Source organism: Pituophis catenifer, unplaced genomic scaffold (genome assembly GCF_029215685.1).
Source record: "Pituophis catenifer annectens isolate HBS135680 unplaced genomic scaffold, rPitCat1.0.hap2 SCAF_1, whole genome shotgun sequence".
Classification (NCBI taxonomy): Eukaryota; Metazoa; Chordata; class Lepidosauria; order Squamata; family Colubridae; genus Pituophis; species Pituophis catenifer.
The window spans coordinates 284,759,613-284,896,177 of NW_027256881.1; the positions used below are offsets into that span (position 1 = coordinate 284,759,613).

The 136,565-nt window shown below is 38.8% G+C and overlaps 5 protein-coding genes and 1 pseudogene across 6 annotated transcripts; 2 read left to right on the forward strand and 4 right to left on the reverse strand.

The window, feature by feature from the left end:
- Positions 1 to 30,273: 30,273 nt before the first annotated feature.
- ZFYVE19 (zinc finger FYVE-type containing 19) lies at positions 30,274 to 42,868 on the reverse strand. 2 transcript variants are annotated; one of them, XM_070931320.1, is made up of 12 exons: positions 42,773 to 42,868; positions 41,793 to 41,941; positions 40,081 to 40,202; positions 39,538 to 39,591; positions 38,157 to 38,317; positions 37,398 to 37,543; positions 37,068 to 37,182; positions 35,580 to 35,783; positions 32,869 to 32,942; positions 32,464 to 32,559; positions 31,052 to 31,206; positions 30,274 to 30,637 (listed from the first exon to the last, which is right to left on the reverse strand). In XM_070931320.1, exons 2-12 carry the CDS (start codon positions 41,844 to 41,846, stop codon positions 30,565 to 30,567), a joined length of 1,254 nt encoding a protein of 417 aa, XP_070787421.1. In that variant the 5' UTR covers positions 41,847 to 41,941; positions 42,773 to 42,868; the 3' UTR covers positions 30,274 to 30,564. The 2 variants fall into 2 exon arrangements, with proteins under 2 accessions (XP_070787421.1, XP_070787420.1); XM_070931319.1 differs by having other exon boundaries at positions 35,580 to 35,786.
- A 212-nt stretch (positions 42,869 to 43,080) lies between these two features.
- On the forward strand, positions 43,081 to 73,797 carry DNAJC17 (DnaJ heat shock protein family (Hsp40) member C17). Its single transcript, XM_070931322.1, has 11 exons — positions 43,081 to 43,242; positions 46,977 to 47,046; positions 49,705 to 49,763; positions 50,372 to 50,459; positions 51,646 to 51,728; positions 52,274 to 52,367; positions 52,974 to 53,023; positions 54,249 to 54,326; positions 55,674 to 55,754; positions 57,901 to 58,023; positions 73,605 to 73,797. Exons 1-11 carry the CDS (start codon positions 43,165 to 43,167, stop codon positions 73,725 to 73,727), a joined length of 927 nt encoding a protein of 308 aa, XP_070787423.1. The 5' UTR covers positions 43,081 to 43,164; the 3' UTR covers positions 73,728 to 73,797.
- On the reverse strand, positions 65,310 to 65,857 carry CUNH15orf62 (chromosome unknown C15orf62 homolog). Its single transcript, XM_070931321.1, has one exon. It carries the CDS (start codon positions 65,855 to 65,857, stop codon positions 65,327 to 65,329), a length of 531 nt encoding a protein of 176 aa, XP_070787422.1. The 3' UTR covers positions 65,310 to 65,326.
- Positions 73,798 to 74,920: 1,123 nt separating the features above from the next.
- GCHFR (GTP cyclohydrolase I feedback regulator) lies at positions 74,921 to 82,131 on the reverse strand. Its single transcript, XM_070931323.1, has 3 exons — positions 82,032 to 82,131; positions 78,292 to 78,386; positions 74,921 to 75,715 (listed from the first exon to the last, which is right to left on the reverse strand). Exons 1-3 carry the CDS (start codon positions 82,065 to 82,067, stop codon positions 75,535 to 75,537), a joined length of 312 nt encoding a protein of 103 aa, XP_070787424.1. The 5' UTR covers positions 82,068 to 82,131; the 3' UTR covers positions 74,921 to 75,534.
- Positions 82,132 to 89,546: 7,415 nt separating this feature from the next.
- RMDN3 (regulator of microtubule dynamics 3) lies at positions 89,547 to 117,232 on the forward strand. Its single transcript, XM_070931324.1, has 13 exons — positions 89,547 to 89,671; positions 91,837 to 92,045; positions 93,686 to 93,881; positions 95,212 to 95,358; positions 96,336 to 96,603; positions 98,488 to 98,590; positions 99,316 to 99,376; positions 105,559 to 105,634; positions 106,547 to 106,624; positions 109,038 to 109,136; positions 111,881 to 111,934; positions 115,388 to 115,468; positions 117,104 to 117,232. Exons 2-13 carry the CDS (start codon positions 91,844 to 91,846, stop codon positions 117,155 to 117,157), a joined length of 1,419 nt encoding a protein of 472 aa, XP_070787425.1. The 5' UTR covers positions 89,547 to 89,671; positions 91,837 to 91,843; the 3' UTR covers positions 117,158 to 117,232.
- A 10,381-nt stretch (positions 117,233 to 127,613) lies between these two features.
- LOC139307965 (cytochrome P450 1B1 pseudogene) lies at positions 127,614 to 129,252 on the reverse strand (annotated as a pseudogene).
- Positions 129,253 to 136,565: the final 7,313 nt, after the last annotated feature.

The window sequence follows — 136,565 nt, forward strand, 5'->3', positions numbered from 1 at the left end:
ATAAAAATATTTTATGGATCCTATTTTATTTTTACAGATGTTCATCATACCAGCTAATTTGAAAGACAATCTCCAACTAGTAATTTTTCATGGAGTGCATTCATACCTGACCTCACATATTCCTTTCTGCTCTCTAATGATTCCTTCCAACTTAGATATCACTCCACCCTTGGAAGTTTGTTTTTACAATACATATGGTAACTCCAGCAAGGTTATTATATGCAGAGAGATGGAAAAGTTTGGAAATACCGACAGTGAAGGAATGGTAAGTGAAGACAATAGAATCTGCAGAAGTGGCAAAATTGACTTGTTTGGGGAAAAGACAATGAGTACATCTATTACTAACTGGAGACCTTTATAGTTTTATAGATTTTTGTTGAAAATATAAAAAAACGAACTAGTGATTTATGAATTTGATGATCAGAAATGGTAAACTCCCCCCTCGTCTTTTTATTCTACTTAGTTTTTCTTTTTCTTATATTTTTTGTTGTTCTTTGAAATGTCTAATGGTTAGATAAGAAAGATAGAAGTTAGAAAGGAAGAGAAATTAAAAGAGGGAATCCTAATGAGGAGAATTGTTAAAGAAGAGGATATTAAGTATCATTGTGATTATATTACTATGTTATTGTATTACTACTGTTATTGTGAGGAATGCTATAACAAAAATGAATACTATGATTGATGAAACATTACTGTACCCAGACCAAACACTGTTTGATGAAAACCGGACTGAATATAAATAAAATTAATAAAACATTTTTTAAAAAAAGAAATGGTAAAATATGGGAAGAAAAAATCATGATGTAAGTATAAAGCGGGAGGAAAGATGATAAACCTATTTGTAATTGCTGTAAAGAAGGTCAGCAGCCACTTTTTAATACTTTTTCTCTTTTTCTTTCCTTTATTCACCACTTTTCTGTATTCTTTTTTAAAATTTGTATTGTTTTTTTTTTACTATGGTATAAAATTCTTCAATAAACATTAATATTTTTAAATATATATATATATAATTCCACCCTGTTGGAGTTTTTTTGTCTAGTCACCCTTTATACGTCTTCAACTTTGCTTTTAAAGGAGAGACGAAAAATATACTGGCTTTCTTGTTTTGCAGCTCTACTGCTTCCACCCACCAGATTAATTACCTTGACGTGTGGTGGCTCTCAAATCACTAGGGCAAAAGGAAGAGGCGTGGAGGACATAAGTGAAGACATAGAGGTGGCACAGGAAAGGGATTGGGAGAGGAATTACAGAGTTCAGTGGATAATAATGAGTCACACTCAAGTAAGCAATAATGTAAAGAGAGGCAAAGGAAGGGATGACAGATACCTGAGTACACAAGGAAGTATTTTACCATGGAATTTTGCAATGCATTTCTGTGGTGTTCCCTTAAGATTTGTTTTCTAATAAGCAGACACTTTGAAAGATCTTCTGTAGGTGTTATAACATCCATAACCCCAAGTATCCAGTCATCTTAATTTTAATAATTCCCAAAGAGTGAGTCAGGACTAAAGATGGATAGATCTGCTTGTTTTCAGGGGACCTCTAGTTTTGCATATGCTTATTCCATTTTGTTTCTGTAAGAATTTAACTTGAAAGTAAATAAACGTATACTTCTTAATGTTTTTTCCTCAAACAATGAATATTAATGTTCAGTTTATTATTGTCCAGCTTATGAAACCTAATTTCATTTTCATTTTAGTTTAAATTTTGAGCTGAGAATGTTATGGAAATATGAAGGAAGAAAAAAAAATAGAAAGATAATTGTATTTTAATTTGTATATCAATCTAGGAGGTGCAGATTAAGTTGGCTTGTTTAAAATGTGGAACAAAGGAAATCCTCAAAGATTATTCAGGACATAGCAGGTATGTGCCATAGATTCTTGGATTGTAGAAATAAATTATGTGCCAGAGATTCTTGGATTGTAGAAATAAACAACAAATACTTCTTTTGGTTCTTTTGCGTTCTTTCTTTATTTATATATTCAACTGTGATTCTAAACACATTTACTGGAAAATAAAACCTATTTGACCCCAGGTGACTTAACTATGACTAAACAGGATTGCACTGTTACTGTTTCAACAAAATTCTTCGTGTTTTTGTTTTATTCATGTGATTTTGCCTTTTTTCATTGTGTTGAGGCAAGTATACTCTGCCCAAATGATTCTTATGGAATCTTTTTGTTTCTAAACTCTTTCAAAATGAGTGATCAAGAGAGTTATTAGATAGGACAGCAGGAAGCGACTTCTGGCCTCAGGGTTCAAATGTGGTCCTAAAGTCCCCATTTAGCATTTCCAGATCATAAACAAATATTACATTCAACTATAAAACGAATGTCATGGTCTGCAAATAAGAGACTGAGAAGTTATAATTTCAGGAATAAATTTCTGCAGGCAGACAACATTACCTAAATTTGCCATTAAAAGAGAAGCACCGTGTTTATTTTCATTTGCATAATGTTAAACCACACTGTGTATATGTATGAGAGAGAATAAATATTACCAATGGCTTCTTGTTTTTCTTCCTTCATGCCTTATGGAAATACTATAATCGACCATCTTGTTTTTGGTGTTTTTGAAAGAAGTACTGGTAGCAACCTGTCTAAAGTATGAAAGAATCTTTAAGAAACTAATCCACATTTAAAGTATGACTTTCCACTCATCAGTATGGTGTGAGGCAATTTCAGTGACATGTTTCTTTTCTCTTTAGAAATGTTTTCTGTTTATATGTGTGTGTGTGAGAGAGAGAGGGGGAACAAAGAGGTCATTCATTCTGACCAAGAGATTATATATATTTGTCTATAGAAGATATATATAGAAAAGATTGTGATAATCCCATTTTTCCAAATGACATGAAGGGTTCCACTTCGTATAAGTCTGGAATGTGTCTTGGCATTTAATGAATGCATATCTTGGCATTTAATTTAATAGAATTTAATAGACTCAGTAAGCTATAGTGATCTGCTTTTTCAAAATAATCACTGGAGATTTTAAGGAGAAGAAATAAGAGGAAGAAGCAGCAGAGGCAACAAGATGCTGAATGAGAGAACAGTGCTCCCAGGTGCTTCAGAGAAGGTTTGGTTTTGAAAGTGAGATGGGTGGCATATAAAATAAATAAATAATATTTGGGAGCCTGTTTCAAGGGTCATGGGCATTCACACTCCAAAGAGTAGCTTGTGCCCTAAAGTAGTACCTGAACATAGAAAACTGTACAGATTAATCCATCAAACAGACAGTGACTGCAATCAGTTTCAGAGATGGTGGACCTGGAGGATTGGATAGACCCTGGTTGCAGAAACTGTCAGTACCAGGTGGATAAAGAGGTGAAATAATGGTTCTGTGCAAGATCCAAAGGATCTAACCCATATAATGCTCACAGTCCACGTTTGGAGAAAATGAACAATGTCTCTTTGGGTGGCTGGCAAGGCAGCTTTCCACAACCGGTTTCTGAATGTGTTACAGTAGTCAGAATTTCCAGCATGTTGCAGCTGCAGGAGTCCTCTATAGGCTCCACCTGGGGAAAACAGGGGAAAAGAATGTGCTCATTAATGATCTTGTTTTACTCCCATTCAGAAGGTTTAGTGTTTGTGATTAGTCCAAGGAGCAGCCTTTTGCCCTAAGGCAAAGGCTCCTAAATCTAAAGCATTCCTGGAAGATATCCTTCTTCCTGTGCCTTGGAAATTTCCAGCCAGGAGTTGACTACTTCTTAAGTAGCTTATTAGCCTCTGGCATTGCTCTCACAAGCAGAAACTGTTTTTTAATCTTCAGTTGAAATCTTTGTTGTTGTTAGTTGTGAAGTTGTGTCTGATCTATCACAACCCCATGGACAACGTTCCTTCAGGCCTTCCTGTCCTTTACCATCCTCTGGAGTCCATTTAAGCTCACGCCTACTGCTTCAGTGACTCCATCCAGCCACCTCATTCTCTGTCGTCCCCTTCTTCTTTTGCCCTCAATCTTTCCCAGCATTAGGTTCTTCTCCAGTGAGTCCTTCCTTCTCATTAGGTGGCCAAAGTATTTCAGTTTCATCTTCAGAATCTGGCCTTCTAAAGAACAGTCAGGGTTGATCTCCTCTAGGACTGACCGGTTAGATCGCCTTGCAGTCCAAGGGACTCGCAGGAGTCTTCTCCTGCACCATGGTTCAAATGCCTCAATTTTTTGGCACTCAGCCTTTCTTATGGTCCAACTTTCACAGCCATACATTGCAACTGGGAAAACCATAGCCTTGACTATATGCACTTTTGTTGGCAGGGTGATGTCTCTGCTTTTTAGTATACTTGTTGTGGCCCATCAGCGGCCTGTGCAGTTAGTAGCTGATTCCGACAGCGAGGAGGCTGGTGTGGTGCTGCGCCAGCATCCTGTGCAGCTGGCGCTTGAGTCAGACAATGAGGAGGCTGGAGAAGATGTGGTGCCAGAGGCGGGGATTCAGCCAGGGCCTTTAGAACCTCCAGAAGCTCCCATAAGTGAAGAGGAAGAAGAGGAGGAGCCTTTTCTCGATGCACGAGCGTGCAGAGCTGTTAAAAGGCAGAGTGACTCCTCAGGAGGAGGTCTCCTCAAGAGTAAGGCTTGGGGCTAATTGGCCACTCCCCTAGCCTATTTAAGGAAGGACGATGACTGATGCAATTTGCAGGAAACAACTTTGTTCATATTCCTTCGCATCTTGATTCCAGAAACGTTTGATTCGGCTCTTGTTTATCTCTTGTCAGTTTTCCTGCAAATTGCTTCTGGGCATTCTGCCAACCACAGTAAGATTACGATTATCTGAAATACTGTGCCTCAGAATTGAATTATTATTCTTTGGATTCTTGTCGGCTGTTAATGAAGTTAAATTAACAGCCCTTGTTCAGAAAAGACTGATTTAAACTGTACTTGTGTTCAAATAACTACTAAGAAAGTTCATTAGTAGTCCTTAATTAGTAAACTAAGGTTTGTACGGACTTTGTGTGTGCTGCATTCTTTGGGGTCCGTAGCTGGGGCAGAACAACACTGTCTAGATTTGCCATAGCTTTCCTCCCCAGGATCAAGCGTCTTTTAATTTCTTGGCTGCAGTCCCCATTTGCGGTGATCTTGGAGCCCAGGAAAATAAAATCTGTCACTACCACCATTTCTTCCCCATCTATTTGCCAGGAATTGAGAGGGCCGGATGGCATGATCTTAGTTTTCTTAATGTTGTTTCAAGCCAACTTTTGCACTCTCCTTCTTCACCCACATCAAGAGGTTCTTTAGTTCCTCTTCACTTTCTGCCATTAGAGTGGTATCATCTGCATATCTGAGGTTGTTGATATTTCTCCAGTTGAAATCTACTTCCTAGTAACTCAAAGCCTTCGCTTGTCTTCCCCTTTTTCGATCTAGATAAATATTTACAGAGTGTTTATGGATTATCACATTATTTCAACTGTCCTAAAATTTCTGGTTCTTTTGGTATGGATCATGGAGTTTGCTTTATTTTTTTTAAATATGTGCGCATTACAAACTCAGAAGCCTTTCCAGGAGTCTCCCACCTGCTATGGTATAGTAGTTAAGTCACTGGAATAAGAGCAGAGATACTCGGGTTCAAATTTACCCTGAGCTGTAGAAGCTCACTGGTTAATTCTGGGATAGTCATTATAGTAACTCTCAGCCCAACCTACCTTACAGATTTGTTGTTGTAAGGCAGGGGTGTCAAACTCACAGCCCGCGGGCAGGATGCGTCACACGCCCATGCCTGGTTTGGCAAAGGGGGAAAAAGTCGTGATACATCATGTGATGCCACCGTGACGATGCAAGTTTGACACCCCTGTTGTAGAGAAAATTAGAATGAAGTTCTATCTACAGCTCTTTAAGCTGTTGTATGAAAGTCAGGATAAAAATCTAATTAATTAATTAAAGGTAGTTACAGTAGTGGGCAGCGCAATGGCTCAGTGGTCAAGACACTGGGCTTGTCAACTGAAAAGCTGACAGCCTGGTTCAAGACCCAAGTGCCACGTGATGGGATGATCTCCCATTCTCACCCAAACTCCTGCCAACCTAGCAGTTTGAAAGCATGTAAATGCGAGTAGATACGGAATGGGAAAACTCGCCACAATCAACTTGCCGCAGGACAACTCGCCATGACCAACTCACCATGGGACAACTCGCTGCAGGGCAATTTAACAATTTAATTTAATTATTTAGAATAAATAAAAAAAATAATTTTTGCCATTCACATTTCATTCTCTCCATCCTCTTACATCCTTTCTTTTAACAATTCTATTCCACCATTTATTTGATGTTAGTGTAACTATTGTCCCACAGCAAGTTGGCCTGTGGCGAGTTGGCCAGGGCAGGTTGTCCCACAGTGAGTTGGCCATGGCGAGTTGGCTGTGGCAAGTTGGCTGTGGCGAACTGTCATAGACCCGAGTAGATAAATAGGTACCACTTGGGCAGGAAAGGTTAATGTTTTCTGTACTTCCATGCTGGCCACATGATGACAGAAGTATCTTTTAGACAATGCAGGCTTCCTGGGCTGAGAATCTGAGATGGAGACCACTGGAGACCCAATGGAGTGGGTCATGGGCTCATGGCTCATGGCTGGACAAGAGCAATCTTTAAACCTTTAAAATTACAATAGTGAGGATAAGCTCCTGACATACATCAGTTTGTCTACTTGGAGAGTGACAGAACTTCTACCCTCCTGCTTCCATGTTGCCACTGTATCTTCTAAGACCTTTAGTAATTTTTGGGTAAACTGAAGTATTGGAGGGACTGGAGAAGAGGTAAATGAAGCAGGTGGAGGAAAGCAAGGTAGATGCTTCACTTCACTCATAGAAGTGAGGATGTTATGTTTGACTTTGAAATCAAAGCAATTTCAAAAGAGTGCTTTGATCAGACCAAGGAAAGTACCGTACCTTCTCAAAGATCTCCACAGCTCTACTAAGTGCAAAAAATGCCACACCTGAACCATGAGAAATTCATCAAAACATTTTCCCTGGGAAGAAAAATCAATATGATTTTTCATCAGATTGAGTGAGAACTGGAAGAAGAGATGCAGAGATCCTTCCTGATTGTCAGGTATAAATGCTCTGCCCGTGCCAGGGATCAGCTATAGCGCAGTAGTGCAGGGGTTAACCCAGACCCCCACCTGGTCAGCTCCTCCCATAGACCCCTCCTTACCTGAATCCCCGCCCACAGGTATAAAAGGTGGGCACACTCCTCCATGTCCCAGTTCCTGATGTATCCAAGCGATGATGTGATGAACCTGCAAATAAAAGAGAGATATTTTACTTGATGACTCAAGTCTCTTTATTGGGCCTGATCCACCATTCCTCGTAACAAAATGGTAGCAGAGGATGGTTGGTAAGGCCCAAAGATCCCAAGCCACAAGACAAGGACCCATACCTACCTGCAGAATGGCGACACCCCCGAAGCAACGGGAAGGCAACCCACCGGACCGCACAGACTGGGGCAGCTACTTACAGCCATCACCGGAGCCTCAACGCCGCCAGGATCTTCACTCCGGAGAAGCAGCCGCTGGACGACGCCCTCTGGAGCACACCTGGACCCCCAAGTCCGAAGCCGAGGCCTACCCGACCGGCAGAGGCCTCTACAGCGGAGCCGCGATGAACAGGTCCTTCCTCGGCGACGGCGGAGCTGAAATGGACTTCGCGCATGCGCTCTTCCGCCTAGAAGAAGAAAAAAGAAAAAAATTACAAAGCGGGACTTTTAAACTACCGGCAAGCGTTCCCATGCCTTACTGCTGCTATAGGCACATAAGGAACCATGGACAGCAGCCAGCAGTAAGTAACTTTACTAATAGTGCTGGAAACTTACCAGTAGACTTTCCCAAGTTGAGGATGGATGGGGGCAATATCCTAGAGTGGTCACAGCAGCTCCAGGTGGTGTTTCTGAAAGAAAACATGTCTCATTTTATTAATGACCCCCCAGAGAGGCCATGGACTTTAGAGCTGGATTGCATGCACCATAAGGCATTCTACCTTTTAATTGCCAGTATTTCCCCCACAATTTACCACTGTATTGGCCATAACCTCACAGTATCAGAAATTATAGGGAAAATGTTTGGATTGTTTTATAGTGAGAGTGTGTCCACCACCACACAAATTTCCAAAGACTTCTTTTCCGCCAGACTTAAGCCAGGGACCCCCATGAGTGAGCACCTAGTGTCCTTAAGCGGTACCAGAGCAGAGCTACACCTTAGGGGAGAAGTTATTTCCGACCAAATCATGAAGAGTGTGATAATCAACTCTTTAGATCACTCATGGAATAACTTCCTGACACACTTAGACACCGTTAGCCTAGGGATGCTGTCCGTGGAGAGGCTATCCAACAGGCTTATCGCAGAAGATAATCTGAGGAGGAGCCGCCCCGGCCCTCCCAGAGAACACAAAAATGAGAAGAGAGTAGTCTTCCAAGAGAAACAACACAACACGCCCGAGTGCTACATCTGCGGATCGAGGGGACACATCAAAAGGGACTGCCCCAAGAACTATAGGGAGAGAGGCAGGCCAGAGCATAGGTACAGACAAACAGAAAGGCACACATCCGAAGAAAGGTATAGGCGTAGAGACTCACCCATCCCCAGGGATAAGAGGGGGAACAGAGATAGTTCACGCGACAGCAGGACAGGGTCCCTATATGGGATAGGGGAGCACACACACACCACACACCAAGACAAAGACACCAGCTCTTGGCTCCTGGACTCGGGGGCCTCCAACCACACCACATACAATCAGAAACTACTCTCATCATTCAAGAGAGAGGATTTTTCGATCAAAGTTGCAGACCAAAACCAGGTTAGAGTAACAGGTAAAGGGACAATTACATTACCAGGCGTAGGGAAAATAGAGGGGGTACTACTAGTCCCGGAGATACCCCACAACATCCTGGCCGCAGTAAAGCTTAGCAAGGAATCAGGGGTTGAGATGATATTCACAAAAGGCAACGTCAAGGTTAGCAAGGACGGGAAAGATATAGGAAGAGTAACCATTAACCAAGGGTTACCCTACATAACTTTCTATGAGGATTACGCTCACAGCATAAACACCAGTTCAGAGAACGCAGAAGACACTGACCAAGGCAGGACTGAGGGTGAACAGGTAGGCGGGAGAGAGGTAGATAACGATGGTAACACGACACCAGAAACACAACACAACAAACACACCCAAAAGAGACCCTCAATAGGCAAACCAATGCATGACAACTGTGCCCATCTGCTGCATCGCAAGCTTGGACACGCAGTTTTCCCGTGATACAGAAAATGGCCAATTGTACCGAGGGTGCCATAATAAAAAACTGTGAAAACTACCTCGAGTGCTCGGTGTGCAAGTGTTCAAAACTGAAGGTAAAACCCAGACCCAAGAAGTCGTTACGTGCCGCCAACCAAATATTCGACTTAGTACACATGGACCTGGTAGGGCCCCTAAGGCCATCCATAAATTATAAGAAAAAGTACTTCCTCACCATAGTGGATGACCATAGTCGATATGGCTTCGTCTACACCTTAAGAAAAAAGGATGAGGCCTTCCAAAAATTCAAAGAGTTTTATAAAAGAGTAGAAACCCAAAACAACAAACAGATCAAACAGATCATGACCGACAGAGGGTCTGAGTTTCTATCTAAGGACTTCTCACATTGGCTCAGGTCCAAAGGCGTGATTCACTTTACGTCATCCCCGTTTTCCGCCTTTCAGAACGGGGTCGCAGAACGACGGAACTCCACGCTGCAAACGATGGTCAGGTGCGCCTTAGAGGACGCGGGCATTGGCCAACACTTCTGGTCTGAAGCCCTGGTCTACTCCAACTATACATTAAATAGAACATGGTCCAGTGTGATAGATAAAACACCCTACGAGGTCATGTATAACAAGAAGCCACAGATAGCACACCTACATGTGTTCGGTGTAACGGCTGATGTACACATACCCAAGCAGTTGCGCAAAAAAGGGGATAAGGTGTCCAGAAGGCTCAGGTTTATGGGATACGAGCCAGGAACCAAGGGCTTCAGGTTTGTGGACAGCAATAATAGGTTTGTGATCTCTAGAACAGCGGCATTCCATGAGCAAGCCAACTGGTCCAGATTACACCTAAATGAGGTACCCACCGAGCGGGAGGATAGTCCAATCGAGCAAACCCAAAACAAAAACGAGACAGTGAGTAGACAGGAAGGGAGCAGGCCCAAGCCCGACCTCCAAGGCATCAAGGTTGAGGGATGGAAAGAGAATCATCCCAAAATAAGTGTCGAATCACTGACACAAAGAGAGGCCAGATATCTGCATGACACTGAGCAGGCAGCAACCAGACCGGTCAGGTCAACCAGAAACCAGCTGCCAAAAAGGTTGAATGATTACGTGATGCACGTGCACACAAACCATGTTACGCCAAACTCCTACGAAGAGGTACTGAGACTACCCCAGGGGGAGAGGGCAAAGTGGGAGTTAGCCATGACCAAAGAACTGGACAGCCTGAGGAAGCTGGAGGTATACACCCCCACCAAAGTCCCAGAGGGCAAGAACACAATAGGCACCCGGTGGATATTCAAAGTCAAGAACTTAGAGGGCGGCCAAAGCCTATACAAGGCAAGATTAGTTGCCCAGGGGTTTGCTCAAAGGTTTCCGGAGGACTACACAGACACCTATTCGCCCACCGTAAGAACAGAGAGCGTCAAAAGCGCCTTGGTCATCGCATCCTTGCTAGGGCTGGAAGTGCACCAGTTCGACGTGCAGACCGCCTACCTGCACGCCAAACTAGACAAAGAGATATACATCAGAGCCCCCCACAGCAAAGAAACCAACAGAGGGGACACCTGGTTACTTCATAAGAGCCTGTATGGACTAAAACAATCAGGCAAACGATGGTACGAATGCCTGGTAGAGGCCCTGAAGTCTATGGGATTCACGGCGACCATACCTGACAACTGTTTCTTCACCAGGAAAGAGGGGGACTCACCAGAATACATCCTAGTTTACGTGGATGACATTCTATACATCAGCAAACACGAAGCCAACCGCAACACCTTCGCCAGCAGGCTGAGCGAGCATTTCACCCTAAAGTACCTTGGGAGGATAAACCGATACTTGGGGGTACAAGTCAACCAGACGCCAAAAGGTTTCCAACTGTCACAGAAAGAGAAGATAGAAGAGTTGCTCCATAAGTGCAACATGGCAGACGCCAAGGGATGTGATTCACCCATGCAGGCGGACTTCCTAAAAAACATGCATGATGAATCACCCGAATTTGGAGACAACACGCTGTACAGGTCAATCATAGGCTCCCTCCTGTATATCGCTAACTGGACAAGACCGGACATTGCTCTATCCGTTAATTTACTATCCAGGCACGTGAGCAAACCCACCACATACCACTGGGACGCAGTGAAAAGGGTGCTAAGATACCTGAAACAGAGTGTCAATGCATGCTTAACCCTAGAGCCTGAAAAATCTCATGCTACGCTGATGCTGACTGGGCCGGAGACGCCAAAGGCCGCAAAAGCACATCTGGGTACATATTCTACTTAAATAACTGTCCGGTGCATTAGTACACAGGCAAACAAATCCTGGTGGCAACCTCGACTACTGAAGCTGAATACATATGCCTCTCCAAAGCCGCCAACAACCTCATCTGGTTCGACGACCTACTTGCCAGCGTGTGGAGAGAACCAGCTTACCCAATAAATATCTACGAAGATAACAAAGCCGCCATAGAGATATCCATGTCCGATGCTGTAGGGCAAAGGTCAAGGCACATAGACATAAAGTATAAACACGTTAGACAGCTCTCCAGAATTGGTTTCATAAAGGCCATACACTGCGATACAGAAGAACAGACCGCAGACATACTCACGAAACCCCTACAGGGCAAGCAACACTCACACTTAGTTTCCAAGCTCAACATTCACCCCAGGGTACCAACTAGTCAGTCAGGCCTACAGACACGGGTCAGGCATTTAGAGGGGGATTTGTCAGGTATAAATGCTCTGCCCGTGCCAGGGATCAGCTATAGCGCAGTAGTGCAGGGGTTAACCCAGACCCCCACCTGGTCAGCTCCTCCCATAGACCCCTCCTTACCTGAATCCCCGCCCACAGGTATAAAAGGTGGGCACACTCCTCCATGTCCCAGTTCCTGATGTATCCAAGCGATGATGTGATGAACCTGCAAATAAAAGAGAGATATTTTACTTGATGACTCAAGTCTCTTTATTGGGCCTGATCCACCATTCCTCGTAACACTGATGAAGTGAACTGTGATTCACAATGTTGTTAACATTTAAAAAGACACAAGGTTCTTAGCTATGATAGACCAATATAATTATCTTTTTTAATGCTCTTCACATTTATGGATAAGATGCATTTACAACAATTGCTGATTACCACTAACAAATGATAGAAAATTCAGAAAATATGCATTTATTTTATACTGTATAAAGATATACCATACATAAAAAAGAATTTTTATTAGCTAATGCAAAGTCTACTATTTGGAATGTCATACATCAGGTTTATCGTAATAACTCATGAAAAATAGAGCTCTTAAAGAGTAAAGTACAATTGTAACCAGAGGTTTTTCTTTTGGTATTAAGGGACAAGCAACTAAGAAAAAAGTCATGGAACTTTGTTTTTAGATATTACAACTGCAGGAAGGTTATTACAGTATGTGTCCAAAAGTGGAAAGGTTCAACAGCACCCACAATGGAAGAATGGTTGAAAAAGATGATAACATTTGCAGAGATAACTAAATTAACTTCTTTGATTGGAGAAAAGAAAATTATTTATGGCTGACTGGAACCCCCTTATGAGCTTTGCAGATTTTATAAAAATGCATTTGATTTGTGGTTTGAGGGATCAGAAAAAAATGGATAATAGAAAAAAGTAAGCTTTTTTTGTAATCATAAAGTAGGAGATAACTTTGTAATCATGCTCACATTTGCTACAAAAGAAATCAAATGATTCTTTTTAATGTTTCTTTTAATACTTTAATCCTTTCTTTCTTCACTATTTTCCTTCCTTCCTTATTTTCTTTTTTCTTTCTTTCTTTCTTTTTTTCTTTTTCTTTTCTTTCTTTCTTTCTTTCTTTCTTTCTTTCTTTCTTCTGTATTAGAGTGTGTTAGTTTTTATGTTCTTTAAAACATATATATATATATATATATATATATATATATATATATATATATACTGTATATTATGGGGGTCAGAAGTTTTACTTTGGGAGCGGGCTCTGTATCTTTATAGCCAACTGTGGGACATCTATTATTATTATCTTTGTTACTGTAAACATGCTTGTTACTGACTTGCTGTTTCTTAGGCTGCTGAGATCCTTGGAATGTGGCAGAGGAATGTTAATTGACCACAGGTTAATGGTTTAGGGATTGGGGGAATAGACGGTAACCAAGGGTTCCTGCCTGAGGACATTGCATGTTTTCCATCCACCTGAAAAAATAAAGCACAGAAGAGCTGGCAATCAGATCTGATAGGCATCTAGTCATAAAGAAAGAGCTGTAGGAAACCCTAGATGGAAGCAGTAGACCTTGAACAGAGGCATGGAAACAAAGCATACCTCAGTGAGACCTAGAAACAATAGCTATGGAACATGGAGAAGATTAGAAAGTAATCTTTCTCACTTGAGCACTAATAATTGCAGGAGATTGCAGAATCTATAGTGCCTCAGAGCTAGGGATTAAAACTAAAGATCTTGAAATGTTCAGGGAAGAACAAAAATCAAACCTGGGGATTGAACAGACAAGGTAGGATGTTTGGCTATTAAAATGATTTGAGGAAGCCAGGGGCATTCCTGAGCAGCACCAATCAGCCCAGCAACACCAGACTCACCTGTTTCAGGTGCACTGAATTAATTTTTTAAATTAATTAATTAATTGATTAATTTTAATTAATTTATTTATTTTCGTCAAGCATGTATTTTATGAAGATACAAGTGTGAACATAATTATAAATACATGAAAAGGATACAAAGAAAAGAAAACATTAGGACAGGGACGGTAGGCACGCTGGTGCACTTATGTACGCCCCTTACAGACCTCTTAGGAATGGGGTGAGGTCTACAGTAGACAGTCTAAGGTTAAAGTTTTGGGGATTTGGGGAAGAAACCACAGAGTTAATTAATATGAACTGTATTAATACAATTAATATAATTAATTAATATAATTAATATGAACTGTTCCATGTGATTGTAATTGTTTGTTTTAAAAAAGACAAAAATGGGCATTTTTTTTTCCTCAGAAAGGTATCTGGAATTGGGGCAGAATGTTTATTTGACCACCTCCTATCTTTTCACTGTCCATGATTATGTGCTTTGTTTTCTCTCACAAACTCTTTTTCTTTGAAGTCTATAACTACTTTAAGCTTTATTCAATCCATATCTTAATAGGTCCTATTGTTGTTCCATAATCTTTGCTCAAGGCATCAAAAGGTGAACAAACAGAATGCATTATTGCAAGACAAAAGGGGGGGGGAGGAATGCCTCTCAGCTTCAGCATGTTATTTGTACAGATTCCCTAAAAATACTTTCAGCCAGGTAACTGAAAGCATATGGGAAAATCCCAAATCCTGAAATATCTCTTGGGATTATATTGTACTATTTTGAATTAACCAGTTGTACCAGGTGATTATTTCAAAGGATAACTTTGGAAGTGTGGGGCAGGGCACTTTGCTTGTTTCGTTCCATTTTTCAAGCTCTCAACAAACCATGTCCTTTTAAATGTTTAATTGAAAGTGATATCCACCATAGCTAAATGACTACTCTAAATTAGGTAGAGTGACATGAAATACACTTTTTCAGGTCATTCTACCTGATTTAGAGTAGTACCAGTGTGTAGCTTTTGCTTGGGAGTATTTTAAGGAAAATGGTTACATACAGTAGTTTTGTGTTCCCTTTAGTTGTTTGAGCAGTGTATAAACGACTGCATGTAAAGAACAAAGTATTTAATAAGGCTATTTCATTCATTCAGATCTCGGATGTCTTCTGCTTGTGTTCCCTTTATTTTTTTGAGCAGTATATATCCACATTGCAAATATGTAACTGTCATCCCATCCTTTGATTCATGGCATATTTTTGTAAATGATTTTGTGTCTGGCTTTGGCAGGTGTCTTGCATGGATCTCCAATCCCCAGTCCATGGATTGGCACCAGGTCGCGGCATACCAAAAACCTGGCCACACAAACAAGTGAAGCCCCATTTGTGGAATATAGGCAGCATGCAGAAGCATGCTCCCTCTGTCCCATGGAAAAACCTCTCTCCACAGCAGAGGTGGTATTCAACAGGTTCTGACCAGTTCTGGAGAACCGGTAGCGGAAATTTTGAGTAGTTCGAAGAACCAGTAAATATCACCTCTGACTGGCCCCACCCCCATCTATTCTCTGCCTCCCGAGTCCCAGCTGATCGCAAGGAAATGGAGATTTTGCAGTAATCTTCCCCTGGAGTGGGGAGGGAATGGAGATTTTACAGTATCCTTCCCCTGCCACGCCCACCAAGCCACGCCACGCCATGCCTCGCCCACCAAACCACACCCACAGAACCAGTAGTAAAAAAATTGAATCCCACCACTGCTCCACAGAACTGGTCCCAGGTGCCCAAAGGGTTGGGGGCCACTGCTGTGGATGATCTGTACCTTGTAGTTAAGAGTGGGACAACACAGGGAAACAGGAACTGTAACATAATTTAAGTGCTGTGTTGAAAGATCAATAGTTATGGGAATCTTCTCCCTCCTCCTCCTCCTTCCAAGACAGTGAAAGATAATTCAAGGCCATTCATATGTCTATCAATAAATGTTCCAAACTCATGAAGAGAGGAACGCCTACTAATCATTTTACATAGGTATCACCCTCCTAGCAAAATCTAGAAATGTTGGGACTATTTTTCCCAGAATTCCAGATAAACAAAACTATTCATCATGTGTTGTAATGAAAGCACATGAAGATCATAGCTCCCTCTTCCTTTTCAGCTGTTTTAATAGCAGGATTCAAACCAGTCCATTTATCTACTAAGTTAGAATCACAAGATTCAGCCTCTAAAACACAGGTGTCAATCTCGCCGTGTCACATTGTAGTCATGCGATGTTTTCCCCCTTTGCGGAGCTAGGGTAGACATGGCCTGTGTGTGACATATCCAGCCCATGGGCCATTTGACATCCCTGCAAAATAATTGTATTATTCTGCACGGCCTGCTCAGTCACACAAAGGACACTTTAACAATGCTCCCATAGTGAAATACCTCCTCCCACTGTCAAATACAAGCTACATCTACTTTTCAGGAACAATGAAACTCAAATGACAGATTATTCGTTACAAGGTAAGTATCAAGCACCCATACTCAAAGGTACAGATGAAGTCATGGTAAGATAAGCACACATATTAGAAATGTGTAGTAGAAAAAAATGTGCTAAGGAGTTTCTTATCTCTACTGTGTGAGGTGACAGGTTGTATCAAGTGCACAAGCTACTGTCTTTTCCTACTTATGCTAGATACAGATGTTAGGAATGTCATTGTAGTCCCAATACAACAGAAAGACACAAGAGTAGGTAAGGCCACTGAGTTATAATTAGCACACCAACCAAAGAGAAACCAACCTTAATATATTTGGAAGAAGCTTGTGTGTCAATTATTATTAGAATGTTAAAGCTTTAACATTCTAATATACACATTAAAACACATTTCATTAACAATCCTATATACACTTAGCAGAAAGTGAGCTGCTTTAAATTCTATGGAACAGGTTCAGAAGTTTACATTTAAGGATTTGGTGCCAGAAATTGCATATTAAATGATGCAATCCTATTTAAGAATTAATCCTCCAGAATTTAATGAAGATGATGGGTTTATATTTATATCTTAAGGCTGTAGGTCTTAATATATTGAGCATAGTAGCACTTCCTGTTGAGGAATTGCTTAGTGAAGAAGGTCCCTGGTATTGAACTGTATGTAACTGTGGAAAGCTGTGTAGGTGCCAATTCTGGACAATTACAGTAAATTCAAACTAATTCATTTCCTAGGAAACATTATACTGTTCTGCAAATACATTGCATATTGTATGTGACAGCTGAGTAGCAGGAAGTATCTGAAAAGGGAAAGTGCAGTATTACCCCTACATATAGTATATTGTTTTCTCTTTCAGGAAATTATTCTGAGTGCTCGAGAAAAACAGAGGTGATTACATTTTGACAAATGATTGTCATGTGTAGGGAGAGAGTTGAATGGTTAGTTTTCTACTACAGATATTTCAAAGTGTACAGAAGCATATCTACTCTAGGAATGGTACTTACTTTTTCTAAGCTGCATAGTGCTACACAGGGGACTGTCCATGAAACTGAACAAAGTCAACTGTTCTGTTTTTTTAATGTATTTATAAATACATTGAATGCATTGAATACAAACGAATGGCTGTCAGTGCAATCCTGCACATCCCTTTCATTTCAGTGGCTTTTACTTCCAGAAAGATAAAAATCCAGAGTTTTCTTTCTCTACCTCTTGCTACCACCAATCAACAATTTTCTCTTTCCTATCAGTTTTCCCTTTCTTCTTTATGTAGAGCTGTACATGAACTGTGTGAGTGCAATACTATATACAGGTAGTCCTTGACTTACAACAGTTCATTTAGTGACCATTCAAAGTTACAACAGCACTGAAAAATGTAACTTATGACCGTTTTTCACAGTTACGACCTTTGCAGCATCCCCATGATCATGTGATCAAAATTCAGATGCTTGGCAACTGGTTTATACTTATGACTGTTGCTGTGTCCCAAGGTCATGTGATCACCTTTTGCAACCTTCTGACAAGCAAAGTCAATGGGGAAGCTAGATTCGCTTAACAATTAGGTTACTAACTTATCCACTGCAGTGATTCACTTAACAGCTTTGGCAAGGAAGGTCATAAAATGAGGCAAAACTCACTTAACAAATGTCTCACTTAACAGAAATTTTGGGCTCATTTGTGATCATAATTCGAGAACTATCTGTACAAGGAGCTAACTGGATTCTGATTATTTTGCTACAGTCAATAAAAGAAACACCTGGATTGTTATGTTTAGAAGATAAACAAATCATGTTAGATATCTATTTCTAATTGTATACCTGGGATAGACCTGAGATAGACAAGATTCCCCTCTGTTTATAACTACAGGTTTTTTTATAGTTGTTTTCATGGCAACCAAAATTCTTGACACAGCATCATTTATTTCCATGGTGACATACCCAACTCTTATAAAACATGTGCAAAGGTTATTTCACAATGAAGATCTGATTAATGATTGACATATGAATAATAACAATTAGCACCTATGCTTGCATAGAAAGTAACCTTTAATACATTTATGCTCTAGACATATTAACAAGTGAAAGCAGAAGATTTCTATCAAATCATGCAGAGAGTATATTCACATGAAAACAGGCATGTTAATCCCTAATTTATGTGACAATATATCACATAGTCCCCAAATCACTCCCAAACCATAATTAAAGCTTCTCTAATGTTTCTTCTGTACCTAAAACCATTTTTCTCCCAATGATCTGCAAGCAGGATTCTTCAGAAATCCAGATTTCCCTGAGAGCTTCAAAGGTTGATGGTCTTTTGGTTGGGTGAAGTCTAGGGAGTCTTTGTGTTCTTCAACTTCCTCCACAGATTCACAATATCTTAGCTCCGTTTTTAATCTCCACTGAAATAATTCCCCATATTTGGGCAAAGCTTTTTACTTTTTTCATTTTCACTTCTCTTATTTAAAAATACCAGCTCTAACAATCAAAGGATCTGCAGTCTCCTCCCCGCCTATCCAGCCAGGTTGCAAAAGATGTAAGTTGCAGAGTCCTTGGGGCTCTCTGAGCTTGCTTATTTGCTTGCAGATCTTTCATTACCTAAAGAGGTAACATCACCAGTGGCATTGATGATGTTAACTAGTTGGGGAATAAAATGTATGCAAGCAAGCAACCAAGCTCAGAGAGCCCCAAAGACTCCACAATTCAACTCTGAACTGCAAATATAATACAATAAATATTTGCAGTTGACGAACAAATGAGGAGCAGATGTTCTATGCAAGCACAAAATACTGTATCTCCTAGCTCAGTCCCAAACTATTTTAAGCTAGTTACAAAGGTACACATTTGTACTTTTCTATATACTAAAATGGACATAAAATGTATGTATAATAAACGGCTTGAATTAACATCATGCGTGATGAATTTTTGAGAGCAAAAATAACTTGCCAATTCTTGAGTCTAATGAAGGTATTACTGAGCTATGGATTTATTTGAATTACAACTTATTTTTAAATACATAATGTTGTTACATAACTGCATGATTGGCTGAGAGGTTTCAGAAGACTTGTTAGTCCTCCAAAGAAGTGAGTCATAAAGACAATTACATAACTTGTGTGCTCCTGTAGCGTGGAACTGTCAGGAGAAATGCATTCTAGCAGTGGCAACTTCTGACAAATCTCAAAGCATATTTATTATTCAAATACTCAAAGCATACATACCTCATACTATTAAGGGGATTTCTGCCTATAGGTAACAAGTGTGAAAAGAGACCCTAAATCAGTGGTAGGTTGCTACCGGTTCGCCCCGGATTGGGTGAACAGGTAGTGGGAGCGGTGGGAGGCTCTGCCCACCCCTCCGGATGCTTCTGTGCATGCGCAGAAGCATTGCGTGAGTGTGTGAGTGTGCGAGCGTGCAAGCGTCCACAAGCGAACCAATAATGACAGAATTGCAATTCACTACTGCCCTAAATATATGATTGATCAATGCTTGACTTACTAAGAATTATAGGTTGCTGTCTTGATATTCCGACATGAAGGAGTTGATAAAGAAAACTGGGAGGATGTCTTCCTGAGACAACTGGAGAAACTTTTTTGAGGTAGGTAGACCAATTGGATCTGGTATGAAATCAAACTAATCAGTAGAAGCTTCTAGTTTGTCAACAACCTTCCCCAGCCTGGTGTTCTGGGAATCAGATGAGCCAAAATTTTGAGTCAATATAGGACAGGGGTGTCAAACTCACGTCATCACATTGTTGTCATGTGACATATCTCGACTTTTTCCCCTTTGCTAAAATGGGGGTGGGGGTGGGCAGCACGTGACACATCCGGCCCACGGCCCACGAGTTTGACACTCCTGGTATAGGAGGACTATGTCCAATAAGGTGGCTCTTTTCAGGCTGAAAAAAATATATAGAAGAGTTTTTGAACCTATTTTATTCATGCCTCAAATTCCGCTTGAATAGTACTTACCTTACTTACTTTCTCACAAAGAAAATGATTGAAGGTTATTATATAATAAAAGGATGAAGGAGTTGAGAACATAATTGGAGGAAGGGCTCATTACCTCACTTCTCACTTCTGGATTTCAAATTATCGCCCTCCTTTATACCTGCCAGACCCGCCCTCCTAAAAAATACAACTATTATGTGATATCTAGGTTAGAGAAGCTTTGTGTTCTATTTGACAATGAGCAGTCCTCTACTGGTTCATTTTCATTGACAAAAGGAGTATATGTTTTAACATAAAATATGTGTTGGAAAGCATAAAGATTAATGATGAAGAGGAAGCGGGTAGAGATTGTCCATCAAGCGTCATTTGTTGGAAAACAATTTGCCAGTCACAATGTTGCTGTTATAAGGAGAGATATTTTAATTTCTATATAAATCATTGTAATTATCTTTACATGTGCATCTAGAGTTAAAATCAGAATATTCATATTCATTCTAGTAATCATTTTTCAGTGCTGTATTTCTTTTTTGTGGCAGCAAAGACCACCAATTGAATACTGTCCATCTACTTCTCTAGCTTGAAACTAAACTTTGGTAAACACTGAATTTTATATTTCTATTGATCAATAGCAACAGAGCCTTTTCTTCAATTTATCTGCATCTTAATTTCTATCTTATCCTCATTATTTTTAATCTCCATTCGTCCTGCATATTTCTGTTGAGCATTCTATAATGAAAGTATCTTTTTTGCACTTGAAATGTCCCTTATGGGTAAAAGATAGAAATATAATTTAGACCAGTGTTCTTCAAATTTGGCAACTATGGACTTCTCCCAGAATTCCTCAGTCAACATATTATTAAGCATACTATTAAGGAATAATACTTTGATCAGGTTTCTGAGGTCTGATGATATTCTCATCCTCAGATTTTACCCACTTTAAATTTCATACCTGATGCTAAAATTAATGAGAGTCAATGGGGAAACCAGCTTCACTTAACAACTGTGTTACTAATTTAAGAACTGCAGTGATTCACTTAACAAATGTGGCAAGAAAAGTCATAAAATGGGGCAAAACTCACTTAAATGCCTCATTTAACAACATAAATTTGGGGCTCAATTGTGGTCGTAAGTTGAGGACTACTGGTATTTAAAACTGTTGTGGTCCGCCAGCAGCCTGTGGAGCTGGCAGCGGAGTCGGACAGTGAGGAGGCTGGGGAGGACAATGGGCCAGTCCTGGAGTCAGGGGAAGGCCGATCGAGGGCTCTGCGTCGGAGGCAGAGATGGGGCCAGGGCCATCTGGGAGCGATGTGCGGACTCCGGAGCCTACAGAGGCAGATAGCAGAGAAGCAGAGGAACAGGAGGAGCCTGTTCCTAGTGCAAGCATGCAAAGAGCTGCCAGAAGACAAGAGCAGCTAAAGCAAAAAGGATGACTCGGGAGTAAGGCCAGGAGATGATTGGCCCCTCCCAGAAGGCTTAAAAGAGCAGCAATGGCTCTTGGGATTTTTGTAGGAAAGCAATATTGCTACATTTGTTTCTTGTCAGCTTAGTGGGGTTTTGCCAAGAAAAGCCTTTGGCAGGGTGCCAAAGAAGACAAAGGTTTGTGATAAAGCCGAAGGACTGTTTATGAAGGATTTGTTTTGGACTTAATTTGGACTAAGCTAAGAATAAAGTAATTCTCAGCTCATATGTTTGTTTAGGACTGATTGTGTCTGGTAATAACTACTGGGGCCTAGGTCACAACAAAAACCCACGTTAAACTATTTCAAGAAGGTTGGCAATTGATTGCTAAAAATATTGCTAAAATCTGGTTTTCAGCAGATCTAGAAAAATATTCACATGTGCTTGCATTTTTACACCATAAAGGAACTGGAATTTAGAATTCAAAAGCACTATCCTATAGCAATTCCTAACAGCAAAAAATGAAAAACAAAGAGTAACAAAAGCAAGGTATAGAACTATGAATTTCCTTTAGCGATGCATGTCTCTTCATGTAATTATAGGGTGAGGCTTCCGGTCCCTTTTTCCTACCAAAGAGAGCAGGTCATGAATTCTTTTGAGCAGTAGGAATGACTTCATCTGAAAAAACAGTGTTTCATCTCACTTCAGTTCTGGGTCTTCCAATTGCTCTTTCAATCTCCACTAAGGAGGCATATGATAATTCAGCCTTTAAAATTCGATCTCTGGTATCTCACTGGAATAATTTCTCATAATCACAAATTTAATTTTTTCTGCCAGAGATTATTCAAAAATCAGATGCCCTCTCCAGATTAAGGATTACCTTCAATAAATTATAATTAATTTTTGTTCTGTCCCCAAACCAGCATAAGAAGAGGCCATTTGAACAGGGATGATTCTATATGTTTTGTGACATGGTTGACAAGAGCAGGAGGTCATGTGCATCAACTTTTGTTATGAGAACATAAGCAATTCAAGATGGATTGGATCCCTGGCCCATTCCAGTCCAGCAGTTTGTCCTCATAATGACCAACTGCACAAGAAACCCAATTGGTCATTACAGACAGTCAAGACTTATAGGATTGATTCTCATGATTTCAATGAATTGGTCCAATCCTTTGTCTTAACCACTAGATCAAACTAGCTCTCTTGGGAGTAGACCTCTTTGTCATATCTTTCTAAATCACTCTCCCTGTAGAGATGCTTGGTACTGATGTTATATATTCTTTTGGAGCCCAGAAAAAATGTTTTTATTGTCTTAGGTCTTTTAATATAATGATTAAACATGCTACTGCCATGATGGTGAACCTATGGCACGTGTGCCACAGGTAGCATGCAGAGGCCTCTCTGTGGGCACGCGAACCGTTGCCCCAGCTCAGTTCCACTGTGGATGCATGCGTGCCTCCCGCTGGCCAGCTGGTTTTCAGGTCTCTGCGGCGCATCCATGGGGAGCGGGGTACATGCAGGAGATGCACATGGATGCAGGGGGGAGTAGGGCACACACAGGAGGTTGCGTGTGCATGCGCAGGGGGTGGGTGGGTGGGTGGGGAGTCGCGCATGCATTGCATTATAGGTGTGCATGTGCGCACTTTGGGCACTCAGTGCCAAAAAGGTTAGCCATCACTGCTATTTATGCTTTGTTCTTTGATGAAAGATCAGATTACAGCATACCAAAAAGTCAAGCTGAAGAAGAAAGGTTAAAACAAAGGGAAGATAATCCAACATAGGTAAACAGTAACATACTGGCTCAACTTGCACAAATAATTCTGGCTATGCAATCTTAATAAAATGTCGGTGGAGATTTTTAGTCATCCATGTCTCTAAGTTATCTCAAAGATGCTTTTTCAAAAGGCAACTGGACTGTTTTTTCCGTTGAGGAGGAAGAAGACGTTTCACTTCTTATCCAAGAAGCTTCATCCGTTCTGGCAGGATGATGAGGCGATGGAAGGATTAATTCTGACAGGATGGGGGAGAGGTTGGAAGGATCATATTTCTATGCAGTCATCTGGTTGTGTTAACAATCCTCTCAGAACTAATCCTTCCGATCCTGTCATAACTAATCCTTCCATCGCCTCCACCATCCTGCCAGAACGGATGAAACTTCTTGGTTGAGAAGCAAAACATTTTCTTCTTCTTTCTCAAGGCAAAAAACAGTCTAGTTGCCTTCTAAAAAATCATCTTTGAGACAATCACAATAAAAATTTTGTGATTCTTCTGGTGATCTCAAGACACTGACTTTTAAAAAATGGCTGATAATATAGCCTTCCTCTGATCTACCAGGTTGATTACATCCTTTTATTCTGTTGAGGACAAAACATTAAATCAAGAGAAAAAAATTCTCTGGTAAATAGATATTTAGGTGGAATGGGCAACTTTCATTCATCTCCAATCGACAGACTCAAAGAGAAGATCCCTGACTTTTGTGGAGGTTTCTATCTAGAACAGTTTTAAAAAATGCCTGGATAGTCCCAGAATTAACAGAAATGGCCACAAATAGCCACATTGGCATCTGTACATTAAATTGCTCTAGTGGGTTATATCCTACATTGAAACTTTTAAAGGATTTGGCTGTTATTTTTTTACTCATTTTATTATATATTTTCATTCATCTGGCTGTTTAGTTTTTCACTTTAATTACTATGGAAATTGTTGCAGTTTAAATCTATTATAAGCCCCCTTTGGAAAACTTGGTTTTAATGCCGAGAGCTATGATTATGATTTTCATCATCTGTTGCTCATATGTACACTGAGAGCTTGGGCACTGGAGACAAATTCCTTGTGTGTGTCCAATCACACTTGGCCAATAAAAAAATTCTATCTATCTGTGAAAATTATCAGAGAGACTCTGCTCCAGATGTTCCTGACAATTTAGGGATTTCTTAGGAAGACACTTCAGACTACCACCCTCTTGTGGTAGTATCTGAGCTGTGAATTCAAGATATTTGTAAGGCCAGGCTTCTTAATACTGGATCTACATTATAGCTTCAAGTAAAAATCATTTCTTTTTTATTTCCATACAAACTTCTTCCTGCTCTCTGCCAGGAAGTCTTATTTTTTCAAAGCTGAAAACCTGGTGTTGTGAGGTTATATTTCACTTTGTTGTCTTTTAATTATTTTTTTAATGATGTGGCCAGCCATTTTAAAAAATGTACATTGGTGAATGCATATAACTGTGGGAAGTGGGAAGTGACTTGTTGCTGTTGAAGGAAATGAAAAGACATTTGTGACTGAAAACAACTATGGAACATGCACTGCTATTCACAAGTTGGCTAAAGGTATGCAAATGCTAATCAGTTTCTTAAACGGTTTTCTACCATGCATTTTCTATCATACTTGTTTGACCAGTTCTTCAAGGCTGTAAAACTTTTTATTTTGACACCAAGGGTCAAAAAGAGGTTGGGACTAGAAGATTAGATTTGATGTGATCAGAGAAATACTGTAGACTGTCAAAAGAAGTTGAAGAAGACATTAGATCTGAAGATGAGCCTGGAAATGTTTTTCTTTTGAGAATGTCTTTCTTCTACACACCTGCATTTTTCTGGCTACATATCATAAACCAAACTCATAATTGAATTCTGAGTCTGAAAGAAACAAGATCTCTATTAATCCTGACCTCTGCTTTTCCTATTTTATCAGCATCTATATTCTCAAAATAAGGCCTCACAGGCAGACTGACCTGAACAATAGCAAAAACATAAAAGCAAGTATCATATAATGTTAAAACAACAAGAAAAGCTGTTATGGAAAAATTCAAGAATCTGTATGATATCAGATCTTTTGCCACTCTTTAGAAAGAATTGTCAAATTGAGCTATGCAGTTCACAATTGTCAATATAAAATCTGTCTGCAAAAATGATAAAGCCAACTTCACTAAGTTATCTTCACTAACTTAATCTAAACCAGTGTTTTTCATACTTGGCAACTGGAAGATGTCTGGGTTTAAACTCACACAATAGGAATTGGGTGGAAATTCTGGGAGTTGATATCCATACATCTTAGAATTAGAAAAACACTGGTCTAAACTATAACAGTAACTATAGGTAGTCTTCATCTTACGACCACACATGAGCCCAAAATTTCTGTTGTTAAATGAGACATTTATTAAGTGAATTTTATGACCTTCCTTGCCACAGTTGTTAAGTGAATCACTGCAGTTCAGTTAGTAACACAGTCATTAAGTGAGTCTGGCTTCCCTAATGACTTTGCTTGTCAGAAGGTAGCAATGTCCCCGGGTCACTGCAAACCTCATGAATATGAGTCAGTGTCTGAATTTTGATCATGTGACCAAAAACAATCATAAGGTTCTTTTTCAGTGCTTTTGTAACTTCAAACAGTCACTGCCTGTAAGTGACTTGTCCAATCTTGAAAAACTAAGTAGGGCTAGATTTGGCTAGTACTTCCAGGCAGATTGCCAGGCAATATCAAGTCTCGATAGAAGAGAATATTTGTAGCTTGGTTGTTTTCTTCCAGATGTTTCATTACCAAACTAGGTAATATCATCAGTGGTAATAGGGAGTTGAGTTTGCTCTCATTATATATACTAATGGCTTGCCCTGTCGGTGTTGATGGTTCCTTTATTAGATACTTGTTTACTGTTAGCTTGTTTGTTTAAGTTGGTGGTTCCTTGATTGGGGCATTGTGTACTTCTTGATTGCTAGTCTAATGTTAATCTTAGTGTTAATCTCCACCCAATTAGATGTTAATTGCTGGTGAGGAGGTGTTTTGGTCTGTTTGATTCCTTTTTGGCTTTTAGATTGTGTCTTTTGAATGGCATGTATATGTTGTTTATCTCCACGTGCTGTTGATAGCCTATATGTCTAAATGCCAGGCTTCCAGGAATTCTCTGGTGTTTTTGGACTTGGCTTGATCTTGGATGCACACAGTTTCCCAAATAAAACTATGGTTGAATGTCCAATGTGTTATAAAATTAAGTTTTCAAAATGTCTTCTGATTGCTAGTTGGTATTCATGAATGCTCTCTGCTAGTCTTCTTCCTGTTTGTCCTACATGGTGGCTATTTGCAAGTTCTTATACTGTATGTTGTAGATCGAGGGTGTCAAACTCAAGGCCTGTGGGCTGGATTCAGCTTGCGGGGTGCTTAGATCTGGCCCATGGGGCTGCCCTGGAAACAGTGAAGGACTGGCCCACAGTGCCTCTCCCGAGCTCCATTTTCACTGGCAGAGGATTGCAGGAGGCCGAAGCAGCTGAAAATGGAGCTTGGGAGCCTGTTTGGTAGAGCGCTCGGGCGCCCCTGACACAAGTGACGTTGAGCTGGCCACACCCTCCCTGACCACACCCACCCCAGCCCCCCGAGGTCAAACACAACCCTGATGCAGCCCTCAAGGAAATCAAGTTTTATACCCCTGTTGTAGATGATTCATTTTTGGGGGGCGGAGGCTGGTGGGTTTTTTCTTTATTTAGGATGTTTCTGAGGACTTCAGTTCGTTTGTGTGCTATGCTGATTCCATAATAGTTTGTAGATTTAAAGTCTGTTGGTGTTTTCTGAGATGTTTTTGATGGATGGCAATGATAACCTTTTCACAGCTTGTATTGGTTGTGCTATATTGGATTGAGTGGTCATGTACTTTTTGATAAAGTAGTGTGGAAATCCATTTTGTTGGAAATTGTTTCCTTCCTATTTCTTTTTGCTGACGTTCAGGGTTGCTGCGTGTGTTTGTGCTTGTTTAGTGTTCTTGCATAGCTTCTTTTATGGGAAGTTGGGTTGTTACTTTGGTAGAACACTTGGTTGGTGTGAGCAATTTTACAATTGTGTTTCTAATTTGCCATCATTGCCTGTTTTTGAGGATACCCAGGAACAGCAGTGTGTTGTTGGTTTGCTCTTCCCTTGTGAATTTTGTTATATTTTAATATCAATCCATAACTGAGTGATTTTTCCAAAACCCAGTGTAATTATTGTTGATTCTTTTGAAGGTTTATTTATTGGTTTCCTGGGGGATTTCAATGATTTGCTCATTGACTTCATCTTTGTGATATACGGTACTTTTAGTGTTGTAATGTGCTTAAATGTGTAAGTAAATGATTAACTTTCAAAATAGTTTCCACAAGCATTATAAAAAGTTGCCATTATTTCCCAATACAGAACCATCAATTAAATCTTTGCCATTTTTATGTGACTCTTAAAACTTGCTGCCTTTTGAAGTATTTATTGTACCTTTGGAAGGTATTCAAACCTGGTAATATGTACACTGCTACAATGCTAGAAATTGTGCAGGCATTACTGGATGTATTTATCCTGCAATTACCATAGAACCTGGGACAATTTGTCTGTTCATATCTGATTGCATTGAGATTCTTGCCAAATTCATGACTTGGCATAGAAGGTTGTCCTTTAATTCACCTAAGTGCTTTGTGCAAAGGACAAAAGTTTCAGTGAGGACATTATTACAAGATCAGCTATTGATAGATATAAATTAATGCCAGAGTAGAGGAGTGAGGTTTGTTAGCCTTTTAAGTTGCTTAACACAATCTTAACTTCTTAAAACAGATAAATTCAGTTTCTACAGAGCTGTCAATCTGGGAAGAAAAGTCGTTTTATTGCCCTAAATTCAGATATATAGTATAATTTGGCCATATGGTTTCATGTATTCAAGATTAAGTTAATTTGGAGAAAAGCAGAACAATAAAGGAGAACGTAAACTCATTTATTATTTTGTGTGATTGTCATTTAACTATCCATTTTAAGGGCTACTTTAACCTTTGAGGAACATACTGAAGACCTTTTCACAAGATGGGAGGAGATAAAGAAAATTTAAAAATAGATTAAATAATGAAATTTAAATAAAATGAAAAAGAATGACTTAATTTAATTCTTTAAATTGAAAGTGCATTTTAGATTGGAAGTCATACACTAAATGGAGATAATTTGTTGATTCCCAAGTTTAAAACTGTTGTGGCCCGCCAGCGGTCTGCGCTGATTGTGGTTGATCCTGACGACGAGGAGGTTGGTGTGGTGTTGTGCCAGCAACCTGTGCAGCCGGGGCTCGAGTCAGACAGCAAGGAGGCTGAAGAAGATGTGGTGCCAGAGGCAGAGATTCAGCCAGGGCCTTCAGATCCTCCAGAGGCTCCTTCAAGTGAAGAGAGTGAAGTGGAGGAGCCTCTTCTCAATGCACCAACACGCAGAGCTGCCAAAAGGTAGGAGTGGTTACTCAGGAGGAGGTCTCCTCGAGAGTAAGGCTTGGGGCTAATTGGCCACTCCCTTAGCCTATTTAAGTTTGCACACAGCTGGCAAACGTTGCAGGAAACAATGTGTGTTCGTCCGGTCGTTCATTGAGCATTTGAGAGTGAATTTTCCTTGCAAACCTGGTTTCTGGGCAAATTGCCAACTATTGTAAGCCTTTATCTAATCTTTGGAATTTCTGGCAGGCTGTTAAGGACATTTTTAGTAATAGCCTGCATTTGAAAAAGACTGTGTTTGTAGTAAACGGAGTTGTTTGGAGTTTTGTGTGTGCTACATTTCTTGGGTTCCATAGCTGGAGCAGAACAAAAACAAGAAACAAATCACTAACAAAACATATATCCCATTCTGTTCTATAAGCTATACCTACAGAAAGAATCTCTCATATAAAAGAGATGACAAGATGAGGAAACAACTACAGCAATGTGAGGTTTATGGTTGTCAAGAAAATTTGGAAGGATATCAAAAGCCATCTTGGCTGCCTCCCCATCCCATATATTGTGCTAGTAGCATAAGGCTAATATTGAACATCAGTGAGATAGCAGTGGGCTGAATTAATACCGTGTTTCCCCGAAAATAAGACCTAACTGGAAAATAAGCCCTAGCATGATTTTTCAGGATGTTCATAATATAAGACCTACCCCGCCCCAATAAGCTCCAGTTAAGATTGCCAGCCAAACAGACACATTTAGTACCGTATTCCCCCCAAAACAAGTCCTAATCTGAAAATAAACCCTAATACGTCTTTTGAAGCAAAAATTAATATAAGACCCAGTCTTATTTTCAGGGAAACATGGTAGCTAGTTGTTCATTCCTCCTGATGCCTGAAACCTGGAGGAGAAAGGCAAGTGGACACAATTCTCTCCACCAGGTGCTCCAGGAGGAACAATTCTAGTGAAGTCTGACAGTGAGGAGAGGAATGACATACACCTGAAATGAAAAAATGATGTCTCAGGAATGAAGTATCTGAGAAGTCTCAATTTCAGTTTCTTAAGCACCCACATTTCAATCAATCGCCTTGCCCCATGTGCATTTCAACAGACAATTGGTATAATTAAAGGAAAAATTAGTGAATGGGCATAGTTGGGTTATGAGATCAACATAAGGTAACAGAAGCCCTTCTACAGATATCAACCTGAAATGGTACCTTCACTGACCATTTCGCTTGGTCTCTGCAAAGATTTTTCCATATCCTGTAAAACCCCAAACACTTCATGATTTTTGGTAGGAGCCACAATGGGAGGCATACTGGAATGTACATGATGTGAACCTCAATCCAATTAGGCAGCCTCAGGAATGTCCATGGACTGCCTAAAGCAACAGGCTTTTTCTGAGGACAATACATAATTTTTAAAGTGACTTAATTTTTTTTGATACTGCTAATAATCAGAAATATAAGGTTCTATTTTTTTTGTAACAGAGAAACAGAGTACAAATTCAATGCACTATTTTCTTCATATCTTTTATTATCTTTTTAAATATTCATATTATATTTTTCCACTAATCATAGTCCTCAGGACCACAATAATCTTCTTATTTAACCGTATCACTCTCCATGGCTTATTCACAAAACAAACCAGCTTCAGTGTCTCATTTAACTTCATTGCAACTGCTTGTTATCGCCAAGTATATGTTTGCCCTTCCTCAGTATTCCAGAGTTGATTTTTGTGGCCCAGCTGATGCACAGTGGAAAACATTTCTGGCCGATGCCTTTTTCAAACCTTTCCCATCCTGCTCTTTGGGCTCATTTTTGCTGGTGGGGAGGACCATAGCCAGATGTTTTGTGCTCCTTCCAATCATACTCATCATGGCTTTCCCTAAAACCAAAACAGGAAATGTAGCAATGTTGAGCATAAGTTGGTTCTGTCAATCAGGAGAGTCGGGTACTATAAATAAAGTAACCAAGTTTTGACATACAAGACAAGACATATGAAAGTATTTTCCGGCAACTTCCCTTTTCAATTGCACCTCTTCTTCTCCTCACACTGCTAACCTGGGAAATTCTCCATCTCTTGGGAAAACCATTTTAATGCTGCAGGAGGCTGCTACCCAAAAGGGGATTCCTCATGGGATCCAAGGCCCAGGGTCTGTAGCTTTAACACTATATAATCTGCCGATTATGCTGATTCATTGATGGTGTCTTCAGCTCAAGAGGTTTGCTTCAGCCTTACTGTGTCCTAAAGAAATAGCAAGGGAACTTGTGCCTTACCCAATGACACTTTGCCTGTTACCTGAAGCAGCGCTGGCAATAGAGGTCATCATCACAGCTGTGGCAGCGCACAGTGGCATCTTCATTGCAGATACAGCACCAGGGTAATTCTTCCTCATCGCTGTTTGGTGTTTTGGCAGGACAGATTAGATGTTTAGCAACAACTGGAGCTTGTGCCTAATGGAGGAGATACACAAATGCAACCACATTATGGAAAATCCATAGTTAAGAGTTCCTCCTGGTTTTAAAGGACAGGTGTGGAAATAGGCATCACTGTCTTCTTCCATACATTTCCTCTAAATCTATTCATCAATGGAACCCAAAATGTATCTCTGAAGTAGCTATTTGTGTAACATCAGTGGACATTTTACAAGATGTTGTCATTTCACATTTATTCCATTTAAAAATAAATGCATTATGTATGTATCTAAGGGACAAGAGATCAAATGGTAGGAAGGAGAAAGATGAACTGGGCACTTAGAGGGTATAAGATGAGAACCCAAAGTCAGAGGAAAGAAGATAGAACACCAGAGAGTTCAGGAACTCTGCTTTCTAATGCTTTGTTTACCTACTCAGAAGTAGGTTGAATACGGTGTTAAGATTCTGGCCTCAAGTATTTTGAATGTACAATTGCTAAGCAAATACCCAGGTTGGATAACTTAAGACAGGAAAAGCAGTGAGCACTCTGAGCCAGAATGCCCTGGTTCAAGGCTTGCATCTCTTCTACATAGCCTCTATCCAATGCAATTGAAGGATTACTAAAATACCTATAATAATTCTTTGGATAACTGAAATATACCTGTTTTTAAAGCCTGACAATTCAAGAATGTATTCTCATTCACTTTCCCGTGCTTACATGAACATCAACATCAACATCAAAGGAGCCTGGATAGCTCAACAGACAGAGCTCTGTACTTTAACACCAGCTGTCTGCAATTAAAGTAAGTTCGAATCTCCCCAGGCTCAAGGTTGACTCAGCCTTCCATCCTTTCTAAGGTAGGTGAAATGAGGACCCAGTTTGTGGGGGCAATAAGCTGACTTTGTAAAAATATACAAAAGTATGAAGGCTATTGCTTAACGCATTGTAAGCCGCCCTGAGTCTCCGGAGAAGGGCGGCATATAAATCAAATTAAAAAAAAACAAAACCCTACTATCCAAACCTGGCAGGCTGCTGCCAATTCTGTACAGAAACTGGCCAGCCCTGTGCAAAATGATGGGTAAGTATTAAGCTTGGGGCAAGTTGACCCTGGGGAAAGTATTTGTCTTTCAGCTTCTGGATAAAATCCAGAGATGTTTGCCCTTTGGCCTGGCATCTGGGAACAGTTGATAATCCTAAAGGGACACAGTTTGAGTGATCTGTTGGCCTTTAGTTGCAGTCCTGAAGATGCAAGTTTCACAATGCCGTGCATGTGTGTATCCAGGGGTGTTGCTCACCTTGGTTTTCTCAGTGGAATTCGACTGCACAGTTGCAGACTGATTTGGGGAAATATTGAAGCCGCTTGCTTCATCCAGAGCTGCTTCTTCAGTAAGCTGGTAACAAAAAAAATAAAATATACAATAAACTTATTTATTAAATTTATTTGTCGTTCATCTCTCTTTCAAGGAACAAGTACCTTCAAAGGCTGCTTCCTTCTATTCTCTTAATTTTCAGTTTAGCAAGCGTCTATCTAAATAAGCATTTCAAATCCTTACTCAGCTACAAAACTTACAAATCCACATTTTATCTTCTGAACCCACTCAGAAGGTTAAAAAGGTTAATACACGGGGGAAAAACCAGGCTGGGTGTGAAGTAAAAGGTATCAGATTAATTCTGCAGAAGTAACGTCAGCTGCAAGAGACCTGTTTCAAAACTCTCTGGATGGCTTCCTCCTCTTCTTCATCACTATTAGGGAGTTTGTAATCATCCAAGGTAACTGTTGAAGAAAGAAAAAGAAACCTAAAGATATAGTAATGATTTCATAAAGGTAGCTTTTCATCATTTCAAGTTACCGCAAACACCCACAGATCATGCTGTACAACATACTGTCCTGCCTTCTATAAATTCTACCATATAGTGGGATTCATTTGATCTTTAATCTTTCAATTCCTTATAAAGCAGAAGAGAAAATAAGTGACAGCCCAACGTCTATCCCAGTATTTCTCAACCTTGGAAGCTTGAAGATGGGTGGACTTCAACTCCCAGAATCCCCCAGCCAGCGCTGCTGGCTGGGGGATTCTGGGAGTTGAAGTCCACCCATCTTCAAGCTACCAAGGTTGAGAAACACTGGTCTATCCGTTCTGATTTGAAAGGTCCTGAAAGATCCTCAAGTAATCGCCATCCCATCCTCTGATACACATATTCTTCAGTCTCAGGGCAGCCAGTAGGCCATCCTCCTCATCTTTGTTCTCCTTGGTCCTTTTCTCAAAAACATTCTTTTCTCCTCAGTAATTGATCTGTTCTCATCCATCCTCAAATGTGTTGTGTTAAGTTCTCTTTCTGGAAGGATTCAGAGCTGTACATCACTTCTGACACCACCTTCTCAAAGCCAGTGCGATTTCTAAGCACCAGAGGTTTGTGTTTTTTCAATTGCCAGTGCTAATCTAACCTATTAATGCTGGCAGCTCAATGTACATGTGCCACTCGCAGCAGTTTACCTGCAATATCACAATTCATTGTAGCTCTGTATTAAATCAAATCTGTATTAAAAATCAAAACATAAACTACAAATTAGATGGACATGACCTTGTAGATGACCCTCACTCTGTCAAGGATCTTGGAGTACTCATTTCTAAAGATCTAAGTGCCCGAGCCCACTGTAACATCATTGCCAAAAAGGCATTAAGAGTTGTTAACCTAATCTTATGTAGCTTTTTCTCTGGTAATGTTGTACTACTAACTAGAGCATACAAAACATTTGCTAGACCAATTCTTGAATACAGCTCAACTGTCTGGAACCCGCACTGCATATCGGACATAAATACAATCGAGAGAGTCCAGAGATATTTTACGAGAAGAGTCCTCCATTCCTCTAACCACAATAAAATACTTTATGCCACCAGACTCCAAATTTTGGGCTTAGACAACTTAGAACTACGCTGACTTCAGTCTGACCTAAGCATAGTACATAAAATTATCTGCCACAATGTCCTTCCTGGCAACGATTACTTCAGCTTCAACTACAACAATACACGAGCAAATAATAGATACAAACTCAAGGTAAACCGCTCCAAACTTGATTGCAGAAAATATGACTTCAGTAACAGAGTAGTCAATGCCTGGAATGCACTACCTGACTCTGTAGTTTCTTCCCTAACCCTAACCCCCAAAACTTTAACCTTAAACTGTCTATCATTGACCTCACCCCATTTCTAAGAGGTCTGTAAGGGGCGTGCATAAGTGCACCAGCGTGCCTACGTCCCTGTCCTAATATTTCTTTTTACTTGCTCTTTTCATATATTCAAATTATGTTTATACTTTTACCTGTTTTCTTATATATGCTTGACAAATAAACTTATGATTACGATTAATAATAATAAAAAAATCTTCATACGCTGATTTCTACATATTAGGTTTCTACTAAAAGAAAAAGGCCAGCTTCAGTTTTCTTTAGTTCCTTGGCTTCGTGAGAGACATAAGTGTGCTAGTGTGTTGTTGATATGCCATGAGCAATACTAGGGGTTAATACTGAAGTGAAGCTATTTTTAAAAAAGTATACTTGAGATTTAAAAATGGATAAACTTTAAAATGGAGGAGGCCTCTACAAAACCTCCTGTGGAGCAGGGGTCTCCAACCTTGGCAACTTTAAGCCTGGAGGACTTCAACTCCCAGAATTCCCCAGCCAGCTTTTCTGGATTAACCCAATGTCAGAACCTCACATCTGGAAGTCCTATAGACCAGTGGTCCCCAACCCCCGGTCCGCGGACCGGTGCCGGGCCGTGGAGTACCTGGCACCGGGCCGCGCAGCGGCCGGGGGACATGAACGCTGCAGCGCAAAGGCTCCTGGGCCGTGCGCAATGGGCCGTGCGCAAAAGCTCCTGGGCCGTGCCCCCACCCCTGCGCGCGCTCAGCGGGCCGCGGCGATAAAAAGGTTGGGGACCACTGCTATAGACGTATCCTTCAGACAACAACAGCAGTGAACCAATCAGTTGTGCCACAATGATCACTGTGCCCCAGACTGATACTTCATCAGGATGACTGCAGAAATCATAGCCCAAATCTTGAAAAGCAAAAACAAAAGAACCTAATGGCCCATCAGCTGCTCAGCTGTGCCATATGCTGGTGCCAGGCTTGGAGAAACCCCATGAATGTACCCTGTTTGTATCTAGCCCACTGAAACAAAGAGAGCTTTGGTTTCACAGCTTTGCTTGTAAAACAAACGAAGTATTTCCGTTAACATCTCTTCCCAGCTATCAATCCCTATTAGTTGTCTGCTTTTAAATGAACCAAAATCCTAGCACCAGGAAATAGAAGTTCTTTTGAGAACCTTTTCCTATTAGTTAACCAAGATTTGTTGTCAAATAAACTGAAGTCTTCCTGAGCTGACCTGAATACTTTTTGTTACATACTGTACCTGTCTCAGGATCTTTGCCTTTCAAAACTGCCAATCTCTTGGCCACTTCCAAAATCTTTTCCTCCCTGGTGTTCTCCTCCCTGAGTTCAGCAGCAGCCTGTGCCAATAATTTAGTTTTCTCCTCCTCCAACTGCCTGAGAGACAGATCAGAAACGCCTGCAGTGCCATCTGTTTGGTTTAAATCATTCCAGTTCTGTGTCCTCACTTCTGAAACAGCAAAAACCTAGTGAATTCACAGCTGCACCACAGTCACTTAGCCATTACAATAATTTGCCAAAAATAAAAAACGTCACAGTCTAAACACTCTTAATTATGCCACAGTGTAATCATACTGGAATCAGTTTATTCATTCACTTGTTAGTTGCCTCATAATAAATAAGTTTGAATAGAAGATTTTAAAAGACACGAGATAATTCAAAGGTTTATAGCTGGTTCACCAGTCTCTTCTGTCTTTCCCATGCAAATTTGAGTAGTGTTTTTTTTAAATCTTCAGTCAGCCTTTGATCTAACGGGTTTCATCCTGTCTGCACTCAGCATTCAAAAAGGCTGTGTCAAACAAGGCAGGAAACAAGACTCCCTATGGCCGTGATGGCGAACCTATGGTATGCGTGCCACAGGTGGTATGCAGAGCCCTCTCTGTGGGTGCATGAGCTGTTGCCCAGCTCAGCTTTATCCCGCATGCGCGCATGCACCTCCCGCCAGCCAGCTGATTTTTGGGTCTCTGCCACGCATGCGCGGGGTGGGCGCATGCAGGAGATGTGCGCACATGCCTGGGGTGTGTGATTTGTGCATGCATACCTAGGGGGCGTAGCATGGGGGTGTGGTGTGCCCCCCCCAATGGCCCATTTTGGGCCTAGCAGGCCTCCCTGCAGCCTCCTGGGACCAAAAAACAGGCCACACTTTTGGCACGCGACAACAAGATTAGCTAGCACTGCCCTAAAGCCTACAGAAAGATTTTGCCTTGATTGGGGATAACAGTATTAATATGATAGCTCTTTTCAAATATCTGACAGGGTGTCACACGCAGAAGAAAGTAATAATCAACTCTCTACCTTCCCTGAATGCAAGTACCAAATAATAACCAGGTTAGGAAAATGCAAATTTCAGATGAACTTTAGGAAAAGTTTTTGACAGTGAAGTGCTCTTTGATAATGGAGCACAAGATGGTAGATTGTTTTTTGCTGGATGTCTTAAAGCAGAGGCTGAACAGACAGTTATTCCTCCATTAATAAATAGTGACATTAGCTCAACAAAGCTGAAGACAATAGAAACCATAGAATTTTAGTGGCAATTCTTCACCAAAATTGAACTGGATGCTCAGGAGGAGGGTTTGGAAGCAATGCAAGAACTCTGGAAGGGCCATCTTTGCAACCTTTTGATCAAGAACAGTAATTGGGAGAGGGTCACTTTGTTGCATGAGATTTCAGGACCTACTTGCTTCCATTTCTACGTCAAAAATAAGAATCCATATTAAAGCTAAAGAGAAACCTTGAGGTTTAATTGTGAATCCTCCACTCTCATCAATGGTGACTTCTTCAGCCATCTGGTTCAGCAGGTCGTCTGCCTGCTCCACCTGGGTCTTGCTGTTGGAGACCTGGTATACCTGACCAAAACAAGAGAGGTACAGGTAATTACATTTAATTAAGCTAAATTAAATACAGTTAAAATAACGACTGCCCGTAGATCAATGATTTTCCTTTCTGTCCCATTTAAACATTGCAATCTGGGAGCAAATCAAAACAGCCAGGTAATTTTCAACCATTTTGTCTGGCTAGAAAAACTCTGGGAAAGGTCTGTTTTTAAGCAATGGTAGCTTACAGGTCTGGGGGCTGCAGATGGAAGTGTTCTGCCTTGCAAGGCTGCCAAACGGTCCTCCATCTCTTGGGTTGTCGGAATGGATCTTCCAGAGTCTACTTTCAGTGCCGCCAGCCTAGATTCTATCTCCGCCTGGGATGGAATAGACTCTGTGCAATTTAAAAGCAGATTTATTTGTTAATAGTGACCAAAAGAAGCATAAAACTATTTCCATACATATGAATCAATGGCAAAATAGCACATTTTAGAAACTGGCAGTGTTGATTCAGGGTTATGGAACTGTCAATATTGGCCTCACCATGCACCCATCAAAAATCATCTCTGTTAAATAGCAAGTTGCTCAGAAAAGAACACCTAATCTTTTTCCTGTGAACAGAAAAATTACTGCATTGTTCTCTCCACTCCCTCTACACTGATGATGTTACTCAGTCCAGTAATAAAACATCTGCAGAACGAAATGTCAACTAAGAGAATAGCAACGACCCAACATTAAGCACTTGTAAACTAAAATTTAAGGGTGGGGGGGGGGGGGAAGAGAGAATATATGTATCTAATTTCACACGCTCAATGTTAATCTATTACAGAAACAAAAATCGAGGCATTGACGCTCACGTTGCCTTCTTTTCGAAACTGTTTCAAGAGTGTAAGTCAGATAGCTTCTCTGTTTGCATGTATAAAACCGAACATTAAGAATTATGTTCTTGAATTCTGATTTATGTTCTATCTGCAGCAGACCCCAGCATGAAAATATGAGCAACTCACTAGGCCTTGCTGCCTTCTTGAGCCTCTCCAGTCTCTCTATTAGAATCTTATCCTCTTTTGAGAATCCTCGATATCTGGAGTCTGTCTGACTCTGAGATTTCACCAAGCCCTTCTGAGGGCTCTGCGTCTGGTTCTGCTTAGCTTCAAGAGCTGCAATCCGCCTGCAAAAACAAATCCTGTGTGAATTAATGGGATTATCAGAAATGCTCCTCTAAGACTTGATTCACATACACATAGTTTAATCACTGGGGCATCAAGTGACCAATTACATGTGAGCCTTGCAAGACACAGAGAGATGTTTGCCAAGTTCATCCACATGTTTCACTGAAATAAAACAGCACTGACTCATCCAGCACCTACAAGCACAAGTGAATGGATCAGTCCTTACAGATAGCAATAGCAATTGCACTTATAGTTATATACCGCTCCATAATGCTTTACAGCACGCTTTGAGCGTTTACAATGTCAGCCTATTGCCCTCAACAATCTGGGTCCTCATTTTACTGACCTCGGAAGGATGGAAGGCTGAGTCAACCTTGAGCCAGTCAGGATCAAACTCCTGATTGTGGGCAGAGTTAACCTGCAATACTGCATTCTAACCACTGCACCACCATATCATCACGGAAGTTCAGAGGAAGATTATATCAGGCAATCACTTTTGATACCCTCATTATCCTGGAAGTATAGATTGGCCATAGTTAAAAATTTTACTCTTATGCTGAAATCTCTTAGTTGTTAAAATCTGCTCCGCTGCCAATTGGTTTAATTTTGTTTAGGGCTGAAACAGTTGTTTTTTTTTATAAAAGTACTGTTTCCTGTATTGCTATTGTTATTTTAGACAGAGAGTGGGAGGGAGTAAATATACATGAGAACTGCATTTACAAAGGCAGACTGGCAAAATACAGGTGCTCAAGTGACTTCAGTTAAGCATTCCTAACCAGTTTCATTCTAGGTGATATCATAAATAGTGATTTTAATGCACAATTTTTCAGTATCACAATATTAAACTGTCATAGTCATACATATCCTAGATATCTACCCTCAGGGTAAGCATATTATTCTTAGTTTTTCATATTATTGCCAATTTTTGTATCTCTGGTACTTGCTTCTTGATCACGGGTTCTTGGAATTTTTTTTAAACTAAGATCTATAGTGAGAAAATTGTTGAAAAGTCCTGCTGTAGTTATTTTGAGGAAGAAATGACATTTTTTTGGATTGTTAATATAAGGAATTCAAATCCTGCAACAAGTAAAGATATTTTAAAAATGGCTATTAAATGGCTAAGGCCACTGGTGATTCATCATAACACATACATACACTTTGCTTTACAAATATATAAAGATCATGAAGCAAAACTAATTTTGTGATTATTGGAACTCACTTCTTATAGTTCTCTGGTGGAGACCATCTAGCTGAATTTGACTGAGATGATGCGCTGAAAAGAAAAATAAGAATGACGTAAAATAGAGGCTAAAACTGCTACACTCTAAAATGTATAAACCGATTTGGGACTAATTACCAATGTTTTATTTGGCTGAATCTATCCCTCTAACACTTGGAAGTCAGAATATGTGCAAAATAAATATATTTATAGCGCATTAGTATTGTATATAGCACAACCCTGTCTACATTCCTTATGTGACACATAGTCAGGCACTTTAGGTGTCATGAGAGTTGATAGATCTTATACAAACCCCCCAAAATGAGAGAGAAACTCTGAGCCAATAAGCTTAATGCCAGAATTCATCACCCAGAAAAAAATCTTTTAGCATTGTAGAATAAGGAATATGGTGGTACATTTCCAAAACGATTGTGTGGATTTCAGCTAATACACAGAATGCTAAAGTGGCAACTCGCTTGAGTTGATTGAACTCTGTAATTTTGTCAATCCATCATTTGGATCAGAATTCAGTTCTGTTCTTACCTTGTTAATTCTCCATGGCACTGCTTGCAAACCTTCTGCTGAGTGTCCCCACAACGAGGAACAGTGGCACTGAATCCAAGGCAGCTTGAGCAAAATCCTCGACCACAACCCTTGCAACCATACTGAGAGGGGGGAAAAAAATCAATGGAGGAAAGCACACTAATCAGACTGCTGCAGGACGACTGGAAGGTTCCTTCTTATATAAGATGCGTAAGGGAGATACTTCCATATTGTGGTGGTTACTGGGGATGGGTCTAGCTTGGTTACCTGAGGAGAGTTTGATCCTGTTTGGCCTGAGAAAGTGATCAGGCCAAACAGTCGTATCCAATACTACTGGACCGATATGACCTTATGGACCAATACGACCTTATGTTACATTCACATCACTCCTGGCTGGCTATGGAAGAAAATATGGGTCTTTGTGCCTGAGTCAGGGGCCCTGGGCATGGGTTAGAGCTCATTTCCTGGTTGTGTGGGTGATTGGTTAGATTATGCCCGACTGCTCTATGTTTTACTTTTATTTTTTATATTGTGTATTTTACATTTTATTTTGATTTATTGTAAACTGCCTAGACCATGTAAAAGTGAGATGGACAGCTATAATAAATAAACAAATAAGCAAGCAAGCCATCTTGAAACCGAGTTCTCTTATTGTAGAAAGCCAATATGAAAACAAAGGGTTTTTTTTCCTCCAGGCTCCTTCAAAGCACACGTCTGACATGCAAGAGCATGGAATATAACACTTGTATACTATAACATTTATTTTATTCTGTTCATGTCCTACTATTTTTTTTTTAAAACAAGTAATGGCAAGAAATATTGAAACAGTTAATCAAAACAGCAATGCAAACAATAAAGAGTAAGGAAAACAAAAGAGTTTAGCTGCCACAGCATATACTATAGTGATCATTAGCTAATCAAAATTCCACAAGACTTAGACATTTTTTGGAAGAAGTCTTTTCATATTTTCCTTAGGAAAATTTATGAGTTCCTCCCACCCAGTTTTAAGATGGATAAAACATCATGAGTGATACACTGGCAGATAAAACATTGATATTTACCGGATAACTTCTTAATATGCTTTCAAACACTTCTCAAAATCTAAGTCATTTTCAACCATGTAACGCAAGATGACATGGAATCATGCATCAGCATCACACATTTTTCCCTGTGTATATTTTAGCATTAATGTATGTGTTTATCATTGTATTTCACATAACCTATTTAATTCATTTTATGTGAATTATCCACTCACTGTGCATCAAAATAGACAGATCATTCTTCAAAATGAAACCAGAACCATCTTCTGGGACCTTTTAAGGAAAGATCCCTTATTGGTTATTTTATTATAGAAAAACAAAACAATCAAATAACTGAAACTGAAAGGCAGAGACTTGCTTAGCAACCATCCTTTATTTATTAATTCAAATTTGTTATAGCTGCCCAACTCCAACAGACTCTGGGCAGTATACAGGACCAAAAAATCCATAAAAACAAATAAAGTGTAAAATATTAAAGTAACTAGAAATATTAATATATCTAAAACTGATTATGGGAACCAAAAGAAGCATGAATCTGAAACATGAAATCTGAATGAATTCTACCAGAAGAGAATTTCACATTTTACTGTATGAGATCGCATTTCTCTCAACACAGATTTATCAAGTTCAGTTTCTGCAAGTGCTGACACTGAGTAGTGAAGAAAAACTTGCCTGTTTCTTGAAGACAGTAAACTTTGATGCACAGCCATAACACCTCTTATCCATGATGCCAGCTGAGTTGGTTCTTAGAGTTTTCACAAAAAATATCAGTGGGGACAATGTGATTCTATTTTATCTGCAAGCAGCTATCCCATGGTTCGCTTTTCAGAGATAGAACAAAGAATAAGAGTGAAGTATAAAATGCTGATAATGATTCCATGAAAACATAATCTACTAAAGAGGTGACAGTGGTACTTGGTTTTGCTTTCATAATAAAAAAAAACATACTATACATTTGGTTACCTAATAACAATTAAAATCATGGAGAAAGAAACAAAAATTCAAAGATTAGGCTTTCCCAACCCAGTATCTTTCAAATGTGTTAATCCTAAATTCCCTAATTCTTAAGTGGAACAATTCCTGTAATTCTTTTTATCTTTACAATGTTCAAAAGCAGACCCATAGCAGATCAAGGTACAACAGTCTCTTCCAAAAAGTAGATTGTATTCACAACAGAACAAAACAGCACAAAATTGTATTGAAAGGGGAAAATTATTTATGATCGTTACATTAACTATTTTGAAAAGATACATTTTTACTTTTGGACATTTTTTTCTCTCTCTCCCTTCCTTTCTTCATTGACCACCATGGTGAATTAGGGAAATAAATCAGCACCCCCCACCCCTATCACCCTTTAAAGATGCAGACCAAATCCCCACCGTGTCCAGCTAGGTATGGAAAACTACAATCACATTGGGAATTACCCGAGTTGTAATGCAACACATCAGGAAGGCATTGGATGGGGAAGGTTACCCCAAGATGCTTACAAAAAAAAAAAAAAAAAAAGATTAAGGAAACTTTATGAAAGGAAGGCTAATCTATTTTGATAATCTGATACTCTAGTCTAGTCTAATCCAGCAGGCCTTTTCTGCCTTTTTCAAAGTCTGCCTACTGCGCCTTTTACCGCAAGCGACGACCAGGTATATACTTACAGTCCTTCTACGACCCGGGGGTGGGAGGGGTCTAAGCGGGTGACATGCAATACAATACGGTACTGTTCTGTAACTACATTTCCTAGAGACTCTTCCCCGCCCACAATCCCTGACGCAGCGCTTGCTGGGGTTTCGACGATATGTCCAATCACGGCTCCGGAAACTTCTCACGGCATCACGATGACAAAAACCGGCCTGGCATGCTGGGAATTGTAGTTCGCTTGGCTTCCATCTTCCGTCCGGAGAAGAGACGTTCCTAATGAGAAAGATCCACGTTTCCCAGAAGTCAAATCGCTGTCGGGGGTTGGGGGTGGGGGAAGGGAGAAAAACAGCTCGAGCGAGAATCATCCTGGTGGGGAACCAACTGACAGAAGAAGCGAGTCTTGAGGGAAATGGCGGTCGATAAAGAACTGCTGGAGTTGGACCTCTACGTGCTTCTGGGAGTGGTGGAGAAAGCGACGGATAAAGAGGTCAGGGAGGCCCGAGCTGTGGGGGAAGGGAAACCATACTTCAACCCCTTTTGATAGAGGTTGGAGGCGGTCGGAGTTTCGTTTTCCAAGCCATGCATAAAACCAGGCGTCTTATAGAGGTGCCGCCGATAAGTGAGCTCCGGGACCCGGCGTTTGAGGCCGTGGCCGAGGCCTCCGCATGCATTTGATTCCAAGTCCCATCGTTCCCAATTGTGACTGGCCAGGGGCAAATGGGGGTCGCGGTCCAACGCACGTGGAAACGGTCCACGGGGTGAAAAGCGGCCCTGAGTAAGCTTTACTACAGGAGTAAATGGGGCTATTCTGCAAACTTGTTTAAAACGTGCCAGGATTCGTATCTACCTCAAGGCCTGTCCATTGTCCAGTGTAGGGATGCTTCGTTGGTTATTAGTTTCGCCGTTTGCTGGTGGTTTTCCCGTCTTCGCTAAATGTCTACGGAGATTCTCAGTCATCCAGGTCATGGTTGTCCCAAAGGTGCTTTTTTTCAAGAGGCAACTGGACTTTCTGGTTTTTATTTTTCTTCGAAGACGTTTCACTTCTCAACCAAGAAGCTTCTTCAGCTCTGACTGCATGATGGGGAGTATAAATCCTTCCATTCCCCATCATCCAGTCAGAGCTGAAGAAGCTTCTTGGATGAGAAGTGAAACGTCTTCGAAGAAAAATAAAAACCAGAAAATCCAGTTGCCTCTTGAAAAAAGCACCTTTGGGTTTTCTAATCTTCCTGTGCCAATATTGGCTGCTTGAGGAACGAGACCCTGGACAAGCTTTGTGGAGAAGGTGTTAGCATGGGGACAGGGCTAAATCCAATATTTACTTTGTCAAAATTGCCTCGTGTTCCTATGATGCTCTGCACTTGAGATCAGTATTCCTGCGAAGTTATGGTTGATCCAGATTTCAGTGGAAAACATTTATTTAGCAAATTTATATACCCTTCCCCATCTCATTGAACATGGCTCTGGACTGCACACAACCCTCACTGACAATTAGAACAATAGAACGGTGATTAAAACAATTGAACACATTTTTTAAAAAAATATATAAACTAAGATAGCGGAATAATAACAATCACTAAATAAAGTACAGTCGTCTCACAGGCTCCCTGTGGGATCCCTAAAGGTGTAGGAGAAAACTCCATTTTAAGAAGAGTTGTATGGGATCAGATCAAAAATCTCTGTGGTCCAACATTCTGTTTCCACAATAACTGATGATTCCTGTAAAAAGACTTTAGGAGTCATAATCTTGTGTCCTCTAGAAATTGTGTCCTGCAATATGTTTCTTTATGTATTATAAATGTACTTATACAACTGGCAAATTAATGTAAATTGGACTATATAACAATCATTACCATTAGAAGTTGTACAGTGTTGGTGATTTCATGAATTGAAGTAGATCTGCAAAAATAAATATATGCTTGCTTGGGTTTAAATTTGCTTTAGGATGGGGAAATCAATTTTCATTGAGTCATTCATTAGGAAAAGATGCCTGTTTTTCTTATCTCCTTTTTCACTGACTATATACCATGGATATATCATTAAAAATAAGCTTTACTGAACATTGAAATATTAAGGTCTAAGAATTATTTTATTAATTTCATCCTTTAAGCATCAAAACAAGTGCAGGGGAGATAGATGAATGGATAAACTTTTTAATCCTTTTTGCCATGTCAGTTTTTAAAATCTGATTTCTCCTGCTTCTAGCAGCCCTGAAGATTTTATATTTAGGGGAAAAGCCATGTAAGATACCAATTTGTTTTATCTTTCATAAAAAATGATTCTATTATTTTATCTCATCAGTTCATTGAGTCCTCATCAGATATGTCTCAGAGCTCAGCTGCCTCTTTTTTTGGATTTCATTGAATTGGAATACTTCTGTCTGCAATCACATTTTGTTCCACTACTCAGTTCTGTCACCTCCACGTGGAGGTTTTTGCACTTGCAAGAGCTTCTGTTCTAATAATCTGGACATGGAGTATGCTGTCTTCACTATTCCTACTGTAGCTGGAAATCGCCAGTGTTCTCATAGGCTTCTCCCTCTATCATGTTGCAAATTACTAAGGTGAAGGAGATAATGCAAAAGATTTTGGTTTGTAATTGACTTTCTCCTCAACCTTTCTCCAGTGTTCTTTATCTCTGAACATGTATGAGAAGAACAATAGTGTGGTTGATGGAGTTTGAAAGAGAAGATGTATATGACTGTACAAAAGAGATTCACATTCACTCTAATATTAAATGCTTGCTTTGAATTGTTATAACATATCATGATCATACAAATAGTCTTTTTTTACTGACCATTGAGTTGACCATTTACAGTTACAATGGTGCTGCAGAAGTAATTTCATGACCCATTTACGACCTACCGTACTTATGTAATCCACTAGATTACATAAATTATAAACATTTGGATACTATATAGATAGCTGGGTATTAATATGCCATTTCTGAATAATTTAATTTCCTTTCCTATTAGCTGTAATATTAGAGAATATTACAGTTAATAAAATAAATAGAAATGAAATTTTAATTTATATCTGTATTTTAAAAAATAATAGTTTTTTAATGTCAGAGAAGCATAATGCTGGAATTGAGATGAAAAATATAATCAGATCCATCAGCCTAAACTGAGACACAATTTTGGACAGACATATGAAATCTAAATTCTTCTGTATATTCCTTTTATAATTCTTATAAACTGCAGTTATGGCCTTTGCTTGTGGATTAAGAAATTTGAGAGTATCTCTCTTATAAAAATTAATAAAATAAACGTGATTTTGAACTGTTCCTGAGTTGCCCACAGATTTTAACTACAAATTTTAATTTATTTCCAACAATTATATTTGTAGAGCTGATCCATTATTTGCCAAATATATATTGCAAAACACTTCCTAAATTTCTTTTCAGGCAAATACAATAATTCTAAAAAGATATGTTGAAAGCAAGATAGATTGAAAATTATTCATACAAGTATACCCAACCTTCATTATTCACAAAAGCTGTTCCAGACAAAAATATGAAATGAAACTTAATTGTTGCATTTAGTAGTTTTGGATCAAATGGCATTGCTTTTTTGAGTTATTTGTCAGTATCAGATATAGTAGCAGATAAGAAAATTGCCTTGTCAAATATTTTATGTATTTTCCTGAACAATTACAGTCCGGATGGTTACAGCTCAGTTATGCCCCTTGGAAAGAAACATTTATATAAGATAAATAAGTCACATCTTCACAAATATTCAGTGATATTTATCAGATATTTAGTTGATTCCGTGTGCCAAGGACATATTTACTGTAGTACAGATTAGTAGTATAATTTTGCCTTACATCCCTCTCAGGTTTACTGTTTGAAACATTAAGAAAAAGTATTACGTAACCTTTATGGAGATTGACATGTCTCTGATTTGTCCACCTTGATTCATGCCATTGTCTCTCTTTAGGAGTAAGAATAAATATTAAATGTTTCAGTTAATCCTAAATATTGTAATGGATCTAAATACTAATACATTTCAAAAGTAGATTTTCCATTGCAATGAAATCAGATATTTGTAAAATGTTGGTACTTTGTTTAATTATGCAGATATGCTTGGGCAATAACAATATGTGTTTGCCAATTTTTGAGATTATTTATATCACTTTTATGAGTTGATATTGTTATTTACCATTACTTTGAAAGTTGATACAGTCAGCTGCTCACACTGTTCATTTTATCTTCTTTCTGCTACAGATTAAGAAAGCCTACAGACAGAAGGCTCTGACCTGTCATCCAGATAAACATCCAGATAATCCCAAAGCAGGTATGGAGACATGTGATAAAAATCTATCTGGTTCTCCTTATAACTCTTTTCCATGTGGTCCATCAGGAGAGAATAGTGACATGTTAACAGTTCTTCTGAAATCAGTAACAGGCAAGATGGCAGTTTCTGTGAGACAGGTTGCAGGATAGTCACTGGATATAAACTGGTTCTCCCATAGCATTACAGGTCTGGTACTGATCTCTTTCTTACTCAACCCCATCATTTAGGTGTTTGCGTTCTCCACATGTGGACAGTAGACAACCCAGGGTTATAGACACTTTTGCTACAAGTTTACTCTGACAGGAGAGAAGCTTCCACTGATGGTTAAGAGAAGAGCAGAGCCAGTCTCACTGTTGCTGCCGTGAAACGTGAGCAGCGGCAATTATCTTTGTAAACTGCCCAGAGTTAGAGTTAATTGTGCAGCCATATACAGTCAGGTCCATAAATATTGGGACATCGACACAATTCTAACATCTTTGGCTCCATACACCACCACAATGGAGTTGGAATGAAACAAACACAATGTGCGTTAACTGCAGACTGTCAGCTTTAATTTGAGGGTATGTACATCCAACTCAGGTGAACGGTGTACGACTTACAGCAGTTTGCATATGTGCCTCCCACTTGTTAAGGGACCAAAAGTAATGGGACAGAATAATAATCATAAATCAGACTTTCCCTTCTTAATACTTGGTTGCAAATCCTTTGCAGTCAATCACAGCCTAAAGTCTGGAACACATAGACATCACCAGACGCTGGGTTTCATCCCTGGTGATGCTCTGCCAGGCCTCTACTGCAACTATCTTCAGTTCCTGCTTGTTCTTGGGGCATTTTCCCTTCAGTTTTGTCTTCAGCAAGTGAAATGCATGCTCAATGGGATTCAGGTCAGGTAATTGACTTGGCCATTGCATAACATTCCACTTCTGTCCCTTCAAAAACTCTTTGGTTGCTTTTGTGGTATGCTTTGGGTCATTGTCCATCTGCACTGTGAAGCGCCGTCCAATGAGTTCTGCAGCATTTGGCTGAATGTGAGCAGATAATATTGCCCGAAACACTTCAGAATTCATCCTGCTGCTTTTATCAGCAGTCACATCATCAATAAATACAAGAGAACCAGTTCCATTGGCAGCCATACATGCCCATGCCATGACACTACCACCACCATGCTTCACTGATGAGATGGTATGCTTAGAATCATGAGCAGTTCCTTTCCTTCTCCATACTCTTCTCTTCCCATCACTCTGGTACAAGTTGATCTTGGTCTCATCTGTCCATAGGATCTTGTTCCAGAACTGTGAAGGCTTTGTTAGATGTTGTTTGGCAAACTCTAATCTGGCCTTCCTGTTTTTGAGGCTCACCAATGGTTTACATCTTGTGGTGAACCCTCTGTATTCACTCTGGTGAAGTCTTCTCTTGACTGTTGACTTTGACACACGTACACCTACCTCCTGGAGAGTGTTCTTGATCTGGCCAACTGTTGTGAAGGGTGTTTTCTTCACCAGGGAAAGAATTCTTCGGTCATCCACCACACTTGTTTTCCATGGTCTCCCAGGTCTTTTGGTGTTGCTGAGCTCACCGGTGCATTCCTTCTTTTTGAGACTGTTTCAAACAGTTGTTTTGGCCACGCCTAATGTTCTTGCTATCTCTCTGATGGGTTTGTTTTGTTTCTTCAACCTAATGATGGCTTGCTTCACTGATAGTGACAGCTCTTTGGATCTCATCTTGAGAGTTGACAGCAACAGATTCCAAATGCAAATAGCACACTTGAAATGAACTCTGGGCCTTTTATCTGCACATTGTAATTGGGGTAATGAGGGAATATCACACACCTGGCCATGGAACAGCTGAGAAGCCAATTGTCCCATTACTTTTGGTCCCTTAACAAGTGGGAGGCACATATACAAACTGCTGTAAGTCCTACACCGTTCACCTGAGTTGGATGTACAAACCCTCAAATTAAAGCTGACAGTCTGCAGTTAACGCACATTGTGTTTGTTTCATTCCAACTCCATTGTGGTGGTGTATAGAGCCAAAGATGTTAGAATTGTGTCGATGTCCCAATATTTATGGACCTGACTGTACATTTTCATAAATAAATAAATAAATAAAATTAATCTCCATTGCTGAACAATTGATTGTCAGTAGTTTAGTTGGTGCAGCTCCATAGCTTGCTCTATTCTTGAGAGAGATCCAGTGTTGTCCTTAGAATAGGTCCTCCTAATAGATGACCTCAAAGGCCTACCTTACAAATAATCTTTACCACAGATGCTGCAATTTCCTGTATTTCATTAGGGGAGGGATTAGTCTTCCTTCCACTCTCTGCCTTCTACCTGCAAAGTATCCTTTTGGTCCTTTTAAATGTGTTTCTTTTTGGGGAATTGAATTATTACCTATATATGTGAAAAAATCTGAAATATTTAAGGATGTAGAACTTCGAAATCTTTATCTTTAATTATGTATAAACTTAATAACCAACAATACCAAATTGAGTTTTAAAAGGTAGGGTAAGTTTAAATTCTAAAATAAGTTTAATTTCTCATGTTATATGATGCTTGGTCCTATTGTGTTAAATTTTTTTTCCCAAGTAAAGTGAATAAATGATACGTACCTAAAATGATGCATATATGCTTACCTTTTTTTAAATGTTCTGTTCTGTAGCTGAACTCTTCCATCAATTGTCTCAGGCATTAACAGTGCTAACAGATGCAGCAGCAAGGGTAAGGAATTTGATTCTGTGTTATAAAAGCAAAAAAAAAAAAAAAAATTGTTACTTGCAGATTAGTGCTTGGACAAGCAAATACCCTTATATACACGTTTTTCAACTGCTAAAAATCTACCTATCTATTGCTATTATACAGGAATATCCATTTTCCTACACACTTTTCAGGAAAGAATATTAATTAGAGAAAGGCTCAGAAAAATATAAAACAGGTAGATAAGGCAACATTTTCTTTACATTTCCTCCCTCCACCAAGCTTCCCAATATTTGTTTAATGTTTTCATATGTGTAACACTCGACATTCAGTTCTGTGTCAACTTCCATAGATGTCTAAAACTAAATTTATTAATGAATCAAATGCGTATTTAAACACCGTATAAAAATAACATTGTTATTTTACTTCTCTGTACTGAGAATACTTTTACACTTCCTTCACTAATATATTCTGGATCACTTCCTTTTTCTTCTTTTTTGGTCTTTGGTAATGAAAGATACTGAAATATATAGAACTATCAGCAATTCAAATTGATCAATTTAATATTTTAAATAGGTGATTGTAATTCTTAACTCCTTTCAGTGTGTTTTATCCTGTTACTTCTTTTGTAGGCAGCCTATGATAGAGTAAGGAAAGCCAAGAAACAAGCAGCAGAAAGGACCCAGAAACTTGATGAAAGAAGGAAGAAAGTCAAACTTGGTACGTTATAAGACTTTACTGAGAAAATAAGTTCCAAGATTATATTATCTTTACAATAATATTAGATATACACTTCATTTACAAACTGCATATTTATATACCATTAAGACTATAGGTACAGCAAGGTACACTTAACAATCAAAACAGTTTTATCTTGTTCCTTTTTTTTTTTTTTAAAGGTAAGTTTATGGTCTTACTTTTTAATAGATTTTTAAAATATTTTTCTTGAACTTTTTGACATAATTAAAAGATAAAGATATCCATATAAAGAGAAAATAGAAAAGATAGAAGTGCTAGACACAGATAAAGAAAGAGAAAATAAAGTTTAAGTTATGAGTTCCGATCTTTATCATAGATACAAAACAATTTTTTATCATTTCTCCCCATATGGGTCCCATGTTCAACACTTTTTAATACAGAAATCACTACTACCATTTTTGTTCAATTTCAGCAAAAAGGTTTCCAATCTTTTATAAAAGTACATATTGTTTTGTCCCTAAACAAACAGGTTCATTTTTGCTATTTCTGCAGATTCTGTCATCTTCACAGCCTATTCCTCTGCTGTTTATACTTCTATATTTTCTCATCTTTGTGCTATAATAACTTTGCTGCAGTTACAATATAGAACACCGATTGTCCATGAATCTTTTCTAATTGTGTATTAAGAAATAATTGTAAAGTTTTTACTAGGTTTTATCTGAATATTAAATTTTAAAATTTGTATCATATGCATGTGTTTCTAGTACCTTTTCACTTTTTCACAGGTCATCCATGCATGATAAAATGTTCTTTCATGTTTTTCACATTTCCAATCATAATTAGAATTACCTTTATTTATCCTACACAATTTGTCTGGTGACATATAGCAACAGAATATCATTTCAAATTATAGGACACTGAATTTCAAACCCTTTTGACTACATTCTTTTTCATTGATCCATTTTAACTCAAGTTCTTTACCCATTTTATCATACACTCTTTAATTTGTACTTCTTCCATTTCAAATCTTAACAAAAGTTTATGCATTTTAGCAATTACATGTTCATTTGTATATAATTCATTTTTAAATTGTTTATAGTCTATATCTGGTACTTTCTTATCTATATTGAATTTTTCTCTTAATTATATATATAAAAATCATTGAGACTAAATCCCTCTGCAATTAATTGTTTCTACTTTGCTGTAGATCTTGAAGCTCGGGAAAAAGAAGCTTACTCCCAGGTTAGCAAGGCAGAAGAGATTGAGATAACTAGGACATTAGAGCAAGAGGTAAGATTATTGTGGTAAACAGTTATTTTATATGAAATACATTGGTTGATATATTCATGTTCAGGAGCAACAATGGAATTACTGAATTATTGAATTCTACAAAATAAATAAATGATGCTGGGATCCTAGTTAAAATATATTTGCTTTTCAGGCTTCAATGCACAAGCAAACAAGCACAGAGAAATTATTATTTAATTCAATGGAAAGCACTTGCTTTGCATGGATAAAGTTTCAGATGTCAGTTTTTACATCTTCCAATATAACTTTTGTTTGCAGACCTAAGAATTCTCCAATAAATGTAGAGATTGTTAAGCAAGATGATTAAATAATATGATATAGACAATTTTCTATGTTCATACTTCACATGTTTAAAAAATCTATTTAGTTTATTTAATTGTGATCAGTAAATAGAATGTGGAGCTAGAGAAATGATAGGTCAACTTCTTATGACATTTCCCCAAAAAATTGTAAGTAGATTTTTTTTTATTAGAGACAGTTCTTAAAGCAATATTGCCAGGATTTTTCTTTTCTGCTACTCACCCCAGATCCAAAGGTTACGTGAAGAGGGATCTCGGCAACTGGAGGAACAACAAAAACTCATCCAAGAACAAATCCGGCTTGAGAAAGAGCGAATACGAAGTAAGACCAAGAAATCTTTTCCTTGCTTTTTAGACATTGGATGTTTTGCGTTAATTCTGACATGAAGCTTAAAAAAAAAGAGTTAAATTGGGAAATCCATCAAAGAACCTTTGTGTCCATTCGGAAGTAATTTTCCTTGAATTCACTAGAACGTTTTCCAAACTAAATGCATAGGATTGCATCTTACTCTGTAACACGACTTTAGACAGTTGTTTATTTCCCAAGAACTTTATACCTATCATAAAAGTGAGGAAATGAAAATTAGTTTAATGAATGTTAATCAACAGCTTTGTGATTAACTTTGTTGCAGTTTCGTCAGTGCCGACTGACATGAGAGATTTGCTTTTCAGTCTTTCTACCAATGGTTTTTTTTCTTTATTCTTACGGACAATGATGCTTTATCTCTGGGAGTTCAGAGTAAATTAAGACATCTGTTGACTTGTATATCAGGATAGTGTAAATTTTGTCTGTAATGTAATAGTTTAGATTGGGAGATCAAACAATGTAAACTGAACTAGAACACTGGATTTTGTTTAGCCAAAATATATTCTTTTTAGATTCAAAACTATTGCAACCATAATTTTCATTTTATTTGATTTCTTTGAGGTAAACAAGATGGGTATGGAGGGAATGGCAAAGGAACACCCAAGCTCAAAGTAAGACATCCCCAAAAATTTGAGCTATGAAGAAAGATGAACAACTAATTTATCATTCCATCAGTAGAAGCCACATGGATCGCCTGCAGCCTCCCACACAGTTGGACTGCCCTTGGCATCCTCGCTCCTTATGGGAATTGTCACTTACTTCACCTTAATGTGTTCCTTGCACTTTAATCTAGAATCTAGGCTCTAGGATAAAGGTAATTAGAAGTTAAGTCTCTGTCACTTCGAATATTGACAGATTTCCAGATGCTACTTGGTGTATGTAATAAGTTTTCGTTATTCTAAAATATGAATGCTTCCATATGCCTCAAAGTGAAAGTTCATTCAGTATCTGTACAAATTCTAATTCATAGTATTTATAGTAACACTAGACAATTTGTAATCCATTGAGTCATTGTTTTCTCATTCTGTGGCTTTTGTCATTCTGGAGATGTCCAGCCCTCTCATCCTTGATTTCTTCATCTCCTTTGATCTTTGTTTTTTGTCTCTGTCCCTGAAGATGTCCATTTTTTGGCTTCTTTGTCTCTTCCTCTCTTTTCCTTCTGTGCCTTTTGTTATCATTCTGAAGACATGCATGCCTCTCCCCCTCTCCCTCCTTCTCTCATGTTATTTGTGATGACTGCTTGATCATGGAGACATATTGCCCTGACCTCATCCATTCTTGTATGCTGCTCCTCCTTACAATTTCTCAGTGACATTTGATGTCATCTGTTGGCCATGTTGTTCCCCCTTTCTTTCCACATGGCATAATGAAACTGACAATATTTAAAACAAAATATTTTATTTTTTAACCACAATGCTATACGGTACCATCATCACCTCAGAAGAGTTCCAACTTCCTGCCAGCTTGCAAAAAGCCGGCAGAGAGCTTTGGAAATGACAATCTCCTGATTTTGGCAGATTGTGGTAGTGCAGCAGCACAGCTGACTACAGCAGTGTGGCAGTACTGAAGTGACCACACCTTTGCCAAATTTCATTCCCATAAGAGTAATGGACCCCAAATTTTGGATACATTCTTTAAATTAATCTGTTTGAGGTACATTGGTCCAAAAATGGTTGCTCTTATGATGCACCATATTTCCCAATTGAAGGTTGAAACAGACAAACAAGAGTTATTGGAATATATAGGTAGAAATGAAAGTAAATTGCAGGTGTTGATATACAGTAGGCCTTGGAGCCTGCACTATGTGAAACTAATTTGTGGCTTTTCTCTTATCAGCTTCGATGGAAGTGCAAGAAAGAAGATGAAACTAATGGAGGTTACTCAAAAGAAATTCTACTGCAAATTCTACAAAAGGTCCTGTACTAAAATGTCTCCTTACCATAATTGGCCTTGCTTAATATTATTCAGATTCATATGGAGCGATAAACTAGGCTTTTGGTACATTCTGCTTTGGCTTGAATGAGCTATACGCGGGTGCATTCAGTTTGAGCAATCATTTGAACTAAAAATTCTGGTTTATTTTCTTCTACAGCTGAAGTCCATGATCTGGTCTTGTGCTTTGAATTCTAGCTTGTTTGGTATCTTGATTAGGGCAGCATTGAACAATCTGGGGATTGTTTAAATATGTACAGTAGTAGGAGTAAACAAAAGCAGACAGACTAAATTCATTAGCATATGTGTATTCATTGTAGAAGGGTCACCAGAATGCCACTTTTTTATTCTGTATAATTATGGCCCTTCTGTAAGAATAAGCAAAGACTTTTTATATAAATTCTTTCATACACCGATGAGAGCATGCCATGATCGTTATAAATCTTTTCCAGACAAGTTAACAAAGGAAGGCATTGCATAATATGTATTAATATCTAATGTCACTTTGGTTAATACAAATTCACTATAGGCCTGCTTCATAGAATCCTTCGCTTAATCTAGCAATTCCTCTTTAACCAAATATTCTAGCTATTGATGCAGAAGATTTTTTCTTGTTTTCTCTTAAAAGCATTAATAATAATATGATCTCACATATAGGCTTTATAACTGTCCCATACAATATGTAGAATGGGTGAATCATGCTTAATTAAAAAAAAAGTTTAATTATCTAATACAACTCAAAAAGCAATCCTCTTCAACAAAGAAAAACTAAAGTATCACCTTCCTTGAACTGGCTTAAGCTTTTAAATTGAAGGGTTAATCTGACCAGATATAAGCAGAGGATGAATAGAAAAACCTAAAAGTCCAATAATAACAGTCCAATAATAAAGAGGAAATGAAAAATAATTTAGTCAAAGACACATCGGTGTGTGTGAGTGAAATAAAACATAAATTACACAATATGATATGGACTGTTAGTGAAGCAGAATTATCAAACATTAAGGTAAATATTTAATTTACATAATATCTTGCTTTGTTACTATTAATACTTAAGGAGTAACTGCTCGGACAACTTATGGTTCTTCCTGATGATATACAGCTGTCCCTCTGCCCTAGCTAGAATGATCAGTAGGAGTTGCTGTCCATTCAGTTTTAAAAGGCCACTTATTGCCTATCCGTCCACTAGAATAATTTGGCTGGTGCCTTTCTTCTTAGAGTCTGCATCATTTCTGGACTATAATATTGCCTTTGTGAATCAGTGACCCCTATAGTAAAATCTCTGAAAACTCAGCCTATATCTTACATTACGTTTCTTTTTTATTCTGATAGTATGGTGAAGTTCTTAATTTGCTGATCTCTAACAAGAAGGCTGGAAGTGCAGTTGTGGAATTTGCAACAGTGAAAGCTGCTGTAAGTTATTTTTGTTTGTATTTTAACTTGGAAATATGGAGGTGTACCACAGTGGCTACACTAATGTAAGAGGTTCTGCAGACAATTATTAAAGAAGGTAGCATTATAAAACACAGATAGTTCTTGTTTAACAACCACTCATTTAGCAAACATCCAAAGTTACAATGCACTAAATGAGACTTACGACTAGTCCTCAAAGTTGCAGGTGTCGCAGTGACTCCATGGTCATGTGATTCAGTGGTGTGTTCCTCCCGGTTTGGCCTGGTTCGGCCGAGCCGGTAGTGGTGACAATATGACATCACCGAACCGGTTCTCTTTGTTCGGGAACTGGGCCCTCCCCCCCCCCCCCCCGTGTTATTCTTACCTTTTATTTGGCCCTGCCCCAATTTATTCGCTGCCTCTCGAGTCCCAGCTGATCGGCTAGAAGGAAGAAAACTGTTTAAACTCTTGCCGCGGGGCTTCAAAGGCTGTCCTACAGCTGATCAGTGTTAAAAGGCAGTGTGGTGATAGACCAGTGTGCTCGAAAAACAGATAGGTAGACCGGTACCTCCAAAAACAAATGAGTAGACCGGAACGCTCCAAGAACAAATGGGTAGACCGGAACGCTCCAAGAACAAATGGGTAGACTGGTACAGCTCTGTAAGCAGTTAAAAGCCTGGTAGACCAGCACCTCTGCTAAATCCTAAAGAATTGTCACATGACCATCAAACCACGCCCATAAAATAAGCCACGCCCACAGAACCAGTAGTAAAAAAATTTAGAACCCACCCCTGATATGATTGCGATTTGGATGCTTGGTGACTAGCCAAGCATCCAAATTACGATGGCTGCACATCCCATAGTTTCCACATTTGTGACTTTCCACGAGCAAGGTCAGTGAGAAAACCAGCATGAGGTCGCAAATGGTGATTATGTGACATCACATCTATCAGAAGAATATAACTCCAAACTTTGAAGAATGTTTTCAGAACTCAACTCACATGGAAGCTGGTTAAAAGAACAAATCTTATAGCCCTTTTCCCCTTGCTCCCCCATCTTTTGGTATGTTTATTCTGGTGCTAGGATAATTATCAAGAAGAGAATTAATGTTTACATTTTTATTCATTGGAGAGGAAGATATTATAACAGACAGGCACTTGGGAATATACATTGAAAGGAATGCTCTTGCACTGTTATTTGCCTAGTGTGCTAGTGGCTACAAGCAGTGAGTTGCTTAAGAGGCAATCAAAAGCATTTTGTAAAACTGATTAGGGGGTCCCCTCCATGTCAGACAGCAGTGCAAGCTATCTGGAGGGAGGATTCTAATCAACTAATTAAGGTCACAGAGCTGAGCTTATTAATTCGTCTGTAGAGCAGTTTAGCTATGCACTACACAGAGAAAAGAAGCTCTGGGGAAGATAGCTTGTTAGGCAATCTCTGTTATGCCAGAGAGGAGAAGGAAAAAATGGGTCAGGCACAGGACAACACTTACTAACTGACTGTAAGGGTGGACACTTGATGTGGAGAGAGAAGCTGCAAAGGTTGTAGAATAGATTTTTTTTATTGGCCAAGTGTGATTGGACAGACAAGGAATTTTTCTTGGTGCATATGCTCTCAGTGTACATAAAAGAAAAGATACATTCATCAAGAATCATAAGGTACAACACGTAATGTAGGCATTGATTGCAAAGTTTCCTCAGTGTTGTAACTGCAAATGGTCACTGTCTGAGGTAATTGCTAAATGAGGATTATATGAAGTTACTGCATGTAAAATATAAAATGTTCACAGTAGTTGAGAAACTACCCTCAAGTACCTCTGGGTGAATGTCATTACTATTATTATTCTTTTTTATCTCTTTGTAAAATGCCCTCTTGTTTGATATAAGTATCTATTGATATTTATTGAATTACAATATATTGTAAAATGATACATCCAACTGGATTATTGTCCTACTGTCAGTTGATATCCTATATCAAATGATATGAATTAATTTGACAACTTGGGAGGGAACTCAAAGCAAGCCTGGACTGAACTTCTCAGGTCCTTTTTACACAGCCATTCAATTATTTTCCTGCAGCCATTCTTCTGTTTGCTCGAGTTAATTACCGAAGTAGGATTCAATGAAATACAGATGATCACATGGTGCTGTTTGTTTTTATCTGTTAGGAGATGGCAGTGAAGAATGAAGTTGGCCTAACATACAATCCTTTAAAAATCACCTGGCTGGAAGGTCAACCACAGAGTAGCACGGTGTTTGCTGATGGCACTATTCACCCACACATATCCCAGGTAACACCAATACAAACTGCTTTTATTCTGTTTTAAAGTATAATTTTATTTTACGTGTATTTGAGTGCTGCCAACATATTTCTTATATTTCTGATTTGGAAGGCTTTCTTTAAGCCACAAGTTTTTCTTTTCAGATTTATTCTAAGTGAATCCAAATAGACATTTGTTTTTAGTTTGGAATTCATGTATACCCACTAGGCTAGAATTCATACAATTACTACTAATTAGGAATGTGGAATGAAATATCCACAGTGTTTACTTTCTTGGGGTTGGTTACAGAAGAAATAATATTAGTAGCTGAAGAAATGGGAGCCTTCGAAATAGATAAATGTGATAGTGTTTTTCTGGTAAGGGAATTAGGATAAATAAGTAGCCCTCAAAGGTTCCTTATACTGGGAACTCATGCTTCAGAAAGAAGTTGGGCAATCTATTTGATGCTGAGAGCTGCTCATGTTATCAGATTCAGAGCTGCATGCATGTGCATGTGGATTGCAGATTTACCTCCCCCTCCCTTCCCAACTATCTCAAGCAGAATGGCTAGAAGGGGAAACAACACACCTTCTCTGTCTTCTTTGGACCACACCTTTTGCAACTATGGACCATAGTTACCTTGTCCCTACACTCAGAATAAAAATTATGCCTCTTAATTATTGGGAACACTCAATATTTTTAAGCAACTCATTAATTTAATAAATTTTTTTTGCAAATATGCAGTATGAAATATTTCAGATACAATCTCCCTGAAATGGAGATTGAAAATTCCTCTTAAATATCTTAACTACACTTTCAAATCTCCAAATAGATACATAGACTTGTAGACTTTAAAATAATACTTTAAAAGACAGTTTTGTTCTATGGTTTATAGCATGATAGTTTTTTTTTTCTTTTGTTGATGGCAAAAATGTGTTTTTGTGAAATATGTCTACAAATACAGTGTTTTATTTTTAAATGTTCATTTATTTTGATTTTATAACTTCCATCTATTTGACACCATTAGAAAATAATCTGTTAAATAATTTACAGACACAAAATCAGATAGATGGAACTACCTGTAGGTGATGGTAAGAAAACTAAGGAGAATCTGTAGGTACATTGTAAATGTGATCTTTGTTAAATTATTGTAAGCCGCCTAAAGCAGCCACACAGCGAGATAGGCGGCAAAAAAATTAACAAATAAATAAATAAAAAAAATTCTACAGTAGTCTTCCCCCCACCCACCCACCCAATTTGAAATTTGACCCTTCCTTGAGTACAACTTCCATTATTTCCAACAAGAATTGTACATATGTGAGCTGGGAATATATTCCTGTCCCCATTTCCCACCCAAAGTGTTGTGGCCTCTGCTCAAATGTAAATAAAATTAAGAGACATTAGTCTTAGTTTGGCCTCCTTTTTCCTTTACACATGACCTGAATACAGTTTTCTGGCAATATGTGGGTGAAAAAAATAGCTGTTGTGTACTTAATGAGCAGGTATATTGCCAGTTTTTTTTAAAGAAGCATTTATTATGTGTGATAATAAGTAATAATTACTTATTACTTTGCTAATAGGGAATTCGATAATTTGGGCTTAATTCACAGTGGCTGGTCCTGAGAAACTGCTTTGCAGTGACGCTGAGGTTTATTGCGCCCTGTGTAGCTCCACCTTGGACATATTTAGAGCTCTTTAGAGCGACTGCCTTTCTACTCCTATTCCACAGGGCTGCCTTTACTGCCATAGCTTATCTTGACCAGAATGCATTAGAGAAAAATGCTATGGCTGGCAATACTCAACTGGATAGAATCCATCAGAAACCCCAGGTTATATGGGTTATTTGTTACTAACTTAACAATGCAGTTATTCACTTAACAATTGTGACAAGAGAGATCGTAAAATGGGGCAAAACTCAACAGCTACACTACTTTGCTGATCAATAGAAATTTTGGGCTGAATTTTTTTTTAATGTTCACAAGATTGGCAGAGCTGTTGCAAGCAGTCCCAATATATATTATATATTACTACATCCCAATCCTAAGAGTGAAAGAGGATCAACTGACTACAATTAAAAGGTTTTGCTCATGTTTTGGTAATAGAACCCTGGTGTTAAGTAGAGGTAGTCCTTGACCTACGACCATAATCTAGCCCAAAATTTCCATTGATGAACAAAGTAATTGTTGAGTTTTGCCCCATTTTATGATCTTTCTTGCCACAATTGTTAACTGAATAACTGTACTTGTTAAGGTAGTAATACGGTTGTTAAGTGAATCTGGCTTCCCCATTGACTTTGCTTGTCAGAAGGTCGCAAAAGGCGATCACATGATCCTGGGACATGTAACTGTGATAAATACATGCCAGTTGTCAAGCATCCGAATTTTGATCATGTGACCATGGGGATGCTGCAATGGTCATAAGTGTGAAAACTGATCATAGGTCACTTTTTTCAGTGCCATTGTAACTTCCAGTGGCCACTAAAGAAATGGTTGTAAGTCGAGTACTACCTGTATTGCTTATTATTGAAGATGGCAACATCTAGCTGAATTGGCCTGATCTCAAAAAAGCTAAGCAAATCAAATCTGATTAAGATTTGAATGAGATTTTACCTGGATATCCTCAAGAGTTTAAAATGAGAAATTCAAAAAAACATTATGGAAGAACACAGAGGCACATCTCTTCCGTATGTTGCCAAAAAAACATGGGTGTATCCATGGAGTCACTAGGAGTCAAGAATGATTCAGGAGAGACGCTAGCTATTGCTTCTTATGAAATCTTTTCTTTATTACTTATTTTGTTTTTTCTTCTTTTCAAGAGGCCATTTGACATGTCTTTGCTAAAGGGTTAAAAAAAGAACTAGACGCTCCAATTAAGTATATAGCTTATAGTGGTGAGGTAGTTGTGCTAAATAAATAAAGTCCTTATTAGGTTGCAGAGGTTGGGCTGTTCTGTTCCAATATTATTAGGTGATCCATTGATGAATTATGTTTTTGACTACACAGCAGCAATTTAATGTAATTACATTGCAATTTATATCAGGTCATGTATTTAGTGTTCATAGTAGATTTCCTGCTAAAAAGTAGGAAATAAGTATATTTTATATCAGTATATTTTTAGATTAAAAGAGGATAAAAGAATGGTATTTTATCCTGAAGGAATATCTTGTACCTGAACTGAAAATAATTAAAGTGATAAGCATCTGTTCAGTGCTGAATTAGTTTGGAAGAAGATCGTGGGTCACTTAAAATTGCAGAATAGCCCTACATTCAATTAAAACATCCTTTAATCACATAGTATGAACTATATGTGCAAGCAGTTTCTGAAATCCTTAAATTAAAGGTAGACCTCAATTTACAACCTCTCATTTAGTGGACAAAGTTACAATGGCACTGAACAAAAGAGACTTATGACCAGTTTTCATACTTATGAATATTGCAGGATCCCCAAAGCCAGATTCGCTTAATAACTGCATGATTTACTTAAAAGCTGCAGTGATTCACTTAATAGTTGTGGCAAAAAGGTCGTAAAATGGGGTAAAACTCACTTAACAACTGCCTTGTTAGCAACAGAAATTTTGGGCTCAGTTGTCATAAGTCAAGGATTATCTATATTGGAATAATTGAAAAAGAATAATTGAAAAGATTCTATACCTATTGTTTATTTTTCCAGACAATTAAAGAATATTATCTAGATAGGAATTAGTTTTGTAAGAATTTCAGAAGCAATAGCTAACATATTCTAACCAACAAACTACAATAAAATCAATAAAACATTAAAGATTAAAAGGTGGCAACTGTGACTAACCAGATGGAATTAAGTGAGGGGTCTCAGTCTCTTTCACCAAAGGCCTGGATGAACAGCCGAGTCTTCATGGCTCTTCTGAACAGTCACAGAATGGGGCCATTTGGATCTTGGGAGGAAACTTGTTCCAGAGGGCAGGTGCTGCTACAGGAGAGGTGTCCCTCCTGGATCTTGATACAGGACTTTGTTTAATTGAAGGAACTCAGCACATCTGCTTTGCAGGATTGAGTCGGCTGGGCAGATGCTATTAGTGACAGATAATGTATGACCGGGTACTATGTCATATAGGGTTTTATAGGTAACTAGCACCTTGAATGACACCCAGAAGTAAATGGCAACCAATACAACTTGAAAGTAGAGGTATTACATGGGTATATCAAGGCATTACTGCCCATATGATTGCATTCTGGACCAGTGGAAGCTTCAAGGGCAGTCCCATGTAGAACATGTAGTAGTCAAGTTCTGAAGAAATTAGACCATGAGTGAACATCTGAAGGGCCCTGTGGTATATAAATACGTATATTTTTTCCTTTTGTGTTGCTTTGTTTCTTGTTTGTGTTTTGCTTTTTATATTTACACTGCTTTGTATGTTGTGGTAGTTTTTCTTTCAGACTGTTAAGTATATTATGGCAAAAAATAAAAACTAAAATAAAAAGAGAGGACAACAGATGTCACCGATTTGTTTTGTAGTAAACCGCATTTAGTCATGTTTATGTAATCAGTTTGGTGGAATAGGTGAACATCCCCTATGGATTTATTGTGATGACACATGCCACGTAATATGTTAAAAGAGATCAGTAGCTAAAAATAATACCTGCCCCCAAGTCCTGTCATTCCTCTTCTGGGCCTGCAAGTTACATTGTGCTTGGAACTGGAGCAGTTCGTTCTATCTCATTGATTTTAATGAGAGGAAAATGTTTTACAATTACACTGCTCAAAGAAACCAGTGGGAAAGTACCTTCCTACAACTTCCTATTCTAAATTTTGTGAGGTAGTTTCACTACAGATTCCTCCCTTGTACTGTGTTTCCTTGAAAATAACCCTGAAAATAAATAAGGCTTAACCTTATTGTTGGGGGGTCTTATTATTTTGAGAGTGCAGGAGGCGACGAGCATGGGACTAGATGTCCTGTCGCTGCCGTCGCCTCCCCTCTCTGTTCTTCATGCCAGCTGACCGGCCCAACAAGTCCCACCCCACCCCAATGGCAACAGCTGCCGGAGGGGGAAGAGAAGAGACGGCAAGGGGAGCCACGTCTCACTCCACGCATCTTACTTCTCCCCCGCCCCACCTGCCACCCCTCTCGATAAAGAGATGGCGGGGAAGGGAAGCAGCCAGGCTGCTGTTGCCATTGGGATGGGGTGGGGTGGGACATGTTGGGCCACTTGGCCGGTATAAAGAACAGGGAGGGGATGGCATATCCCCCCCTTTCCCCCCTCCGGCCTCGCCTCCTCAAATCATTTTGGTTGTGTGGCAAGCAAACAGAGTAAATGGCGGGACCGGCTGTGCATGCGTGTTAAGTAGTTGGTGGGGGGGCTTATTTTGCAGGGGTGGTTTATATTATTGCACATGCTGAAAACCCCGATTGTGCTTATTATCCGGACATGTTTTATTTTCGGGAAAACACAGTACCTCCCCTTTTCTTGTCACCCATGGGGTTGATTTATCCATTTGATGGCAATTATAGGCCTATATTGTACAAATGTTGTCATTCTCATGCATCTAGGAGGAAACATCTTGTGGTTTAAACCTGTTTGTTGGCAATCCCCTTGAACTATATAATGTTATTGATTTTTGTTTGTGTGTGTGTGTGTTAGAAAAATGAGATAATTGCAAAGTCTAGCTATATTTGTTCTCAGCCTGAAGAAGTAAACAAGAGCTAATTTTTGACACTGACGTACTCATATCACCCTGAAGTTGAAACAACAATGGAAGTTCTTCTTATATCAAGAATTCATGTCACAATTCAGCTTTAAGCAATAGGTGGAGTTCAGAATTCAGTAGAAGTATTTATAGCATTAGTCATGTTTGCATCTGCCTAATGCAGTTGCTTTAATTTGGCAACAAAACTGCTGTGGGACTCTGATCCAGTTTGGATGAAGTCCCTTGCTGCTCTCTTCTGAAACTATGGTTTCCTCATTCCAGCTTTTTGCTTCTTTAATTGATGTTACTATAAACCACAATGAGGCAAATGATTGCTAGTAGTAGATACAGTATTTGATATAGTAGGGTAGCCTTTTTTTCCAAATTTCACATCTTTCGGATATGTTTCATCACAGCAGTGATCAAGTTGGATGGAATAGTGGAAGCTGCACCCAAATACTTTTGAAGATGCCAGGCTACAAAGGGTAATACTAAGACTTTCCCCATTTACCGTATTTTTTAGAGTATAAGACACACTCCGTTTGAGAGCCTGAGTTTGCAGCCTCCAAAAGCTCTGTTTGAGAGCCTGCATTTGCAGCCGCAGCCTCTCAAACTCAGGTTACAAACGCAGCCTCTCAAACGGAGCTTTTTGAGGGTGAAAAGGCAAGGCGCAGAGGCCAAAATGGCAACGTGGAACAGCTGCTGCCTTGTCGGACTGGTTCCGTGCTTCACCTGCTGTACTCACTGGAGCGCCCTGCGATGATCAGCTGCATTTTTGAAGCTGCGTATCTGCCCCAATGCACGGGCGCTCAGAACCAGTGAACCTGTTGCTAAAGTTCACCTCTGGAAACAGTTGATTGGGGGTGTTCTGGGAGGCCGATCCACCCGCCAGTCAACTGCTCGTGCTGAATCAGGCTAATGTGCTGAAGCTGACCAGGCTGTTTGCTAAGGACACTAGCCAGATGAATACCAATGAATGAAGACAGAGGTGGAATTTTTTTTTTTCTTATTTTCCTCCCCAAAAACTAAGGTGCATCTTATACTCCGGAGCATCGTAGACTCCAAAAAATACGGTATCTATTAGATAAATACCGGTCACTGGAAATTTAAAAATGTGCAAAGGAAATAAAGCAACTTGGTTTAATAAAGAGTAGCATATACATTCACATTTTATATTCATAGTATGAAGTAAATGCAGTTATTAATTCCCCCAATCAGTTCCCCCAAATTGAAGGAAGAAATTAGAAAAATTCTGTACTGGCACAAAAGAAGATAAACTTCATATTTAGAGTTCCCATTTCATTATTGGTAGATCAGGACTCTTGCCCTCCGTGTCCTATCAAAACCTTATGTATAACAATTGAGCTCTGAGATATTTAAGATTATTTTACCGAAACAAATCCATACATTCCATAAGATACAGAGTTTCCTGCCAGAACCATCGTCCTCTTACACATACACATATTGTCTAGAATTTCTGATTGGTTAAGTATAGCAAGTATATTGCCTGCTTATCAACATGAGATAGAAAACATAATTTATTTAATGGCAACTTCTAAGAGATGGCATAACCTATGGGAACAAATTTATTTTAAAAAGAACCAAAAACAATTTAGTCCATGAATTGGAAGAGTCAGTATGATTAATTTCTGGGTTTTAGTGAGAATTCCAGTTAATTTAATAGTAAATTCTGTTTTCTGAGTGTTTGTAAAACATCATCCAGGAGTGAGGGTCCCAAATCTAGTGTGAAGGAAAGGAAGGGGTCTGATGGATCAAAAGGAGGCTTACTGTTCCTGGAGAGAGTTTCAGAGTTCATGGTTTGGGTTTTGTATAATAGATCAGGCTGTGTTTGAGTAGCCTTATGAAAATGGCAGGAAGTGCTTAAAAAGGATATATCTGTAGAGGAAGATTCTCTGTGGTCTATTATATTGGGGCAGCTGGCAGTGTCCAGATATAAGCGAGGTGGTTTGGGAGGTGGTTGTGTTTTAGTGGTAAGATTTTGTTCACTTTGACATGAAAAATAGTCTGGGTTTTCTTTGAAATTTCTTAGGAATCTCTTTTTGTCATACTGTTCATTGGAGTCTAATGTTTGGCTGTTCTGGTTCATGATAATAGCCTGGTTGCCCAATTTCTTGTTCCTCCTGAATGAGAGCCGTTTGAAGAAACCTGAGGACCTAATCGATCCTCTCCGCCATGTGTCCATGTTGAGAGAAGCAGTAAAGTGATGTTTGCTAACTAATCAATAGTCTTCAGGTAAACTGAGACTCCTGGAGTAGAGAACTTCTTTCGTGTTTGCTAGAAGAAGAAGAAAAAAGACATTAACAAGCAGGTCTGTGTATTCAAAGTTATTACTTGCTTACATTCTTAAAGAAAAGAATGTGTAAGGAATGCTGCAAATGTAATTTTCACAATAATTCTCCTTGCTAGAATTCTGCAGCCCTTCAAGTAACTTAAGGTTTTGAGAAGAATACTAAGTGTAGTTTCTGATATCAAAGGCCAAATGCAAGAAAATACATCTCCATCTTAAACAGAAATTTATCTCAGAATTAAATTTTTTATTACTGGTATTTTTATTTATATTTTTATCACTTTCGATGGGGGGTGGGGGAAGTGCTTCTTCCCGTCGAGAGGGCCCGCAACTTAGGTGTCCTCCTGGATTCCCGGCTGTCTTTGAAAGACCATCTTACAGCCGTGACCCGGGGGGCTTTTGCCCAGGTTCGCCTGGTGCGCCAGTTGCCCCCTTTCCTAGACCGAGATGCCCTTCACACGGTCACTCATATCCTGGTTACTTCTCGTTTGGATTATTGCAACTCCCTCTACATGGGGCTGCCCTTGAGGTGCACCCGGAGGCTCCAGCTGGTCCAGAATGCGGCCACGTGGGTGGTTACGGGAGCTCCCCGTTACTCCCAGATAACACCTCTCCTACATGAGCTGCACTGGCTACCAGTGGTCCTCTGGATCTGCTTCAAGGTGCTGATAGTTACCTTTAAAGCCCTACATAGCTTAGGTCCGGGGTATTTGCAGGACCATCTCCTACCCGCCTCCCACTGTCCTGTCCGCTCTCACATGGCTGCCCTCCTCAGGGTACCATCGGCCAGACAATGTTGGCTGGTGATGTCCAGGGGTAAAGCGTTCTCTGTAGGCGCCCCTGTCCTCTGGAACGAGTTACCCACTGAGCGGACAGCGCCTGATCTCCACTCCTTCCGTCGGGACTTAAAGACTTGGCTGTTCCAACAAATGGATTGACCCTGATCCTTGGGTTTTATTATTTTGATTGTTGTTGTTTTAATCTGGGTTTTAATCACTTTACTTTTTATTATTGTATGTTTTTAACTTGTGTTCGCCGCCCTGAGTCCTTAGGGAGAAGGGCGGCATATAAATTTTTGGTAAATAAATAAATATCTAAGCACAGTACAAGACCTACAAAACATTTACAATTAATAAATTCCAGATTCTTTTATTTTCTTTATACCCCTGAATGCTTATTCCAAGTCCAAATTTACAGAAGTACAATAGAGGTGCTTTCAAGTCAAGCTTATTATTATTAGAGTGTGGTCTTGTTACATTAGCAGGAGTAATAGTTTGGCTGCCAGTTTACTAACTGTTGTGGTACACGCTCACACGTTTCCCAAGATGTGCCACAGGAGGGCAAGCTGGCTTCACATCAGAAAGACAAGCGACTCCTGCAGGGCCATCCAAGGCGCCTCTCCCTCCACCAGAGCCGCCTCACAAATGGACATTGCAACCAGGAAAGTTCAGAGCCTGTAGGAATCTGCCTGCCTGCATGAAGACCAGCTCATCTCCCCACTGAAGTGGTACCTATTTATCTACTTGCATATAACTTGCTTTCAAACTGCTAGGTGATCAGAAGCTGAGGCAAGTGACAGGAGCTCACCCCATAACATAGTGCTAGGATTCGAACTGCTGGAACAGAGACCACCTCCAGCATCATTAAGCCACTGAGCCACCGTGCCTCTAAGCCAAACTTGATTCCTTGTGATTTCTTGGATATATCTATGTAGTTTTCCTAACAACAGTACAAAAGTGATAATGCTATTAATTTCTTCTGAGATATTTTCCTACTTTCCTGTTAAGCCTTATTCAACCTGACAGTCTCTCATCTAATATTAGCTAGGTTCAACTCTATTTGACTAGCTGCTGCCATCTAGCTAGATATTTATAGTTAGTCCAGCCCTTGCAAACTTTAGATAAACATCATAGCTTTAAATTCTACCTACAGTGGTAAAAAGTAATGCATTCTTTGGGAGTGAGCTTATTCCCCAGTCTATACCCTATTGGTATAGATCCCTTCACATTAGTTTGCGTCATCTTTCTGTTTCATTAGATTATATCTCCCCTATTCTACATCCAAGCCTCCTATTATTCCAGTTTCCATGATCTCTTCCACAGCTTTCAGCAAATGTCTGCCTCTCTTCACTTACTCAACACTCAATTCAGTTCTTATTTCCTCTTTCGTTGCTCCATAAACTTGCAATAACTTTACTTGTTCTTCTCATCAGGCCTTTTGCATTTATTCACGTTTCCTATTTGAGTCAAGAACTAATACCTAACCTGGGCTTGCTCCATTTGATCAACCTATCAGTAAGCTGTCCTCCCCATTTTCTGCTTCTCAGTCTGTGATGTATAACTTCATTCACATTGACCAGATGGTGCCCATTGTATATAGTGGCTAGGCAGATGTGGAAGATATGGAAATTTCCATCATTTCTTATTTGTGGCTTGCCATCCCTACATTACCCATCTTTACTATGGGAAGGTATTCTGTATCTTGGCTTCCAAACTGTGCTGATACATCGAATTTGAATGAAGGTATAAATAAATACTTGTAGAACACTACACCTGGATCGCAGAGTTGAACCGTCACAATAATGAAAAGTATTCAACTTCCTACTGTGAAAAGTTCACTGTGGCTCCCTGAGAGAGGCATCTATTAGCAAAAATACCAGAAGGATTTATAAATTAAGTAATTGTGCCTTAGAGCTTTAAACAAAATAAAATTTAGAATTAATACTTACAGTGAGATGAACCAATAGAGAAGCAGCCAAGTGGGGAACACAGAAGGAAGCCCATCCAGTTCAGTGCACATTGTGGTTTTATTCCTTGGCAGCCGTTGAAAGATCATAGCATATTTTCAGATTTCTTTGTTTCAAGCACCCTTTCTTCAGCACCTACTTTTCACTTCTCGCTCAGCCACTCATATGTTCTGTGGGTGGTAATTCCTTTGTGTGTGTTCTGTGCCAAGCCCTTGCTGACTCAGTCACCTCAGAAACTGGGATTTATACTATTACCTAATTGCCTAGGTTGCAGGAAATAGGTGTGCATGACTCTGAAGCATCAGCCCACATTACTTTACCTTAAGAGAAACTAGAGCTTCTGTGGAACCTTGGAACCACAAATTTTTATTCTTCAGGAGTGTTACTGGAAGAAGGTACAGATAAGGAAATAAAAAAGGATCTAGCAAATTTAGTTCTGTTGCCCAAGCCCCAAATACAAGAGATTTATATAATTCCACATATGGCTTCAAATAGAATGTCTCTTCCTTCCTCCCTTCCCCTCCCCTGTATTGAAATGAGGATGGTGCAATAAAACAAAGAATTCGCCGGTGACTTATATCAAATAACATGGCAAATGGTTAGAAAAAAAATGATGGCCTGAGATATTTTAAATTGTCTTTGCCCATGTTTTCATCTAATACTTTTACTTCTCTGTTGAACTTGAACTTATCTTTCTGGAATTAAAAAGCAATCTTTTGGTAGATTCTATAACAATTTTTCAGCTATTTCTCCAAGTATTTCCTTTCCTCTGGTTACATGGCTGTTTTTAATATTATCCTTTTTTGTAAGAATATTAGTTTATTTTCCTAAAAGGTTATTTTTTCATCCTTCTTTTATTGTCAACATCAATCAAAATAAGACTTCCTATCAAGATAAATTCTAATTTATTTTTCTGTTCCTGCAATCACTCTTGCCTTCATTAACCTATGCAAAGAAATATTTTTCCAGACATCCTAATGTGAGTCAGTATGATATACTAGCTGATATTTGGGTAGAGGTTCCCTGAAGTCTGTTTCAGTTCCTGCTTATCTATGAAACTTGCTGTGCTACAGTCAAAGTAAAAGCAGGAGTGATTGCAGTAGTGTTGTGTATAAAGGTCTAATTTCCTTGGAGCCAGGAGAAACTTCGTGTTACTGCAGTATAATAGGAAGTGCTAATGCAGTTTCTTAATAGCCATAGGAGCAGAGGATTCAGTACATTAAATTTTAACAGATGAATATCAGATCACTTTCATTTATCATAGCTAAAATAGCTGCTATATTCTTATAAAGTTTCTCTTTATATTATTATTATTATTATTATTATTATTATTATTATTATTATTATTATTATTATTATTAATTTAATTTGTATACCGCCCTTCTCCCAGAAGGGACTCAGGGCGGTGAACAGCCAAAATTAAAAAACATACAAATGCAAAAGTTAAGATAATTAAAAAGAATTAAATCACTGGCTACCCAATTTAAAACCCCAAATCCATAAAATTTAAAATCCCAATTAAAAACCATTTAGGCTAGGCCGGCTTGATGAAATAAAAACATCTTCAGGGCTTTACGGAAGGTCCGGAGGTCCGGGATCAATCGTATTCCAGGAGGCAGCTCATTCCACAGGGCGGGTGCCCCCACAGAGAAGGCTCGCCCCCTGGGGGCCGCCAGCCGACATTGCCTGACCGACAGCACCCCGAGGAGGCCCTCTCTGTGAGAGCGTATTGGCCGGTGGGAGGTTATCGGTAGCAGCAGGCGGTCTCGCAAATACCCTGGCCCTAAGCCATGGAGCGCTTTAAAGATGAGAACCAACACCTTAAAGCGCACCCGGAAGACCACCGGGAGCCAATGCAGCTCGCGCAGGAGAGGTGTTACGTGGGAGCGCCATGTCGCTCCCATAATCACCTGCGCGGCCGCATTCTGCACCAGCTGGAGCCTCCGGGTGCTCCTCAGGGGGAGCCCCATGTAGAGAGCGTTGCAGTAGTCCAGGCGTGACGTAACCAAGGCATGAGTGACTATGCACAAGGAATCCCGATCCAGAAAGGGGTGCAACTGGCATATCAGGCGAACCTGATAAAAAGCCCCCCTGGCCATAATATGAATATTATAGCTGCTTTAAATAACAAGGACAAGATAAATTGTACTAATATCTTTCAATTTTGGAAATAATGTTCCTGCAGTAAGATTTCCTAAATCAATATTCAATGAAACAATAAAATCAACATTCTGAAACCTATAATTCCATTAATGAGAGATGTAGAAGCCTACAAGCCTACTCAGACTTCTTCACTTTATAATTTCTATAGCAATACTTTCTTACAAGGCCATGTGAGTAAATTTGGAACTGATACAATCCAATTGCTTCTCTGTATCTAATTTGATTGGCCAGATAATTAAAAAAAATTTCTTACAACACTATATATGTATACTTTCACTTATGTAGCATGTGTAGAGGATGAGACAATAAAGAACTTCACCTATCTTTAAAGATTTAGGTCAGCTTCACTCTGCAAGAGAGACCAGGTAGATGCCTCTGGACAATATGTGATAGCCATTTACTGCTGTGTTTTGCTTAGCATCTGATATTGAGAAAATCACTGCTTGCAAAGTATCATTTAAATCATTATTAATATCTGTTACGTTAGGCTTCCTGCCTTAATCATCTTAATCCTAAAAATATATCTGTCAATCCTATTTCCTTTGGTAATGTGTTCCATCATAGAAGAAAATTAATCTAAATGTAAGATGTTTATGCCAGCGTGACATTTCTGAAATGCTAGCAGGGTTAAAGCAAAACAAGTATACAGTCTCACAGCATTTTAAGTAAATAATGAGCTTTAAGGCAAATTGCTTTGGATAGCCATGTTAGACCTATTTTGGCATTTTGTTTCCTTCTTTTATGCTTTCCGTTTATTCAATGGCACTTTGTTTGTACCACACTCCAGACCTAGTCCAAAAGGAAAACCAAAGACCTTTTTGTGGATTAGAGCAGATTAGATTATTCAAACTTATTTTCATTTTTGTTGGGGGTTTTTTTTATAGTCTTAATGAGGGTGTGCCTGGTATCCTAATTTTGTGAAATGCAGTGGTTGTACGTTTGCCAAGAAACAGAGTCCATTCCCTTGTATTTATTTATTTTTTTACATCCCATCATTATTATCTTTATAAATAATTTAGGTTGGTATACATACTTTGTACACCTCCCTACTCCTATTTTTTCCACCACAACCACCCTGTGAGAAGTGTGTGTATGTGTGTGTGTGAGAGAGAGAGAGGGAGGGAGGGAGGGGGGAGAAGGAGAGAAAGAGACGGAGACCAAAGTCACCCAGCCAGTTTTTATGCCTAAAGCAGGATTAGAACTCATGGTCCTCTGGTATCTAACCTGGTGCCTTAACCACTACACCAAACTGGCTCTATAACTACAGGGTGTCTCCAAAATCTTCTCTGAAAGGAAGCAGAATATAGCCTTGACTCTCCCATCCCACAATTTCCAAATGTGCCAAAATTTCTATGGGTAATTTGTCTTTCTCAACTTTAGCAGTATTAAGATTTGTGGACATTAGTTCTAGGAGTTGAAATCCACACACTTTAAAAGCCACAAAGGCTTGAGAAGCACTAATTTTAGATTAAAGTTTCATATTGTATTGGCCTCTCAGCTGGGTGTTTCTTTTCTACAGCTCCGTCAGAAATCCTCCAAAAACTTTTCCAACTTGGAGGCATACATACAGGTTGATCTTGACTTATGACGGCAATTGAGACTGGAATTTCCATCACCAAGCAATGCTGTCCTAAAATGCGACTACATCGCTTAGTGATCGCAATCCCTGCAGTCTTGGTTGCTGATTTTAACTGATTCCCACAGTTTAGGCAAGGCAACTTCTTGCTAGCTTCCTACACCCAAAATTAGTGAGGGACTCTGCAAGTTCCAAACCAGCAGGCTGGTAAGTGGTTTCTGCTGGGTGGGGGAGGGAGCGAGGGGATGTGCAAGAGGCTGCTCAGGGAAAATGGGTAAGGTGCATGAGAAGTTCCATGAGTCAGGCAGGGTACATGAGAAGCACCACATGGATCAGGGAGTGTGCAAGGGCTGCTGTGTAGGTGAGGGAAGGTCAGGGATGGTGTCTGAGAGGAGCAGCACAGGTCGGGAGGCTCTTTCTGAGGAAGCTAGCAAGAAAGGTTTCAAATGGTGATCAGTTGATGCTTGGCAATCAGTCCTAAATGTGAACAGGTTGCCCAGTGCCCATATGATCATGGGGGTTCTGGGATGGCAACACTCTTGAGGACTGGTTATAGCCACCATTTGTTCAATGCTTAACTTCAAATGGTTGCTGAAGAAATGTAGATCAAGGATGATTGTACATTCAAAAAATAGGACAATGCTTTAACAAACCAGTTCTTTAGACCAACTGTAAGCTTTTCTAAAAAGAAATATACCTGGTAAATAGAATCTCTAGAACATAACCTGTAATCATTTGTTCTAAACCACAATTTAATATGCGGGATCTTAAGCTACTTAAGTATGAATAATTTGTATGACTATTAAGGATATAAAATATAAAACATTTTTCTTTTTAGCATTTTCCAGCCTGATGAATAATGCTATATACTTGCAAAGTCTGTTTTGTTTGTAAAGAGTAATTTTAATATCTATAAAAGCTAAACTCAGCTGAAAATGCCAAGAATATTTCTTGCTGAGCCAAATAAATTGCCAGTACACAATAATTAGTAATATTATAGCTGTGCTAACTGTAAATTCTGTATTTCTATAGACATTTGAAAGGTACTCTTGTGTGGTGATGGTGATACTTTCAATAGTTCATCGAAAATAACATAAATTACGTCTGAAAGACCTAATGGAGCTTCTGAAACTGACTGCAGTCACTTCTTTCCACAGGATTCAGTGGTTTCTGAGAGGGATTATGAAAGCCTTGTGATGATGCGCATGCGGCAAGCTTCTGAAAGGCAGAAGCTAATTGAAAAGATGAAACAGGAAGATGAAGAAGAGTCTTGTACATAGTAGAAGGGGAAATGGCATTATCGTGCATTTTTGCTTATAATTCTTAAATCAATAAAAACTATTGAAGGAAAAACTTCAAAACTACTGTAGATTTCTTGGGAGAATAACTGATCACCTCAATTAAGGGGATATATAAAGTGAAAATCTATTTCAAGTTTTTCAGTGTTAAATTACCCTGACATCTGGAATTTATACAGCAGTGGCAAATCTGCCTTTTCAAAAACCATATCCTTCCTTGTTCATCACCATGTTTCCCGACTCATTGAACCAATATGAGCTCTACAACACATTTCCTATGATAGAAAGTGTTTTCTATTCATTGCAACTCATAGCAAATCTGACTTTAAAGGAACATCGTGCTCTTCTAACATATTCTTTATAAATCCACATATTTGTTAGATGTAACATTCCCTTTTATTTAAAAGAGTTCTATAGTTACCTTATTTTTTATCTTTGTAATAAATCTGTGAAATTCATTTGGTTGAAAGCTGGTTATAAACTCAATTTCATGGCTAAATTGTGATCTCACCCATTTTCTCAATTCTTATCTAGGACTCTAAATATTACTGGTGGTCTTTCATAGCCACCTACATCACAAGGAAACTGAACCACCTATCAGTATTGACAGTGCAATCTAAACCAAAATAAATTTGTTACAAAGAGGGTTAATTATTTGGCACTTCTAGTTCAGCAATAAAACAATGTGAAACTAACACAGCTCCTTGAATGAGGGAGAGATGCTGCACTAGATCAGTGTATTAGTCCCATTACCTGCTAATATACAAGTTGTATATATTAGTGCAGTGGTCCCCAACCTTTTTATCGCCGCGGCCCGCTGAGCGCGCGCAGGGGTGGGGGCACGGCCCAGGAGCTTTTGCGCACAGCCCATTGCGCACGGCCCAGGAGCCTTTGCGCTGCAGCGTTCATGTCCCCCGGCCGCTGCGCGGCCCGGTGCCAGGTACTCCACGGCCCGGCACCGGTCCGCAGACCGGGGGTTGGGGACCACTGTATTAGTGTACCCTTTGGGATACTCAGCATTTCAGGCTTTTGCTCAAGATTGTCAATTGGTCTCAGCCCCTTTGGAGCTGCCAGATGTGTTGTCGAGGGGCTTTTGACACTCGACAATTGGTATGTTACAGGCTTTGGGGGCATTTTAAAACTGCCTGGTAACTAACAGTTTGAGATACGTTAGATTGATTTTACTATTTTTATTATTATTTTATGAGTCACTTAGGAATGGTTTTCAGCAGACATAGTGTAAATAATCCCAACAATGAAAAGGCAAACATGTACAATTAAAAACTATACGGAACTATTTAAAGAATCTTTTCTTCTATTTTAACATATACCATGTAGAGATAATAGAAAAACCACATATCACAATCTCAAGATTCTAATCACACTCTTAGATGGGGACACTAATATACTTTAAGCACATCATGTAATTTATAGAGGTAAATTTGTATGGTAATATCCCTATCAATATTAAAAGCCATTTTGTGCATGAGCATTCTTCTCTGCTATGTCACACCTGATCTAACTTGAGACTGTTATTGATACAGTGGATTTGATGCCAAGTTGTCGTTCAATAAAGTGGAGATAACAGTTAATACTGCCAGTTTCAGATTGGCCCCTGAAATAATGCTTAATAAGGATTCATCTCTTCAGGAAAGTTCCAGCCCCAGAGCTGTGAAGCTTCTTAGAATGATGCTTCTTATGATGATGTAGCGGTGCTTATGATTTTAAAGCTAGGTTTTGATAAAGTCTCACTTTAAAATGCCTGAAGATGAGCAATGGAATCTCAAGCTTATGCTGGGTGGTTTACAGCAATGTTTTGGGAAGGAAGAAAAGCACAATTCTCTGTCATTTCTTTGTGAAGACACCACACCAGTGTCTGCCCCACTCCTGTCATGCTGATCACTCGATAACCACACTTCTCCAGCTTGTCCAAGACAATCCGTGGAGCATCATTCACATAATATTCCCAGCTGTTGTAAACGAGACAAAAAATGGAAAGGTTTTTTTAAAAAAATAATTTCAAATAATTTGTATCTATACTGATGAGAATGTAAATTGAACGCTGCAGTTCTAAGAACAAAGTTGTAAAACTAGAAAGTAAAGGAGGCTAAACAGAAATTTAATATGTTGATCAAAGTTTAAGGTTAACCTTCTGGGTCTTTGATGCCCTACATTTTTGAAAACTTGGGTGAATACAAGATCACACAAGTTTTGGAAAGTAGCAATGCAGCCTAGAGACAGCTTAATTTAATTTAATTTAATTTAATTTAATTTAATTTAATTTAATTTAATTTAATTTAATTTAATTAATTCAGTTTATATGCACAAACCCTTATGAAGATTTCTGGTGAATTAAAAGCTTGCCCATTTTTATATACTTTGTCCCAATAAACAAATTAGTCAACAACAGATTATTTATAATATTATTTATAACAGTTTAAATGTTATGGCATTGTTACAAATACAGCTCTATCCTAATTTGCTTTGATATTTTACAGGACTTTATTCGATTTGTACTTCTACTTTCATCTGTGAACTGACCCTTCTGGCTAGTATTTTTAAAATGCAGACTTTGTAGCCACAATGTTAGGTCTCCCTGAGACTCGGTTCATTTCCCCTCTTCTGATTATGTGAAAAAGGAGGCGGTCCTTTTTCCTGAAAAGCAAGAAGGGAAAGGAGAACAAGTAGCAGAGGCATATGAATGGCAAGGGCAGGAATGACAAAAAGCATTGTGTCGTTGGGACACACACCATGCACTTTTTGCATGGGCATCATGATGTTGCACCCAAATATGAAAAGATAAAGCTTATGGCATGACACTATTTTTGACATTGTTGAGAAATGCATTCAAACATGCATCTTACCACCAAGAAATTGAATAGTATTTAAAGACACATGAGCCAAAGACCTTTGCAAAAACTGCAGAGGAAAAGATATTTGATGATAAGATTTGGAAGAAGCGCTCAGGAGGAACTCCTTATATAAGCCAAGGGAAAAAAAGCATAGATTTATTTAAATCAAGCTTATGCTAATTTTCCTATATGCATAATTACTATAATTTGTTGCCCAAGAGGTGAGGAGGGTCACCACATTCCTGGCCTTTCATAAATGCCTAAAGCCCCGGCTCTGCCATTTTGCTTGGGGCTCATTGAGCAGCAGGCAGCTGTGAGGCTGGTTAGCACTTTGAAGGGCCTCCCCCTCTCCGCCTTTTAATTCTGAATTCCAACAATCTTTGCCTCTTCGATAATTTTTATATACAGTTTTTATGTTAATATTTTATTTTCCCACAGCCCAGAGTCCCTCTATGTGGGAGGTAGGCAGGTTCTAAATTTGATAAATAAGTAAAAAAACTTAACATTAAAATAGAACATATTTTGTCCCAGTAGCTGAAAAAAAAAACCCATGGGCCTATTTAAACTACTATCCAGGGGTATATTCATGGCCCTTTGCCCTTCCACTGGCCTGCACAACCTTTCAAAAGAGCAGATACCCTCAAAGAGATATTCATCTGACAATCTTCCAAATAGAAGAGTCACCTTCAAAGTAAGACCTATCATTATTTACACATCAACTTTACACTTGATCTTTTAAGCTTGCTTGCATGTAAAAGCTCTGAAATCACTAACAATGGAAAGTCAAAGGATGCAAACATCAACATGATGAAAAGCTTAGAATGATTTATAAAATACATGCTTTTGAACTACATAAGTAAATATGCTTGTGATTTGATTTCTTCATATTTTATTTCTAATCCCTGTGGAGTAAAGTTAATAGGAAAAGAAAGCACTCCTTATTTCTCACCTTCGATCCTAAAACATTGCTTTCAACTGTTTTTACATTTCTTTTCTAGATCTTCAGAAATAAATAGTGCCCTGAAAACAAATCCGATTTACATACTACAGTAAGCTGTTTCATTCATAGTTCATTCAATATAGAACAACTGGCTGAGTTGAACTATTATATTAGTTAATATTTTATAAATCACAATGCCTGGGTTAAACATGATGTCTTAAGCCAAAACAACTATATTGTAACTTAAGAAGATGTATATTTATTTTCATATTTATTTATTATGTCTCAAAGGATAACATTTTGCACTTCAACCTCTAAAAGTTGCATAAATATAGAGAAAACAGATGGCATAAAAGTGGCAGGAGGCCAACGTATTAGGTTAGAAGACAGGCTCAATCTGGGGTAATGATAGGGGTTGAAGCAGAAAAGAACTGAGGGGAACTGGCTTGGTCACTGCACCTGGATGAAATTTTCACTGACATATCATTAGAGTAAATAGGATGTTACCGTAGTATTTCTGTCTTTTGGGCTTTAATTTAAAAGATGAATGAAAAGCTCAAGTCTTAGATGCATCAGAATTATCCATCCATCCTGAAGAATGCACACAATTTTCCAGAACAAAGGAATATATAGTTTGTTAATAAAAGGTTTCCACCCAACTGGGTGATCAGATTTGGGAAAGCTCTCTTGTGTTGTCAAAATTACAGATTAACAAACAATGATGTAAGCAAGAAGCAAAAAGAGGAATACTTACAAATGATTTCCCAACATGTTTCTTTTAATGGCCCCTAGATAGTTCATCAAGTTTGGATCTGAATGTTCATCACCAACCATTGTAGGTCCAACTTCCTGCAGAGAGAAATGACCACTTCTGTATTGAAAACAATATTAGCATCATCCCATTACTTCATTATACCTCTTACCTATTTATAAAATTTGAACACCAGATAATGATACTTGGCAGAAACCACAGTTCAAGATGGTTTATAAAAATCTCTTAATACTATACTTTTGTCCTCAGGTTGAGACGGGCATATTACCCCTCAGTTTTGCACACTTGCCCATATTAGTATATCCACATTTACTACAATGCATTTTATTTTTTCCTTTTTATTGTGTTATTGCAAGACTTCATATATTTCATTGTATTATTTCAGTATAGTGATGTTTATATAAAATGTGTTTTGATTTATTTAATGTGTGACAATGTTACATTACCAGGAGACTATAGTGTTAATACAAAGTAGTTGTTTGACTGCTGACAACTGCTAGTCTGTTCAGTTCAAACTTGCACACTATCCAGAGTGCACCACAGGGGCGGACTAGCTCCACACTCAGAAAGGTTCAACAGCATTCTGCAGTGACATTTGGGGTTTCTCCCTCCACTGATGTCACCTTGCATTCGTGAGTTGCACTGGAGAAGGTCCAGCACTGGCTGGATTCATACAACTGTACGAAACGCCAATATTTTCCCACCAAAGTGGTGCCTATTTATCTACTTGCATTAGCATGCTTTCGAATTGTTAGGTTGGCAGAAGCTGAAGCCAGTGACGGAAGCTCACGGCACCATGCAGTGCTAGGACTTGAACCATCGGAGCAAAGCATCTCCAGCATCTTTACACCATTGAGCCATCACAACTCTATATAAAAGAATTAACAATTACTGACATTCTACTACTTAGATAAAGTATTGAAAGTAGAGAAGAGAAAGAAACAAGGTATTCTATCAAAATTAGGTACAATTTATGATATCAATATCACAAGCATTATTTAGCTTTTTCATTCAAAGTTCAGTATAACATTGAAAAGGAAACCAATGCAACTCAAATCAACATATAAGGAGCCTTGGTGGCGCAGCGAACTAAAGTGCTGTTAAGTAGCACTTAGCTGCCAGCTGCCTGCAATTACTGCAAGTTCAAATCTCACCAGGCTCAAGATTGACTCAGCCTTCCATCCTTCCGAGGTAGGTAAAATGAGGATCCGGATTGTGGGGGCAATAAACTGACTTTGTATAAAAAAGAACACCGCTTAGGGGAAGCCGAAAGCCCTATTAAGCAGGTATATACAAAAAAGTATGAAGGCTATTGCTTATCGCATTGTAAGCCGCCCTGAGTCTCTGGAGAAGGGCGGCATATAAATCGAACCAATAAATAAATAAATAAATATCTGTTATATAATCAAGGTTTTCATTATTGGTGTACACGCGCACACACACACATATACATATACATAGAGTATATACATGAATGCATAGACCTGTTTAAAAAATAGGTGAATAGAGCAGTTTTAATGTTACAATACATTAGTCAGACATTATTCAGAACATGAGAGCAGTCACTTTTCCACAGAACCATAGAAGCACTAAACAAACGGTAGTTACGACCAGTCCTTGATGTTATGGTTCTTGCAGTACCCCTGCAGTCACATGATCAAAATTCAGGCACTTGACAGTCCACCTTTTTTTAGAGTTATTTTAATTTCTGAACCACAAGGCTTCACTTTGAGGACACAAGGAATGGTTTTTCCTTTACATAAAATCTAAGTAAAATCATTGGCAAAATGTTAGCAATAAAACGCTAGTCATTTTTCCCTATGTAGAGCTATGTGTCATATAATATATGTGGGTATATACATATTTATTTATTTATTTATATTTTTGTCATGTTTATATAGTGTCTTTTGGAGATGGTGACCCTTTGAGAGTTGTATGCAACGAAATTTCATTTTAATATATGCCAATTAGTGTACATTTTAAGTGACAATAAAGTTATTCCAAGTCTAGCTATTTGACTACACAGGTACATATAAATTACACATTGTTATAGCTCCCCCTACAGGCTGAACATGAGACAGCATGGAATGTTTTCAATCAATCTTTTTGAACTAATTTTGGGGGTTTTTTCCTGGCTTTTGTTCTTTTTAAACATATATTTCAAGCCAATATTCAGGGTTGGCTGACACAGATAGCAGGGGAAGGACTTCTTGTAATTGGGAACATCATCTTCTTTAAAAAAAGTTATATTTAGTAGCTGAGAGTTGTAGTGGATGTAAATGTAATCACTCAACGTTCAGCCTATTGCCAGAAAAGGGGGAAAGTGTTAGATGGAGAGGAACAAGAAACGTAACGCATCTATTTGACTTTCTCCCTTCATTGGTTGCTAGTTTGCTGAAAATCCACAGAAAATCAGTTTTTGTACATATTTTTAAAAGGCAATGCTGGATCCCTGAACGGTGTTGACACATCGTTTATGCCTGTGAATACTGCTTGGGGAATTTGGGGAACTGAAGTCCACATATCTTACAAGTTTGAAAAAAAATTACCTATATCATCCGTCCACTGGAGAAAAAGGACTTTGCTTGTTTAGTTTAGGAATTTTCTCCTAAGAATGGGATGATGAATCTGCACAGCCTCTATATCCCTCTCTCTAACATGTAAGTAGCCAGAAGATGTAACTCACCATCAATTTTCTGCATACCTGTAAGATTAAAATTTCTGGACACGTAGATTCTTCCATATATCACTGTACTGATCAGATAATCTATATAAGCATGGCCAGTCACATCTGAAATGTACGAAATCCGGAGTGGATTTTACTTAAGCCACTATGATCAGAGGTTCTTGTTTTCCAGAAAAAATGGATAGGTTCACGCAATGGCAAATCTAACAAATGTATTGCCACATAATTGTGTCATAATCCAGTCAGATCCATGATTTCATGAAATGGCTGTGAGCCACAAAAGCGTATCCAATGACACATAAGCACTGTGTAAAATGCACAGTGACTTTTGGTCCTTTTTCCTTCAAGAAAGAGATGAATCAACCCAGAAATTGCAACTCTGATACTTTCTAGAGCAATCTTCCCCAAACTCATGGCCACTAGAGGTATCACTTCCAAAAATTCCAGCCAATTCCATTTCTGGAAGATGTGTAGTCTCTACACATCTAGAAGGCATCATGTTGGAAAAGGCACTGCTCTTGAAGCTGTTACAGGTGGATCCTCCCAACATAGAAGGAGCATCATCAGGAATCTATTGCTATGAGTGGCATTCATGCAAGCAAATGGCAAATGAGAAAAGAAAACAATATCCAGCTGTAGAACTGCATGCAAATTACACAGTGACTTCAGATATTTAATCATCCCCCAAGACTCTAGTCTAGTACTTAAGCCAGGCATGAAGGGGGTTAGACCAAAATGTATCAAAACGTATCTGCAAACATATGACCAAGGAAAGAAGGGGGTGTCCATATATTTCAGCCAGGTGAATATTTCCAGAAATCAATTAATTCTTTTATTCTTTCTTTTATCCAAATAAAGATATCAGCTCCCACCGAGTGTGGATATCTTTTTCCACACATACACACTGGGTTTCTTGATGGGGGGGGGGGGGGGAGGGGATCAGTAAAAGTTCAACATTCCAAAAATAACTGCATGCTTGATCTCTCGCGCTCTTTTTTCTCCCCTCACTTTGCAACCCCAGTCCCGAATCGCTCACCATGCGGATCTGAGTGCTGATCAGAACGTACGGCATGATCCCTTCAGCGCCCACCAGGGTGTTCAACGTGGCCGCCGCAACTCCAGCGCCTTCTGTTTTCTCCCAGTCCAGTCCCACACGTGACATCCTGCCTAACCAGGTTAACGCCCTCCTCCGGCACAGCCAATCGAAGAGCGAGCTACCTAAGGGCGGGGCCGGCACGGAAGCGTTGGCCGTAAGCTAAATTTTTCGCCTGTGCATAGCGGGATCGGCTTTAGTTTGTGGGAATGCTGGACTGTGGCCAAAAAAGACTGAGCCAACATGTACAGTAATCAATCTTTTCTTTATAATATTGGGTTTTCCACTGTTTGTAGAGCTGATTTACCAGAATAAGGAACATTTCGACAGGCGGTCAGCAAATAAATATTTAATTTATTATCTGCATTTCTGCCTGTTATTCATCTTTCTGTGAGCATCCACAGAATGTTTGTAAAGGGATGAGTGGGTGTTACTTGAATTTATACTCTTTTATAGCACCTTTTTATCATCCCCTACCCATCAAATTTGTTTATACCATCATCATGCACTTCAGCACCTAACAGATTATGTTCCTGAATGCTTACTGCACCTATTTCCAAGTGATTGTAATTAGAAGTATTTATGCATCTCATTTTATAATCCTAATTAGGATATGAGTAATACCTGATTCTGAGAAACATATATGATGGCTACCAAATTTGGGGATTGGAGGAAAATTCAGTGGAATAAAAGCAAATAGAGGCTTCTGTAGGATAGCAATAGCACTTAGACTTCTATACCACTTCATAGTGCTTTACAGCCCTCTGTAAGCGTTTTACAAAGTCAGCGTGTTTCTCCCAATAATCTGGGTCTTCATTTTACCGACCTCGGAAGGATGGAAGGCTGAGTCAACCTTGATCTTACATTTTAGCTAAATTAATGAAAGTGGCATCATGCCATTTCACTGTAAGCTTCAGTGTCTTCATGCTGGTCCATGCAATATTCTGGTCCATGCAGCATCATGATTCATGGACCAGAGTGGAACTTGTAGCTTTGCCTTCATCATTTGTTTCAATTTCTCTCATAACTTTACAGACACTTCTGTGCCCCTACCCAGGTAGTAGCACTTAGTTGGTGTTGGCTGACCTCTAAAAACTAAGAAGGAGCACACCTAGTTATATTTGGATAGGAGATCAGCACAAATAACAAGCTCTGTAGGTTAAACTGAAGTAGAAAAAACATTCCAGGAGAAAGTTATAAATGTCTTCTGTATTATTACAAAGAAAATTACAAAAATGTGGCCATGATAAGAACTGAAGTCAAATGAGCCTTAGAGATAATGTAGTGGACCAGGGGTGGGTTCTACTTATCTTTACTACGGGTTTGCAGTGGAGCCGCGCGCGCTCGCTTCGCTCGCGCACAAGCACAGAAGCATTTTTATGACATCGGGGTTGGTGGGTGGAGCCTCCCACCAGTTTTACTACCAGTTCTATAGAACCAGTGCAAACTGGGGGCAACCCACCACTGTAGTGGACATATAATGCAGGGAACCAAGTCTCCTAAAAGAAAGGGTTAGAAGCTAGCAGACTGTGAGTTCTAGTCCTCTCTTAGACATGAAAGCCAGCAGGGTGACTTTGAGCCAGTTACGATCTCAGCGACGGAGTTGTTGTGGAGAAAGTAAGACATGGGAGTATGACGTATGTATGCTGCCTTGAGATGACAAAAAATAAAAGTAAAATATATCAAATAAAAAAGAAATCTATAATGCTGGAAAAGGTGGAAAGAAATAGAAGAGGATAATGAACAGCAAATTGGATGTGCTTGATTACTGAGAGATCTAAAAGGCCAGGAGAAGGATAGATCATCCTGTTAACACCTTGACAGCACTTAATCAAAGATCAATCAATGTTTTTTTTCCAGATGGAGGTGAATTGCAACATTAAATACTCTGAGCCTATTAAGATCCAATTTGATGTAATGGTTAAGGCATTAGGCTATAAACGCAGAGTCTGAGTTCTAGTCACCATCTGGGTGACTTTCAGTCCTAGGAAAAAGGCAATAGCAAATCACTTCCAAAATCTTGCCAAGAAAACTGCAAGAACTAATTCAGGTAGTTGCCAGGGGTCCTCAAAATCACACACCCTTCCCATTGATGAATGAAGGCTGTCAGTGGGTGCTTAGTGTCATCTTTTGATTTGGTTTCTTCCTGACATTGTCATCATTTTTTGTTGCAGAAGGGAACTTTTATTGTTTACATCATACTAAATTGAGGAAATAATTTTGGAGAGATGCTTAGCTGACTCTGTCTTCTTGTTCATGGCACCCTGGCTTTGTGATGGGATATGAGAAAGGACAACAATGGATAGGATTAACGGCTTCCTATCATGAAAAGTCTCAACATGGCTGTACTTATTTTTATTTCATTTTTTTTACAGTGGGTAAAACAGCACAGATAGTTAGCTCAAGAAAGAGGAGTAAATTATCTGATGCTTTTAAGAAAAACACTGGCCTAAGACACCCATCCTGATATTTGTGCAGAAGTCTACAGAAGTTTGCAAAGAAACTTATGGTGATAGTTTGCTATGAGGTCACAATGATTTATCCTACCAGAAAGGAAAATTAAAATACCAATAAAGCTCTCATTTATTTGGAAAAACACGCTACAAAAAGCAGAGAATCTCAGAACAAGTTAATTTTTTCATATTTTGTTTTATTTGCATTATAAATACCTTTAAATTAAAATTCAATATGTAAATAATCAAACTTAAGTTTGTTTCGTTTTCAGAGGCTTCCCATCCTGTGAGGCCCTAAGCTTTAGCTTGCTTACTTACCTTTTTCTAAATCTAGCGCTGCAGGCAAGTAAGCAAATGCTAAGTCTAGTATTATTAGAAAGTCTGGTAGCTAAGTCTTTGGACAAAGAAGGGTGTGGTTTCCAAATCTAACAATGCTTAAAGCAGATTTAATGTTGTTTATAGTTCCTTTCAAGTTGCTTTCCGAGAACTTTTTAATACCTGTTTTCAAGCATGGTTATTTGTATGCAAGAGTATAGGAAACATTTTCAACTGGCTGTCCAGGATTTGTTGACTGATAAAGTAGTAAATATGTTCTTTCCTGTAACATCCTGTAAGCTTTAAATACTGGCATTCTGCTGTACCTTGGAAATAATTTGGAAAAGGTTCTTCAGGTTACGCAGAAATGCAAATATAGTACCTGTATATGTGTCTTTAAAGCAGCTTCATCTTTTCTTAGGAATGCACTGTTGGTCTTTGTAGCTGTCATATGAAAACAGCTTCTGTTTGGCAACATGAGACATTGGAGTTCTGATAAATTTGGAGACAAATAGCTAACCAATCTATCCATGCATATATAATCCCAGCCAATCAATAAACTTCATTTCTCCAAAAGTTCTGCATGAATAAAGTTACAAAGTTAGGATGGAAAATAAGCATTTGCAACCCAAAAACTAAAGTTCAAAAACTCCAATAATCCAAGATGGCGATCCTGAGATACACATTATTGTGACTAATTAAAATATTGCAATGTCCTCTTTGACCAGTTCAATGGTTATGGAACATCATGTTATTTAATAAGCACACAAACCAATTAAGTACTTACATTTAAACCAAACAATGAAAACTTGACCATTAGCACTTCTCTAAGTGGCCTTCTTGGTCTTTACAAACTGCCCATTGGAGAGGAAGGAGCATACATATGTGCAGGCATAGCTGACTAGGAACTTGCAATTACAAAAGCTAAATGGAGGCAAGGGAAACTGTGCACACACTCTGCCTGACAAGTCACTTGCAAAGAAAAAGTGCAAACTAGGTAACATCATCAATAATAATAATAATAGCAAACTAGTGCTATTGAATGTGGAGTTTGGTTCCTTTTTTATTTACAGTAGTTGGTGAGAATGTGGTTTGCTCCTTAGTAGTTCCTTGATTGGAATATTTTTTTTCTGCTTGATTATTTGCTTGATATTAATCCCTCTTTATTCTGGGCATTGGCTGCTGAAGGGGATGTGTTCTGGTCTTTTTTAATTAACAAATGCTAGTGTTACTTCGTTAGGTAGTAAAACATTTGCAAGCAAAGAATCAAGCTCAGAGAGCACCAAGGACATCACAATTCAACCCTGAGCTACATACATTCTCTTCTATTGAAAGGATTTACAAGCAGTTATTTGATACTTGCATTACGGCAACTGCAAATAAAACGTTACATATGAAGAATTGCTGTTAATATATGCCTATGGAGATTCTCAGTCATCCAGGTCATGGTAGCTGAAGAAGCTTCTTGGATGAGAAGCGAAAACGTCTTCAACGAAAAACCAGAAAGCCCAGTTGCCTCTTGAAAAAAGCACTTTTGGGACTGCTGTTACTATATGTAGCATCACAACAGGTAACAGATCTAGGAGGCAAAGATTTGCTGCCTTGCAAGCTGGAACCAAGTGCCCCACCCCAACCAGTCCTGTCACACTAATGCTCAGAGATGTATGAGTTCTCAATTATAAAGACATTGTGACAAGAATAATTTAAGCTCTTAACTAATCTTAATTAATTGTATCCCATGTAATTGCTGAGGATTTTTTTTTTGCTTTGGCAACATTTGCATATGAAACAAAAGGATGAAACATGCTCTAGGACTAGGTACAGCTTTGAAAATGGCATAGTGAGATGCTTGCTGAAAACTAGAGATAGGTAAACAGCTCTACCATGCCCAACTTCAGTACCATTCTTAGGGCCAAATTAAGCCGGACAGAGAAACTATCTTGTTTATTTTATAGAAATGCAGAAAGGCATTTGTGGATCTGACTGAAGCAAACAACAGGGAGTGGATTGTTTAAAACTTGTGCACAGTCCATACTTTTAAGGTATATCACACATTATCCAATAGATATGTCATCCAGAGATGTTGGAAAAAATACAAGTTCAAAAAAATGTTATTCTAAGGTTAAATAAACAAGGTTATTCTAAGTATACATGTTTTGTCTCACTTTGTGAGAATTCTTTGAGGTCATAATGCCAGCCTCTCAAATTTTAGATCCAGAATAGTTTAAAACTAACTTTATGCATACCTATCTGCAAAACATACTTGATTTACTAGAAATCCTGCATTCTAATGGCAAGAATTTTATAAGAAATCCACAAGGATCATGAAAACAGGGATATGGTTTAATTTTATGTATGTTTTGATATTACTTTCACAAACGCAGATGTGCTTGCAAGTCTATCCAAATTCTAGCAGTAAAACCCAAGCTATGATTTATTGGTCTAGATACGATCTTTAATATCCTTTAAGACCTAACTGTAAACTCCCACAGCCTTGATCCTCTATTATTCCTGCATTGATAACAAAAGGACAACAAATAACAATCTGAAGCCTTGGCCTCAGAATCATTTCCTTTTCCCATTCAGCTCTACAGGTCTATCTAATGAAATCTATTCTTCTTGCTTTCGCCAAATGATCCTGCATCACCAGCAAGACCTGACAGAGCAAAACAAGATTTCTAATAGCACTAAATGGAATGCTCAATCTTAAACTGTGGCTTTGAGCATGAAACAAAGCCATTTTTAAAGCAACTATTATTTGGTAATGAGAAAATCTTTCAAAAATAAAAACATGTAGCACAAGTAGAAGAGTCAAAAATTTTTACCTCATGACATGTATTTTATTTGCCTCAGTCACATCTAAATCAGTGCTTCACAAACCTGGATAAATTATCCAAAATAGGATGAAAGTGGGGTTTTTTTGGGTGGGGGCAGTAATGACACACAAAATCCTTATCTAATTACAATGACTTAAAATGTTTTATCTACATTGGTAAAAAGTGGTTTTGGGTAATGACGAAAAAGGTTTGGAAAGCACTTTGCTAAATACTACATTGAACATTATAAAGGAAACTTCTTACTCAGATATATATAATACTCCTTCCTCCTCTTATTTTCCTCACAACAACCCTGTGAGGTGGGTTGAGCTGAGAGAGAGCAACTGGTCCAAAGTTACCCAGTCGGCTTTCGTGCCTAAAGCAGAACTAGAACTCATAGTCTTCTGCTTTCTAGGCCATCACCTTAATCACCACACCAAATTTGCACTGCTACATTTATTATCACTTGTGCCTTCTGTCTTCCAACCCTCACCCTATCAACTGATGGAGAGGGCACACACTCACACTGATACATCTTCTTCTTCTTGTTGTGCCATGTCCATCATCGGACGTTGGCGATCATGTTGGCAATCCTATTTTTGTCAACAGCCGTATGAAAAAGTGCTGCTGAGTTTTGTCCAAACCAGTTCCTTAGGTTTTGAAGCCATGATGTTCTTCTTCTGCCTGGTACACTGATACATATTAATTGGCAAATAAATGTTTATTTATTCATTCAAAACAAAGCTAAAATGTGTTTTATACAGAGGCAGTAATTCTATTTTTTCCACTTTCTTTTGGCCATAGAATTGTAAAGCAGGTTGTGCATGATACCACTGTCCAATTTTATTGTTTATGTTAAGCAGTGTATAGTAATTGTTTCAGAGATCTTGATTGGGTATACACCAACCTCCATATTTGTTCAAATATTTGGTGAAAGCCAACAAAAGTTTACTTAGATTTTTATTGCAATATATGTTCACCACTTTGAGTTACTTATAATGTAATAAATATGGGATAAAAATCTAATAAATAAACATCAGGAAGAAAAAGTATGAGAAGATGGGAAAAGTACCATAGCCTAGAGGAACTAGAAAGGATGTGGAAAATAAAGGTCAGTGGCAGGAGCACTTGGGGTTGTGACTCCCAAGTTGGGAAAGTAATGCTAGAAGCAGCTAAGATACTATGTAGAATCCTTAAAACACCCAGGCCTCTGGTACCCAGAGTTAAAGAAGACACATACAACTCACAGAGGGGAGAATATATATAATGAAACCATTGCAGTGAGGCAGATCACCTAGCATAAATTATTAAAGGTAGGTTTCCCAATTTGGAGATACCTTATTATTTAATTAAACTTGAAGTGGGCATCTGATGTGATCAAGTGGTTTTATATTATTTAAAAACTCTTCCTCCTTCAAATATAGCAATCTGTTAGCACCTTTTCTGACTTAACAAATTGTATGGAAAAAGACCTATGTTTTCATTAGCTGCAGACCAGCTACTCAAATTCAACACAGGCCTTCATAAATCTGCGGGTATTAAGTTAGCCCTAAATACAGGTACAGTAATGCAAAAGTGTAAGTGTATAAATAAAACCTACAAAGTGAAGGCAAAGGCTGCGGGTATAGATTTAGCACATTTACTTCTCCCGCCCTTCCCACTTTCTCCTTTCTTCCTCATTGGCTCCTTAGGCACGTGCTTTGAAACAAACGGATTTACGAAATAGAGGCGTGTCCTTGCGTCAATTCTCCGCGCCATTAATTTTTATTTTTTTTTATACCCAGACGAAAAAACTGGCTTGTCAAAAGCCGGGCAAAGTTGAAAGGCGAAGCGCAACAGCGGGGCAGGGCAATGATCTCATTGTAACGCGACTATGGGGAAGGGAGCAGTGCGGCTTCAGAGCAGGAAGGTGAAGGGGGGAAAAACGCGGTGGACGGTGGCCGCTTGAGAACCTACCACGCAGGAAGCGAAGCGGTGTTGGGAATACTTAAATTACGCGGTGAGAGTCCCGCTTGTTTTGTTTCGTAGCTCCCCTTCGCTTGGCTTGACTCTGCTGGCTTTATTTCTCCACGAGGCCCTTTTTATGCGGCTCTGCTTCCGGACGTAAATCTCACTGAGGTTCATGGGGATTGCACTGCGATAAACCGTTTCTGCGTTTGTTGGGCAGAAAGGCATGGGTTTTGGGGGGCGAATAACGCGATCCGTCTCGAGGACGACATGGGACACCTTGTCTATGGAGATTCTCAGTCATCCAGGTCACGGTTGTCCCAAAGGTGCTTTTTCAAGAGGCAACTTTCAAAGAAAAAACAGAAAGTCCAGTTGCCTCTTGAAAAAAAAAGCACCTTTGGTATGAGACACCTTGTTTTTCAGCGTGTGAACAGGCTGACACGGCTCCTCCGTCTTCCTTGGAAATGCAGAACCAAATGCTTTGGAAAGGCGCTGGGTGCCAGCTATTCCCCCGACACGTGCGCTCCGCTTTGCTCGAAGGCGAGTGCCACACTGCGCTATTTCCCGCTTTCTCTTAAGTCACCGGGTGGGTGCGGTGGGTGTTTGCAGGTTTCCTTTCAATTTAAGAAGCGAAAGGTGATTCCATGCTAGCGGCTTCTTTGAGTTTCACTTCTCCTAAGCCGCGTGGGCAAGATCTGAATTGCCATGTCAAAACATATTCGGGGACTGGGGCTGTTCACATTTCGTTCCCTGCCACGCCAGACGCAAGGAAACCAACTGTTGAAGCCCGTTGTTTAACAAGATTGTATTGAGCATGATTGATTGATTGATTGTGTGTCATCAAATCGTTTTCGGCGCCAAGTGACAACATAGATTTTGTCTATGAGCATTGACCGTAGAAAAGGGCAATATACTCCACCATGTGACACCATGTGTACCATTGGTTTCATTAAGAAAACTTGGCCTGCAAACAAAAATATGAATACTGTTCTTTAAAAGGGTTGCAAACTCTGAAGATAGGCCTTGCATCCTTTTTTGAAGTGGAAATATTAAAGTGGTTGCTCTGCTTGTCATTTCGTACTGTAGGGAAGTGCATAAAACTTTTTAATTGGATGGTCCCATTTTTGTGCAGAGGCTTCCAAGGTTGTATATAAAACCTGACTTACCGTACATAAATTGGACTTCATGCAACTGTTTCTATAAAACATATAATTTTCAAGGTGTGGAAAATAATTGTGTTATTACATGGATTCAAAGCAATAGGGGATATAGATAATTAATAATAATTCAACAAAGTTGGAAGGGACCTTGGAAGTTTTCTAGTCCAACCCCCTGCTTAGGCAGGAAACCCTACACCACTTCAGACAAATGGTTATCCAACATTTTAAAAATTTCCAGTGTTGGAGCATTCACAACTTCTGGAGGCAAGTTGTTCCACTGATTAATTGTTCTAACTGTCAAGAAATTTCTCCTTAGTTCTAAGTTGCTTCTCTCCTTGATTAGTTTCCACCCATTGCTTCTTGTCCTACCCTCAGGTACTTTGGTTTGACTCCCTCTTCTTTGTGGCAACCCCTGAGATATCGGAACACTGCTATCATGTCACCCCCAGTCCTTCTTTTCATAAGACTAGACATAATGATGAATATAGCAGAGTGAACCTTAAGATGGGCAGCAAAACCCACAAGAGCCTTAAGGTGGAGGCTTTCATTTTTATCCATTTGTCAGCATCCCTTGAGAAATTTGTAAGTTTGGTTTAGGGAGAAGATGCTTGGTCAGGTTCCAGTTTGCAAAAATCAGGTAATACAGAACTTTCCAGAAGTGGTACATGTTGGGGAGTGCCTAGTCACATTATTTTCAGTATCCAGAGTCTTTAAATTATCTCCTGTGTCTTCAAGCAATTATGTAAGTAAAGTCTACATTTTAAAGAAATGTTCTGATACTTTCTCAGAAAAAAAAATCTAACTAGTGAAATTAAGCAAGGAATTGCTATTGAGTCTACAAAGCATTATTGTACTTGTACAAGTACTACTGTACTTACTATTATTTTTTAAAGCAATATGCTGTCAAGTATAGTGAGACAATGACATTTATGTTGCCATGTGCTGTTCTTAAAAATATTTAAGAGTAATTTTTGCTTCAGATGGTTTACTGTTAATATGATATGATGTAGGTATTTGTCCTGCATGAGCTAATTTCTTTCTATTTAATTTACTGCAGATGAGTCATGTCCAAATCAGGGGTCATTCGTGTGGGACTTGGTATAGTTCTTGGAGCAGCTGCAGGAATAGGTCTCATCTTTTATTTCTACAAACAGAAGAGAAAGAAGCCCAGTCAGAAAAACAACTCAATATATCCAGTTGTACATTGTCAGCAAAATGCTATGTATGTTCATGAACAGGCAGAAACCCTTCAGCCTTATAATCAGGGTAAGTTGATGAATAATTTATTTTGCATTTTTAGTTATTCAAGACTGTACTTACGCAGAGTAATAAGATATATTTTTCTTCCTAACATTTTTCCCACAAGTGCAGGGGCCGCTTTTTTTTAGGGATCAACTATGTGTTGATTCATTAATTGTGACAGGAATTCATGGCTGATTTCTCACCTGAGCCTGATGTTGTTCATGCCTAAGGCAGGACAAGAACCCACAGTCTCCTGGTTTCTACCCTGGTGTCTTAACCATGAGACCAAATTGGTAGTAAGATATTATATTAGATCATTATTCCTCATTGAATTTGAAACTCAGTGCCAGTGCTCCATATTATTTTGCTTAATTCCAGCGTAGATATGATTTGAGACCACAATCCCTTTGTTCTCCTAAATGAAATCATGAATTCTATTCTGATTATTTTAAAATAATTTCAACAGTGCAAACAGGACTTTTTTTTTATAGAATTAGAACTGTAACAAAGCATTTCTATTTATATCTTTAATGCATATTCTTCTTCCATGCCACTTGCCAGAAAAATAAAGTCTACTTACTGAGATACTAACTTGTATCAGTATTATCAGAATTATTATAAGATACATTCCAAAAGCTAGAGTTGGGCTCTGATTTCTCAGTTCAGGCCCATTTCTCTGGGTCTCTTTGTGAGATGTCTGTATCTATCTCTGAAATTGGTTCCTTTCTTGCTGCTTGAATGAGTCCCAAGACTTTTGGTAATTAATATGCCTAAAAGCATAAAATTGTATAACTAAAACATAATAAAAGTATTGTGAAAATAAGCAAAATAGATATAAGAATTCATTTTAGAAAAAATAATGATTTTTGACTGATTTCTGAAGTAAAGCCAGTTGTTGCTAATCTGCTCTTTAGAAGAAGGTGCTCCATAAGGCAATGCCCACTAGCTATGAAACAGCTTCTCTGGGCTCCTTAGCATATAAGAACAGCAACGCACAGCATTCCTTCTTGGACAAACATGTAGAACAGGTCAGGTCAGTTCTTGTAGAAAATGATAGTATCAGAACCTAGGAGCCAAGCCATTTAGAAATGTATTAGTAATCAGTGTGGTACTCACAATATCAGTGTAATGACTCTCAATGGCCAACACAAATCCTCCTAAATAAAGAGAAGATTCAATAGCTTTCAGCTATGTGTGTGGCATCTAGGATTGCTTAGGACAGTCCATGGTCACTGTGGAAAATCTGAGCCCTGCCAAATACTCTTCCTATGGCATGAAAATTGAGGTCCCTCAGGACTAATATCCAGGGAAGCTCTTGTGCCAGCTTTGCAACGAGATCCATCAGCATGCCAAGAGATCCTCCTCAGAATGCGTCAGTCAGTATATGAACAGGAACCCTATGCTGTCCCTATACTAATCTAATACAGAGGTATTTGTACCCCATCAGCCCCAGAAGTATGTCACACAGAAATTTAAACTGATATTTGTTTACAGGAGATTAAAAAAGAATGATATAAAATTAGAATTCAGGGCCAATCGATCAAATGCATGTATGCAGCTCTGTGTTTTGTCCACATATCTAAAAGTTTTTAAAGTAACTACTAGCCGCAATTTTGTGCAGTACAGATGAAGTAACTTTTTGGTAATTATTTTTCTCATGCTAGTTCCATGGATGAGACCAGAACCAGTGGAGGGTGGTGATAGCGTTCCATATACATCTCTTCTAACACACGAAGAGCAGGCTGAAGTCTTAAACCGTCTTGATTTTGTGCTCAGAAGCCTTATAGAGTTGCGACATGAGGTGCAAGAATTACGGAACAGCCTACAGAGTTTAGCTGGAGAAATTATTGGAGAAGTCAGGTGTGTATCTGTTTTTCCCAGATTCCAGGCTACAGAAGATTCCAGGTACCAGAGATTATTGGTCAAGATTTGTGTGAGATCACTATAGGATTACTCTTGCTGTTATCTGCAGAACAGCTAGTTTTTTAGTGTAACCTCACTGATGCTCCCTTTGTATATAGCTTCATTTTTATTTTTTAGGCAGAAGAAAGAACAACCTAATAATCCTGAATGTCAGAACAAACTGTTGTATCAGTTACAATTATTGCTTCAGTTTGTAGCAGTGTCAGAAATAGGAGACTCTCTTTTCTAAGAGAAAGGATGTGTAAAAGAGGCAACGTTTTTTCTTTTAAAGCTGTACGTGCAATTTTAATCTGAAACAACAAGTTTCCAAATAATGTTGGGTTTAATAGCCTTTGCTGAATTCAGCTTTTTGTTCTTATCCTTTCTTTTATTTGGATGTCTGCCTGCTTCTTTGCTTCTTATGTTTCACTTACATTTTTAGGGTAAAAACCATGAAGTAATGCTTCCCATTGGGCTTTTCCTGTTGCAATCGTCGTGTCATTACTATGCCTTTGGGAAGTTATTGGAGAATGTTTATTTCCCTGAAGAAACTTGAAGAAGTTATTCCCCTCAATTTTTTTTTCTGTTCAGAAAAGTGTAGAATTGCAAATGACCTACTTTACTTAAATTAACTAACTTTCAGATGATGAATATGTTTATGAAATGCAGAGCATGATCTCCAGGGAGTTTCCAACTCATGATACAAGTATAACATGTCACAGAGTCTGAGCAAAAGCTAGATTTTATCTGATGCTCAAGAGGCTCAGAGAATAGATGACATGCTTTTAATCCATGATCAACATTTTTGGGAAGCAATTCTTTCCATAGTATAATGAGAATACAGTCATGAAGACAAATTATTATTGTAAAAAATATTCAGAGACTATTTTCCTAGAATATTCAAAGGTTTTTCTCGGTGGTAGCAACCTGTCCAATAGGTTAAATCATGTTTCCTATATTTGTTTTCTGCCAATTGAAGATTTTTCTTTTCATGTAAGCATGTGCCCTTCCTGTTTGCTCAATATGGTCATTTTATAGGTATCTTTAACTTTTATAAATACGTTTTAATAATTTATATTTTGTAAGTTATGTTCCAATTTTTGAAAGATAAATAGCAGAGCATACCTTTATTTTTTATATACTGTATATATATCTATTTTGGAATTGGACTCATTTTGAATTGTATTAAACGGAACAACAAAAATTGTTTTGGTAGGCAAAAAGAAATGGACTATCAATTATTATAAAGTTTCATTGTGTTTTATGCCGACTATCTCTAACTTTGCAGGTCCCATCTAGAAGAAAGCCAAAAGGTTATTCGGCGGAGGCGTTTTATATATCCCAGAGAAAGAAGCGATTCCACAGGATCCAGCTCAATATATTTCACAGCCAGTTCAGGAGCTGGCAACACAGACGATGGAGAAAGTGAGGGGGGGTAAGGAACTTTTAGTTTAGAGCAAGGAATAGTTAAGTTTAATTTGGCTGATCAGGAGATAAAGGCAACAGTAGACAGTTTGCATTTGCTGTCAAAACATCAAGGGTAAGGATGAAAATGAGAATTATGAGGAGGGTTTTTTTCTCATTGACTCAATCTGGATAATTTAAGCAGCATTTGTGGAAGTGGCTTGCCCTTGCCTCCTTCCTAGGACAGAGAGAGTGAACAGTCCAAAGCTACCAGGTGGCTTTGTGCTTAAGGCAGGACTACAAATCTTAGTCTCCAGGTTTCTAATTCACTAACCTACATCAAACTGTCTTTTAAGATTAATGTTAATATAAACATTTAATATTAAGGAAGGAACCCTAATATTTTAGGTGTTTTTTTTCTGATACATCTTTGTCATATATTCAATGGGTATCAGAGTGGTAATCGGGTATGCATGTAGTGGCGCAGAAATAATAGTTCCAAGTCAGGTTTTGAGGTAATTAATACTTAATATCTTTAGGTTTACCTTTGACATATTAGCTACATTTCCATACAGGGTAAGCTATGAGTTTCCAGAAGACTTGATGACTGAATCAGTTACATGTTTATATATGCCACATATTTGTGCCCATTGGCTCTTTCTGCTTGGGCCAACATCTGAAAATTTAATGGATTTTCAAACTGGGTTACTCACTTGCTCTTTAAGATGCCAGGATTCATAAACCAGGAGCATGCCTTGGTTTGCTATCTTTATTTAAGAAATGCAAAAAGCCAAGAACCAAAATTCAAATAATATTAACTTTCTTGTTAGTTTAATGGTATATTAAAGTGGTAGAAGCCAGTTAGAATGAGTGGGACACACTGCTTACTCGCTGTGAATTCCCCAAGTTATGGCTTATTGTTGAATATGAATTTAGACATTGGTTACTTGATTTTTAAATTCTGCATGTGCTTGACACGGAAGTATAAATACTGTGTTTTCTTTAAAGTTATACTACGGCCAATGCAGAATCAGATTATGATAGGGAATCTGATAAAGAGAGTGATGAAGGAGAAGATGAAATCAGCTGTGAAACAGTTAGAACTGGGAGAAGAGATTCCTTGGACCTTGTAAATGAAGATGAAGCAGGGCTGAGTTTGGACACTGCTTCAGAAGAAGAGCTTGCTCAGTTACTGCACCAAGCCGATAGCTCACACAGAGGGACTGACCAGGAGAAGAAAGAAGGTTTCCAACTACTGCTTAACAATAAACTTGTGGTAACTCTTAATTGCTTATTCTGGGGGGAAGGGGGGAATGTGTGTGAATTAACATGCAGCGAAGAATACAGGTGTTGTGCAAAGTCCTACCTAAACCACATCAATAATGAGTCCAAGCAACTAAATGCAAACTAACAATTGCTCTTGTAAGCAATTAGAATCCTCAGTGTGGCTGAGACTTGGTTTAATTTAAGAGCATTGAAGTACATTTGTTTCTTGTATATTAAATAATTTAATAGTAAATATTCTAAGGCTGATAAAAGTGAAATTTGAACATCTCTATGTCAATAGCAAAGCTGTCATCAGACTTTTTTCCCACTAAAGATTATTCTGCAAAGTTATTTATCCAAGCTTGTTTTATATTTCCAAAAAGGCTATATGTTACATTTTATAATATAAACAAGAAAAATAGTTAACTATTTAGGATAATAATCCCAGATTTGTTTATAGAGAAGGAATCTCACCTTCAATTTCTTTCCTTCCTCTATGGAATTTCCTTAAGTACAATTACATCTGTATTATCCTTATCTTTTTGTTTTGTAAAATGCACAAATTATTTATTTCCTTAAATAAACAATCAGCATTCACACAAAGGGAGTTTGGTCTTTTAGCCTAATTAATTTTGCTATTTTAAAAGATACTTTGTCAGGGGAAAAAAACTCTTCTGGTTTTTTTTTTTTAATCACATTTTTAAAATGTGTTTTTTAAGTTTTTTAAAAAATGTATCCGTTTAAAGCTTACTTGGATCACAAACTTGTTAAGCTTTTTGTTTTTAAATCAAAATCCACTAAATATTTTTCCCATTTGTAATTTCAAAAATAAGAGTCTCATCTTCCATTTGCCTTTTGGAATCGCTCTCTTAGGTTGTAAAGTAATTAATTATTAAGATGTTTAAGAAAGCAGGGCTTCTGCTGGTCATAAGGCCGCACAGGGCTTAAGGGCACATTGTAGTTCCCTCATCTCTCAACCTGCTCAATTAGTGTTTGACCACGAGAAACTAAATCCCTGTGGTTTCCTCATGAGGAACAGTTCTTTCAAGAACAAGTAGGTGATCCCCAGATCTCTCTTTCACTTTGGAGAGATTTTCATCAGCCAGAACCTGGCTCCTGGTTGGCAGTTTCGCCACAGTGCTATTCTCGCTGGCGGAGCTGCTCACAGGAAGTTTCAACTGCCATTGTTCCTTATCCAGAAAGCCAGTCCTCACCCAGAAACTGGAATAATTCTACTTTTCTCTTATATTTGATATAAAAGAGCCCAGCATGTTTTTATACTTCAAACAAGTGGAACAGCTTTTTTAAAAATTATTGATTTTACAAAGTCTACCTTTTAATATAAATCTTCGCAAAGCATTATAATTTAGCCCTGAAACTAAGCTATATGGCCGTGATGGCGAACCTATGGCACGCGTGCCACAGGTGGCACGCATAGCCATATCAGTGGGCACACGAGCTCAGCTCCGGCGTGCATGTGCGTACCGGCTAGCTGATTTTTGGGCCTTCTGGGCCCACTGGAAGTCAACGAACGGGCCTTTTCCGGCCTCCGGAGGGCCTCCAGGGGGGTTGGAAAGGCCGTTTTTGCCCTCCCCAGGCTCTTAGAAAGCCTCTGGAGCCTGGGGAGAGAAAAAAATGGGCCTACCGGGCCCACTGGGCCATCATGTGCCAAAAGTGGGGGTTTTGGGGGGGAGCTGCGCACGCATGCGTGGGGGTAGGGCACATAAAATTATGGGTGTGGGCACACATGTGACACATACCCCACGCTCCCCCCAGGTTTGGCACGCGATGGCAAAAAGGTTAGCCATGACTGCTATATGGTATAAGTGCCATTTACCTTAATCTAGAAGAAATGAAATGCGAAGATATAAATTGGTATTCATTCTGTCTACAGTATGGTGACAAGCAGGATTTCCTTTGGCGTCTGGCCCGAGCTTACAGTGATATATGTGAAATCACAGAAGACACAGAGGAGAAGAAATCGTATGCATGCGATGGTAAGAAGAAACTTTAGTGGATTTTTTTTTACCAGTTAAATTCAACCAGACAGTTATTCACCTAACCTGGAAAACATTTTCTGGAAACAACATTTTACTGAAGTTTATTCGTGTTGTTATAAAAACAATAGATTACATTAAAAACAGGTAGATTGAAAAGAGTTTGGATAAACAGAAAACAATATTGATTCACAATGCTACGGTTATCTTTACTCAAATATATTGTATATTTGTCCTAGCTCACATTTTTGATTCTTGGCCAATCTGTAGGCAGCTTTTCAGATTTCTGAACATACGATTATCTCATAGTCATCCAGCTTCTTTTGCTTCTTATGCTGTCTCCATTAATTGGCCAATTGTTTCTCATAATAGAAATTGTGTATATTTTGTACTTAAATCAAAATCCCAGCTCTTCTGCAGGCTGAATTTTGCGTAAATTCAATATTTTCTCTCGGTAGTTTTATACATGTTAAAAGCAAAGTTTGAAACCAAAGAATTTGACTTCAGTAGAAAGCAGCAGGATTCTTGTGGCTTTGACAGCTATAATGATGGCTAAATCCTTATACGGTAGATATTATTTGCTAAAGTAGCACACTGCAAAACATACAGATTTCTAGGCATTGTATATGACGCACACACACACACACACCAGCATTAGGTAATAAATATGTAAGATTTTATACAATGTTAAACCTCCCTTTGACAAAAATTGGGTTATATTGCAGGCAAAGAAGAGGCCGAAATGGCTCTGCAGTTAGGAGATCAAAATGCTGATTGTCACCAATGGTATGTAATTATTTACTTTATATAGATAAGGGAAGAGAAAAGCTATTTAGAAAAAAAAACCCTTTAACTGGAATGCAGCCCAGATCAAGAGTATTCTAAATTATGTATTCTAAATTATGCAAGATGAAATTACCCTCCTCCAGTGAATATTTATTCATTTGGCAGAAGAGTCTCTGAGTTCACTGATAGTCCTGATTATTATTTCTGCTAGTCCTCTACCTATAACCATTCACTCAGTGACCATTTGAAGTTACGATGGCATTGAATAAATGATGGTGACTCAGTCCTCAGTTCTGGCCATCCCAGCAACTTCACAGTCATGTGATTGCAATCTGGGCACTTGGCAACCAATCGTAAGCCCCAAAATTGCATGATCTCCATTTGTATCTTTGGGTTGGGAGCCACACATTACTTTAGTATTCCCCATTGTGTGCCTGCTTACTCTGTTGTAATTCCTTCCTCTCCAATGAATGTAATATTAGTACATTAATTCACCTCTTACTGATTATCTCAGTATCCAAGTGAGCTTTCCAAAGGGCAGAGGAGTAGGGCAAGGGAAAGGTGAACAAAAACTAAACCAGGTCATTTAGTGATAGAAATTGCTGGTCCCAATTGTCAGTAAACAAGAACTACCTGTACCAGATATTATTTCTAAATGCAATGTTCCTTTTGTGCAATGCAACACATGAGAAATGTGTCTTCAAACAAGTCTGGTAGCTGATTTTTATATGAATACTATATTAGTTGTAATGTTTAATCAGTAGTTTAGAAAAAGAAACATACAAAAGGGATCAAAACTCTGGGACAACTCTGAAATACATAGCAGTTGCCTAATTTGCTGAATTGTCAATATGTACGTTCTCAAAGCTAGCAAGAGGGGAAAGAAATGAATTCCCTTTCTATGTTAGGATGTCTGTAGCCTTTGCATTCCTTAAAAACTTACTGTCTGATTTAAAAACCAAAATGGGAGATTGCATATTTGCTTTGGCTTCAGACATTGATGTTTTAAGAAGAGCTGGAAGTTCAGCTAGAACATTATGGGATTTTACTAATCTCTTGAGAGAAGAAGATGCAGATGTAACAACATCAGGTTATTCATGTTATTTTCAAAATATTTACTGAAAGCTTACAAAATTGTCTGCAGTACAAAAAGACTGAGCTGGCCTTCAGGCTAAGTGGAGTTCTGGAGATGTATTGCTTTAGAAGAATAGAGATGTTTATTTAGAAACACTGCAGCACTTTAAGCCTCCCAGGGCTGAATTGCTTCTAAATAATATCCTTATATTTTTGTGAATTTGAATTTAAAATATATTAATCTTTTTCTTAAATATTTTAACAACTGTAAATGCTCAGAGTTGCTGGGAAAGGCAGCATGTAGGTTTAGTAGATGATGATGATGATATTGATTCTGGAGATAATCCCCAAAACTGCCATCAGTTTTTATTTATTACTATTGACATATTTGAAAATCATCTTGTTTGATTTTCATAATCTGAACTTTAATATATAGACAGAAGCCTTTCTGTTTAAGCTGATGATACTTTGGCTAAGGGCAGTTTTTGACAATCTTACTGAAGTACAAATAGCATCCCAGGGCTCCATCATCTAGGTAACTCAGACAATGATTCCAGAAACAAAACCAATACCTTGTCCATAGCCAATCATTCATTTGCAATACTCTTCCTATTCTTTTTAGTCATATTCAATTCACTGGAAGGATGGGTGAGAACACAGCTGGTCCCCAGGACCTTGAACAGGGTCTTCTGCCTATGGTTTCCTATACTCTTAGTCATGATGTCATTCTGGGCTCCATGTTGGAATTGGGTGTTGATTCTGGTGTCCTTGTAAGTGCTTAGAAATTACTGTCCTTGACACATCTACACAAACAAGGAAGTTGGAAAATCATGTTTCTCATTCATCTGTAGTTTGTCACTCCATTTTATAATGTCCACTTCATTAAAAAGTGACTGGCTCCATGGCAAAACAATCAAATGTTGTGATGATGAAATGTGGGCAATGAAAGGTGTGAGATAAGAAAAGATAGAGCTTGCATCACAATGCATATTTCATGATTCTGATAAAACCTCCAGACTATAGACATCTGTGTTGCTTCCTGCATAGGAAATGTCATACAGAGAGAGAGAGAGAGAAGAAAAATCACATAACAAAGTAAATGGGCTGGAAACTTTTGTGGCTCCCCCCCCCCCTTTTTTTTTTTCTTCTTCTATTCATTCCTGTTTTATTTGTTTTATCTGTGCCATTTTTATAGTGGGTTGCTCTGTTGAGATTTTCAGACTTTGTGTCATTGTTGATCTTCAACTATCAAAAGCCTACTGTGATGTAGTTACAAAGAATGTAAAAGAAATAAGCCTTCTCTAACAGATGTTGCAGTTTCGTTGGTTCAGCCATTCTATGGTTTGCTTTTAGGTGTAAAGTTCCAATCTTCTGAAGCAAGTGATAAATAAATCAGCCTGCTCCTCTCTATTCCGCAGCACTGGCTTTCCTATGAAAATCCAGGCTTATTTAAAACCAGTGTTCTCTTTATGTTCCAAACAAGAATCTCTTGCTGAAACCCAGTTTATGAACTACCTTTCTACCCTCGGGGCTCTCAAGATGGTTAACAGTCTGAAATAGAATATTAACAAATTTTAGACATGAATGAAAACAAATTATTATTATAATTCTAACTCTGGAAATCTGGCTGAATCACAAATGGAAAAGTTCTCAGGGTGTATCTTCCATAGCTTTCAGTTGTTGATTCTTCAAGCACTACATTTCCTGGGGAAAATTTAAAAAATAGGATACTAAATATAGGAACAAAAAAGGGAGGAGGCCTCAAAATTGTATAAATTATGACTTATAGTCCAAAAGTGTCATAAAAGCCAATTTGGTTTCTCTGTGTACTCAGCCAGTTACTCCAGAGAATTATTTATAGTACTCAGCACACATTGGAAAAGTATTTTGTGCATTTTGAAGTGCTGTTCAGTTGCGTAATGAATAAAAATAGACACTAAAAATCATTTAAATTTGGAATATACTCATGATGAATATATTTTTGGCTAAGAAGTAGCCAGATAAGATCAGCTATGTTTTTCGTTCATGGCCTTCTGTGTTGCATTGTGTTGCTTTTTAACTGCCCAAAACCTGGTTTGGGGTTGCTAATTCTGCATTTGAATAGTCTTGCTATAATAAAAACTTCTATAATTTTATTTTGCGATTTAATATTTATTTTTATTTTAAATACTTCTACATGGTTAGCCAGCCACCTGTTGGCTAAAAGAATGGGATATAAATATTCTGTTTTGTAAAAAAAAAAAAAAAAAAAAAAAAAGCAAGCAAGATATATAGTTCACCATGAGGTCTGATTTAGACAAGACTGTGTATCTCCTTACAGTCCTAGGTGACTGATTCTGTTTTTTCAGCTGGCCAAAGTTCATGAGAATCTGTTCACTTTGGAGACCCACGGCATTGCTCCAAGATCTGAACCATCAGTCTTATGCTGTGGGATAGCAGCAGGGGAGGAAAGAAAGACAAGACTAATGAAACTTTAAATATCTTTCCAGTTTATTTCCCAAGAAGTGAAATTTTATCTGAACCAGTGGGAGAATGTGTGGTATTGACTTTGTTAGCCCATGAGGCTGATTCATTTTGTTGTCCTAGATATCCCTTGCTGTTACTATGCAGAGTACGGGTTTTACTTTTGTTTGACACTTCCTGGTTTCCTGGCTTGGCCTGGTATCTCAAAACAGGAATAGAAAAAGAAAGAAAAAGTGAGCCTGCAGCCTGATTCTATGCTTGAACCTGACTGAGTTTCACTGGGCTTACTCCTGAATACATGTAAGATTGTAGCTTTGAGGTAGAAAATATTTCACAAAACTGCCGCTACTGAAGCACTGTTGACAGTTACACTAGGTAGATCATATCAGAAAATAGCTCAATAGGAAACAGCTCCATAGGAAGACCACAACTACACTTTGAGATTGGCTTTAGTAACAGATTTTTGCCAAGTTGTGCTTCATTTTCCTCTTTCTTATACTTCCTGCAAACTTTACCTTTTTCCAGGATTTAAATAATGTTTCACACATATTCCTTTGTCTAGCTAACAATTCTTGTGTATTTTTGTCAGTGTTACTTCCCTTACTCTTTATCCTATTCAATTCTTCTTGCTTATTGGTTTAGTTATGTATTTATTATTGGTAAGGCACCATATTCCAGAATGCTAAGACATGTATAGATAAGTTCAAATGGCAGTATAGCTAATAATACAATAAAATAAGCCACAAAGCAGTAAAATAACAATGCCACCACTGCCACATAGTTGTTTCAGTTTTCATCTCGAGAGGTCTCTTGGAAATAGCCAGGATTCAATAATTCTCTGGAATGTGTGAGCTATTCTAGCATCTGAGATAAGCTTTCCTAAAGGAGGGAAGTATTGCAGTCTCCAAGAATGTCTGCTTCTGTGCCTCAGTAGTACCTGCTAATAGGAGGAGTTCTTTGGCAGGAGCTGTCTCTTCATCCACACATCAGGTGGACTGAATTTACTTGGGATGGGAAGTTTCTAAGATACCCAGCCCAAAAGTTACATGGAGTTTTTTAGGTGATGACAGTGAGAAAACGAACTGGTAGCCAATGCAGCTTCAGTAGCCATGTTGTTGTGTGTCATGCTCCAAAAACCAAGAAAGACACACTGAACAACTTCAAAGCAGCTTCCCTTATTGTTCTTCACCTATAGACAGAAATGTTGCCCAACTAAAGCAAACGATTATCCTTAAAGGTATACCCTGAGAATTTCTATGGAGGACTGCCTTGACCCCCCCTTCCTCCCAACCAAACTATCTAAATGTCGCTGTCTCTTGCTCCTCTGGAATGCAGCTCCTCCTTGACAATCCAAACAACATTCTACAATTTCATGTGACAATACTGTGTGTCAGTGGTGAAATGTAAAATTTGTTACTACCAGTTCTGTGGGCGTGGCTTGGTGGTGGTGGTGGGTAATGTGACTGGGTGGGCATGGCCAACTTTTTTTTTTTTAACTTTTAAAAGCATTTTTTCTACAATCTCTTTGGCCGAAGAGATTGTAAAAAAAAATGCTTTTAAAAGCCTCTGATGATCAGGCAACTCAGTTGGGATTGACAGGGGCTTTTAAAAGCATTTTTTTCTACAACCTCTTCGGCTATTGATTTACCTTGATAAACCAATTGTCACTTTATCTTCAGATATCAGACTTATTTATGTTTCCTTCATTACATTGATCAAATTTTGTAGAACATCTACTACTGGTAGAGATTATTTTCCTTCATATAAAAGAAATTGTGATAACAAAAATCATTCCAGAAGAGCATTAAAATGTAGCTTTGCCAGTTGCCTGGGGTTCTGAGAGGGGCATTCACCACTGGAGATAATTGACGGGTTAAGAAGACCTCAGGGATGCGGTGGCTCAGTGGCTAAGACACTGAGCTTGTCCATCGAAAGGTTGGCAGTTCAGCAGTTCACATAACGGGGTGAGCTCCCATTACTTGTCCCAGCTTCTGCCAACCTAGTTCAAAAGCACGTAAAAAATGCAAGTAGACAAATAGGGACCACCTTTGGTGGGAAGGTAACAGCGTTCCATGTGCCTTTGGCATTGAGTCATGCCAACCACATGACCACGGAGATGTCTTCCGACAGCGCTGGCTCTTCAGCTTTGAAATGGAGATAAGCACCGTCCCCTAGAGTCGGGAACAACTAGCACATATGTGCGAAGGGAACCTTTACCTTTTTAAGAAGACCTCATCCCCATTCCCAGTTCTGGTTTCAGTATAGTTTTTAGTATCATAATCTGGATAGTTTTAATGTTTTAGAATTTTAATTATTTTTTCTATTTGTTTTATAACACATAAGCCATCCTGAGTCACTTTACAGGGGAGATGGGTGGCATAAAAATTCAACAAATAAATAAATAAACATTGAAGGTTGTATGTAATGTAACTACTTCTACCAATTTACTGCTATGTTCTTTTTACTAAATAAGGAAATTGTAGTAACCTTACATTTTAGTGACTGGTGTCCATCCATCAAAATGATAGATAGGATGTCTCTATTTCTGTAAAGAGGATATTAGGTTTAGATTAAGCACCTCTATGCCAGAAAAATAAATACAAAACCATAACTGTACTAATGATGAAGTTTGTTGTAATTTCTAGGTATGCAATTCTGTGTGGTCAGTGTTCAGAACATGAAAGCATACAAAAGCGCATTCAAGCTGGACATGCCTTTAAGGTAGGTAGGATTGCCTTATATTTATATATATATATATATATATATATATATATATATTCAAAAGATTTTTTTACTGCATAATTCAATGGGCTTTTTTACTCCAGGGAAGAAAGTGAGGATACATCTTAACCAAAGCTTGGGGGGCTTGTAGGAAAGACTCCAAAAGTGGAATAAGAATGAATAGTGGAATAAGAATATTACTGATTGATTATAATCATGGTTTACTTGAAAAATTAATGTATGTGATGATTTTGATTTACAACTTTAGTCAATATTTTACATCAAAAAATTCCGACATACATCCCACCCTGTTCTTGTCTTGCCCAAAATGCACATATGTGAAAGTTATATATATGTGAATCAGACAGCTATGGACAAGGCAATAGAATGGGCTATCTGGAGCAGGGGTCTCTAACCTTGGCAACTTTAAGCCTGGAGGACTTGAACTCCCAGAATTCCCCAGCCAGCAAAGCTTTGAAGTCCTCCAGGCTTAAAGTTGCCAAGGTTGGAGTCCCCTGATCTGGAGCACTCTTCGTTTGGAAAGAAATTATTGAAGGAAGAACCAGTCTTGACAACTGTTCATTCTGACACAGCCTTAAACTCTACTATTCACAGAGCCTTCTTCAGTCCACCATTTCTTCCCTGGAAGTCTGAAAATACCTTCCTTTCTCTTAACGGAGTGTAAGAGACAATTTGAGAAAAATGTTTGTATTTCATCTTCAGTGTAGACTAGGGCATTAGCAAGTGCTATAGTACTGTATTTGCTAGAACAATTGCTTTAATTTAGTAACCAATTCTGCCTGAAATTCTTGAATGCTTGTACTGAATTTCATCTTTTGAATGTTATTTCCTAATTTATTGCAAACGAAACGACTCTTTTGCCTGTGTGGTTTTGTTTTGCTTTTTCTTTAGAAACATATTGATGAAGCCATTGCTCTGAAACCAGACGATCCGATATCTTATTATCTCCTAGGTCGGTGGTGTTACCAGGTAAATTATTTTCATCTCTATGGGTTTTTGTTTTTTTAATCCGAAGCCATCATACTAAATAATTTTGCCTGCATGCAGAAAATAAAAGAACAAATGCCTTAGGGAAGTTTTGTATTTAAATGTCTGCAATTGGTAATCAATTGTTAGCTACTGATAGAATTATCACCGAAGTGTTCAGTTTCATTGAAGGTTCAATTATTTGAATTTGCCATGTTATAGATATGGATAGTTCTGCACCAATAGTCCATCAGTGTCACAAATGTTGCAATCAAGTTTTGGCATATAAAGGAAAAACCTTTATATCAGTGGTGAAATGTAAAATCTGTTACTACCGGTTCTGTGGGCGTGGCTTGGTGGTGGTGGGTAATATGACTGAGTGGGTGTGGCCAACTTTTTTTTTTTTTTTACTTTTTACTTTTAAAACCATTTTTTCTACAACCTCTTCGGCTGAATGCTTTTAAGTCCTCTGACGATCCCAGCTGACTTGCCTGATCGGCAGAAGCTTTCTTTTTTTTTTTTTTAAAGCCTCTGATGATCCCAGCTGAGCCACGCGATCATCAGAGCCCTTTTTTTTTACTTTTAAAAGCATTTTTTTCGGCCAAAGAGGTTGTAGAAAAAATGCTTTTAAAAGTAAAAAAAAAGGCTCTGATGATTGCGCGGCTCAGCTGGGCAATGGGGGGGGGCAGTGATTTTTGCTACCGGTTCTCCGAACCACCCGCCTCCATCGCTACCAGATCGAGCTATCCGGTCCGAACCGGGAGCATTTCACCCCTGCTTTATATGTAGTGTCTTTTAAAAAAATCTTCTTTGTCTTGTAATTGGCCACGTGATACAACACTGAAGTGATGCATCATAGCAAACAGTTGAAGAAAAGTTAAATTGCAGCCGTTGCAGTGTGCAGTATGAATGTTCAGTGCTTGATGATGATAACACATTAACACTCACTTGTCTCATAATCTGTCAATGTTCAGGGTTCCAAAAACATCTAAATCACTTAAAAAAATTAAATAAAATCTTAATTATTGGCAAAAACATGCTTCACTCAGTAATGATACATGATTTAAAGTTTGCTGACTTAAACAAGTTTAAGAGCCAAATACATATTCTGGAACAAAGCACAAATCTACATAAATATGAGTGAAATATAGTTATATGCAAATAAATGTATTACCCAAATACAATATTAATTTTACAAATAGATGAAAATCAAATATGTCAGATGACAGTGAGATATATAATGAAATGATGCACTATTTCTACTCATCTTGATTGCTGTTTTCTACCAATATTTACTTTATATAAATTGTATATAAATTTACTATATGGTATAGTAAATATTTTTACAATTTTATATTGTGTGTGTTGAAATTGATGTAAGCCATAAGTAGCCACTTCTGATAAACATTTTAGTAATTCTTATTTGCAATGTTTAAGAATTAAAAAAATGTTTTGAAAGTAGGGTGGGGTTTTTTTTGCCACAGTGGATGGTTTTGTAGTATTTTTTATTCCTATGTATTATTTGCGCATTTTGAATTAGCAATATTTCTGATAATTGATTACTATTTTCTCTTTTTTGCTAATTAAATGCAAAAAGAGTAAAACAATATTTGATGAAAGCAAGTCTTTCAAGCAATGAGAAAGCAAAAATCCTAGACAGTTTTGAGCCTCAATGTTTTGATCGTTTAAAATTTTTTTAAAATATTTTTTACAGCTTTATGCTTTTACTTTTCTCTGCTTTTGCTCCATAAAAACAATCACCTCCTGTCTTTTGAAAACATATGGATATGATTAAGATCTTACTGAGAACTCCAGGGCTTTTGCATGCAGTGTATTTGTAAAATCCTTTACATACATTTTTCTTCTGCCCTTTTATTGCAAATAAATATGGCATTTATAGCATAAAAGCATATCATCTTCTTTATATTGTTCAAAGGAACAAAAAACGAAAACCACTACTATCATTTTCAGTTCTGGACATGCATATAAAAAGCAGAATTTCAGTATGACTTTAACTTTGATTAAAAGGAGCGTATATTGCCCACATATTTGCTATATGTTAGAGAAGGAAGGTAGTCTTGATATTTAACCTCTTGAACAAATGATTGTTAGCAGGAGGAAGTAGTGGCCCAATCCATTCTTACACATGTGGCAGTTCTTGTTAAGTGTTGAGACATAGGTATCCACTTCTGTGCATTTAAAGAAATATACAGTATGGCTTAAAGAAATACTTTGAACACTTTGTTAAATGTGCTGGCATACTTTCAAACAAACTTGCCATCACCTTTAGAATTTTTTGAGGTTAAAAAAAATATGCAAATCATGTTCCTTGATTTCATGAGGAACCTCTGCTAAATAAAAATGAAGCAGGTTGCTTACCAAGTTTTATGAAATTTATTTAATTGTTTTTCTGTAGGTTGCTCATTTGGGATGGCTGGAAAGGAAAACTGCTTCTGCTTTATACGAAGAACCTCCCTTAGCCACTGTCCAAGATGCACTGCAAAACTTCTTAAAGGTATTTAGACTGAACAAAACTCAAACTGATTAGTTACAATAGTCTTGCAGAAGCCTTAAGTAAAAGATACTAAAGTTAGACATTGTCATTATATGCCACGGACAATCATTGGCTCATTATATGTGAGTGCCAGGCATATGTGAACAAAGGTAAGATAAGACACTATGCTCTGTGCATAAATAACTTGATTCGGATGTGCATAACTTTAACTTCACGCATTTCACATTATGACGTATTGACCAGTTGAAATATTTTGTTCTAGTACTCAGTAAGGCCAAACGGAAGGCTTAGAATAGTCAGCTGTTGTAATGTTTGTTCTAGCTCTTATTTTTTATTTTGAAGGTACTCCACTAATTCAGTCAAAGCTCTTAAATTGTAGGTGTTGTAGATAAAGTAGATGATACTGTAAATTAGTTAATCTGTGGATTGAGTGGATTCATTTTTATATTTGATGAGTGGATGAATGGATTCATGTTTATCTTTTAGGTAGATCTTTATTCTTTCTTTTTTAATGACATTGCCAAAATTTAGCTGATTGTAATTTGCTGCATTAGGTGCAGTATCACTCCTTATTTACTTTAAATAAAGTCTCTGGAGTCTTATATATTCTCTTATATATTCTTTCTGTGTAGACTACAAGGGCCTCTGTTATGGTTATTGCTCCTCTTCTTATCTGAGTTTCTTTTTTTTTTCCTGTTGTCTATTGCTTGAAATGTTTTTCTGGCTGATCTTTTTGCATTCCTCTGCTTTCCTAGGCTCATTTCTTAAAGCCCATTATTTATCCTAGGTCTCCTTTCATTTTTTTTTCCTTTTCTTTTCCATAGCATGTTTTGTTTAATTATTGAAGTTATACATCATAAACAGGACACAGGGGACCTTAAATTTGTAAGGTTGACAGTGTTAGCCTATTGATATTTGTACACCTTTAAATTAATGTACCATGCAAGTAATACATAGCAAAAATATGCAAGCAATATGTAGCATATTTCTTTTATTTATTGATTACAATAGTTAAACAAAGCATACAAAACAAATTGTTAAAAAAAAGCAAGTTTCTGACTAAGTTCAGGAAAAAAAGAAAAAATAATATATGCAAGGAAAGAAAAAGTAAATGAGAAAAATACATATTTTAAAAAGGTGACTTCCAATCTTCATCACAACAAGTATAACAAATAACACTTCAGCCCCTAAAAGGTTGCAAACAAATATCTCTTCTTCTCATAACCTATTCCTTATTCATATGCAAATCCATAAATCATCAACTTTTCAGGCCTGGTGTCAGCAAAGTATCTATAGAGGGTTACTAGAGATTTATAGAAACATGTCTTATCTTAGCCTTGGTCAAACAAACCAAATCCTGGAGTATTTCAAATGTCATAATGTTTTGTGTTACTTTTTTAAATTCTAGTACTAACCAAAAATAAACAGCAAGCTTGTCCCCCCCCCCCCCCGCCTTTTCTGCTTGGAATCTTTAAGTGCCCTCTAGGGAGCAATTTCTGAGACGATTTAGAATAGAGGAAACAATTGTAGTTCACACGAAACACTATTTATTTATATAATTATTTCTAAAATCTTATAGTGAAAATCCAAATAGTCCAGATTTGTCTAATCCCTAGTTTGTTTCTAACTTTATTAGATCAAAATCTATTTTTTTTGCCATTTATTTCCAAGCCTTTAAATTATTAACCCTATGGTTATTTTTTTTCTTTTATTCAAGAATGAAGGGAAATTCACCAGGTGGCTTTTCAAACTCATTTTGAAGATCTTTATTAGCCTTAAGATAATTAAATCAGTAATTTCCAAAAGTATTTAGGAAGGTAAAGGTAAAGGTTCCCCTCGCACATATGCGCTAGTCATTCCCGATTCTAAGAGGCAGTGCACATCTCCATTTCAAAGCCGAAGAGCCAGCACTGTCCGAAGACATCTCCATGGTCATGTGGCCGGCATGACTAAATGCCAAAGGTGCACAGAACACTGTTACTTTCTCACCAAAGGTGGTCCCTATTTTTCTACTTGCATTTTTTATGTGCTTTCGAACTGCTAGGTTGGCAGAAGCTGGGACAAGTAACGGGAGCTCAACCCGTTACGCAGCACTAGGGATTTGAACCGTTGAATGCCAACCTTTTGATCGACAAGCTCAGCGTCTTAGCCACTGAGTAGCAAATCCAGAGCCCACTTTAAAAGGCTCTGCTGTAGTTGTGAGCATGATGGCTAATCTCTTCATCTCCCAGCATTCAAACTCCTGCGGTCTCTTTGTGACGAGCAGCCATCTGGTGCATATGTGGGTAATCTCCCATCCTCTCCTTATCTGGAGAGGTTCCATAGGATTGGTCTACTTGCCATTTCTTTGGTCTTTACTGTGGTAGTTTTCTCCACTCACTTTCAGATTTGCTAGTTCTACATTCCTCTCTGGAAGTCCATAGCAAATAATGTATTTCTGTACACATCAGCTAATACGTTGCTCATTTGTGTCTCTATAATGATAGGGTTTTGCCAGATAGAGTTTGGTGGCACTTCAAAATTGGTATGACACAAATGAAAATGTACAAGATCTTTCTTTTCTACTACAACAAACCTACATGATTTCCACTTCTGAAATGGTACTATACTGCTGAAACTTTGTATTTTATATATAGGGAAAGGAAATTAAATAATAAAAGATGTATATCGAAAGTATTTGAAAGCCTAACATATTTTTAGTGATGATATTTACTCGCTTTATTTTCTTTTTGCTTGTTTTATAGGCTGAAGACCTAAACCCTGGTTTTTCAAAAGTGGGAAGAATATATATTGCCAAGGTAGGTGATGTGTGTGTCTAGTAATGTGTTGATGTGCATCCACTTTAAATGCATTGAACAACCTTATACTCAATGAACTTACCTCACTAGGATTACCATCAAGCCATTGGTTCATTATTCCCATTATTTCTGACTGTGTAATAATATCAGGTATTTTTAAATCATACTACTGAATATCTGTTTAAACTGACCTTGTTACAAAATTAAACTTGAAACCTATTTTATGCAGACTTTGTCCCAGTGGTGTACAGCTGTTCTTTCTATGGCATGGAAAATAACTATCAAATGCAAATTGCTTAAATACAGATAATCCTCACTTAATGACTGCTCTGTTTAGCAATCATTCAGTTATGACTGGGCACTGAAAAAGTATCTTTATGACTGGTCCTTGGACTTACAACTGTTGCAGCATCCCTGCAGTTACATGATCAAGATTTGGACATTTCACGACTTTTATGACTGTTGTAGTATCCCAGAGTACCATGATCACCATTTCTGTGCTTTACAATTCACTTCTGACTAGCAGAATCAATGGAGAAGCTGGCTATAAGATTGCAAGTCACAATTCTGCTTGTCATTTGCTTAATGACTATAGCAGAAGTGAAGACATAAATCTGTCGGAGGCACATGATGTCTCACTTAATAATTGTGTTGCTTAATGATGGAGTTGCCAGTTCAGTTGTTAAGTGAGGACCACCTCTATAAGTAACTAAATATTCAGGGAACTAACCTCTAAAGTATCCAAAAGGAAAATATTATTATGATCAGTATATAGAAGATTAATTTAAAATTTGAGGTGATCTTAGTGTTGAGATGTGTTAAAATGAATGCAGTAGCAATAGATAAACATTTTTTTAAACTTTCATATTTGTTGAAATTGAATTAAATGTATTTGAGAAGGTGCTTGTATTTTTGTCATAAATTATTGATGTGCACAGAGGATTTGAGAAATATCCTTGGTTGCACAAATGGAACCATTATTTTTCAAGTGTTAAAATTTAAAATCAGTTTGAGTTTACACAAATGAAAGCCAAATAATTTATGCTAAACCAAGTAGAGAATAATCCAGGAGAATATGAGAGGATACCTTCCATTTTATGGTAATAACAGCTCCTTGTAAAATCATTCTGTCCTCAAATCCTAATCAGTACAAATTTCAACATTTTCTACAATAACTATTTTATAATAAAAATTAACTACAAATTGGTATATATTTTTTTAATTTTAAGAATACTTTTAATCAATCTATTTTCAGTATTGAAAAGAAATCAACATACTATGGTCTCAACAGAATTCATCAGATTGAATTCTCCCTTATTTATATATACTTAATGAGGCATGTAAATGAGGATGGCAGACTGTAAGGTCTCATAAATACCTATGCAGGGTAACTGCAGAGATACGTTCTGAGTTGTGGTAGACTGTTGGTGCATGTGAATTGCATCTTGAAGCACTTTATAAATAGTTAGATATTTACAAAATTGCAGGAAAATATTTATTCTGAATGACCTATTTCTTGAACAGGAATCTATCATTTTCAGTGTAGAAAAACATCTTGGTAGACACATTTCTGAAATTCTCAGGTATAAGCTTCCAAAGAATAAATCCAAATATTAACATTTCAAGTCATAAGGCTGGTCTTGTAATTCAAGTATGACTCACATATAAATCTGAAAGATGCTTTTGATATTTTTTTCTACATGTAACTTGTAAGCTACAATCCAAACAAGTCTGTCACTACTGAATCATCATTCTCGTCTTAAAACTTCTGTTTCTTCAGCTGAAATTCAAAATGTCTCTGTTCTATAAAATTATATGGTAAATGTGTGAGAATGCAAGGGGGGGTTTCAATCTTTTTATTGTTGGGATTCCTAAAAGCAGTCATTTGTATGTATTTATTGTTAGATGTTGACGGTTTTAGTCTATGAATAAAGCAGAATGCCTAACATGGTTTATGCTCTGTCTGGACAAGACAGCTGTTGATTTAGGAGTCTGGTGTGGCAGTGACCCAGCTGGGAATGCATGAGAACAGTGCCTCCTGATGGGAGATCAGCACTCTTAGGCTGCCTTAAAATGGGCCTGCAGACTAAACTTAGCCTGAAGCCTCCCTCAGGAAGAAGCCAAGGAAGAGGTGTCCTTAAAAGAAGGGAAAGTTCAGACTAGGTAAAAGTGCCTCAGTCCCATATGGCCTTGGGTAGCATGCAGCTGGAACTAAGGGCTGCTGCAGGAGCTGTTGCTGCAAATGCCATCAAAAGGGAGTGTTCTGTCCCCCTTCCTCACACAGGCAGACGTAATACCAAGCACGCCTGCCAATATTTTATTAGGTAAACAGATTAGAATTCTTGGCAGACCGAGGTTTTGGCAGCAAATTGCCGAATGCCTGCCAAGACCGTTTTCACTCCCATAAAGCAGAAGAGGACTTATCTTCAGTCTGTTCCAGGAGCAACAAATTATCCATGAGACAAGAGTTTAGTCAATGTTCAGTCCAAAATATATCCAAGCTGAATTTCAGAGATCACGCTGTGACTTTCAGGGTTTAACTTTGTCCGTCACAAAGCCTGAAGAACAATCCCACCCACTTTTATTCCTGGTGGGGCATGGCTCCATGACTCAACTCAATCTGTGACCCTCCCATGCCTCTTCCGTTGCTGCGCACGCTTCTCCCTCCGACACTGCCTGGGATCAAGCCAGGATTCATCATCCTCGCTCCCTATCAATTGGTGCTCCGATATGCCTTCCTCCTGGCACATCCCAGGCTGTTCCTCCTGGCCTTCGGATGGAACCTGAGGCATTGCCAGAAAGGAGGGTCCTGGAGAGGGAGGCCTTGTCAGTTCCTCTCCATCACCTTCTGAGTCCTCTTCCTCTGTTAGGACAGGCTTGGGAGTTGGGGTCACAACAGGGAGCTTTGGTATTATCTGTGCCATTGCAGTGCAACCAACACAGCAAACATGGCCAATCACCCTCAGCCCGCCATCCCAGTTTCTAAGCATCTTCCCAGGGGTTGTGATCCATTATTTGAGAATCTCTTCAATAAAGTGCATGAATAAAGAAGCAACAAGTTTCATACAGAAAAGCTGGCCCTAAAAAGGATTGAAAATTAAACTTCTTTCTGACAAAGTTGGGCTTGTTATGAAGGTCAATACACTACCCTGTGCCTGCTTTATTTCAGGGGTATCCAACTGGCTGGGGAATTCTGGGAGTTGAAGTCCACAAGTTTTAAAGTTGCCAAGGTTGAACAACCCTGCTTAATTTTATTCAGTGGACTGTATCTGGGGTAAATGTACATTAGATAAAGGCGCTGCCTAGCTGCTCTGTACTGCAACGATCAGGAAAGGCTATGATTCTTCCATTTGCACAATGTTAATGTTTGAAACAAGTAAAACATATTTCTTACTAGCTGCAAAAAAGGAAAATATCCCATTGTTTTGATTTTCTCTTTTCCTCCTTTTACAGTGCTACAAGGAACTGGGGGATAATTCTAAAGCTGCACATTGGTTGACTCTGGCTTCAGAGTTGCCAGTTATCACAAAAGAGGTAGCGGTTTTTATTCATTTTTGAAAACAATTAAGGGTTTACAGAGCAATCCACTGGGATGAGGAAAAGAAAAGAAAGAAAGTGGCAGAAGAAGTGCCATGCCCTTTGGCCTGATTACTTCATGTCAGTGGAGGCCCCTTCCTCTATTCACCACTTGGCTGAATGTTTTCTTTTTAATTATAGTTTTCTCTTCCTATTGCTCCCTCTGGGAGGAAAACAAAACCTTCCAGGCCTAAGAAATTTCTTCTTCTAGAAAAAGGGCAAATGGGATGCTGTATTGAAACATTTCTCAGGAAAAGACTTCTTATTTCTCCTGAATATCTGCAGTGGACTTTTTCACTTCCACCTTAAAAGCACTGTCAGCAAAATTTATCTGCTTGTGGACAGTCTTTCTTCATAGGTTGGGAGAGAGGGAACCCTAAAAAATCTTATCATCCCTAAGATGGTATTCAATGAATTATAAATTGCCTTTTTCAGTTCTAGCCTGTCCTCCACTCCCTGCCTTACTTATGACAGCTTGTGACATTTTAGTCTTTAGTCTCTAAACGAGCCTGTCACTTCTGCAGTATTTCCAAAATCTGGCTCTTCTCAGACTAAAGGTAAAGGTAAAGGTTCCCCTTGCACATATGTGCTAGTCGTTCCCGACTCTAGGGGGTGGTGTTCATCTCCATTTCAAAGCCGAAAAGCCAGTGCTGTCCGAAGACGTCTCCATGGTCATGTGGCCGGCATGACTAAATGCCAAAGGCGAACAGAACGCTGTTTCTTTCCCACCAAAGGTGGTCCCTATTTTTTCTACTTGCATTTTTTACGTGCTTTTGAACTGCTAGGTTGGCAGAAGCTGGGACAAGTAACGGGAGCTCACCCCATTATGTTAATACTACTGTAGATATTCTTGTTTTTCCCATCTAGATCAGGTTTCCCTGAAGTGTCCAAAGTTGACATGGGTAATGCTTGGGGTCCTTCTCTCCCTGCGGAAAGCTCTGTAGAGGCAGGGAGAGAAAGATTTTAAGCTCCGTGCCTGTTTGTATTTCTGCTGAGGATCGGCAGGGAGTTCTTTCAGCCAGCCTCCTGAAACCAGAGGAAGTCCTCTTGGCAGATGGCAGCAGCTTACAACCTTCCCTGCAGACTTCCCCATTGACTTTCTGGGGAAGACGACAGAGAAGATTGTAGTACAGTGGACTAAGCCTGTAGTACAGTGGAAGAGCCTGTAGTACAGTGGACTAAGCACTGTTATTAACATCTGCTGCTTGCAATTACTGCAAGTTCAAATCTCACCAGGCTCAAGGTTGACTCAGCCTTCCATCCTTTCAAGGTAGGTAAAATGAGGACCCAGATTGTGGGGGCAATAAGCTGACTTTGTATAAATATACAAAAGTATGAAGGCTATTGCTTAATGCATTGTAAGCCGCCCTGAGTCTCCGGAAAAGGGCAACATATAAATTAAAGCAAAAAAAAAAGATTGCAAATGGCAATTGGAGGGAATTTAACAACAGTGTGAACAAGCTGCCAAGCTCCCAGTTCTCAATCATGTGATTGTGGATGTGAAATCTAATCCTCAGGACTGCATGGCTCATAAAATTAATCATAAATTACTTCCTAGCATTGATTCATAAATGTTTCTCTCCCATTTTTCAGGATGCAGAAAGCAGCAGAGAAATGGAAGAGATGCAAACAATTTCTGCTGACTAAGGAATCCTGAATACTGTGTCCTACAATGAGCAGTGAAGAAAATTCCAGTATAAAAATAATCTCACTATGGCTCAAACTAGGCTTCAAAACAAACCACACGGGGGGGGGAGGGGGGGAGAGGAAACTACTATTTCACCACTTCTTTCTCAAACATTGTAGCTGGTTAGTTAAAGAAATGTAATTCAGCTCTCTCCCCTATCACAAAATAAGACGATCCTAATTAACGCCTATGTTTACCTATTTGTAGCATAGATGCTGGCAAATCCATTAGTATTTTTCCCATGCTGCCTTTGGAGTAATACCCATCCAGAAATCTCCAGTACATACATTTTTTTCAACAATTTCTGGGAAAATTGAGATAGCATCATAAAATATGTAGAATTATTTATAGCAATATAACATCCCTATCACTTGTATACTCCTTATAGGGGCTCCTAAATGCTATGTTCATGTCATTTGAAATATCTGCTGGGTGCTTATACTATATTTTGCTCTTAGAGAGCAAAGCGTAGTTTGGAATGCCATTGACTGAAAAGAAAAAACTAGTGAGGAAATTCTTTGATTTTTCCCCTTCTCCTAGTATCATAGGTCTGAGTTTCTTCAGTGATTGTTTTAACCTAAAGAAATATCATGAAAGATTGTTAATATATTGCCTGAGTTGTATCTAATGTGGGATGAACCAATAGATCATGGCCTTTGGGGGAAATTGATTATCTTTGCCAAATAATATATTAATTCCTATGTCTGTTATTTATTTAAAATGTTTGTTGGTTTTATGTATAAGAATATATGTGGCATATGACACAAATATTTGAAAAGTTGAGGGAGTGACATGGTAAAATCTACTGATGCTGTTCCATGTGACTTATAAAATGCAAATTTAGGTGTGGTTTAATAATATAAAAGTAAGAATGCTAACTAAATTACCGTATATTACTATTCAGGAAATTAGAGTTATTATCCATTATAACACATAATGGAAAATATTCAGTTGAAGTGCAAACCTATTAATGTTCAGATACTTTATTAATGTTTGTTTACTAGTTGACAGGGTAAAGGATGGGGGCTGGTGTACTATCCTTTCTTGGAATAGCACAGAGCACTCATCTGCAGCATGTCCAGAAACTGAGAGGTCCTCCTTCTAGTTCTTAAATGTTTTTTGAAAGAAATAACATTACTGCCAGAAAGAACAATTAAACACTGTTAAGCACAACACAAAAAAGAAGAATTTGCTTCAATTGCAGGGCTTAAAAAATACATACCAATACATTCCCCACAGGATTGCAGAGAAAGTACATTCTCTGCAATTCTGGGAATCATATGTTTATTCCAGTGTACAGCATGGAAAGAAAATTATATTGAAAAAAATATTAAAAAGAGAGGGACCACGTATATGTGAAGAGATTCTATAGGCTAATAAGCTGTGCCAGAGATGTATGTAACATAGATAACATTAGTGAAGATGAGATGGAATTATGTAATCAGTGGGTTTCCAATTGTTGTAGACCAAACAATTTTCCAGAATACAATATAACTGTTTTCTATGTGTACTTTGATTTTTGGCAATTATTTTTCAAACCATCATTTCATAATAACAATAGCTATATTATTACAGTGAGATTTAATACACTCTGCCATGTTGGACATTTCTGTACGATGAGATCAAATACAACTTGCAGGAATTTGATCCCTTCTCATAAAGATGGATATTCCATTACTCTTATATTGCTTTTTTTAATTTTACAAAATAATGTGGAACAAAAAGCAATATTTTAGTCCAAAATAATGGGTTTTCCCTGTTTCTTCAATTTGTAACCAAAAACATCTAGAACCTTATCTTATAAGTACTGTATGCTTCCAAACCAACAATGTAAAGCCCAAGTTTCATTTAGATTACAAAGAAATGTGATGCTGCTAAGATTATAAAATCTTATAAAATTTTGCAGAGGGAGTAAGTGCTGAGAATATACTGCTAGCTTCTAAACGAGTGGATTTCCTTACATATCTTCAGTAATAACCTATATATTGTTTAATGGAGCTCCCAAAATTAAATTTGAAGAAGTGTAATATTTAAATATTTTTACAAGACATATGAATCCTTAATGTAATAATTCATATTTTAAAAACACATATTTACTGGCACTGTTAATATTTTACTCTGGTAATGTAAGACCAAACTCCCCCAGCTTCATTTCCCATGCAGTCTTCTATATAGCCAGTTATTGTTGATTTCCTCATTTTGTTGGGTGGAGGAAAAATTCCTTCTGGAACATACAGTATCATGTTTTTATACCTTGGTTTGTTTTATATTCTAACGAGGTGCAGAGTATATTCAGTTTGAAGTCTTACAAAATTAAATGTGTGGCATGTTCCAAGGGCAAAGAAATTTGCCCTTGCTGAGAAGAAAGAAAAATACCTATACTTTATTGCTTTTTCATGCAGATCATTTCAGTATTAGGTTCAAAATGTGCAGAAGCAAGTTTGATGCAGAAATTTTATTCTGATTGAAGCATTCAGCTGTTCATCTAAAGCAATGTTTCTCCACCTAGGAAGTTGTAAGAGGTATTTTCAGAATTCCCCAGCCAACATGCTGGCTGGGGAATTCCGGGAGTTAAAATCTACACTTCTTAAAAGTCACTGAGGTTAAGAAACATTGATCTGAAGAATCTCTTGCGAGATCTGTGGCCTTGTTTGCAGAGAAGAAGCAGTCCATGCCAATGTCAATTAGCTTTATTAATATTTACTTTCAGAAATCTGCATTTATTTAGCATTTTTATTCTATGTTAGAATTGAGTTTTAAGATGTAACTTTGTCACCTTCATAATTTCCAAAGCTTATTTTTCTGTTTTGACGTAGGAGAACTTATATCTCATTGTGTAACGATGTTTTATATCATTTTATATAACTGACTGGTTTGTGATTGCAGTTAATTAACCGTTCCTTCTGTTTTAAAGATTGTAGCCAAAGTGAACATGCAGATACCTAACATTTGACTTTTGTAAGAAGTTGACCAGTCTACTGGTACATGTTTGTGCACTGAATATTATTGGAGTGGCAAGTTGTGTAAAGGTTTTATGTCAACTAATCAAAGTTTCAGCTGCCTATTTTAATACCATTTTAGAACCAGGCTCATTATCAAAATTAATATGACATTGTAATAATCAGTCATGGCCTGAGACAAAGCGCCTGTGAAAACCTCATGTAGCAGGCAAACATTTAGAGAAAAATAATGGTGCTGTGGTTTGTCAGAGTCTTACAACCTGGTTTGATAAAGACTCCAACCTCAATCCTCAGAAACCATCCTTGGTTATATATATTCTTGGTTATCTTTGCCTTTAAGCCAAAAGACTCCAGAACTAGCAGGCTGCAGACTACAACTAAAGAATTCCTGATTTCACCTTAAACATTTTCATATAGATTTTCTTTGTTCTGCAGTCTCCAAGTTACATTTGTCTTTATTAAGGCAGTCAAACATTCCCAGGTTAGTTCTTTGGGAATCATGACAGTGGATGAACTGTGGCTGCTTTTCTAATTCATGGAAATATAGTTTACATTTTAAGTATAAAAATGTGAGAATTTAGCTAATGATCAAAAGTGTTGCCTTTGAGTACTTTTTAGAAAAGACTAAAAAGCATTTATAAAAAAAATGAAAAAAAAAACTATACTAGAAAACTGCAGTGCTATATCTTACTACCCATGTATAGACTCATTCAGACTTCCCACTGAGTTAATATGTATGGGTTTGCACTGCATTGAAGTATACTTTGCTGATTTTGCCACATTTTAACATTCCATATGAATTCTTCTGAATTAGGATCTTGAATGATTCCATATTTGTTGACCTTATTAATTTACAAATGTGTGAAAGCATTTGTGTTATATGATACTCTTGGACTGCCTTACAAATATTTTAACATTGCATACAACCAAACTAATGTAGGATGGATTCTAAAGTAACTGTCACAAAAGCAAAGGCAATGAGATTAGGAAATTAAAAGTATCAATCCTTGATGCTGGATTGGCAAACTATCTTCTTTATAAGTGTCAAATTCTAGATATAGTCAACAATGAATGGATGATATTTTTGATTAAAAGAAGACATTTGGTATGACTAAATTCAACAGTAGTTGTGTAGGCAGAATATTGCCCACTGATTAATTCTGTATGTAGTTAAGACTCCAACAGCCTTTCCCCTAAGAATAATTGCATTGGAGAAGATACAGTCAGGTGGAATTAGTTTATAGTTTTGAAGGCTGGAAGAAAAGGCTTGATATATTGTTCAGGCTACAGTGTCTACATAATTTGCATTAATGCAAGGAAACTTTTTCTTACAATTGTATCTACTCCTTTGCTTTGAGAATAATGTTTTAGTGTTCCAAACTTCAAAAGATGCCTGTGTAATTAAGTATCTTGAATGAGATGCAATTACAGAGGAGAGTAACCTTTGTTCAAAGGTACTTGGGAAAGCATTGGTTCTTTTTCTTTAGAAGGTGTATTTTGAGCAGCCTTATGTCAGGAAAAAACATGAATGTGTGACTAATTTTGCTGATTAACTGTGAAATTAAGGGCGGGAATACTTTACAAATGCACTGCCTCCCCACTGCAGGCACTGAAAAATTAAGGTGAAAATGGTAATAGAAAAACACATACTGAATTACTGACATTGAGATACTTACTTTGAGTCTCTTTAAAGACAGCAAAAGAAGTCTCCATAAAAATTTCCTAATTGTACTTTTGTGCTTTAAAAAAAGTTAATACATGAATTGACTGTAAAGTAATTTAAATTTCAACACAATTTTATTTGAAATAAAGGTAAAAGCACTAAAAGTATGTGTGGTGTTTATTCTATATGCGATTGTAGCTTGGATCCCAAGACCCAATGTATGGGGTTCTATTCACAGGATATTTGCATTGGAAGAAGAAATATTATCCCAAAGGTGCTTTTTTCAAGAGGCAACTGGACTTCCTGGTTTTTCTTTGAAGACGTTTTGCTTCTCATCCAAGAAGCTTCTCATCAGAAGCTAAACGTCTTCAAAGAAAAACCAGGAAGTCCAGTTGACAACCATGACCTGGATGACTTTGTCTCCATAGACAAAGAAAGTTATTACTTTCATTGATTTTCCTTTGGACTTCCTAAAAAAACTCTTTTGAACAACACAATAATCTGTAACTTGATTAAGATATATAAACAACCAATATGATTTCAAAAAGATTCTCATTATTTATATCCATAATTAACAATACTGATGTATGTAGTGTGGCTGTAGCAAAGATACAGAATGTCTACTATAGCCCCTCCATTTATCTTGATCCTAGTATATGGAAATGGGAGATAAATTCTATCTCATACACTCAGTGGTGACATTTGCCTTTCTAATGCTGCTACATAACTATCCAACTATGAAGCTATGATTCAATCACAATTGGACAGTATAAAAAACTATAAACTATTAAAATTATACACCACAGCTTATTATTTTTGGCTTCCTCATGACTCTCAACAATTATACAATACTAAAACAGTCAAAGTTAAAACTTAAATTGCAATTAAAATAATGCAATGCAATCCTGATGCACAGTACACCCTAAGCTTTTAGAATAATCTGATTTTAATTAGCTTCCAAAAGACTATTATCAATGGAATCAAGCCATTGTTGTTCCAAAAATAACAAACCAATGCTGGGCTTTGCCTTTATTCCAAGGAATGTGGGCCAGTTCTTGAATGGGAATCCGTTGATGCTTCTCATGTTGTTTAGGAAATGGCATCGGATGATAAAACATTGAATTCAGGACAACAAAATAGCAAGATCGAACATGGAGATCAGCATATCCTGCTGCCTTAAAATCTTTCTCCATAACAGAACAATATCTCATCTTGATTAGTCAGAACTGCACTCTATAGAAACATGGCACAGAGTGGTATTTCTAGAGAGTTTTCAGAATAATGGATTTCTTTATGGCGAGCTGAGGAATATGGCACCCGAATCATAAATATTGCACTACCTTCTAGGGATATACTATAGACCACGGGTGTCAAATGCGTGGCATCACATTGCCGTCATGTGACTTTTGTGACTTTTTCCCATTCATGGAGCTGGGGTGGGCATAGCTTGCGCATGACGCATCCGGGCCGCAGGCCGCCAGTTTGACACCCCTGCTATTAAATCATAAGCTACTCAGTTGTTGATTATGCCAAACATCTTCCTTATAATTCAAGATGCAAAAATGTAAAGCTATTTTTGGAAGTTTACAGTATAGTGTAATAGCTTAATTTTTAAAACTCAGATTTCATTGTAAATCATGGTGTTTTTTTCATCTCGGAAATACAGCTTGAGCCAGTGAACCAGTCATGAGATTGGCATTGTTTCTATTCTAGTCACTGTTTTTTCCCTACCAACTTTTCCAATTTACTTTGGGTGGTAGTATTTCTAATAAACAAGAGCATTTAAAAAATTCCACCTGACCTGTTACAAGCCTTTATTTTCTTTTCATAGACTAGACCTGCATTTCTGCAAAAGCCTTTTGGAGCACAGGCTTTTAAAGAGATCCTAATGTATAATTCCTGCCTGATCATTCTTACCATTTAATTTTTATTTCTTTATTCTATGTTGGATGATGTAATGTACTTTTGCAAAAATGAGCACTGCTTTATTTCCTATAATAGAATATGTATTTTATGAGCTAAATTCCCATTTAGAATTTATACACTGATAACAAGAGTCCAGTTACAAACTTTTCAATAGTTAATCAAGTTTGTTTTCTAGAACATAGTGCTAAAAAATTCCTTTGTTCAGCTTTTATTCTTGCTTTGAAACCATCAGGGTTTTTGTTGTTGTTGTTCAGGCAAAAACAGTCCCTTTCCTCCCATTTCAGCCACTCTGGCAGGCTTATGTGTTGATAAAGTAATGATGCTTTCAGCATTTGCCTGAATACATTAATTGCAGGATCATTTTGCATCAATGTGTTTTAACCATTTCCCTGAACATACTCTGCTAAAGATCAATTTCTACAAAATATGTGAAAGATCCATTTGAAGAAAACGGGCAGAGTAAAATATTGTTCAGGAAAGAAATTCCAATCCCACTTTAGTATTTTTGAAGGATCTTTATTTAGACACTTGCTAACTAATCTGTCTCTGTGATATTCTACCTGAAGTAAAGACTAGTATTAGTATTCCATTTGACCTTTTAAAAAGAAATGTAATTTCACTTTATGATCATTGGCTGCCAAACTTTATCATATTATGATTTGCACACCAAAAATGCCTCTGACATGTTAAGATTCAAATTCCTAATTTTTCCACTGTGAAAAGGACACAGATGTTCTCTTCAGTGGTAGCTCCAGAGAGTTGACTCAAGACACTTCGTCATCGCAGAGGAACACCCATGGGAAGCATCAATGTCTCTGCAACTGCCTGAAAAAAAAGGACATTGGCAGGCAGGTTCCAGAGTTAGGCAGATACAATTGCTCAGAGGATTGTTATTGGACTGGCTCCAAAGAACAACAGAGTCCTTCTGTGGTTTTCTGCTAGTATGTTCAAGTCATTGCAACAGTCTACACCATGTTACTCCCACCAGTAATCTCTGAATAATGATAAAACTGGAATTGTAAACCAACTTTAGTGAGGTTAGATTTGTTAAGCTTTTTATTGACTTCTATTACTGGAAGAAAAAGATACAATTTTATCTGGTATTATTTCTATTACAATTTTATACTTAATTTTTTATTGTTTTAGTAAGGCTTCTTCTAAAACTGAAGGGGGAGGGATTAATGATATTTGTGCTTGGACTCTAAATAAAATTCTTACATTGGTAATTTATAAATTGCACATTTCCATTTGAGTAAGTCTCACTTGAAGCATTAGGACTTGTTCCAGAATCTAGGTAATTCCTCTGACAAAAGCTTTTACGGTTTTCTTCACTTACCTGTGAATATATGTAAGAAAGAGAGCAGTAAGAAGTCAGCAGAAACCTTGTCAAATTGTTTAGTGGGTTGCTTAGATTTAAACTTGGAACATCCCAAATGTTGACTTAGGACTGTCTGCATCATGAGTGCAAGCACACCAGGTATAAGTGTTTGTGTGTGCATGTGCATTTTAACTTTCAGACTAGAACAGTTCTCTAATAAGACAGATAATAAATAATCGTCTAACTCAGTGGTGAAATCCTCTGCGGATTGCCACCAGTTCGCTGCCCGTGCAAGTGCGGTGTGCGCCAAAAGCATGCTGCACATGCAGTGTGCACCAAAAGCATTCTGCATGCACGCAGGTGCAATGCACACCAAATGCGCGCTTTGCGCGGAAAAAGAAGGCTTAACAAGTAGAACAGTGGGGGGGGGGGAACAGCTGTGCCGCATGATTTAGATTCGCTAGAAAGCAGGATTTCCTGCTTTCTAGTAAATATAAATCACGTGGCACAACTGATCGCCAGAAATACTAGTTCGGACGAACCGGTAACTTTTTTTTACTACCAGTTTGCCCAAAACAGTGCGAACCGGTAGCATTTACTACTGTAAAATAATTCCTAACTCTTTTTCATCTCAACTTTGTAACTGGATTGGCTCATTATATACCATGGTTGAACCATAGTTTGAATAATCCATGATCCACTGGTTCTCACAGCACGCTAAACCAAAATAAAACAAACCAATGTGTGATGTATGGTATATGAATTAGGTCAATGTCTTAGATATACTCTTCCATAGTCCTTTTCTCTAGCCTATATAAGAATATACATCCTTAGCTTATGACCGCAATTGAGCCCAAATTCCAATTACTAAGCAAGACAGTTAAGTGAGTTTTGCCCTATTTCACATCCTTTCTCACCACAGTTACTAAGTGAATCACTCTAGTTAAGTTTGTAGCACAGTTGTTAAGTGAATCTGGCTTCCCCATTGTTTTGCTTGTCAGAAAGTTCGCAAAAGGTGATCACATGACCCCAGGACACTGCAAATGTATATATATGCCAGTTGCCATGCGGCCAAATTCTAATCATGTGACTGTGATGATACAATGGTTGTAAGTGTGAAAAACGGTGGCAAGTTACTTTTTTCAGTGCTGTAACTTTAAATGGTCACTACAAGAATGGTTTTAAGTCGAGGACTACCTGTAAACATTTGTGAAAAAGAAAAAAAAACTTTATTCAGGGACATTAAATCACATGTTTTAAAAGTGCGAAGTAATTGAGATTTGAATATTATCATACAACAACCTAAGAAAATAATACTTCATGCAGAATAATGAAATGCTTTAAAATTCAATAGTTTTAGGTTTTTTTACTACTTTGCACTCAACTTTAAAAGCTGCTGTTGTACAAAACTGTTAAATGTTTGGCTACCAAATAAGTAGATGTGCATATAGTCCTCAATTTATGACCACAATTCAGCCCAAAATTTATATTGTTAAGTGAGAAATTTGTTAAGTGAGTTTTGCCCCCCTCTCCTTGCCACATTTGTTAAGTGAATCACTGCAGTTGTTAAATTAGTAACATGGTTGTTAAGTGAATCTGGTTTCCCCTCTGACTTTGCTTGTCAGAAGGTTGCAAAAGGTGATCATGCAACTCTGTGAGACTGCAATTGTCATAAATGTGAGTCAGTTGTCAAGCATCCGAATGTAAATCACATGACCATGGGGATGCTGCAGTAGTCAAAAGTGTGAGAACTGGTCATAAGTCACTTTTTTCAGTGCTGTTGTAACTCTGAACAGTCACTAAGCAAACTGGTAAATTGAGGACTACCTGTAGTTTCTACTCACACTTCAACCAATGAATGTGCATGAACATCCTTCCACTATAGAATTCAATACTAATATTAGCTATTTATCTAAATTTATGTGTTGCCCAACTCCCACAGACCCAGTTAACCCATATTCTTTCCTCAATCCCTGCAATCACTTACAGAAGGCAAAAAGTGGATTAAATCGATTCTGTTCCTACTGTGTGAACTGAACAATCATTTACGCCTGGCTCTTTCTACTCATGGTTTCCCCCCCCTCCCCAAAACATGAAGACACGACTGGATTGTATGCAAGAAAATTCTGCATTATGTGATATGATATTTTGGGCAGGAAAAGGAATGCATACAATTAATTTCCTATCTTATTCTCTATCCAAGCTTACAGAATAGGACAAGGGATAAAGGAGAATAAAAAAGTATTGTCTACATTGCTATTTATTTGTAAATCAAATTTGCTGCCTCCCCACAGCTCATAGTGAAGCAGTTGCAGTTGATGGCATCAGACCAAGAAAGTTTTTTTTTTAAGGATATAGAGAAGGGGACACCAATTCAACAGCTTTGATCAGCCTCAGAGTTAATTGAGGATGGGGGGAGGAAACGAGCCCAGCTGAAATTTCCTTTGACAGAGGACTTCCTATGTCTGAGTTCCCGCTGCTGGTAAAGGCACCGAAATAAGTAAAGACGCTGATTTCAGAAATGTAAGTCAAGGAAAGTCAACCGTTCGTCCGCTTTTCCCGCGGGTGGAGCTAAGAAGGGCTGGTGATGTCGGTGTTCCTCCGGCTCCTGTCCTCCTCGGCCCGGGAAGCGCTTCGCCTGGTCACCGACAAGGTGTAGGGCAGGGGCCTGAGAACCAGCCCATGGTCGGAGTCCCAGGGACTGGGACTTATCTCTTCGGCTGGGTTAGCCGTCAGGTCGCACTGGTGCAAAAGGATGGCCGTGAAGAGGAAGAGCTGCAGCTTGGCGAGCTGATCCCCGATGCAGCGCCTTTTGCCCATCGAGAACGCCATGACGCGGCAAGCGAGGTCCCGGTCCAAAGTCTCCTGCTGGACGTCCAAGAAGCGGGCCGGGTTAAAAATGTGCGGGTCTTTCCAGCGGATCCGATCGTGGTTGACAGACCACTGGTTGACGAAGATCACGGTGCCCTCGGGGATGTGGAAGCCGTCCAGGCACACGTCGGCGGTGGTGGCGTGCGGGATGGTGACCGGAACTAAACTGCAGAAGCGCAGCGTCTCGTAGAGGAAGGCTTCCAGGCGAGGCAGGGAGGCGCGATCGTCAGCCGTCGGAAGCCGCTCGCGACCCACCACGCGGTCCAGGTCCGCCTGCAACTGCTCTCGCAGCTGCGGGTGTTTCAGAAGCAGCAGCAGCAGCCAACCTAGACCAGCCGACGTGGTGTCCTGACCGGCGGCGAAGAGATCGCTCAGCGTGCCTTCCACGTAGTCTCCGAGGGGCCCTTCTTTGCCCCCGGGGCCCTGCTCCATGCGGCCCAGGATGGCGTCGCTAATGTGACGGGGAGAGGAGCCGGGCTGGAAAGTCAGCCGATGCTGCGCCACCTTGGCGCGCACGAACTCCAGCATCTCCAGGTTGATAGCCTGGAAGTCGCGAAAGACGCTGCGCACCGGGTTGGGAAAGTAGAGCAGCCACGGCAGGACGTCCACCAAGCTGCCCGCCGCCACCGTCTGTCCGAAGCGGTCGTTCCTGCTCAGCAGCGCGCGGAACTCGGCGTCGGCGTGGCTGTAGCGCCGGCCGAAGCAAAGGGCGCACATCACGTTGGCGTTGGCCACGGTCAGCAGCTGCAGCGGGTTGACGTAAAGGCCGCCCTGGCTCAGTTTCGTCAGGCCGTCGATGAGCTCCTGCGCCTCGGCCGTCACGTGCTGCTCGAAGAGTCGCTTGTTGGGCGCGTTGGCCGTCGAGAAAGCGTGCAGCGTGGCCTGCGCCACCCGCCGCTGCGCTCGCCAGCGCTCCGTGTAGCGTCCGAAAGCCACGCTCTTCCCGCCGGAGACCATCCGGAAAGAGGGAAAATCGGGTCTGCCCGCGAAGGGCCCGCTTTGCTGCACCAGCGCCTGCCGGATGGTCGCCTCGCCGTTGAGCACCACGATGGAGCGCAAGCCCAGGCGGAGCTGGAAGACGTCGCCGTAGCGCTCGGCCAGCTCGCAAAAAGTGAGGTGAGGCAGGCGACCCAGCTGCAGGGCGTTGCCGACCAGCGGCCATCCGACGGGGCCGGGAAGACGCTTGCCCGGAGCCGCGGAGCGCTTGCGCGCCCAGAAGTAGAGCAGGAAGGCGCAAGAAAGCAGCAGCGCCGGCTGCAAGGCGCTCTGGAAGAGTGCTGCGAGCTCCCCGCCCCGTCTGTCCCCCGTTTGCACCATCGTTGTGGCCCTTTGGGTTTCTAATAAGGGGGAGAGGAACGGTCGGCTCCCGCCTTTCCTTCTCTGCGCCCCAGATGCCTGTGGGGGAAGCAAAGACTCTCAGCCCGAGGGCGCGGGGCCTTCCTTTTGCCCCCCACCCCCGGCTTTTGCTCTAACGGCTGGTCGGTGGCGATTTTATAAGCCGTCTAAGGGGGTGTGTGCCGAGGCGAGCCTGTCTCCCTCCTCCTCCTCCTCCTCCCGCTCCTCTCCCCCTTTTTGTGATGGTCCCAAAGTCCCCTGTGCGCAGCCATGCCCTGCTTCCCTTCCAGAGAGAATAGCAAGAGCAAGCCGAACCAGCACGTTAGGAATGCGTGCAGCTTTCCAAAGCCCGCTTCCTGCCAGACAGGCCTCTGAGAGAGTGGCTGGACGCTGCCAGGCACCTTTGGCTGCCTTGGAAGGCTGCTGCTTTCGTGACTGGAGAGCAATGACCGAAACCAGCAAAGGAAGAAGAGGACTTGAAGCTTTGCCTACAGGCCAAGAGCCATTGCTTTGCTGCTGAGGTTCCTGCAGTTTTTTTTGACTGGCAGCCTCATTTTTCCCTCTCTGTGAAATGGGATACAAGTACACTAAGCAGACTTAGGTAAACCTAATATAAACCAGGTCCTACTAGGCTTACTTGGGCAGCTGGTTGGCCACTGTGAGAACTGACTATATTCTTATTAAAATATTTACCATATGACACAGTGTTATACAGGTAAGGCTCAACTTACAACAGTTCATTTAGTGACCGTTTGTAGTGCCTTTTTCACACTTAGGACCATTGTGGCATCCCTGTGGTCATGTGATCAAAATTCAGATACTTGGCAACTGACTCATTTATGACAGTTGTAGTGTCCTGTGATCACCTTTTGTGACCTAACAAGCAAAATCAAGGGGGAAGGCAGATTCACTTGACACCCACGTAACTAACTTAACAATTGCAGTGATTCACTTAACAATTGTGGCAAGAAAGGTCACAAAATGGGGCAAAATGTCTCACTTAGCAACAGAAATTTTGGTCTCATTGTGATCATAAGTCGAGGACTACCTTATACTAATGAGATGGGTGGATGGAGGCAGCTACGGTATTCTCTTTTTTTCTTCTCAGTGTTTACACTGAGCAGAGTCTATTTTTTTTGAGATCAATCAATCCATTAGTTATGACAAGACCAGTGGTGGGTTGCTACTGTTTCGCCCTGGATTGGGCAAATTGGTGGCAGCGGCGGGAGGCTCCGCCCACCTGCCTGGATGCCTTTGCACATGTGCAGAAGTGTCGTGCGCACAAGCATGTGCACGCCCATGAGCAAACCAGTAGCGACCCACCCCTGGACAAGACATGCAACTTTGATTGCAACATTGACTGATTGGCTAGTTGTCTGAAGTTGTGGGTTGAGGGAGAGTGTCTGGCCCAAAGTCACTCTTCCAGTTTTCATGACTAAGGTTGGATTAGAACTCAGTCTCCTGATTCCTAGTCTGTACCTTAATCACTGCATCAAACTAGATGTCTAAGAGCCCATTTTCCTATAATTCAAATTGTAAGTGTCTTGGTATCTCCATTGGTCTTCCCCAACTTGTGCTGTAATTCCCATATTTCCTTACCAAAATAGACCGTTGCCAGAAGTCAACGGTGACTCAAAGGCACCAGTAAATAAATAAATAAAGGCATGAGTCAGCGAAGGAATTGTTGGAGGTCAAGCATAATATAAATAAATAAAGCAAGCCTCTACATGTCAGGTGGAAGATAGATGCTGTCACTCTATAGAGTGCAGAATTGACAACAAAATTTTCTGCAAATCCTTGCGATCACTGTTACTGTCTAAAATGGGGTGATACAGTTTAATATTTTACAGCTTCAGACATTTTTCCATTCATTTCCTTCTCCTAACCTTCCTCACAAAGAAAGAAACAATATTATTTGATCATTGCCTGCCAGTTCTATAACTTGTTGATCACAGCTGTCATGCCAAGTGGAAACGATTGCTCAAGTGTTCTGATAGGCTTGTTTTTGGCAGAGTAATTACAGACAAGCAGTGTTTTGCGTAGATTTCTGAGAATTTGGTGTGGGTTTTTTTGTTGCTTTTAAGCAAGATTTAGAGCTAAAACAAAAGTATGATTCATATCATACTACTTGCTTGATTTTCTTTTAAAAAAAAGAGAGACTATGCTTTATTACCAGATGTGTGTATAATTTGGGGATGTGCCTGCTAATACTTTTAAGGGCTTGCTATGCTGATTTTCATTAGACCTTTTCTTCACTGTTGAGTTGAATTGCTCTCCTAGCCATCACTGAATCAGCAAAAAAATACATGGGCATAACAATTGCTGTTCCTTTTGCCATTTTGCCCCTTTTATTATTTCAAGCCACTGCTAGTCACTTGACTTCTTTCTATAAGCTTCTAGGATTTCATGGGCACAATAGATTGCATACTTAGACGCTGCCTTTGGAATAAAAAGGTAAACACAATTGCAGGTAGTCCTCGAACCACAATTGAAACCAACAACTCAGCCATTAAACAATGCAGTTATTAAGTGAAACTGCAACTATGCTTATGATCTTCAGTTTTAGTGCACCCCCCACCCCCCCCCCCGAAGGGACCATTGTTTCATCTAGCTAATATAACTAATCTGGACAGCTTCTCTCCAGTCTCCAACCTTCCCTTTCTGAGGAACATTGTAGAGAGAGTGCTTACACAACAGCTTCAGAGGACCTTGGATGAAGCAGATTGTCTGGAACTCTCTCTCAGAATTCAGGCCAGAGTATGGGACTGAGATAACATTAATGATGTTCTTGGATGAGCTCTGTCAGGAGTGGGTTGGGCAAGTACATCCATCCTTGCTGTTCGGTGATTCATTTTATTATTGTTCACCGGCCAGACTCACTTTTTTCAGATAGGCAGCCATATAACTTGAATAAATGAAAAATAAGAAATAATGAAGAACAGGTAAGGTGAGAAGAGAGAAGAGAAGAGAAGAGAAGAGAAGAGAAGAAGAGAGAAGAAGAGAAGAGAAGAGAAGAGAAGAGAAGAGAAGAGAAGAGAAGAGAAGAGAAGAGCCGTGGTGGTGCAGTGGTTAGAATGCAGTATTGCAGACTAATCCTGCTGACTGCCGATTGCCAGCAGTTCAGCAGTTTGAATCTCTCCGGCTGAGGTTGACAGCCTTCCATCCTTCCGAGGTGGGTAAAATAAGGAGCCAGATTGTTGGGGGCAATATGCTGACTCTGTAAACTGCTTAGAGAGGGCTGTAAAGCACTATGAAGCGGTATATAAGTCTAAGTGCTAATGTTATTGCTATATAGGCAACTTTATGGGGTCATATCATTAAAATATGTTTCTAGGTTACAAATTGTGGTTCAGTGCAATGGGAAATCCCCTTAGTCTGCATTTAATATTGAGAAAGCTAGGACACCAGTATTGTGGTATCCAGCCTTCTCAAACAGATCTGTCTTCCAAATTTATGAACTCCCATAATCTCAGCTAATACGGCACCCACTCTTGGAAGATTACTTTAAAAACTAGCACAGATTAACTATGGGATAACTTTTAATAATAACCATTATGCAGGAGCATTGGAGTGCAGATGGCAGGGAGTCAAGATGCTGGATGTAAGTGGTGTCCATGAGAATAAATTCGGAGGCAAGTATGCCGTGTAGACCAATATGAATCCCTGGAAAACAGTTGGGATATAAATCTAATAAGTACATATGCCCTGAGGAGATATCTTTCATCAGAAGTAAGCAGATTTTAAACTTGTAAATCTTTTCAGAATCCTGAGATCACTAGGCAGTTCTAAATGAAAAACAGTAGATGAGAGTGAGTCAGAAGCAAAAGGCTACTTTTTAAAATCTGCTGCATCTCACAGACCATAAATTAAATGAGAGAATCTGCATATATACATCTATGATAGATCAAGGGTTCAACCATAAAGTTAACAAGTAGGGATGCAGAAACACTTGGTCAAAAGCAACCACTACATATTTGAGTAACTGAGGAAATAGTGTTATGTATAAGACCAGTCATTGGAGGGAGGACTTTGTAATATTTGTATTTTTACTTGTTACTATTACTATGATATTACTGGGAGCTGAATTCCCTTGCAACTCTATTGCAAATTATATAGCAATCTATCAGTAGATCCTGATATACTTTAGGTTTCCTTTTGGATTGAAATATAAGGATAATATCGCTAGAAAAAGACCCCACAGATATTGAAGTAATTTTAATGAAAATATCTTAGTTATTAATATCTGGGGCATTGGGGTTACTCAGCAGTTAAGATGCTGGGCTTGTTGGCTAGAAAGCCACAGCCCTGCTTCGAGACCTGAGCGACATGCAATGGGGTTAGCTCCCGTCCTCTCCCCAGCTCCTGTCAACCTGTTGCCAAATGTGAGTAGATAAATAGGTACCACTTTGGTGGGAAGGTAACAGAGCTTCATAATGTCATGCTGGCCACATGACTGCGGAAATGAATAGAATAGAATAGAATAGAATAGAATAGAATAGAATAGAATAGAATAGAATAGAATAGAATAGAATAGAATAGAATAGAATAGAATTCTTTATTGGCCAAGGAATTTGTCTTTGGTGCATATGGTCTCAGTGTACATAAAAAGACAAGATACACTCATGAAGAATCACAAGGCACAACACCCAGTGACAGTCATACGGTACAATAAGCAATCAAATCATACTAGGAAACAATATCAATATAAATCGCAAGGATACAAGCAACAAAGTTACAGTCATGCAGTCACAAGTGGGAGGAGATGGGTAATAGGAAAGATGAGAAGATTAATAGTAATAGTAATGCAGACTTAGTGAATAGTTTGACAGTGTTGAGGGAATTATTTGTTTAGCAGAGTGATGGCATTCGGGAAAAAACTGTTCTTGTATCTAGTTGTTCTGGTGTGCAGTGCTCTATAGCGTCGTTTTGAGGGTAGGAGTTGAAACAGTTTATGTCCTGGATGTGAGGGGTCTGTAAATATTTTCACAGCCCTCTTTTTTGACTCGGGCAGTATATGGATCCTCACTGGAAGGCAGGTTGGTAGCCATTGTTTTTTCTGCAGTTCTAATTATCCTCTGAAGTCTTTGTCTGTCTTGTTGGGTTGCAGAACCAAACCAGACAGTTATAGAGGTGCAGATGACAGACTCAGTAGTTCCTCTGAAGAAATATATCAGCATCTCCTTGGGCAGTTTGAGCTTCGTGAGTTGGCGCAGGAAGAACATTCTTTGTTGTGCTTTTTTGATGCTTTTAGATGCCTTCAGATAGTGCTGGCTCAATGGCATTGAAACGGAGATGAGCAAATGAAGGCAAATATACAAGTCCCAGGATAATGTTGCAAGTTCAAAACTGGGTTGATCATCAGACAGTTAACCTCTGACCTGGTGACCGACCCAGATTGGATCTATGAGCATCACCCCCTATAATTGGCAATGACTAGCTGAGTAAAATCCGCAGGGGACTCATTATTAATACCTGATGTTCCATGTAAAGCAGAAAATGAGTGATAAATGTTTTACTGAACATAGAAAGGTAAGGAAGGGAACCGTTAAAAATAAATCTGAAATCCTTAAAAATGTATTTCATCACCACCAGCAAAGCAATAAAAATAATGGTTGTACAGTACTAGAAACAGTACTGTATACATGGTGCCCTCTCAGTGTGTTGGGTTACAACTTCAAAGAAAGGAGGCAATCTTGGAGTTTAGTTCATCGTATCTGCAGAGCCCCAGGTAGATGAAGTTTGCATTAAAAGATGCAAATAATTTTCCAGTAATTATTATTGTTGGAGAAAGATGAAGACAAAACTTCTGAAATTGATGTGAGGAATTTACAGCCACAGGTTTTATTGAAACCCCATTACCCCATTCCACCACATTATCATTTTTGCATTTTATAGAAAAGAGGAACTATTTCCATTCCAACCGTAACCTCAGCCCACAAAAGGCCAAAATTGCCTAATAACCCAAAAGGCCTCCTAGGCAGTCTGGAATTCAGTATTGTAACCCTTAGCTTTCTTGTGTACAATTCAAGCACAATTAATGGCTAAGTTATTATAGAGATCTGATCACAGAATTAAGAATATTGTATAGAGCGATAATACTGCTATTTCATATTTTGTTGTTCTTATGTGCAGCAGATAAATAACTGCTTCTTATTTAAATTGCATTGCTGGAACTTGTTTGGTTTAATGAGAGTTTTATTTTTTGTTGGGTTTATCAAATTGTTGTATTGAATACCATTTGTAATGCTATTGTATACTACATGGATTCCTGCAGGAGTAATAATAGCTATTACATCTGAGAGATCCATCTATCCATTAATATTTTATCCCTTTTCCCATTCTGTTTGCCTTTTTCATCTTCCTATTGTGGACTTTTTACACCTAAAAGTACTAACCTGGGTTTATGCTATTTAGGGATAGGATGTGTATGTTGGCATACAGTGAGCCAATTTGGTGTAATGGTTTAAACCAAGGCAGTGGTGTGATGTTCAGTCACTCTCTCTCAGCTCTAGGAAAGAGTCAATGGCAAACCACTTCCAAAAACCCCTGCCAACCAAACTGCAGGCATTTATCCAGGCAGTCACCAGGAGCGAAGACAGATTCAAAGGCACAAAAACAATGAAGAAAGACATGAAGTAGGAATAGATACATACATGATGGGATTGTGCTGAACTTTCAAAAAAGTGGCTCACCTTATGAACGTAAGTTATTCTTTCCACATGTAAGATTACACAGCCTGGTAAAAACAGTAAGTAAGCATATTTGTTACTGGAGTGATGCCCATCATCTGGAAATGGGAAAGGAAAACCATCACAGCATATTAGCCAGGGATTAGACTGGATAATGATTCTTGCTCTAAGTGTAATTACTATCAGAATGTACATGAAGAACTGAAGAACTGGTGGCTGCCTGGGATAGGGCGGCCACTGGAGCTTTGGACCGCGTCGTGCCTTTGCGGCCTCTGACCCGGTGCCGATCCCAGGTGGCTCCCTGGTTCTCCAAGGAGCTGAGGGAGATGAAGCGCCGGAAAAGACGCCTAGAGAGCGACTGGAGGGCCAGCTGCTCCGAATCTGACCGAACACTGGTGAGGTCTCATATTAAGATCTACCTAGTGGCAATAAGGGCGGCAAAATCAAACTATTTTTCTGTTCTTACTGCATCTGCAGAGAAGTGCCCAGCAGCCCTGTTTAGGGTGACCCGCTCCCTTCTCCATTTGGGAGCGAGGGAAAACCCCTTGCAGGGTAGGGCTGAGGATTTTGTGCAATTCCTGCATGATAAAGTCACTCAGATTCGGG

What these genes read in the sequence shown, in the direction of transcription:
- ZFYVE19 (XM_070931319.1), bottom strand. Translation starts at nt 41,846, where the DNA reads ATGGATAAGAGGTGTTATGGCTGTGCATCAAAGTTTACTGTCTTCAAG. An exon ending in CCACCAGAGAACTATAAGAA is followed by an intron (nt 38,318 to 39,537) that starts GTGAGTTCCAAT and finishes TTGTTTTTGCAG; the next exon opens with GCGGATTGCAGCTCTTGAAG. An exon ending in ATTCACAATTAAACCTCAAG is followed by an intron (nt 35,787 to 37,067) that starts GTTTCTCTTTAG and finishes TTGCTGTTTCAG; the next exon opens with AAGTGAGGACACAGAACTGG.
- DNAJC17 (XM_070931322.1), top strand. Translation starts at nt 43,165, where the DNA reads ATGGCGGTCGATAAAGAACTGCTGGAGTTGGACCTCTACGTGCTTCTG. An exon ending in AGAAAGCGACGGATAAAGAG is followed by an intron (nt 43,243 to 46,976) that starts GTCAGGGAGGCC and finishes TTTCTGCTACAG; the next exon opens with ATTAAGAAAGCCTACAGACA. An exon ending in CTAGGACATTAGAGCAAGAG is followed by an intron (nt 51,729 to 52,273) that starts GTAAGATTATTG and finishes TACTCACCCCAG; the next exon opens with ATCCAAAGGTTACGTGAAGA.
- CUNH15orf62 (XM_070931321.1), bottom strand. Translation starts at nt 65,857, where the DNA reads ATGGACACATGGCGGAGAGGATCGATTAGGTCCTCAGGTTTCTTCAAA.
- GCHFR (XM_070931323.1), bottom strand. Translation starts at nt 82,067, where the DNA reads ATGCCGTACGTTCTGATCAGCACTCAGATCCGCATG. An exon ending in TCAGCACTCAGATCCGCATG is followed by an intron (nt 78,387 to 82,031) that starts GTGAGCGATTCG and finishes TTCTCTCTGCAG; the next exon opens with GAAGTTGGACCTACAATGGT. An exon ending in AACATGTTGGGAAATCATTT is followed by an intron (nt 75,716 to 78,291) that starts GTAAGTATTCCT and finishes CGTTTACAACAG; the next exon opens with CTGGGAATATTATGTGAATG.
- RMDN3 (XM_070931324.1), top strand. Translation starts at nt 91,844, where the DNA reads ATGTCCAAATCAGGGGTCATTCGTGTGGGACTTGGTATAGTTCTTGGA. An exon ending in AAGCTGGACATGCCTTTAAG is followed by an intron (nt 105,635 to 106,546) that starts GTAGGTAGGATT and finishes CTTTTTCTTTAG; the next exon opens with AAACATATTGATGAAGCCAT. An exon ending in TAGGTCGGTGGTGTTACCAG is followed by an intron (nt 106,625 to 109,037) that starts GTAAATTATTTT and finishes GTTTTTCTGTAG; the next exon opens with GTTGCTCATTTGGGATGGCT.